The sequence below is a fragment of the Dromaius novaehollandiae genome, chromosome 5 (assembly GCF_036370855.1).
Source record: "Dromaius novaehollandiae isolate bDroNov1 chromosome 5, bDroNov1.hap1, whole genome shotgun sequence".
Taxonomy (NCBI): Eukaryota; Metazoa; Chordata; class Aves; order Casuariiformes; family Dromaiidae; genus Dromaius; species Dromaius novaehollandiae.
The window spans coordinates 798,267-939,875 of record NC_088102.1 but is presented as its reverse complement, the minus strand read 5'-3'; the positions used below and the strand labels follow the sequence as shown (position 1 = coordinate 939,875).

Sequence of the window (141,609 nt, the reverse complement as noted above, 5' to 3'; positions counted from 1 at the left end):
GAGGTGACATGCCCCGTCTGGACACATTGGTCCATGCGGCCTCACGAGGAGGAAGGAAGGACTGTTTCTGTTCATATGCACCTGTACACCGGCTTCCTCGCACCGGCGCGATTTCGTCAAATTACGTGCATCTTGCAGTGCCTTACAGCTGCCAGAGCCTTCCTGCAGCAGTGCTGCCGAGCCAGTCCTTCACCAGCTTTACTTGTTCGGTTGATGGTTTCCACCAAAATAAGGAACCGCCCATTTGTCCCCGCTGAGCTGGACACTGACCTTTTCGTACCATTCGTCTGATTCACCTGGTCGAGGACAGGCCAGAAAATTTCCCCTGGCGCCTCTCGCTCCACGTCCAGCCCGTCTGCGGGAGGCAGAGCAAGCTGCTGCTGCTGCCTGGGATGCCGTGCAGCCTCATGTCAAACAGCTCCAGCGACAACGAATTTACTCATGTCTCGGGGCAGCTAGCAGATCTGGAGTGCTTGCGGTTATCCAGCTCTCTTCCAGCTTTTCGTTATTTGTGAGCTGAATTAAACACGCTGCAACTAGTGGAGGTCGGCTGCCAGCGCTGCCGCGCGCGCACAGGCAACTGCACAGCCTTTGCTTGACTACGCCACAAGAAACAGTGATTTAGTCTCTTCCTGAAATGCAGATTTTTCAGACCTCTCATTTTGTAGCTCTAAGCCCCTTAATTCTTAATTAGTCCATGTGAGATATAAGTAATTACTTCTTAGCAATTTCCTCAGTAATTCAGTAGAACCAATTAAGAGCAGAACTCCTGCCCTCAACCAACAAACACTGTCGTTGACTTCACATCAGCGTAACTGCATGATGCGTGTGCTGAGCATCTACCGTCTTAAAAGAGGTGTTTCTCAAGGCAGTCTGGCCTGCAATGGGTGTGCTCATTCTTAAAAGGTAACACAAAATTCAAAAAAAAAAAGAAAAGACTTTTCTTTGATGGCCCCAAGCAGGCTGGTACCTACTACATTTCTCCAAGGATTCAAGGCTCAGCAGGCAGGACACAGGATAATGCCACAGTGCTGTTCTTCTAGGAAAAGGAAAGATGAATGGGAGGCGGCACTTAATCTCCAAGGATTCAAGCTTTTTGATTATCAAAACAAAGATGGGGAAAAAGGAAACAGTTTGAAACAGGCAAATACCAAATAACCCAAATACCAATAACCCAAATTACAAATCCACTACAGAGAGGTCCTTCAAAAACAATTTTTCTACATATCTGGCATTTAATTTCAAGAAAGATAGGGCATTATTGTGTTCAGTGTAGGATGTAGGGTTTTTTTTTTTACTGTAAGGGTTATGCAGTGATAGAATTTTATTCCAATTCAGTGCATGAAGATTAAGATTTTAGGTGGGTGAAATTGAGAAATTAGTCCAATTTACACAGAAATTAGCGGTAACAGGTTCGCAGGTGTTGCTTCCTGTATTCACTACGCCCCATTTCCTCTGAGCATTTCCAGTTGTGCAGCATTAATCAAACCTTGTTCATAGTCCTGGGCAGCTTCAGTACATCCCTGCTGCAGCTCGCTGTCTTCATTTCCCAAATTCTACCCGTGGGGGAGGCTTTCCACTGGTTTTGCATAATGGGATACCTCCCTGGTTGGTTTCTTACCAATTCAGCTTATTTTAGCTGTCCATAAAAATCACTTTAACCATCCCACTTTTGACAGACGTCATATCTGACGTTCGACTGGACCTTTGTAACTGAGGCAGCAGGAGAATTCTTTCAGGGCTTTAATTTTTGAAATTGCTCCAAGACCCTGGTGTTTGGACTCTTGTCCTGCCGGTTTGCGCATGGAGGATACGTAGTCAGCACAGAACAAACTGACGGAGAGGCTGGGTTGTGACCTGCCCAAGGCATGACCTCTAACAGGAGAACGGTGCCGGTGGCCTGCAGAGACCCATGAACACCCTCTGGGAGCCAGGGATGCCGGGGATCGTTCCAGCGATCCTTCTGAAAGCTCCCAGACTCCAGCCTCTTCTCCAGGCCTTCGTTATCAGTGGCGGTGGCCAAAAATGTCCTGCAGCCATGGCAGTGAAATTTTCTTGCAGATTTTAGTGCTGCATTTTCAAAGCACAGTTCTGGTTTCACGTGCTTTCTGCCAGAGCTAGGTTGGTGCAGTACCGCTGTTCTCTTCATGCTGATATTTGACCCAAACCTCTGATCAGAATGACCAAAACTGTTGATGGTGGGCTATGATACTCTAATCTCTGCACAGCCAAAGCATAATCATTGCCAAACACCTGGTTGTGGACCAGCAACCCTGTAATGTTTGATTTAGCTCTAAATATGCTGGCTGAAAAATCCACCCTTGATATAGCAATAAAACTTAGAATCTTTGATTACTATCTCTTAATGCATCATAGGCTGCTGCATGGAAGATAAACAAAGAGTAATGCAAAAAAAAGTGTGTCTCCATGCTATTTTCAATTGTGAAACTGTTCTGGTGCTACCAGGCTATCGTGAGATAATGAGCAACATTCACAAATGTGTCTCGGTAACCAAATCTGTACTGGAAAGTCTGAAGACTTACTCAGCTGAAGTTTGCTGTTTTGGTTAGTTTTTACTCTCGTCACGTCCCTTGAATGAGCCTGGCTATAAAAACCATATGGACACAGTAAGATTCTTCCAGAAGCTGAAAGAAGAGGCTGCAAACATCATATAATCCACATTTGTTATCTCTGTTTTTAAAACAGGACAACGGCTGTAGTGTTGAGTTCCTGAGAAACTTTCTCCTTATACCAAGGACGATAAATAATTGGAAAGAATACCATTGATATCTGTTGCTTCTTCCTATGGACACTTGCTCTATAACATGAGAAGGCTCTGCTGGAGATGTTGCCCTCTAGTCCAGTATCTAAATCCTGGCCATAGCCTGCATAAATTCTCCTGGAAGGGGGAGAGATGCCTTTGATGGCGTGGAGATTCATGTAGACTGGTTGTGACTGTCAGCACACACTGCAGCTATGCAGAGACATGCATACGGGTGTAAAACCACGCGGACAGCCCCTTACAAGTATTCAAAGTGCCATAATGCCAAGCAGATGCCTATCTGCTTACACAAAGTGTTTAACCTGTGCAACAATAGATTACTGACGGTAAAATCCACTCCAAAATTTTGTTACCATCTTCTAACCTTGCCTGCCCAACAAGTTATACGCCCAGTCCTTTTTCCAGGCAGGTTTCGTCAGCTAACTTTCACCGAGATGTCTATCCAGAGTCCTAACTGCTAGGGCCACAACCCAGAAGTGCCGTGCGGCATTCTGGTCCAAATCCATGCCAGGAAGAAGCTGGAAATCCCGTGGTGCAAAGTACAACCTGCCCTTACATCCATTACTCGTCTTGCACTGCAAGGTGATCCAGTCAGTCCTCCACGGCTGGGCAAAGGGAAGCGTTTTTAAGGATACTTTTCTCCTCCTTCCTCCCAGTGGGGAGAACAGGGCTGCCCCTAGGCCTGCTGTGGAGGAGTGTCCAGACTCGTTTGCTTTCACAAACAGCTTGCAACGATCACTCCCGCAGCACTTTCCTGTGGATAGAAACCTCAGCAGCAAAGTCCGCCCCTTTGCTGTTGCTTTTTCATTGCTGGAGCACTTGAGCTGTCAAAGGAGGACAGAGAAGCACAGCGCTGTTGAAAGCCTGCGCGCTGGCTGACGGCACCAAGGGATGCTTGCACCATGCCGGATCCATTCGCCTGTCTGCAGCGGTCAATACTTGCTGGTACAATTGATTCCATCAGAGCAATGATGACAGATATAGATCGTTTCCCACGTGCTGCAGATACATGTGATCTAACAGTGTGAATATCAGAGTTTTCCTTTCCCAGATTTAACTGTAGGTTGTTTTCAAAACAGCAATGCAGTTAAGAGCTGAAGAGCCTGTTACAAGCAAGTGCATGTGCTCTAGGGTTAGTGCTCAGCCTCCGGAGCTGCCAACAAGCTAAAGGCAGGTAGCAAAATGTCCACGAGGTTACAGGCTGGTAGGTAGCTGTTTTGGAGTTCACTCTTTATTAAATAAAGACGTTATACTAATTTACATATTCAGAAGAACATTTTTCCAATATGCTTTTCTATGTTTTCTGTAACAGAAATTCTGTACAAAGATGACTTTAATTAAAGACAGGAACCAGAGTCCCTTGTCCAAGTCCCACCCTCCCCAGTACAAACAGGCCATTCCAGCTCTCTGCAGCGGAAGCAAACAGTGGACCCCGTCTGTGTAAAGCAGAGGATTTGGGGGCAGTCAGTCCCCCCATCCATTTTAGTCCCCTTCTTTTGCCGGACCTGTGGTCACGTTGGCTCTGTCGCTTCTCCACGGCTGGGCGCCGCGAGCTGCGCTCCGTGCCCCATTACTGAGGATTGCCCTATGATTTATTCAACCTGCTTTTGCTTTCAAATCTTCTGTTTTGTTTTAACAGACATTAACACGATCACCTGAAGATGGAAAGGAAATATCAATAATCTGAAAACTCATTTAAATGACCTTCAACGAAATATGAATTGCCTCGTCAAATATGCCTCAGGTTTTTCACATAAGCTGGCGAGCAGACAGATGAAGCACAGAACTGTCATGCACCGGTATCTCCATGTTAAATTATTCATCTTAATTGGCATCTAAAGCTTTGCAGTATGTGTTAATTTTATAAGAATATATTCATATTTTTTCTTTCATGGAAGTAAACAGCATTAGCAAATGAAATAAGGAAAAGGATACATTTTGCTCCTTTTGTAGGGATATTCACCAGAGACACACAAAGTTTTAATGTTAATGTCTGTGCATCACTACTCCCTGCATGCTAAAATAGGTTTGGAAATGCTTGAAAGGTTAAAGCTTTTGCAAATTATGAAACCAGACCATTTTGGAGCTATAAATCCTGCTCATCTGGGATAGTTGTTCTTGTGTAAAACCTCATGCTTTCTTGAGAGACTGAGCTGAATATTTATGTTTAGCACATCAAACACAAGAAAGGCACAGAGGTTCACTTGTCTGCAGTGGATATTTAAGAGTTTACTGTTGATAATTAAATCTAGATATTAGATACAATTACTTATTTATCCAGATTGGAAGGCCCAATTTTTTCTTCATTTGCCTCCTCAGCATAAGGCTGGTGTAAGTTAACTGGTTGCCCTGGAGTAATGTCTTTGTAAATCCCGCTTTTGGCAGCACCAAACTGTCTCAGAGAAATACCCTTTCTGATACAGGAGCTGATACATGAAAATAAGGGATTTTGGAAACCTCATGCCAACAGCCAGGGCTTTGGTTAAACCACCTGAACCTGTGAGATGAGAAGAGGGACGAGGATGGCGCACCAGCAGAAGCGGTTCATGGTAACACAGACCTGCTGCTTGGAGCTGGGGCTTGGTTTATTCCCAGGTGGTTGATCAGAGGCCGAGGTGGGACTCGATGGCTATTTTCCCAGGGAAATGTCCATTGCCTGGAGGAAAGCCAGACTGGCCAAGGGGAGCCCAGAGGACAGTGTGGGTGAGGTCGGAGAGCTGCCAGAGAAGGTTGTGAGCTGTCAAACAGGCAGGAGAGGGGAAAACATCTTGCACAGCAGCTGAGGAGGTGCTTGAGGACAACCTTGGCACCTGGCATGGGGACGATATGGCTCGGTGTCTTCAAGGGGACACGGACCAGACCACAGCCCAGGCTACCTGACATCTCTGACAGGATGACATCGTTTGTCACAAAAACATACGATGAGGCAGCCATTCTCGGGATCCAGGCGTATGGAGTCAGAAGCACTGGTGCAGTCATGGGTCTGGTGCCTCGTGCTGCTGCGGCGCTACCCAAGAGCTGCAAATCCAGCGACACTTGGGAGCTGCAAATCCAGCCATGGCCAAGAGCTGCAAATCCAGCGACACTTGAGAGCTGCAAATCCAGCCATGGCCAAGAGCTGCAAATCCAGCGACACTTGAGAGCTGCAAATCCAGCCATGGCCAAGAGCTGCAAATCCAGCGACACTTGAGAGCTGCAAATCCAGCCATGGCCAAGAGCTGCAAATCCAGCGACACTTGAGAGCTGCAAATCCAACCATGGCCAAGAGCTGCAAATCCAGCAACACTTCAGAGCTGCAAATCCAGCCATGGCCAAGAGCTGCAAATCCAGCGACACTTGAGAGCTGCAAGTCCAGCCATGGCCAAGAGCTGCAAATCCAGCGACACTTGAGAGCTGCAAATCCAGCCATGGCCAAGAGCTGCAAATCCAGCGACACCTGAGAGCTGCAAATCCAGCCATGGCCAAGAGCTGCAAATCCAGCCATGGCCAAGAGCTGCAGACTCCTCCGACCGGGCAGCTAGATGCAGTCTGGTGTGACGCAGAGCCGCTGTGGCCGTGCCAGCTGCCTGCCAGCCCTAGCAGGGCAGCTCAAGGTAAAGCCAGGTCAGAAGTCAGAACAGCCAACAAAAGGGAAACCCAAATGTCTTAGGAGGATCAGGTCTGGTTCTCATTTCAGGCTGAAATAAGTGGAGGCGGAAGAAAAGCGCTGTCTGAAGATCTGAACTCCTTCTTCTGGCATGGAGAAGAGCTGCTGACAGCTCCAGGGAGACGCCGAGAGGGGCCCCATCCCCTCCCTTCCCAGCTCTCCTCCGCGGGACACCGCCCCAATGCGCTTGGCCCCTCGCTTCACGGTGGGGCGACAGTGCGGGCGTGCTCCCGTGGCTATGTGCCATTTCTCTAGGTTCATCGCCCAGCGATCGGTCTCACGGTGCTCCCGGGCACGGTCCTCCGTGTCTCCAGGGGCCTCGCAGAGGACGGCTCTACGTGCACAGACCCGTGCGACTCGGCCCTTCGACACCGCGGCAGCAACGAACAGTCCGCTCCGGCCCCACGCTGCCTGAAGCAAGGGCAATATTGCAAATAAACTGCTATATAGCACTCTCCATTTCTATCTTCAATGCAATGCCACTCAACGTGTGCGTCACTATTCCTGTTTCTATCTTCCAGGTTATGTCAACACCGTAACTCCCACAAAAGCAATTCTGTAGAAACACTCTATGCTTTCTCCAAATACAGTTCTGTGGGTTTTTCATTTCTTTGTAAATAAACACGTTCCCCATATAGTGAAATCAAACCCCGAGAGGGGAGGGAAAAGAAGAACACCTCCGACAGCCACAACCCCAAGAAATGCGCATGTGTTTCAGGCATCATAAACATTTTGCTCGGTGACTCTGACAAGTCAGGGCACAATGTATGGATTTTTCCATTGGGCTGTTGCAGGAGGATTTGTAAACATTTTCTTGGCTCAGGGCAGGCTTTCTGCATCTCTCCTGGTCTTACTGTCGCTTTCCAGAAGCAGAAACAAAACAATTCAAACCTCTGTTTGGAAAGTTAAACCTGTCATGTTCCATCCTGGCTTTTCTGTCATTGCAGGGCTCTCTGACACATGCTGTGTCTGAGGACGTGACAACCCCTTTCTCCCTGTTTTGTCTCTCGGTTCCCGTCTCTCACATGCCTGGGTGGAACATGAGCAGAATGAGTGCTCAGAAAAGCAAGTGAATGTGGAGGAAAAGTCACACCTACATCTCACCCTAAAAACAAACGCCTTCCTTCAAAATCACCTTCACCCACCTGCAGAATAAATTCTGCTATTGTCTTCTCCCGAGCCCTCCTTTCTCCTCCACCTGGGAAGCAGAGCTGAACGACTGCCGACAGCGTATCCTCCCGACATCCTGCTAGATAACACTGAACAGCAAGGGGCATCCAGAGCCTGACACCAGAAAACACAGAAGAATATTTAGCTCAAAGAATATTTAATATCCCTGCCGGCATCGCAGGAGGAGTGCGAGCGCAGAGCGCCTGAAAGAGGGACATTTGTTACTGCTGCCGGGGACCGACACGGCCGTGGTGTGCTGCCAGGGCCGCTGTTTCCCAATAGCGAGGATCATACTGGGTCTCCTAAACACGCCGCGGTGCAGAGTCGCTGCACAGAGCTCAAAGCTGCAGCTGCAGAAGCCTCATACGCAGCCAGCTCTCTGCTCCAGGGCGAGGACACAAGTGACCAGGATACAGCAAAGTCCCCAGGCCGTGCATCTCGCAGCCTCTTTACACGAGAAGTGCCCCAGCACCAGGGGCTTTGATCCCAGCTCCTGGAAACGCCTGCTGCCACGGGCACCTCCTCTTCGTCTGCAGCAGAGACTAGGAATAATCCTGAACCACTTCTCGCTCCCCTTCTGCAAAGCTGGACTGGCTGCTTTCAAGTCAATGGAGATCCAGCCATGTAAAGCCAAGGTGGAGAATAAAATCTCACGCAGCGACCCTGCAACAGCTCAGTTCCTCCTTCCCATACAAAACGACTAGAGAAACATTTCCTTTGAATGTCTGGCTGAGTAGGAGAAACCCAAACACAGAATTGTAGATCTGCTGGCAGAGAGAAAATAAACAGAGAGGAACGTATTTCCCCTCACCTGGGGCACACTTGCAGAGCCAGTCTTTTTCTACCATCTTATTTTAGTTTATACTGTTTATAGCAGGTGTCTTGTGCTGTTACTTAGTCAAAGCATAATTTCTGTTTTCCTTCTCATCACCGCAGAAGAGACATGAAAGGCTGCATTTTCGCTTGTGTGCATTTGTATAACTTGGCAACCCAAAGCCGCACCGTTTGTTTTAACGTACTACGATTTTAGACCAACCTTTTCTGCATCAAGATGCTGTTTTGTGTAAGCAATTTCTGCATTATAAAAGGGGTAACATGTAGGTCTGTCCCCAGTGAGCTATTCTCTTCTTCTGGTTCCAGTTAGTTTACGTCAGAAGCGATTACGGTGCTAAACGCATAGCTCTGCTAGTGCCAGTCATTGCACAGGATGGTAATGGACTGGGGAAGGAGCATGGCGTTGGTGAGGACAGCTAGAGCTGACTCTGAATTCTGCCTGCCCGGTGGGAGAACTCCAGTTCCACAAAGAGTTGTTAAAAAAACAACCAAAAAAAAAAACTTCAGAGAAAATCAAAAATAAAGCAGACACTATATGGGAGCACAGGAGAGGCAAGTACAGCTGTGAGCTAAGGGCAGGGATGCTTCATTGCACCTACTCACGCAGAGAGATATCCATTGCCTCTTTGCAGCTCCTGGCTATCTGTGTCCAAACACCAAAAGATCTCGTGATTTAATTGGCTCCACCCAGCATTTGCATGTGCATCACTGCTCAGCCCTGTCTTCTGAACACTCTCCAAAAATCCTGACCAGCCTGAAGGCCAGTTCAGTCTTTTTTATCTGAACTTAGACAATAATTATCAGTGCTGTATCTATATCCATCCACTTCACTGTCTGTCATGCTGCAAAGGATGCCGGATGGATAAAGGGGGACATATTCAGTGACATCTGGCTGCTGCTGACCTCACCGGCAGTGCTGGAGCGTGTGGGCATATGCAGGCCTTCGTCCCAAATCCTGGGCCTTTCTTCTTCCCTCATGCAGGCAATGTACCGTTTCACCAGCTGTTAATCATGGGACAGACCCAAGCTCTCACTGAGCCAACATCTTCTCTCAGGGCTGAGCAGAGAGAGGGATTCGAAAGAGGTTCCCCTCTCCACCTGGCAGAACTCCACACGGCGGGCCTGGCAGGGCGCGGGGGGCAACGGCCAAGGCAACAGCGGCCAGACAGCCAGCTTAAAAGCAGTCCGAGGGAGCAGCATTGCACGGCTGAGTGACTGATGGTGGGCTTGCAGGGAGCCCACCTGCACGTGGTGACACGCGGCTCCAAAAATGTCGGGAGGGCATGTGTGCTGAACGAGACTTGCCCTGTCCTTGGGACTCGCATCCTCTGGGAGACAGGATTCCAGCCGAACTGCATGTGCATTTCATGTGAGCACTTCATGCAGGAGGGAACATGTCCCCGTTGCGATCCTAATCCCCCTGTGCTCAGATCTCCACCGGTGCTGAGGAATCAGCTCTGGCACAAATGCCAGGTCAGGTCTGAGTGAGAAGCGTTCTCACACTGGACTCACCATCGTCTTCAGGGCGCACTGGTGCAATCATAGTCCTGGCATGACCAGAAATAACAGGCATGCTGATGGGAAAATGTCCTGCAAACATTTACACGTGGGAGATGGATAGGCCAGGCCTAGGACAGCGTGGTCATATATTTCACTGTCGCCACACATGCAACACGTGTAAGAGAACAGATGCAGCTGCCTGGTGGGTTAGGCACGACGGTTACAGGGGAGGTATTTTGATGGGGAGGCAGCCAGCAGCGGGAGCTGGTATGAATCACTGCCAATTACCGGGACGTCTAAAACGATATTAAACATCTACGCCTAGTCTGAAACAAGCCAAGCACCTGGCAGCTTCCTCACCGAGGCTAGCAAGCAACCCAGATAAGCTGATTTGATGTTATCTGTTCCAAGCAAGAAATATTATGATTGCTCTGCTTGCCACTGTCGTAGCAGAAGGATCGCCGGGCTCAAGCCACAGGCCCGGGGCTCAAATTAGGGAGATCCTTCACACCGCTCCTCTTCTTTCACATGCTCTGTTTCTCTGGGCCATTCTCGTGACTCTCCCTGGTATGACATTAAGGTGTTGTGTGTTCATTGCAAGTGCTTTTAGACCACGTATTTCTGGGGCTTAATACAGACAGTTTTCATTCCAGTGTCTAGTGAACTTCTGAACCTCACCTTCTTATCCAGCAACACAGCTGCTTTTCCAAAGTCGCACGACAAGCACGGCACTGCAATCCCCGACGCGCGATAACCCGCAGGGCAGCTTGGACAAATGATGACTAATGGACCGCAGAGGTGTGTGCAGCAGATGGCATGGCTGAGAGAGACCTGCGGGAAAGATGCTTTGGAGAAGTTTTCATAACATTTTGAAACGACATCCAGAGCACCAGCTTCCAGTGGGACACAAACAAGATATAAAAGCTTTGAAATTTATTGAGAACGAGCTTATTTACTTTGGAATAAGTAAATGAATAGAAAAATGACAACTATGAACCTCACTGCTTTGCAGTTAAACATATGTGTTCTTGTTAGAGCCTGCTAGATTTTACCACTACATCCTTATAGGGATAATTTCCACCGTTATAGGGATAGTGTAGAGTTTCCATCCTTGGAGATATTGAGAACCCACCTGGACACGGTCCTGACCAAGCTGCTCTAGGCGACCCTGCTGGAGCAGGGGGTGGGACTAGGCGATCTCCAGAGGTCCCTGCCACCCTCAGCTGCCCCGTGGTCCTGTGATATCTGGGATAGTTTCCAGATGAAAACTTAAGAAATCAATATATTTGATGAAGAAAGAGAGGAGTATTCACGAATTTAAAAACAAATTATTGGATTCTGTTGGCATCCATAAATGTTTCCACTCCTTTACTGGAAACATTTGATTAGTGAATTTACAAAAAATATTTGCAAAAAAACATGCAGAAGAATGCAAAACAGCAAATGGAGTCTGAATAAATGGAGTCTAAAGACTGACAGCATCCTCAGCCATCCTGGGGGGGGGAAGACCTATTCTAATCCTTGCACTATAGATTCCAAAATGTAAGAGTCACTGAAAAGAATATCTGACCAAAAAAAAAAAGTTTAATAAGATTACACCTCCCTGTCAAGCAACAGAAACATGATAATATAACTTGCAAAATCAATTATGCCATGGAAATAGCAAAGCGCATGAATGCAAAGTTGTCAAAAAAGTGTTTTCACATACTATGTGAAGTAGCTGTAAAAGCAGATTGTGAGTTTTTAGAAACATGGCTGTTAGCAGATAAAATCTCAGCCAGGACTACACAACAGCCAAGAAGTTGGAGCATTATCACTAACATCCCTAATTTAGGAAAACATTCCTGAAGAAATTACTCAAGCATGTGTGTAACATTTGGCTTCAATTTAAATCTCACCTAAGTCAATATGGTATAGGCAAGGCAGGAGGGAATCTAAGATTTTTTTTTTTGGTGTCTTACGCTATAGTCCTTGAGTTTGTTTCAGTTTGGGGGCCACACTTCATGGCGTTTTAATGGACTGTATGAAGTGAAGGATCCTAACTTTTTGGGCTCAGCTTGCTGTTCAGAAACTTCGGGACAGGGCGAAGGTTTCTGGCCCTGGTGCCTCCTCGCAGCCTTATGGAGCATCTTGCGCTCAGGAAGCTCCGAAGCTGCTCGAGCCTGCCAGCCCTCTCCCGCGCGTGGTGCGCTGTCGGAAGCTGCTGCCTTGGATCAAGATCTCAGATGGCACTTTCCAGCTTTAACTCCAGCTCTGGCTTTAAGAACATTCACAGCTTTCATATCTTCAGGACAGATTTAGGGTTTTTATGCTTTACTATGCAGACTGCCACATTGCAGAGCAATTTAAGATTAAACATTAGCAACGTGGCAGAGATGAAAATATAGTTTCTGTCTTGGAGACAGACAGTGTTTTCCCATCACCACAAGAAGTTTTGCAATATTTGGCTCCCACCTGGGAACACTGGTCTCTGCTCAGTGCCACGGGCAGCAGGTCTGCGGGCTCCTCTCCTTCCAGAGGACACTGGCAGCACATCCAGGCTGTGGGATGCTCCCCGTATCCGTCCGACGGGAACTGTGAACCGGCAGCAAGAGCACCTGCAACAAAACACGTGGTTGTTCCCACCAGTGGATGCTAACGGCAAGCAGGGCTCCGCAGCACCGCGCTGCCAGGGCGCGGTTCAAACACGGTGAAACACGCTGACATTAACATGCCTGTCCGGGGCAAAAGGCATGGATTGCACGTTTCCCACCTGAGCTATCCCAGCCCTTATCCCAGGCTGGATATCACCTCTCTTCACACCCCACCGCTGTCGGACTTCCCGGGCTCCACTCTCAGGACGGCTGGGTGCGGTGAGGATGAAGAGACACACGCAGTAATACATGTTCACGTAATCCAGGCAAATATTAAAAAAGCACAGTAAGATTGCTATAAGGTGCAAAGCTATTAGTGAAAATTCATATTGACAATTGTGCATGAGAATCACACACAAATATGGAAATCAGAGAACTTAAAAACAGGGAAAGCTTCACCTCCAAGGAAAATGTGAATTTATTATGTCTTTCATATTTAGTTCTGCCTACCACTTTTGAGAAAATAGTGGATTTAAGAATACAAAGTATCCTTGCACCTCAAATTAACTTAAAAATAGGGACAGGAAAGATATTCTAAAGTGTTAATACATAGGAAGCTCTGTATGACATAAAATTATTAATTTCTGTAATGACTGCATAATTAATACTTGGTCTCATCTCATTCTCTTTTAAATTTATTCCCCCCATTGCATAGAAGTTGTTGGCTAATGAATTATACAGTTTGATGTTCATGAATCACAATTTTCTCTATCAATATTAAAATATTGCCAGAGGTATGTTTTTCAGTTTGGGTCGTGAAAGTTTAAATTGTAATACTGTCAAAAATGTAGACACCATGTTTCGCTAAGCCTCAGTGCAAAATTAGAAGTTTTGGGTTAGAGGTTGGTTGGTTGCTTTTTTGGTGGCTTTTTGTTGCTGTTGTTTTATTGCACTCAAGCACTGACATGAACACAAGGTGCCTTGAGAAATTTTAGATTCATCAATAATAGCATCTGAGATGGAGAACTCCACTTACTTATGAAATCTGTGAAGTCAAAAGTAGTTTGTTCCTTGGACTGTGATTAACGTGGTAAGTGGTGCCAGATGGCAAATTCTTCGAGAAGCCTCTGCACTCCTAAGAAGAAATGTTAGTTACTTCCAAAGCTGCGGTAAAGGCAGAAGGCAGAACGGGTGGGTCCCAGCCGGGGCTAAGCGACGTCGGAAGGAAGGGCTCGCCGGCGCGCGGTGCCGGCCCGGCCCCAAGGGAGGAGGCAGCCGGGGCAAGCAGGCACCCGCCCCGCGTGCCCTGCGGCCGGGACCCACACGCCAAGCCCACGCCGAGCAGCGCTGCGGGGCTCCCACGCCCGGGCTGCCCTGCCGCAGGGCCTTCTGCAGCGGCTGGTGGCATCTGCGCCACCGGCTCATCCCCGTACAGCTCCATCCCCCGGGGCTGCGCGCTCCAGTGTGCCGTTCCCAGCAGCGCAAAAGCCGTCTTCTAGCACCGGAGGAGGCAACTACCGCGAATAGTCAACAACCTCTCACTGCCGCAGACAGAAAGCACCGGCCTAGCGAGAGGCAGGGCACATCCCAGACAAGACCTTGGCATCGGATATGCCTCTCAGGCACTCTGGGTGCCGGTGATCATGCCGTGAACCAGGCTCTGATTCTGCCTGTAGGTAACGTTTCCACCCACTAAATGCATGCTTCATTCCTGCACAAGCCTGGTGCTGCGACATTCTCCAAAGATATCGTGGGTTTTGTGCCTTGAGCAATTTTCATCAAAGCGACTGCAAGAGGAGGATGCAGACCACATTACTGCTTTAAAAATATTTAATAGGCAAAATAGTTTGACATGAGCTGAGTAGAATAAGTTATATATAGTTTGGGGGACCACCAGAGAACCTTCTCCTTTTCTGAGGCTGAAGCCATCCGAACCCTACCAGAGCAGCCGTTTGCCCATGTGGCCATGCCTTGCGTATTTATGCAAACCTAAACCACAACCAGCAATTAAACAGACCCAACCGTGCAAGTGTTTTCCCTGCGCTCCAAGCGTTCAGGAAGGCAGCAACCCCCCGGGCCAGTTCTCTGAGGCATAGCTGCGTGGCCTGGGCTGATCTTTGCTGCAAAAAATATTGCTGAGCTGTAAATGAGAGAATATGTTAGCTTGTGCTGTAAAGATAAAGGTAAAAACAAAGACAGAAGTGAAATTCTTGAGTCAGTAACAGTTGGTAACTCAAATGAGAAATACCAACATGAAAAAGCCATAAGATTTTAAGGGGAAAAAAAAGGCAGAGAAGGAGGATGCGTCTACTGGGCAAGGCTGAGCTCAGCGGCGCGGGCTGGCAGCTCCCCCGGCTGATGCTGACCTGGCCAGCAGCCCGGCAGCGGCCAACGCCGCATCGGTGCAAACACGCCCGGCCTCCTCAGCCCCAGCCATTTGTCATCTCTATTAGCCCATAAATACAGTCGCTCCATGCCTGTGAGTCATATACAGGCCTGCGAACAGTAAAAGCGCCCGAATAGCAGCAAGTGGGGAGAGGAGGCAGCCGGCAGCGGGATGTGGCCGCGGTGCAAAGCCGGGGACGGCAACGGGGCTGCAGCGCCGGGCTCCGACCGGGAGCAGCGCGGAGCAGGAGAGGGTGGGAAGCGCCCGGCGGCTTGGGAAGGCGGCCACCGCGGGGAGCTCAGCCAAGGGCAGGCTGGGCCGGGGGGGACGGGACCCCACAACCCGCTAACGATACCCGCGATGGGGCAAAGGTCTCGGTTTTGCTGCGTCTCACCACGGCTGCAGCAGCCGCTGGCCGCACAGCGCTTGCTGGGGCTGCCGAAACTCTGCAGGATCAGCTGTCCCCAAGCCGGGCGGTGCTTGTTGACTGATGACCACTTCTATGGATTAAAGTAAAAACCAAAAATTAAAAACAATGAATAAGCCAAGATTAAGGACATTAAAAGAGCACCTTCACCGGCCTTTCCGAAGAAAGCTGACTTGGTGCATTAGATGGAGGCTTCTCAGAGGTGCAGAATAAACAGTCCAAAAAATGGTCATAAGGTAAAGCAGGTTTGACTCCAAAAAGCAATGAGAAACTGCTGTTTCATCACAGACTTCCTCCACAACAAAAAAAAAAAAAAGGAAGAAAAAAAAGGAAGAAAAAAACCAAAAGGCAACTGTATCATGATGTGCCATAAATAAAACACCAGCAATCAATGTAAACTCCCTCTTCTGAGGCCCAGGAGTCCTCAGAGTGTAAGCTCTGGTCGTGAACAGGATCTTAACACATAACGCCAGCGGTTGCTTTGTCAAGGGCAAACCAAGGAGATCTTCAGGACAGCACAGAAACAGGACAGGATCTTATATTGATGAGAATTTCAGATTTATCGGGCTGACAGTGCACCATTCACCGGGAATGTGGGGGGATCCTTGCAACTGTTTAACTGAAAAGACAACAAAGTATTATCTGGATTATTTTACAAGCAGAAAGTAAGTCTTAAAACTGAGGCTGATGAAAGGTTTACTGCTTCTGTAAATCCATTCCTCAGAAGGAGGAATTGCAGAGAAATCAGTGCTTCTAAAACCACATACATAGGTAATCCTTGTTCCCCCAGGCAGTGTGAGTGTGAAAGTAAAGTAGTAAAATATACACTTACGCTCTGTTTACTGAGGAGGAAGTGTCTGAGAAAGATTCAGCTGTACCAGCAGAGCATTCTCAAAAAATACAAATTCACCTCCATCAAATGTTAAAAATTTTGAACAGTCCCCAGAAATACCTTTGGAGATCCCCCGTACCAGCCCAAAAGGTCTGACAGCAAAAATTGCACATGAATGGTCGGTTCTTAAATTTTATGAACCTTGTCCTGTTTCTTCTGCAATACAGTAGAAGGAGGAAAAAGCTCCTTGTTGCTTGCACAACTCTCAGACAACATCCAACACCAAAAAGGACAGGACCTGCCATGATTTCCAGCCATCCCCCAGTCCGGCATGCGGCTCAGCTGCCCTAACTCCCACCTGGAACGGAGAAAGCAGCTGCCTTCTCAGAGCATGACAAGAATTCCTGCATACTGATCTCCCCCACTGCCATGAATGAAGGAAAGCTGGAGACCCCGGGAGGAGCCAAAGGCATTTCAGCGTTGTGTGCTAGCACGTGCATTAGCCCTGCTCCCAGCGCTGGGCGAGGTGCCCTGGAGCTGGTGTGCTCCAGGCTGCACGCAGCAGTCCTGGCACCACGGACAAAGACTGCCCAGAGAGCTTCCCTGGGAGACTGGGGGGCAAAAAATCAGGAGAAAACATCAAATAATGCCATAGGCAGTGACAGTTTGCCCAAATGTCCAACAAGGTTGCTGTTCTGAAGCAGTATCAACCACAAAGTCATGATCTAGCTTCTTCCAAAGAGGACCCACTTCAACACAACGCAGTGGGAAGGTTATATTTCCTGGACAAATGGTTACATGCTATATAGAAATAATGATTCCCTGCTCTAGCAATCTCTTGCAGCACAGGGAACCTTCATCAATAAAGTGAGCAGATGGTGCTTGCTTCAATAGGGAAGGAGCTTTGTTAAAGCCCTTTGCTTTGAGATTTCTTGCCCCAGAAGAGCTCAAAGCCAAGAGCCTGAGTAGTGAGGGCAGCCCACATTTTGGAATGGATTTTCCTCAGTGGCTCTATGATAATTTTGTTTGTTTGTTTCAGTACACATTACTAGCTAGATGTTCAAGCTTTGAGATTAAATCTGAAGACTGGCAGCAATCAGTATTCCACCAGCACACATATACAGACTTTTTGTTGCTCCAACACTGCAATGAGCAGAAAGAGGCAAGAAGAGGAGCTGGATATCTCACCATCTCACCACTGAGAAGCACAATTAGGACAGACTTTGGGGCAAACTCTGCCCGAGGCCTGGGAGATGCTCTCAGGCAACTTGGCCCTTTGCTGACCAGGTAGCAGAGAGGTGAGCCAGGAATCTCACCTCGTTGGGTAGGAGAAGGGGATCTCCTTGGCAGAGGGGAAGGTGGTGCTTCACGGCACTTCTAGGAGGTGCCTGGCCAAAGACTGAGCCTAACTGATGCTGAGGAACCGCAGAGGGGTAGTTTGCAGACTTGCCCGTGACAGCACCAGGAATATGGTGCAGGTCTCAGCTATTTCCCCGCTCTGCCACCAGAGAGGAGCCAGGCGCTTCCCATGGTCTCGGCTGTGCAGAAGCACAAGTCCAGGTGTCAGGTGCCCCTTCTACCTTCAGACACCTCCCAAACGACCAAGGGTGCAGAAAACCAGGAGGAGCCCAGGCTGCACAGCAGGTAGCTCCGAGGACACAACGGAGCAAGCGGCCTTGGCCTTTCTTCACGCTGAAGCAACCTACCACCCACACCTTCCCCCTGCAAGCTGCCCGTTCAGGAAGGCACAGCTGGCCGCATCGCTCCTGGCACTGCCGGGCCATGGCAAATCCCAGCAGCTCCCAGACTCCAGGGAGAACTGGTGCTGGGCACCTCGTGGGAACCACCAGCACCAAGGTCATCAGTGCCAAACCATCCCGTGGAGTGAGACAGCCACCGACCAGCGGCAGCTGGCTGCAGCGCTGCCTTTTCGACTGTCGGGAGAGCTTGCCACTAATGAACAACAGCTCTGATAACGTCACTGGGGTTTGTTTCGGTTGGTTACTGTATATTTAGTGCCCGATTTCCCCTGCAAATCCAGCTCTGCAGCAGACTTTCAACAATAGGATTTAGTACATCTTCAAGAGTTTAACCAGGCTAATACCAGAAAACAGTTTCCAGAAGGATTAAGGATCTTTGAATTTTATGGAGAATTTCAAGTGCCTTGAAATTTTACCCCTAATTATATACTAATTCATACAAAACTGCATATAAATCTCACAGATTGATTTAGGAGTGACTGTTCAATTGTTATTTACTTCAGAGATTACCTTTCATTAAAAGCATTACCAACATATGTGGTAATGCCTAGATTCTTCAGTTAAATTCAGGAAACCATTCTACTAAATACTGACAGTACTTAGGAAAAGACCATTTCTACCCCAAATTGCTCACCACCTTCTGTCCATATCGGACAGAAAATAACATGGCATACCAGCTTATATTCAATGCATTGACTTGAAAGATTATATATTTATTAATCTCTTGATAAAATATGACTTTGTTCAATAATACTTTATGAAATAATTTTAATAAATGGAAACAATACAGATGGCCACGCGTGTCCATAAGCAGAAGTAGTTTCGTAATGTGCAAAGTCAGCAAACATCTCAGAAGGCAATCACAAAGACCAGGGAAATAGCTACACGGAGCTGAAGAATTAAAGATATGGCTGAAGAGGTTCACAAAGAGGAAGACAGGAACTTCATTAGGGCAAGAGTGTTGGTACATGTTCAGGCAAGACCAATTACTGGGGTATGATATCTCCCAAGGAAGAAGGACTAACTGCCTAGTGTCACCAGTCTGCACCCGAGTGACCCTCCTGTGAAGTCCTGGAGACTCAGCCCCAGGATCTCTCGCGTGCTATCGGATATGCTGTATCTGCAATAATTCTGCATTCTACATTAGATTCTAATATCTACAATTAATAGTCCACAGCCTAATTCATCATACAAGGAAGTTCATCAAGCATGAACAAGCAATTTTCCCTACTGTCCATTCCAGCCATCTTCCAAAGGGATTAATAGGAATGTTATTGATTGCTGAACCCAAAGCAGCAGAACAGTAAAGGGTCAATATAGGGGGTTCCTCTACTGGCATCTGAGTACCAACAGCACAGAACCACTCTGCAGCACGCCCATGTAGACGTTGCACCAGAGCCACCACTGCTCACGAGGGTCCCGGAGGAAATAACCCCTGAGGAGGGAAAGGAGCAGAGTCACTCTTACCCTCCAAGCTGCATCTCCCTGGAACCCACCGACCAGCCCTCCAGCTCTCAGCACAACAGCGTGGGGTCCGGGGCACCCTGCGTGTCTCGTGCCACTCGGAGGTCAGGCCATGCTCAAACAAGGGCAGCTGAACGCAAGCAGGGGGCTCTCAGAACAGTGCATAGACCTGAAAAATGCAATAATCACGGGTCCCATGTTTATGTCATCTCAGGAATTCCAGAACCATTTAAATCCATATTTTAATACTGGAAGTTCAGTTAACCTGCCTTTTAGAATAACACAGGTCAGAGAACGCATTTCCCCACAGATCTACACATCTAGCTCATAGCTTGTAGGTGAACTACCATGTATGTTGAGAAAAACATCCAATTCTGATGCAGAGACTTCAAGTGATATAGTTTGTCAGGTTTTAGCTTTCACTGGTTGACTCTTGTTAGACTTTATTTCTGCTAGATTAAAAGAGCTGTTAAAAGATGTTTATATTTCTAGCTGCCAGCTCTGCAAACCTCTCCAAGGCTCTGACAATTGAGCCAAGTTTCTTCCTGTGGGTGGGGGAAAGCATCAGCTCCAAATAATAGACTTCGCATGCTAAAGTTAATCTTCAGCGACACCTGTGCAAACCAAATGCCTTCAAAGGAATTGCTCAAATATAATTGACTGGCCATGCAATTGGAAACAACTGCACTGACGGTGCAGAAGGAGCCGACTCCAGCTCCTGCTGCACTGGGTCTACAGCAACAGCTGAATTTTAAAAAGGACAAACAGCTTCTATATCACTCAGGCATCAGGAAACTGCTCACACAAACAGAACATCCCTTCTGAAAAGTGTCCTTTCAGCACCTTAGTGTTTCTATTTTCCAAATCAAAGCTGATCCGCAGACGACAAGGACACGGGCTGAGCTCTGCTCCATGGCACCCCGTGTGCACCCGGACACGCTGGGCTCTGCGGGGCCGTGCTGCAGCCGTCCCCCTCCGCGGGGGGACCAGGCGCCAGGGCGGCTGTTCCCAGACTCCTTCCTCCTGTACAGCCGGAGGACAAACTGTATGGATATTCCCAATTTGTCTCCAGTGTGCTGCAATAACAGGATCAGGCGAGGTTCCTACCCCCAAGACTGCTCTTACCCGTGCCAAATCAAGCAGGCCTTTCTTCCCCCTGACACTGCCATTGCCAGGTACTCAGGAAGAAAAGTGCAGTGCAGCCAATTATTTTGTTTTTGCGTCTCTGCAAAACACTCTGCTCAGCTGACAATTTGACCAGACAAACAAGCGAGGCACTTCCCATCCTCTCGGAGCCTTTGAGCACAAGCTCACTCCACCAGCAGCTTTCCTGCGCCAGGGAGGGGATATCCTTTGAACAGGGAGTGAAGTATTACCCATACCTAGAAGAAATCTTAATTGGATATAAGAAAAGATTGTGTGTATTCAGTTTAAAAGAGACTAAGCCACTTAGAAAGGATCAAACAAAACCTCTGAAGTGGGCCAGTATCATTTGATCAGCACTTGGTGTCTTCAAAATGAGAAGAGATATATATATTTTTTTTAGTTTGAGAAAAAGATGCTCTAGTTAAACCACAGATGATTGCAGACTATTGTGTCCTCTTATGTAAGCAGAAAGCATATTATCCCCGCTGCGGGATTTACTGGCCTTGTATCATACGTGGGAGCGATCCAAATGAACAAATGATTCATGCATCTTAGGCTATACAGCCCTGGAATGTGTCCCAGCTCCCAAGTAAGGGGAACAGATTGATTTCAGCAGGTCCAGGATCAACCCCGTTGCTCCCCGCCGGCAAAGCGGGGCCGCATGCTGTCCTCACGCCTTCTGCCGCGCGGACGCACAGGTCTGCTCCCGAAGACCCCCAGGCCAGCGGCTGGAACGAGTCGGGAGTTCAGCCGGGCTGCTGCCCCGTCGCGGCTCCAGCTGCCGCGGGATCTGCTTCCCAGCCCCGGGGCCAGGCAGGGCTGGTGCATCACGCTGAGCGGAGGAAGAGCGTTGCCCGCCTGGCACGACAGCAAGGCCAGATGGAGTTGACTCTCCTGTGCGAGCATCCCCAGCTGGGCCTGCAACCCGCTGCGGCAGGAGCATCCCTCGGAGCGCGTCTTCCCGCGCCCAGCGCCATGCTCCCGTGCCATAGTGGCCCCTCTGCACCCAAGACCTGCAAAGGCAGCGCAAAGCTGTAAAATTGCTCCTTTCTAAGAGAGGGAGCTTTGCCCAAGGCCTCCTCTTCCCAGCTCACCGGCTAAGCTTCACTTCAGAGAGGACATTGCCTTGGAGGAGCCTGAAGCTCTGACCACCAGCCTCAAACAGAGCTCATGGCCAGTTGCCAGGCTCAGAAAGCCTGGGAGAGGTGGAAACTACCACGAGAGCCAGAAAACTCCCAGGTGAGCTTTGCTGCTGCAAAGACAGTTCCCCAGCATCCTTGAGCTTGCCAACATGGGTCCGGTCTGGTCTCTGCCCAGCAAACAGGCTCGGTGGTGCTCACCTGGCTCGCCGGCTGCCACGGAGCGGGGGAACGGCCAGGGCTGGTCAACCTCTGCCCAAAGGAAGCCTTGAGGAGTCCCAGGAAGCACGGAGCCTGGTCCAAGTGCAGGAGGTCACCACGGAGACTGCAGAGCTGCAGGTCCAGCTGCCACCAGGAGAAAGAGTGGATAACCAAGGGGACAGTTCAGCCCAGGAGCCAGACCTGCCCTCCACAGAGCAAGGAGGACCTGGCTCTCCCAACACTGAGAATTCAGCCCCCAAAGCAGTAGGAATAGCAGAATAGAGCTGAGATTGTTCAGACTTCTAGGGATGGGATTCAGCACTTTCCAGGAAGAAAAATATGGAAAAAGCCCCTGACAGCTATCCTTATCTACCCCGTGCTCCCACCAGCTAGCACAAATGGACTGCACTTACAGAACTGAAAAGAAACATTCCTCCATGTATGCAGAAGAAAATGCACTAACTGACCTAAAGGTATTTTTTAATTGACGCTATCTGTTCTGGACGTGGACAGCAGAAATCACAGGAAAATTCATTAAATTACCTCCTTCATTTACATACACAAGAGAACTGAATTGCACCAGGGAACTGAATAATGGAGCAATTTCAGTTTTGTAGCTGAAGAAACAGCACTATAAGGTGCTTTACGAGCTAGCAAAGTTCAGGAGAGAAAGAGAGTGTAAAAAAAGAGCCAAGAAGAAAACAAACAGAAAACAGTTGTCATTTCATGGCACAGAGGCGAGGCCAGGACAGACAGCAGCCTCAGCCACCACACACGCCTTGGGAGCACCCAGAGACCCAGCTCCAGCTGTGCACGGGGAAGCAGCCCTGCTGTGCAGCACTCACTTTTTTTCTTCTTCCTCTCTTTTTCTGCACAGCCTGCGCCTGCAGCCTGGCAATCCACCAAAGCACTCATTTCACGAGTGCCTGATCCCTCCCCGGAGCCAGCCCTCTCCCAGGCAGAGTCAGCTTTCTCGCTGGCCTGGGAACAAGTGACTGCTTGCAAATTCCTATGCAACCATAGAGCATTATTTCAGAACAAGAAACCCTGGCTGCTAGCTTTTGCCTTACACAGAAACTCAAACAAGGTGCTAGCATTGGACAGAAAGAAAAAGAAAAAAAAAACAGCACAGCTGGACCCAGTTTTATAGGAGGCCTCTGTGGGTAGTAACTGGTGGGCTGGTGGTGAGTGATCAGCTGGTTTTGCTCACCTGTGAGCTGTCTGACCGCCGTGTGCCTCTCATTAGGAGCTGGGTGCATTTGTAGGGGAAGCAGTGTGTTTGTCTAAAAGCGTTTTTGGCTGAAGTTGAGCCTTTTGGAGGCCCTATTCCCCCCCATGCTGCTTCTCTTGTGCAGCACCAACCTCGCGCTGCCCCAGCAGCAACGCACACGCGGTGCTAGGGAGCTTCCCGGTCCCTCTGCTCCCGGGGCTGTGTGTGCAGGGGGGTTGCAGGGATAGCTGTGCCCCTCTTCTGCTCGGTGCCGATGCGGTGCCGGACCTGAGCCAGCCACCCCGCGACCTGCCCCGGGGAGCGTGGGACGCGCGTGGGTGCCGCCGGAGCCTGCGTGCAGGTGGGGCCTCTCGCGGCGCGGCCTTCCTCCGAGCACGTCCTTGCGCTGCTGTCAGGCAACGAAATGCCGTCTGCATTCACACCTGAAGGTCCCCGATTCACACGGCGTTGCCGTATTTCTGCGTTGCCTTGCTTTTCTGGGGATGTGTGCAATGCAGTGCTCTGTAATTCATTGCCGAGTGTGAATGCGTGCTTGCATAGCAATCCCTTCATTTTCAGGACTTGCAAATTATAAAATTGTAATATTTAATGACAAAATCAGTATTTATATATATGTGCACATATATATAATTGTTTGATGGACTCGAGAGCTAAATAATTAAGAAGATAAAATAATGCAAGTGTTTTAATCAAAATATCCTAAGCCTCTTTGCTTAGCAAATCATTTGCTCCCAGCACAATATTTAACTAGGTAACATCCTGGCAAAATAAAGCTATTCGTTAGGCTCATGAAAGCACCAAGTCAACTTGTTTTGCCTCCCGCACATGTTATTAAACAGCTACAAAGTGCTGCTTGTCTCATATTAAGTGTCTGATTTTATTTCCAGCATATAACAAGGTCAGAAAGGAGGGTATCTTTCCTCCTGCTCTGTTCCAGCTGGGCACCAGGAGCAGGACACATCTTACACAAGATATATGAGGAAATAAGCTGGTCGGATACACCCAAGGCTTCCAGCTGAAACCAGCCTATTTGCTTTACAGGTGTTAGGCCCAGTGGTATGTATGACTTCCTTGGGATTTAATAACTACTAAAGATAGTTTAGTTTATGTCAATCTCATGTTCATTTTATAATTCAAACCATGATACCAAAGTACTGTGCAGAAATATGTGCAAGAGCCAGCAACGTCCAGGTGTCTCTAGCAGAAGCTGAGCAGGTACAGAGGGAGTCGGCAACGTAAACCTTGTCCAAGTTTTTGGAGCAAAACACCAGAACTGCCTGGAATAGAAGTAGGGACTTTGTATTCCAGTAATATTCACCAAGACTTCTGGCGTGAGCTAGGTACCGCTGTCCTAGATGCAGCACACAGAAATACCTGTGAAAAATCACAGTCTGCTTGGAAAATGCTGTGATTAAAAAGAAAAAAAAAAGGTGGAAGCAAAGGCCCATCACTGTTTCTACTTATAGGTGGGAATAGGAAACCCAGGGAAATCGAGTTTGTTCAAGGAGCTGAGACCTTTTCCACTACCTCAAATAACAAAACGCAGTTTCTCTTGTATCTGGTGCTCACAGCCATGAAATCTCACAGCTTTTATTTCACTGGTCAGGTACTGGGCAGCCCTGGGAAGGCTGTAGCCGGTGCCCCGGCCCCGCAGAGAAAAGGCAGAATAGCAAAACACAGATCTCTGGGCATGGCTCCTGGACACCCTGCGTTTCCCTGTGAATTATCTGCAACATCCTGTGTTAAACATGTATTTTCTTACCATGAAGATTCATGAGACGAAAACAGAAACAAAGCGGAGAAAAACGTTTCTCCCTCTTCTCCCTGCCCCGGGCACAGCCCTGCACCCCTGCTCCTGGAGCACTGCTCTCGTCTGCACTCGCCAGTAAGGGAAGAGGTTAAGGCAAAATCACCCTGAACGGCCTCGTGCGCAGCTCTGCAGCAGGTACAGCGGGATGCGTTGCCAGGGAAAGGCGCTAAGCCTGAGACACCAGCGATCTGATACACGGCACTACTGGGAGCAAGGTATTTTGTCTTCTAAACAAGCATCCCTGTAGGAATGATCTGCCAGAGTCATTTTCTGTGTCAGTGACGCTCTGCCTGTGTTTGATGTTTTTAAGGATTCACAGTCCCCTTGGATCTGCTCCATTTTAGTTGACTGCTGGATTGGCTCGGTGCCGCTGCTGTGCCGAGCAGCACTGGCCCTTTCCCCTGGCAGAAGAGAAGGAATAGCATTTGCTCCACTTCCACCGACAAGCGCGTACCCGGGCCTGGCTCTTAAACTCTGCCCCGAACAGTCCCGCAGCCCTGACGGGGCTTCATTGCAGTCGTAACCACGTGTAACCGGCAGCTGCACGCCCACCGCAAGGGCTGGGGAAGAGCCAGCCAAGGGGGGTGATTTCAGGGAGAGCAGCTGCTGCTGCTGCTGTCTGCATGGAAGAGGCGGGGACATCCTGCAAAATGCCCAGGCAGCATCGTCCTGCCGTCTGCAGGGGCGGCACGGGTGGCTTCCGCAAGGGGTTTGGGGTCTCCAGGACGAGCTTGCAGCCCATCGAGCCCCGGGGTGCTCTGCCACAGGGTGTGTTTTCATTAAAGACGTGCTTTGTGAGGTTTATATCTGCTAAAGGCACCCTTTGTGGGGCTTTGACCCCTGCTTGGTGGAGGTGGACATCAGGACCACGTACCTGGGGCCAGCACGGAGGTCCTCGTTGCCCATGACGGAGAGGAGGAGGCAGGGTGCCTTGCAGCTGGCAGTGATGTCTGCCGGATGGAGACCAGCCCTGGGGGCATTTCAGCATCATCAGGGCTGGGCCGGTGGCTCGGCCGTGCCTGCAGTGCGAAGAGCTTGTTGTGGGGCCAGTGCTCGTGAGGGGGGTCCCCAGGCAGTGACGAAGTCAGAGGGAGAGAGATGGGGACATCGCTGCGGGGTTATTGCCACTCTTGTGGGGGCACCAAGGGCCTTTCGGAGCAGGAGGACGGGGGTCAGAGAGCCTGAGCCAAGGGGAGGCCTGTCCTCGGCGGCCTGGGCAGACTCGCCTCTTCCGTGGGTCTGGTGGGGTGGAGCAACCAGAGGCAGAAAAGCACCGTGCTGGTCCTCACTGCAAAGCCACTGCCCAGACCTCCTCAGCTTCCCCGAATTTGCTGTGGGATTGAGATTTTCTTGGGAAAGATTATTTGGAGGCTGACATTATCTCATTGATATACGATGTGTTCTTATCCACAGCTTTGGGGGAACCATACCTGAAATAGGGATGTTTAACAGAATTTCTCTGGCAACTGATAGCTACAGGACTTAAGCTGTGGATGAGTTATAAGCATGAAAATCAAGTCTGCCTTTAATTTATCATTGTAGTGCGGGTGGATATCGGGCTGTGCCTGCATGCACACCCAACGTACTCAAGTCATTAATTCCCTGGATTCTCCAGGGATGTCCCAGCCAGGCATCAGATGATGAACTGGTTTGAGACGAGGGACTGGTCTGAGCTGAGGTGACCAGCTCAGCTGCTAGCCACCTTCACTGCCAAGTACCTGAATGGTTGTTACAGGAGCTTTCCCAGTGGAAATTTCAGACATTTCTTGAGATTTTCCCGTGCTACTCCTCCTGTTTCTGGACCGATTTGTATGCCTATGTTGATTGACGTCCTGGGTGGAGTGTCCCAGATATTTCCAGGCAGGACCCTTGCACCAGAGACTCCCATCGCCATCCAGACAGATCCAGCTGTCCTGTTCTGGAGGTCTCACACCCACATGAGAAATACCCTGTGCCAAGGTCCCAATAAATTGGTTTTTATTTTTAAGAAACACTCATTATGTTAATAGTTTCATCTGGACACTTTCCCAAGACAGAAAGAAAAACAGACTTTTCTGTGCATACACTTTAAATGCAAGCTGCACCTTCAGACCAGGACCCCGGGATACCCTCTCCTGAATGCTTACGTAAAAAGCAACTAAAGCTAGACTTTCTCTGAAAAAGCATTCACGGAGGAGAATGCCTCATTCAGGTGTCACAGTCAGAGACCAGCATCCTAAATACAGATAAACTGCGCTTGAAGGCTGCTACTTTATAACCACTGTGTTACACAGGTAATTTTCTTTTTCTTTTCTTTTTTCTTTTTGCTTTGTTTAATGGACAGTTTGGCATGCTATGTCTTCCTACCAATGTGGAAAACACAGAAATTGAGCCTTTCCTGCACCAACAGGAATCTTAAACTCCAATTTTCCCAGTATTATTCTAATATATACCTACCAAATGGCCTTAGCATTGAGCCATATTGACAATCTTGTCGAAAGTGGGCAGATACCCTTTAAATCACTGTGGTTCATTATTCTTTATTTCAGCTTTTCTTTAGCTAAAACATTTCTGCAAGGTAGCAAAGTTTTCTTTAAATTATAATAGAAGCTAAATTATTTTGCTTGGTCTAGTTTCCATAATCCCAAAGCCACCCACAGGGCAACGTCTGCTTCATGGATTTACATTTTATTGGGAATGTCTATAAAACCCCCCCTTTACAGAAAAAAAACAAAAAAAAAAGCATGCACCTGGTTTTCTCTCCCCATCAGGCCCTGGGGCCGGTCCCGGCCGTGGGAGCAGCCTGTGTCCGCCCCGGCGCCCACCACGGCTCCGCTTCCCCGCCGCGTCCCTGCCGCCCGCCGAGACCACCAGCCCCTCCGACTCCACTGCGGAAGGTACCCGCCTCCGCTTCTCCCTGTTTTGCATGAGTTATGCTCAAATGTGCGATGCCAACCCAAAATAAAAATGCAATCCCCGTGCCCTCCCGTTAGAGGGACGTTAGGGATTTTCCCCAGGCCCTAGAAGATGCTGTAACCTGCAGCCTCCAGCTGCTGTTGCATCCCACGGCCCGCGTGAAACGTGCATCGAGCCGTGCACGGGCTGGCGTATGTAGAAGGACAACTGCCGGGGTCATCTTTTATTATTATTATTATTATTATTATTATTATTATTATTATTATTATTATTATTATTACTGTATCAGCTTGTACAGCATCATTTCTAGATAACCAGAACAAGTCTCGGCCACTGCCTCTCGGTTTTCAGTGCGACTAACGAGTCTCTCCTGCGGCTTCGGGGAGCTGACATGAAAACGTCAGCTGCCGGCCGGGGCGCAGCCCCTCCGCGGGGTCTGCCCGCGCCCCGGGGCCGAGGCAGGCCTTGGCCCCCCCAGCCGGTGGTTACCGCATCCCCCCAAGCGCCTGGCACCAGGGAGCCTCCCGGGCTGAGAGATGGCTCACTTATTTCATGACAAAAAGGAAAAAAAAAGGATGGAAGGGGTGGAAAGAGATGAAAGCTGTAAAATAACAGATTTCAACTGAAGTGCAAACATTTCTTTCAAGAAATTAAATAAGTGTAAAATCTCTGAATATGAGATTTCCTGTGATGGAGTATCCTCTGGGTAAGGCTCTGTTTTCTTAGGTAATTAGTTAATTACTCTGTTGCTGAGCTATTTCCGTTTCTAATGTTGACCTATGGTTATTGTGCCGGCTCGTCACAGCCCGGTGCCACTGCAGGACGCGCGTGGGGGGACGGGGCGGGACGCGGCGGTGCCACCGCAGGACGCGCGTGGGGGGACGGGGGGGGACGCGGTGGTGCCACCGCAGGACGCGCGTGGGGGGACGGGGCGGGACGCGGTGGTGCCACCGCAGGTCACGAGTGGGGGGACGGGGGGGGACGCGGTGGTGCCACCGCAGGTCACGAGTGGGGGGACGGGGAGGGACGCGGTGGTGCCGCCGCAGGACGCGTGGGGGGACGGGGAGGGACGCGGTGGTGCCGCCGCAGGACGCGCGTGGGGGGACGGGGAGGGACGCGGTGGTGCCACCGCAGGTCACGAGTGGGGGGACGGGGAGGGACGCGGTGGTGCCGCCGCAGGTCACGAGTGGGGGGACGGGGAGGGACGCGGTGGTGCCGCCGCAGGTCACGAGTGGGGGGACGGGGAGGGACGCGGTGGTGCCGCCGCAGGTCACGAGTGGGGGGACGGGGAGGGACGTGGTGGTGCCACCACAGGTCACGAGTGGGGGGACGGGGAGGGACGCGGTGGTGCCGCCGCAGGACGCGCGTGGGGGGACGGGGAGGGACGCGGTGGTGCCACCGCAGGACGCACGTGGGGGGACGGGGAGGGACGCGGTGGTGCCACCGCAGGACCAGTGGGGGGACGGGGAGGGACGCGGTGGTGCCACCGCAGGACGCGCGTGGGGGGACGGGGAGGGACGCGGTGGTGCCACCGCAGGACGCGCGTGGGGGGACGGGGAGGGACGCGGTGGTGCCACCGCAGGACGCGCGTGGGGGGACAGGGAGGGACGCGGTGGTGCCGCCGCAGGTCACGAGTGGGGGGACGGGGAGGGACGCGGTGGTGCCACCGCAGGACGCGCGTGGGGGGACGGGGAGGGACGCGGTGGTGCCGCCGCAGGACGCGCGTGGAGGGACGCGGTGGTGCCGCCGCAGGACGCGCGTGGGGGGACGGGGAGGGACGCGGTGGTGCCGCCGCAGGTCACGAGTGGGGGGACGGGGAGGGACGCGGTGGTGCCGTCGCAGGTCACGCGTGGGGGGACGGGGCGGGACGCGGTGGTGCCACCGCAGGACGCGCGTGGGGGGACGGGGAGGGACGCGGTGGTGCCGCCGCAGGTCACGAGTGGGGGGACGGGGCGGGAAGGTGGCCCAAGGGCGGGCAGAGCTGCCCCGCGGGTTGTGCGGATGCTGCTTGCTCAAACCGGGCCCTAAAGGCCTGTTGCCCCCGGGGGGGGGGGGGTGGTCTCTGCACATGTTTCACCCCCCCACTCACAGCGCGGCGCCCAGAGCAAAGCACACAAGACCCTCGTCACCACGTGCCCCCCCGGCAACACTGCTGCAGCCCCTCGCGCTGACGGCCAGGAGACCTCCCCCCAAATCGTGCACGTCCGGGCAGCAGCAGGGCAGGTGCCCACGAGGCGGAGGGGGTGCGGCCGGGGCCCCGGCGCGGTGCCAGCCCCACGCGGGCCGCAGCGGTCGGACAGGGCCGGGGTGTCCGCGGCATCCCTGGGCGCGCGGGGCGATGCATCCACAGCCAGGAGGAAGGTACTTCTATCGTTTCCAAGGCCCATGGCCTCATTTGGAGATATTAGATTTTTCTTTCTTTTTTTTTGTTTTCTAAAGAAAGGAAAACGTTAAATCAGCAGTTGATTCGGAAGCAATTGTTTAGCGGCAGATACCATCCCATCTCCCCCAAGACTTTGTGCCTGAAGCAAGGCCACTTCCATGGCTTCCATGTGGGAAGCATAACGCGCACGCTAGCTTTGGCTGCGTTTGCACTTATTAACTCTCACTTTTCTTAGAACCAGACTTGTGCCGCTTCGCAGATCCCCCCTTACGTGACTCATTGTGCCATCTCCTGCGCTCTTGACAGATCCCGACGGCACGGATCCATATGTCAGACGGTTTGGTGCAGTCTGGTCGCAAGCTTTACAGCAATACGAGTGGAACGTTTTCAAGGATTTGCAAAACATCGGTGCTGTGACAGTGTCTGTTCCTTACGTGTGCTCTGCTTTGCATCTATTTTCCTATCAAAAAACCTCCAACAGAAGCAGAGTAAAAGCAAACCTCAAATGACAAGACGATTTTCCTAAATTCTTAGTCTTTACTGAAGTTAACATAAATCAGACAGCGAGAACGATTATTCATATCCTTAAAATACTCTGTATTTTAAGTGCTTTCCTCAGTGAAATGCTAACAAGAAAAAAAGTCATTTCAGTGAATCCTCTGCCTCCAGTGGAAAATGTGGCTGTCATACCGAACTCCGTAAACACCATTTTTGTTATGCTTATGTATTCCATGTGTGTGTATAATCATGTAAACCTGATTGCTTTCATATGTTTGCAAAATAATCACAGTGAATGGATTGCAAATTATGAGCCAAAGCTGCTATGGATTCAACCTAATTGCCCACAGAAAGGATGCTATTTTTCCCCGGCAGAGCGCGGCGGCGGGGCTGGCTCCGCAGCTGGCTCATTGTGCCCGAGCGCCGAGTGACTGCTGTTGCTGCCACTGTTTAACTCCGCACTCTCAAAACATTAATCCAGCAATTAGGAAATAAGGAGCTGCTTTTCCACCAGGAGAAGTTCAGAAGATAAGCCCCATTCTAGGCAGACGACACAGGAATGGTAATTACCGCCTTACACGAGCAGAGACAAAGCAGGAATGCCACGGTGTTAAACACGGGGCTTCCCGGGAAGAGCTCTGGGAGCTCATCTCCATGGAACGGCGCTTTCCCTATCTAAAAAACAGCCCATTTCAAACAACAGCAGATAGTTTTCCATGCAACAAATTCAAGGACAATTAGTTGGAATCATCCAGCGAGACATTAGATATCTCAGAACATATCTTATGGCTTGCCATAAAACATATACACTTCATTTGTCACCCGCAAGACCCTGTTACGGGCAAAGGAGCACGTCCGATGTGCAGAGCTGAGAATCTGTCCTTGCTCCGATTAACATTTTACCAGACTAATCCAAATACGAGAGCCAGCTACCTTTAGTCCCTTTGCAACAACACTAAGACTTACATTGCAAATTGTCTGATTGCTGTAGAAGGGCCCCGCTACCAGCACGGCCAACGTGGCAGTGCACGGAGCTCCCCGGGCCCCGGCTCCCGCGGTCGTATCCCTCGTGTGCCGCTCCGGGCTCCCCCGTAATCACGCGAAAGGAGCAAAAACCCCAGGAAAACCACGCGGTGGGTCTGCGGCGTGGGAGGGGCGGAGGCGCCGTGAAACCCTCGCGCAGCCGCTTGGCAGGATGCTGCTCTGCCTGCTGCTCTGCCTTCCAGGGTTTATTCATAATTAATGGTGCAGCATGGTTAAAACGAGCGGCCAGGTGCTGCTGGATGAACGACCAGGGCTGCAGAGAGCTTCTCACGTTGGCATTGTCTACTGCAACGTTATTTCTTACATCTACAGCTAATTGCTGCAGTAATTAAGCATTTTCTTTTATTTAAAAAGCTTTTAAAGGCAGTGCACTCGCAGTCTTGGCCCAGCTTCCTGGCAGGGGCACTTCAGCGAGCAGACGCTGTGCACGCTGGCTCGTTTCCTCCGAAGCGAAGCCCTCGGAGCAGCTGCTCGGCGGCACCCGGCTCAAACCGCGCTGCGCTCCGCGAGCGGGGCCCGGGGCCAGCAGCAGGCTCGGACGGGGGGATAAATTCGAGTTTTCATCTTGCAAGGAATTCATGCAGGCCAGCACTGTCGATATCAAAGCAACCGGGTGCATGCTTGATATTCAGTGTGCTTTCCTGTTGACGATAACGCCAAGGGACGACTGAATCACTGCTTGTTGTTGCTCAGATCTGTGGCTTTGTCATGCTTTTCACAGATGCATTTGTCTCTGTTTTGTTTTGGTCTTTTTTCTCCCCCAGAGGTCAGGAAACACTTCTAATCAAAGCTGACTGATGAGCAGTTAGGAACAGACTTTTTTAGCATTTGCACAACAAAGTATCTGCGATAAGCAGCATTATTGTCAAATGTTTCTTAATATGAGTGAAAGTAAAATACTGAAATAATCCCTCACCATCTGCTTGGGCATGCGGAGGCGGCGCTGGCTGCCTCTCCCACCCGGCACCGCTTTTGCCAAATTTGAGTCTTCTGCCGCCACGCGAGGTGCTGGGGCCGCATCTCGCTTTAGCCGGGTCAAGCCACCGAGGGCAAAAGCCCACAGCTGGCAAAGCCTTTCAGTGGCGATTTATTTCCTTAACACGTTTTGATGGAAAAAAGTGTGTTTGCAGTGACGTCGGTATCAAGGAGAACCACAGTGAGAAGCGCAGGAGACCTGGACCCAAGCTTCCAGCCAGGGAAGACGCTGGAGAAAGCAGGCTGTGTTACAGCAAGGCACCGCGCAGCCGGTTATCCCTCCTCTGAAATAACGCACGTGGCTGCCGGGGAAGGCGCCGAGGACCCCTGCTAACCGCGGAAATGCTCCTCGTGTGCGTCTCCCTCTTCCCCCTGCCTCGCTGAGCCGGGACGGGGTGTAGGATGAATGATGCCAAGAGGTGCTTAAAGCAGAGGAAGATATCCCAAACAGGGGAAAAATTAAACAACCGGGGGGGCAGGAGGAAAAAAAGCTGCTAAAGACACGCAGGTGAAGCTGCATTTCTTCACAGCGCGCAAGAAAGACAACGATGCAGATGCAATGTGAAACCTGGTTACTAAAGTGTGACGGGATTTTTTTTTTCCTTTTTTCTTTTTTAAAGCATCAATATATGCTTGGACTCTGAAATGCATTTGCCTTAGTCACTGAGATGGGCTGTGCTTTGCTGTTTCACTGTGCAAGGGTGGAACCACCCTGGAAGCCCCCAGAAGGAAAAAGAAGAGTCTTTCTCCATCCCCGATTCCACCACATAAAAGATCCCAGTGCACATACATGCCCGTACAAGCCCAGGCAGGGCTGTGCAGCTTCGCGCGGTTTCGCTCTGCTGCGAGGCGCTGAGGGCTGCCCGGCACCGCCGCACCTCCCTGCTGCTGCCTGTGCAGCAGAGCTGGGTGCTGTTCACGGCGTGCAACATCCCCCCGTCCTTAACCGCCCAGCTTCACCGCGGCCAGTGCCGCCGTGCATGGTAATAAGTGTTTTACCCGAAGTGACACAGTCACCGACTTTGTTTCGTGCCACAAACGCACTCTGTATAACGCGGAGGGAAGGTGCTTAAAGACTTGTAAAAGGCTTTGGAGAAGACCCCCACAAGAGCCTGTTAAGGACACTTAATTTTTGCTGCTCAGCTATCATTGACGCAAGAGCCAAGTAGGAAGAATGATTAAAATGATGGCAAATATTTCCCTGGTGGCATAAGGACACATCTTGAATTACTCGCTGGCTAAGAAACAGGCAGCAAAGCAGGGAAACGCAACCCTGTGCTTTAAGCTGTCACCTGAAGAAAAGGTGTCCGCGTCGAATGTGCTCGCAGCAGCTCTGCCGCAGCGACGGAGAGCGTCTCGGTCTGCCCAGGGAAGCCCCGGAGACCCAGGACCCTTCGGCCGGAGGCGTCGGGGCAGTTCGAAAGCAGCCACGTTATTCTCACAAGAGGAGTCCAGCAGTGGGGCACCACAGGCACTCGCCTCGCCACCAGTATGGCTGCTTTTTGGTTAAAACAGACCTCAAAAGTCATGCACGAATTTTCAAAACCGTTTCCTCAAAGGTTTCCTTGTGCTTGTAGCCGTTGTCGGCATCTTGCACAGAGCTACCCCAGAGCGGCACGTTGCAGCTGCAGCAGGGAAGCGTGACAGGGGGAAAGCCGTTTCACCCCAGATGCAGCGTGTGCCCTCAAACCTTCCAGGAACGTGGAACGAATTGGCAGCAGCGGGCTGGTAGCCGAGGCTCTCGCTCTGCTGTTGCCTGAGGGTCTATTTGTGTACTCTTGCCTCCAAAAGAGAAAGCCACTAATCCTTCCCGTGGCTGGGCTCCTCCTTTCCACGTAGTACCTCGAAGGGGATTACTAGTGAGCGATAAGATTTTCCCCCAGATCCGCTTCAGGGACACTTTGTAGGTGGCACAGTGGGATAAGAGACTTCATTGCACTGACTTACTCTGCGCTTCGCATGCTGGGCAAAATAGCTGCTTAGAAGCAGTAAATGCAAGAGAAATGGGTTCATGAAAAGAAAGCACCAGAGAGTCCTTCCGTTTGGTTATATTCCAAAAGTAGAAGATATTTGTTTAGAGGGAAGTATTTTTCCTCATCATGGCATGGCAGAATTGGAGGAAACGGCCTCAGAGGCGGCTGTGGAGCAGGACCTGCGCCATTCCCGGTGGACACGTGTCTACCGTGTTCCTCAGGACTTCACGGTCCTCCAGCACCAGCTGCCGCGGGGCTCCCCAAGTGCCGCTGCCGGACGGTTCAAGCCCCAGCACCTGGCGCGGGCACACGCAGCCCTCCACGCCTTTCCCCGGGCACCAAGCACACAGCTAAGTTCCTCCCGGGGGGGATATGACCAGGACGCGACGTTCAGCTGAATGCGATGCGCACAAAAGTAACCTGGAGTGCCCCCGTGCAGAGCGGCACAGTCAAAAGAAATGCAGCAAAAAACGTAAGTATCTCAGAAAAACCTAGCTGTGAACGACTTACAGCAATGATTTGCTGCTGGAGCGCGCCGGGGCAAGAGCTGCTGCAGGACCCGGACGGCGCCAGCACGGGGGCTGCGACGACATGGTAGATTTTACACCGAGCCTGTCCAAAGCACGTTAGGAAAAAATACTGACAAGTGCCACTGTGCTGAGGCCAAGAGGCACCGGCAAGGAGCTCGGTGGGGTCTGGTGGCCCTCACCAGCCCCAGCCCCGGCCGCGGAGGGCTGGCGAGGGCCCTGGCGTGCGCTGGAAGTGCGTTTGGTTGCCAACAGCTCTTCGTCTTCCAGCTGGTCACCTCCACGTGGCATAAATGCCGTCGGAGCAGAGAGACGTGCTGCAGCCACTTCGCACGGTGGCACTAAGCCATGGGCCTGGGAGCGCGGCTGGGACACGCGGGAAAGCCGGGCTGTCTCCTGGCCAGGCACGCGGCAAAGGGCTTTTCTGCGCACTCCTGCTCACAACCAAGTTTGGTACTGGGGAGGAGGGAGGTAAACCCCACTCTTCTGGGGAAGCAGGCACAAGTGCCCTGGTGTCCCACCAGCCAGTCCTGCATGCATTTCCCACCACTGCTGCAAGCCTGGACGTTGATTCCTCACCCCCGCGCAAAGCATGAGCAGCCGCTGAGCGCTCAGCCGGTGCACGGCTGTATGACCCAGTCCTGCCGGGAGCGGGAGGACCAACCCCGCACAAAGCCTCGGCTCCGCGGGCCAACGACTCCGCCTTTGCCGGGCTCCTCGGCCAGCCGGAGCAGCGCCTGTGCTCCAGGAATCCTGCAGCAGCGCAGCCCACGCGTCCCTCCGGCACAGAAATACGCTGAGTGGGCTGCACCGGCGAATGCTCCCTTCCCGACCGGCATCTGTGCCACCCTGGAAGCGAGCGAGACGTGAGGGTAGCGCTGCACGGCTTGGCGCTGCCTCGCTCCGACGGAGTGCCAGGGTCACGGCACGAGGAGGAAGGCACGAGGAGGAAGGCACGAGGAGGAAGGCACCGTCTCGCACCTGGTCCAGCTGATGCCACCAGCAGTGGTGGCCCATCACTGCCAGGGCAATAAAGCTCTGCTTGACGCGGTCCCCGCTCCACCCAAATCACGGTGTGCTGTCGCTGACACCGACACGGAGCAGGCGAGGACCCAGCACATGGAGCCCGTTGCCCTCCGTGGCGCTGGGTAGCGAAAGGCCGCGCTGGGCAGGACGCAGCAGCGCGAGGCTGCCGGCTCCGAGCTCGCCCTTCCCGCTGGAGACCAGGCACCGCCGGCACGGCCCGCGCTGCAAGTGCACAACGCGGACGGCATTTCATAAACCCCGTCTGCCACCACGGTACATCAGCCGCTGCTACGGTTTACCTGGGGGGGGAGGCAAAAAATATTTGGCGCCTGGATAGGTTTCATGCAACGAAAACGCAGGAGGAGTAAAGCGGGGTAAGGAGGGCGGCTTGCGCAGCACGAGTGATGCGCAGAGACTGTGCCAGGGCCATGACGGCCGGAGGAGACCTCCTGCTGAAGGCCCCCTACTACATGGAAGGACAAGATTTTGCTAATGTATAGGTAGAGGAAACGTCAGAATCGGCGTACCTACGTAAAACCCTAAATCAGCTGTCACCACCGGAGCGGAGGCGATGTCCCAGCGGGTGCTTGCGGCTGTCGTCATTCCCGCACCTCGCTCCGGGTATCCTGGCCGGGCAGCGCGTCTCGAAGGTGCCGAGCACGTAGTGCGTCGAGGCAGCAGTGCGGGTGGGTCGCTCACGCCCCTGCACCGTCTCCTGCGCAGCCTGCTCGGGCCAGAGGAGCGAAGCGGGTCCCGCACGCTCCCAGCAGCCACATCAGCGGCCGATGCAGAGCCTGGCCAGGGGTCCGGCATGGCACCGCACCACCCGCCTTCGACACCAGGTCGGACCCCTGCAAGGCCGGGAAGCTCCCCGGAGCCGGGCCACACCGCTGCAGCACGCCGACGACGAGGGGAGACACTCGTACCTGGTGCTGACGCTTCCTGCAGTCCTCGGTGCAAACAGAAACAGCTTCTCTGCCTGGCCCAGCGAAAAGTTGTGTTAGGTTTTCTAATATGCATAGGAATATCTAGATTTTAGACCTAAGCACGGAATAAATCTCTAGTGTTTTATTTAAATTTTAAAAGCCACGTCCTTTTGTTAATACAATAAGAACAATCAACCTGCTGCTGCATTTAAGTGGCAATTTTAAGCGCAGACAGGTAATGGAAGCAGTTTATGCCGTGCAGCCACGGATCCACTGCTTCCCCCCGGGCAGCACCAGCGGGGACGGCGGCTGCTGCGCCCTGCGCTTTGCCGGGAAGCGCTGCCTCCGACCGCGGCACTTAGCCCCTCGTCAGCTGGATTCCCTTTTTCTGCATCGGAAGTGTGTTGTTTCTGAAGCGCTGTTGGACAGCAGTTTTACCTAATTGCTGGCAAACGGGAGCACACTGAAGACCAGGGCAAGCGGGGAGCTGGGACAACACAGCGAACGCCGCCCGACAGCAGGGCTGTGCCCAGACATCTCGGCAAAGCCAGGACACAGCAGGCCCTCGGGAGCAGCCAGCGCATCACTGACACTGCTGCCTCTATTTCCCAACAAGAGACGCTAAATCACAGTTTCAGCTCCTCTGTATCACAGGGATTTTTAAGCTCAGCTTATTGCACCCTGTCAAAAACGTTGTTTGCAATTTGCACCCTGCTGCATCACTGTGAAGCACACGCTGCATCTCAAATAACCAGTCTAGCTTGTATGCTGTTTATTCATTCAACGTTATGCAGCGATAAGGAAAGAGACGATACTTGTGCACTACATTTATCTACTACAGCAGCAAAACACACAAATATGTTTCAGCCCTCTTTTAAAATGCAGTATAATTGAACACCGCTCGCCGCAGAAGATCATCCGGGGCAGGAGCAGGAACTACAGCACGGCATACTCCCAAGTGCGGGTCTGCAGAGCTGCGCTGTACAGCCTGTTATTCAGCAGCGACAACTCTGTAGCTGTCACATGTTGGATATATTCACTGCTTAATGACTTCCAAGGTTTCCCGGCATGCGGCTGGCGAGGCACTCGAGAGCGCGCGAGCACCGAGCTGCGAGCACCCGGGATGCCCCCGGCTGCAGAGCCGGCGATTTCCCTCCGCTGCCGTCTCTCCCGGGCTCTTTTAGTTGCATTTCACGAGTTGCTGTGGGAGGACGCTGTCAGGCCAACCTGAGCCCCTGATCAGGTTTTATAAAGTTAAGAAGTTTTCAAAGAAACCTACGACCAATAATATTATGGATTTTTTTTTTAACATGTTTTAAAGAAATGTTCATTTTTTCATGAGGAGAAGTGTTTACACTCCTTCTATCCAGTATAATTGGTTTCAGCTCAATAAAAATGCTAAACACTCCCATTTGATGTTTAAGAAATAAGAGGTAAAGTAATAAATCTCCTGCCCTCCCTCCTCTTTTTTTAAACACGGAAAAAACCCTGCTTGAGTTGAATTTACTTGTCTAGGGAAAACAGAAGACGTCAGGACTCATACACTTCTAAAACTGAATATAAACCAAAACCAGAACCTAAACAACCTTAGACAATCCCATCAGACCTGAGGGAAAGGAGCCCACCTAATCTGAGGGAAAAGTCCGGACAAGACTGGGTTCTGCTCACACAGCACGGAGGTTTTGGTGCTGTCAAGCACTGGAAGACCCCGCTGAACGGTGCCAGAAGCCTGCGGACTCGCTGCCGGTGCATCGGCGATGCCCCACCAAGGCAAGGCACCTCAGCAGGAGCATCGCTGTTCCCTGGGAACTAAAAGCAGAAGGAAAACCGACCAAAGCAGCACCACTGTTACCTTTGGTCACGACCATCCCCTTGGTGCTGTTCTGACTCACAAAGTCGTCCAGGTGGGACAGGACCTCGGGGGGTCTCTGCTCAAAGGGGAGGCTCTGCGCTCAGGCCAGGTTGCTCAGGGCTTTATCCTGTCGCCCCTCAAAAACCTCCAAGGAAGGATCCTTCACCTCCCTGGGCCCCACTGCTGGGCCACCCTCGAGGGGAAAAACCTCCCCCAGCTCCAGCCCGACCTGTGCTCGGCTCAGCTCATGCCCACTATAAGCATCTGATGCCCAACAAAGTGGCACCGTCTCGCACAAATCCCACCACTCCCATGTTTTTCCCCCAGAGGCCTGGGACAAAATCTTAACACACAAAAACATTGCTTATCTCACTAACTTTCGGGAAAGGTGCTGTTCCAGCAGTGAAATACCCACCGTGACCACACTTGTTCTCTGAGGCAGTGATAGGAGGAGATCAATCCAGGCACAGATTAAATTCAGTGTATTTTAAAATTCAATTGGGTTTTAGGGCTTTAAAGGTCAGACAGTTTTAGGGATGAATACTCCTAAATAATGAAGTCAAATATTAGACCACTTAGAAGAGGATGAATATTTAAAAGCTCTATAATTACTGTCATTTAGAAACATGAGGATAGATATAGCTGTGTATATTGTAACCTGAAATAATTCCAAAGGACTACATTATTTCTAATAGAGCTGGTAAAGAGGTCATCAGGTCATTAATCCACAGCAAAATGTCTGCATCAAGGCAGGCGGCAGGAGAATGTTGACTCCTCTATTTTACACATTTTTGACTGTCTTACCGAGACACAGGAGGAACCTGCACAGATAATAAGACCGTAGCCAGCAAAGCACTCATTTAGGAGCCTGTTCAACATCCATCATCTATCGATTTGTGTCAAAGCTGAACCAATCCACCTGAAATTTGATGCATAGAAGATAATTTATGGAAGAAATTTTCTGGAGAGCATGTGGCCATTTATGAGGGTGGACTACGGTTCAGAGGTTAACCCTTTTCCCGCTGGTCTCCAGACTCTGGGGTATCTCAGCAGATGGGAACTGGCCGGTTTGTGCACCTCCATCCGCGTCGCTCAGGCACGCCAAGCCGAGAGCACCCGCTCTGCGTTGCACTGCCCCGACAGCAGAGCTGGAGCTGCCACGCCATGGCGGGGCTCCTCCGTGGAAAGCACCTCCTCGGGTGTATACAAGTTCCACGTGCTGTTTGGAAAGGCTGATGCCACCAAAAAGTGCTGGCACTGGCTGAGAAGGATGAGCCCAACAGGGAAGCTGTTGGATCTGCTGAATCCACAGCTCATTGCCTCTGAAAGGAGTTGGTCCTTTGCAGGAGTTTCTAGCATAGTTTTTCCTATATAGCATGCACTTCTCAAAGGGCTAAAGAGGTGCAGGGTTGGGTTCTCCAGGACGACCTGCTCTGGCAGGTTAAAAGGGAGGGAAAACCTCTCACATGCTCCTTCATCTCTTTGGCTAAGGGAGTGTGTGCCAGCACCGATCAGTGATATCACCACCATCACCAGGCCTGGGGAGGGGTAGGAGGCAAATTGTCCTTCTGAGGAACGACTGTGGCAGTGCTAAGCTGTGCGGGGGCCACCGCAAAGAGCCAGGGCCCTCTTACCGGAGGAGACAAAGCATGCCGAGCAATGCAGACACAAAGAGAAAAAGATTAATGTTTTCTCTAGAGATAGACCTCTAACTCCTCAGCTAACTTATCTGGTTGCATTTGTCTTATGTGAGAACCGACAAGAATTGACCCAAAAAACCACTCTTCAGAGAGAAAGTGTGGCTGATATTTGTGATCAGAGGGAAAAAGGAAGGACGCGTGTCTGAGACAGTGCTTTGGTCAATGCCAGCAATGTATTTGAGTGATATACAGGCATGGAAAAGCTTGGCCGGGCCTTCTTTTCCTTTTCAAATGAACATTATCTCTCGACCGATCATCAATACTTCATAATTAACACTTGCCTCTGGCGCCGAACCAGTGCATGGGGAGACATCATTAATTCATGGGCAGTGGCTGCAATTTAAAAGCTGTTTTTTGCCTTCAGCGTCGTGCCCTGCTGCAGCTGGTCCCCGGGGAGGCACAGGAGGAAAGCCGGTATCACGTGTCCCCTCCCGGCTGGGCACTTTGCCGGACGGACGGTGGGAGCAGGCCAGCCTCAGCGAACGGGGTTTGTGCTGAGGAGCGTAGATAACTTTCTTTGGTGCGTGCTTAGGAGAGCAGCACTGTATGGCATCGTCTTTCCAGCACGAGTCTAGCTGCTCATCCCTCCTCTGAGCTCTTTTTAAAACCCTATGTCCTCTTTCCTTCTGGCCTCGTTCAGCCAGGCTGGTGCAGGGAAGCACAGCTGTGTCTCAGCAGCACAGTTGGCTGGTGCTGGAGAGGAAGGGAAGGACGTCCCACACCGGGAGGCACGAATCGATCCACACCAGACTTCCTCGCATCGGGTTATGTGTCAGGCAGTCCTGGGCTGCTGCCTCGTGTCGCCAGCCTCCCTCCTTCCCTGGTCACGCTCTCTGCCCTACACCACACAGGGAAAAGGTTCACCAGGAAGGCGTTCCACGTCTGGACAGCCTGGTGCAGCTCTTCTAAGCCTTTGGGTGAAGATGAAATTCTGGTCTGTCACTGTGTCCATCTTATGGAGTTGAAAAAGGTGTCACCAAATGCAAAGACACTGTATCCTGCTATCGACTGCAGCGGCTTGGCGCATGCAGACCCCGTCCAGCGAGTGGAAAACGCAGCAGCACCCCAGCACTCCCGGGAGCCAGCTGGTGTCCTGCCCGTGGGCCACGGACAACGTGTTTTCTCCTCAGGTCTTTCCATGGGGATCTCCGTGGGTGAGAAGCACTTTCTATTTTCTCCCGTTGGCTTTTGTTCGTGAGTCTTCAAAGCTGACGTTGGAGAGCAGCCATGTGAGCAGGAACATGCCACTCATCTTTCCCCAAGAAACGCTTACAGGAGGCTCCTGAACCAGTGATGGACTCTGCGATAGGGTGGGAAGGAAATGGGAGAGAGGGAGCTGAGGAAAGGAGCCAGGAGAATCTGTTTGTTTTCCCATTTAAGCAAAATTCCTCCCCCAGCCCATGAGCAGAAGCTCCACTTCGTGCCAAGGACAAACGCACCTGGAGATGCCTGACGTGAGCTTGCCGGGTGCTGAGGGCCTCATGGCTCAGGCGGCAGCAGGGCTCCCCTTCCAGCAGGGCACACCAGTGCTCCTGATCTCCATGCTCTCAGCTTCCTTCAAAGCACCTCACAAAAGAAAGCGTCTTTCAGAATCCCAGTAGAGCCGGGAAAGCTCCAGCAGCACCAGAGGGGCACATCCCCACCGACGTGACCACAGGCTGCAAGGCAAGCTCAGAAAGCCCCCAGCAGCACTTTTCAACTAGTTTTGCAAGGTACTCAGCTGCCTATGAAATTTAGTTTTAGGCCAAATTAGAAGAAATGACCACCAGCTGCAAAGGGAAACAACCAGAAATGAACAGAAGAAAACACTTCTCATTGTGAGAGTGGTGCAGCACTGGAACAGGCTGCAGAGAGGCTGTGGCGTCTCCATCCTTGGAGATATTCAGACTCGAGGTGGACACAGTCTTGGGCAGCCTGCTCCAGACGAACCCGCTGGAGCAGGGCGTTGGACCGGGCGCTCTCCAAGGGTCTCTGCCAACCCCAGCCGCTCCGTGATTCTGCGAGTCTGTGACCTCCTATTTCGCAAGTGGGTCAGTGGCAATGTCCCAGAAAACTTAGTGGTGGTAAAACCTCGCCACGCGCAAGGAGCTGTGGGCAGGAGTGCCTCACGAGCCAGCCCAGCACACGGACCTCCCAGGGGAAGGGGAAGCTTTTGTTTTCCACATATGTGTTAAACAGACAACATGCGCTGGCACTGGAAGGGAGGAAAAAAGGGCTGGTGTTTCAGGTTTCCATGAAGGTGTTCACGCAAATCCTGCAGCTGGGGTAGAAATCAGGAGGCTGCTTTGCAGGCCACTGTGTGCATCCGCCTGCCTCAGAGCAACACCCCGGAGGCACCGACTGCTCGCTCCCCAGGCCATTACGTGAAGGGTGGACAGCTGCCTGGAAGCACTTCCACAGTCTAGTCAAGCCTTCGGAGCAGAAAAGTGGGGGGGAAAGAAAAAAGAACAAGCTAGGACCAAGTATGCTGTTGGCAGTGTCTCTTAAACTCTGCGGTTTAATCCTTAGGATGTATCCTCGAAACCCGCAGCTGTGCTCTGGTTCCGGACTTTCTCAAGCGTTAGCCTTACGCGTCTGGTACGCAGACTTGTGAAAATGACGTGTTATCTTTAATGCAAAAGATGCACCTTCTTCACTCACAGGAACAGCGACTTAGAGAGGACTGGATTCAAGGGCTGGGGCAGCACCATTCTGCTGGGACGGTTTGAGGCAGAGCTCGCTAACGCTCGATAGACATGGAGCCAAGCCTTGTGCTGTTCTGCGGGTGGGTTTGGGGAGGTCAGGGCAGTGCCGGGGCTGGTCTGCAGCCGGGACACGCGTCTCTCTTTACAGGGCAGTGCCGGGGCGCTCCAGAGAGTCTCGCTCCGGGGCGTCTGGGCAGGGATTCCCCCGCCACAGCCAGCAGCCCCCGTCGCTGCTGGGCTGGAGCACGCTCATCGGGGACTCGTTAATAATTCACCGCAGCTGAGCAAGACCAAGCGTCCTTGCAAGCCTGAGGCTGTTGGAAGCACACGAGGAGGCGAGTCTCTTCTGCCAGGAATAGAAAGAGGAAGAGGAAAAATTCTTGTGCTTTTCTGGACAGTTTGGGGCCAACAGTCAGTGCTGCTTGCATTAGACGTGGAGAATGAAGATTCAAATCCCTGCTGTAAATCTGGTCAAATCTGGGTTTCCCACCTCCCAGGGAACCAATCATCTACTGGCTGTTATACGTTTATTTTTCTCTGATCAGACATTATTTCTTGGATCCATTTTTTCCCCACTGAAAAAACCCAAACAACCAAAACAGAACAAAACCATGATAAATCCACGTATTTCCATGAAAACAGTGCTTAATCAGAAAATTCCTGACTAGATCTCTTGCCTTCCATGAGCGCAAGAGCCGGAGCGCAGGTTTTGGTAACAAATGCTGGCAGAATGCAATGTCTGGTCTTTTCTTACTGACGATGTCCCAGACGTAATTCCTGTGGGTCTCACGTGGGTCCGTCCGCCGGCACGCCAGCCTGCTTCAGACCGGAGTTCTCGTGGACGTCACTGGGGAAAGAGCTGCTGCTGCTTCTGTGTTTCCTGGAGCTCCCGTTCCCCACTGGCTCCTATGCAACTGCGGGCATCTTTTCCTGATCTCTCTTAACCTATTAAGGAAAGCACTTTCCGATATTAATTTATTCACTTTGTGAGCATCGGTGGTAACGTAGACATGTTAACCATTAACCAGTACCATACTCATGAAGCCCCTAGCACAGAAAGCCATTAAAGCATGAATATAGCTGTCTGCCTAGATAGAAATCCACACACACAGTGGGAAAACGGGTATCGGATGCGAGACGGGGAACCGATACGCGGCCATCCGAGTGCTGCTGGCCGTCAGGCTGCCGCAGGCTGGCTCTGCTGAGGACTCATTTCTGCTGGTGGCTGGTGCAGCTCCCATGGCAGAGGTATAAAGTGTTGTTAGTACCTTAGTTTTATAAACTGAGGTGATTTTCAGGATACGTCAGCAAGTATCCACATTCCTGTTTTTCTAACAGGTTATTTTTCCTGATTGATACGATGATATTCCTCTAAATCCTAATCCCTCGATATTGGCTGCAGTGCTACTAACGCTATTCCAGGCAAAGCAGCCCTCCATCGCTAGCCCACGATTATTAATTACAGCGCACAGCTGGCGTGCTCTGCCGTGCAGGCCTTTCCCTTTTCTTTCTGCAAAATCTGATTCACAACTTCAGCAAATCTTGCCACAATGAAAGCTGTATTTCCAACCAACATTGAGCTGACAGGTGGAACTTACCTTGACAATTAATTAAAGGGATATAGAAAAGGATCAGCGAGGGAAAAGCAGCTCTGCTATGTGCATGAAGGCTTGAAATTGGAGCCATTGAATGAGGGTAATAACATGATATTAATGTGAAATGAAATCCTGAGAGCTGATACGGTCTGTGCAGCAAGACTTTGGAGCGTGTTGGTTTAATAAGGCTTTCAGCAGCTGCACAGCCCGACGCAGGATTTCCAGGGGAAGCAGCAGTCTCTTGTTTCTCCTCCCACCTCACGCTCTGCCCGGTGTTTTGCAGACCTGGATGTCACCTGCTTCCTTCGGGAAGGTCAGTTGTCCTGTCGCTTCAGCAGGGAGTCACCTGGGTCTGCAATGAGAGATGGGGCGATTTGGCGGAGTCAATATTTCCACTACATACCGCACTGAAAATCCTCTGATTTAGGCTCCTTCTTTCCGAATTCCAAACCCAGTTACGCTATGCCGTAAGGAGAGGGACGAGCGATACGTGCTGCTACTATAATCCATGCAAAATCCAGGTTATGTACAGATCCAGGTCCAACTTTGTGAGAGTAAGAGCGATGAGTCCAATTCCCGATCAAAATTGCCACTTTTTATCCTTGAAATCTCCACTCGGCATGGAGTTCTTGTGCACTGGACCAAACACCGGTTGTTTTGCCCCAGAGCCAGCGGTGTTTTCTAAACGTTTACCAGCCCCTCGAGCAAGGGCACCGGCCCTGCAGCCCGGAGGCACCAGTCCAGCGACCCTGCGGCATCGGCCGCCCGGGAGCGGGGTCGGCACCCAGGCGCTCGTCCTTCGATAAAGCAGGGAGACGGTGCGGGAGGAAACCCCAGCCTCTCCCCTGGGGCCGGGGCCGCGGCGGCACCCCGGGCGGCTCCATCTCCTGCCCTTCGCAGAGCCCCATCAATAATAAATATTTATGCTATTGGTGAGCTGTTCTTAAGGAGTTCTATCCACGCTGCTTGATTCACTGTGATTCTTGTAGCAGCTGTAATTATAGCTGTAAGCCATACGGGATTCTTGACAGGAAAGGAGGAAAGAAGAAAAAACGTACTTAATCTTGTCATTTCGGAAGCAGGCGGTGACCAGAGGGCGGTGGTGACACGCTGGCCGGGCAGCGGGCCGCAGGGGACGGCGCGGCCGTGGCCTGGGAAGCACCCGGACTGGGTCCCGGCTTCCCGGTGCTCCGGCTTTCCCTGGCCAGAGGTGACATTACACAAATGCCAGCACTGTCCCCGGCGCGCCGCGGAGGCTGCGATGTCCTGCTGTCCCAGGCGGGCCCGCGGCGGGACACGTGGTGCCATCACCGGCCTCTATCCCGGCCACCGCTGCTGGGAGCAGATGGAAACCGGCAACCTGGCTGCAGAGGGAAGGGCCGATTGGGAGGCCGGGAGCCCTGCTCGGCCCAAGGGAAGGCCCCGAGGCCCATTTGGCCCAAGGGAAGGGCCCGGAGGCCTGCTCGGCCCAAGGGAAGGGCCCGGAGGCCCAACAGAAGGACCAGGAGCCCTGTTCAGCCCAAGCGAAGGGCCCGGAGCCCTGCCTGGCCCAAGGGAAGGGCCCGGAGCCCTGCTTGGCCCAAGGGAAGGGCCCGGAGCCCTGCTTGGCCCAAGGAAAAGGCTATGAGCCCCACTTGGTCCAAGAGAAGGGCCAGGAGCCTTGCTCGGCCCGTGGGAAGGGCCCGGAGCTCCACACAGGCCAAGGGAAGGGCCCGGAGCTCCACACAGGCCAAGGGAAGGGCTGGGAGCCTTGCGCTTGGCCCACACGGTTTGGTGTCCGGCTGCTCCGGGTCCCTGCAGGGCTGCGGGGCAGCTCAGCACCCAAGAATGGAGACAGGGATGGAGACAGGGATGGGACGGGACGGGTGCGAGCAAAGCCCTGGGGTCACCGGGGGCAGAATAGGCCCCGTGGGGATTCGCCTGCCCTTCCTTAAACAAGTCTTCCTCAAACGAACCTTCCTCAAACGAACCCCAGCTCCCGCTGCCCTCGGTACGCTGTGGCTCTGCACAGACCCGTCACCGCTGGGGACTCGGTCCCAGCCGGCTCGGGGACCTTCGGTGCAGAAAAGCAGCATTGACGCACACAAGTACCGCAGTGCTCCTCAGCCAGACCCTTTAAATCAGCCAACGTCAGCTCCATCATAGTAAAACATTTATTTGTTATGGTGATATAAGCTACCGTGTTTACAGTTTGTGAACTCACCACCGGCAACATTCAACGTGACTTACACTGAAGCCGTTGCCACCGAATTTTTCATTATTATTGTTTTTAGTTTTATAAAAACCTCTAACACCAGAAAAAAAAGGTACGTAGAATCAATGTGGCAGATGGGAGACGACGAATCCGTGAACTGGGAGAGTGTCCGGTGCGGCCGACCTTGACGGCGTCTTGGCTCGGGCGGTGGCTCCCAGCAAACGCTCCGGCAGGGCCGAGCCGGGTCCAGCGAGTCACTCCTTGGCGAGCTGGAACCGGAGCGATTTCTGCCGCGTCAGCCCGGCGGCATTGGCGTTCCCGGGAAGCAGCAGCGGGCAGGCGGTCCTCGCGTCAGCCCCGGCGTCTGCGCAAAGAGACAAGACAGAGGCGTGAGGGGCTGCGGAGCCTTTCGGCGGGGCCGGGCCGAGCGCGGGGCACCTAACCAGCCCCACGGGTTGAGATCAGCCCTCGCCGGAGCATCTCTGCGTGCTCAGCCGTGGACGAGACGGCAACCGAACGGCTCGGCTCCGGCCAGCCTCGGCTCCTCGTCGGCGCGAAGGCTGGACGTCGGCCAACGCGGTGCCGACGCGTGCCAGGACATGCGTCCCACACGGGGACAGAACGGCCGACGAACACAGAATCCCCCAGCCTGCAATGCCGAGTGACCTGGTGCTGTCACCCAGCAGCCCAGCTACAGCGGGACGCGACGGCACAGCGCTGCTCGCTGCAAAACTGGAGACAAAAACCGGAACTCACTGGTCCAAGACCAGAGAATTCTGCAAATTCTGCATTTGCTTCTGACCTCTTGGTGGTCAAGCACAGGCAGCCCTTTTTTATGGTAGGGATTTCAAGTTTTCACATAGCTTTAGAAGTTTGCACGGAACTGAAAACACCAAAAAAGCAGCAGCGAAAGTGCCCTTGTCCAGCACGTGCCTCCATGAGGCTTACAAATAAGCGGAAAAGTCACTGCAGGGAGAACGTGCGGGTTCAAAGTTGTCCTTAACCAATCTCCCATACTGTTTGCATCGAAGGGATCAAGGACCCAGCACACAGCACAGGTGACACTGTTATTTTCCATCAAGGCAGACCGCTGTCTCATTGCGGTCATGCTGGCGTGAGGACTCTGGCCTCACCCCGAGGACAATTACTTACCTTTGGAAAGGCAAGGCTGCAGCTGCGGTGTTTAATGCAACCTAGACACCCTGTTTTAATGCCGTTCTTGGTCTGCTGAAGGCGGCAGGTCTCCCAGCTGCCTACAGATCTGCTGCCTGGAGCAGTTTGAGGTGCTCCCGAAGCTGTGGGACAGCACTGGCCTTGGGCTCTGCTCCCCCGTCTAACGGCCCCACGGGGCAGCGAACGGGGCCTGTGTGGGGACTGCCCAGAAGGTCACCCCCCCCCCCCCCCCGGCTTTCTTCTCTTTTCCCTCTCCAAACAAGAATCTCCCCTGCAGAAGAGAGTGCATGGCTTGCACACAACATCCCTGTAGGCACAGGGCTTGCTGGGAGGTTACAGCCCCTGCTAAGGTGGCCCCTCTCAGGTGGCCCTTGTCCCCTCACCTGACACCTCCCGACGCAGCTCCAGCAGTGAAGCAGCCGTCCTCAAAGAGGTTCAACACGATAAAGGAAACAGGACCCTGATGCGGGAGGGGAATCGCCGGTGAGGACCAACCCGCCGGCCAAGCCTCCGCGCAGCTGCGGTACCGCGCTCCCTGAGAGAGGGTCTCCTGAGTGAAGCCAGCGGGATTTGCTTTAATGCCGCTGCGGTTCAGAGCAGGTCAGCACAGGCAATGATGGCATTTCCACGCAAAGACTTGCCCCTGCCTGCAGCCCCCAGAAGTCCTGGCAGGTCCGGAGGCAGGGTGCACGGCACAGGCACCGAGGGGCCCCTGCACCGCTCGTGGGCTGCGCTGAACGTAAGCGACGAGGGGCACGCTTCTCCCCTTGCACCACGCTAGCCATGAACGCGGGGGAAAATCTAAATAAATCGGAGCCTCTCCCCCTGCTCGCCTGTTTCCAGCACGTGAGAGCACATTACCCGCTAACCAGCCACCGCTGCTCCTGTACGGCACAGGGCTCACGCCAGGGCCGCGCTCGCTGCACCTGGAGGGAAGGGGTAGAAGCCTCCAGAGAAACCAGCTGCCGCCCGAACACACAACTGTCAGGCCAGGAGGAAGATCAGCTCAGCACCAGGCTAGGCACACTGCCTCGGTCTACAGCGCCAGACCTGCCGAGAAGCAATGCTCCCTAAAATGCAGAGAGCGCGCTTCAAAACGACCCGCGGTGACATGGTTTGCTCCAACACAACGCAGACAGCGGAGCTTTTTCTGTTTGTTTTCATACGAGCAAAGCTGCAAATTTGGGGTCTCTGCAGCTATTTGCCATGTTTGGGATTCCCCCCCCCCCCCCCTTCTCCATGTCCTTCCTTGCAAACTAAGCTTCCTTCCTTCAATAGCAGCCGCCTTCACACCTGGCTCTTGCAAGCAAATCAATTGTACTTGAAGTACAGCATCACCGAGATTGCAGGATCGGCCTTTTGTCGGTCTTGTATTATTTATGCGGCAGAGTATGTGCTTCAACCTGCCGCTATCGATCCCCAGGACCTTGCGCACTCATTTCCTGGATGCCCGACACGAAAGCGAGATCACGGCCACGCTGAAACAGCGGAGGTCGGAATACGGCAGCTTTGCTCTTACTTACTGATCTGACCTGACGTTCCCAACGCGGGCGGCTATCGCAGCCCCGCGCACAGACATGGGTGCTGCCGGTCAGCATCAGCCGCGCGACACGAAAGCTCTCCTGCACCAGCAAGACCCTCTCCTTAAAGCGATGGTATTCAGCAAAGTGCATCACACCGAGGACAAGAAAACACCGTGCGTCCCAGCCGGGGACGGCAGAAACTGCCACGGCCCGGAGCCGACACGAGAGGCGGCGCGTGGGGACCGTCCACTGAAGGAGCCCTCGGGGACCGTCCGCGCGTGACCGGCCAGGCACCCAGGCGTGACCGGCCAGGCACCCAGGCGTGTGTTTGCAGAGGGAAAACCCTGGGGAAATGCTCGCAGCAAACAGGACCCGGCTGACTTTGCATTTGCACGTTGTGCTTTGGTTTTTTAAATCAGAAACTTGACCTACCTTAAGACTACTGAGTTACCACGCGAAAGGGACCGTGTGATTTTGCTGTTGTTGCTTTGGCAGGGTAACAGCACATCCCTGCCACGAGCGGCACGCTAGAAGCACGGCAAGCTTCCTCGAGACCGCGCAGGGCTGCAAGCTGCGGCACTTCTCCTCCTAGGTCCCACAAGTTCTCTTAAGTAATAGAAAGAGAAGCGATAGTAAGTGACTGTGACTTATTTATGCCTGTTGCATTAGTTACTGAGGAAAACCCCCACTCTGCTCCCGGCACAGCCCTCCATTGCCCCCGCCGCCTGCGCTGCCTGGGCGCAGGGACGGCACGGCCGCCGTTGCATGCCACCGCGCAAACCCGCAGCAGAAGCCGCCGGCGGATGTGGCCGGGCGTCCCCGCACGTCCCCTCCTCTGCCCCGGCCATCCCGCCGCTGCTGCAGCCTCGCGCAGGCGCCCGCCAAGGGCTTCCAGCAAACGCAAACCCACCGGCAGCCATAAAGGCGCATCTGCACCCAGGGCTGGGCAGCGCCACGTACCCACCGAGGAGGACGTGCCCGAACACGAGCAGAAAGGCAGCACAGAAAAGCACCAACGCAACACGCTCTGCTCTGCAAAAGCCCGCGTCTGCACCCAGGGCATCGCCCGCACCGGCTCGCCGCACCGGACGGACGTGGTCCGAGCACGGGGCCGGGGCGCTCGCGCAGGAGCAGCAGGCAGCACGTGCTGCACACCGCAGTGAGCGCGAGCAAATCTCTGCAGCAGCTTCCCCTCCTCTGGCGCTTACGGACAAGAGGCCACTCGGAGCTGAGCTCCCGGAGAAGCTACCAGCACGGAGCACCCGCACCGCCACGCGCCCGGCCAAGGTGCTGCCAGCTTGGGAGCGATGCACTGCACCGCACCACCGCGGAGCACCCACAGCCATGCACTCTGCTTGCACTTATTACATTCACCTTCTAATTTCTGGAGGATTAGAGAAGTTTCCAGTATTTCACTCTGAACAAACACGTATAAATGCTATTCTTGTGGTCAAGGAATACCCCAGCACTTTTTCTGCCCTGAATTGTTGGCAACCTCTGGTTCTGCAGGACCGAATGGACGGAGACGCCCTCCCACCCCTGGCTCGATCGCACCCAGCCCGTGTCAAAGGAAATCCAAGGAAATCCCAGGAAATCCCAGGAAACCTCTTGCTGCAGGTGACTGCAGCGGCAGCGGCACCGACCGAGCGCCTGGCGCGGCACCACGCGGAGTTCGCTCCCGGCGAGGAGGGGAAGCGGCACGAGGAGAACCTCTGCTGCCCGGGCCCCACCGTTTCCACATCATCATCACAGAGTAACCCAAACGCAGCAACACAGGGTCCCGCTGAGCTGCCTACAGAAACGCACTGCGGACGGAGCGTTTGTAAAACGGATTCTCTGGAATAAAAAATTAAATATATAAAAATAAAACTCCTTAAACCCCAAGAAACTATTAATATTTTAGCACCTTCACAAAACATTAGACATGACTGACTTCCAGTTCGAGACAACATATAAAGCATTGTCATCTGCTGTTTTTAAAGTGCATATGATTAAAATGAGCTCAGCAGAAATCCTTTAAAGCCGCACCCTTACCTAAGCACAAAGCGGAGGTGCTGTCACCGGAGATTTAGCTCCTCACTGGACCGTTTCAGTCCTCACTTTACCGCATTCGACAACACCTTCCTTTTTAGACCATCAGAACTTGCATAGATATATTACTGTCTCCAAAGCTGCCTTGTTTAATAGCTAACTTCTATGCACATATCCCCTTTATAAGAACGTAAACTTGGCAGAGAAATCCAAGGAGGGATTTTTTTTTCTTTTTATAACTTTTCCATCAGGAAATGAGTATTCTAATTTTGGGGCTTAGTCTGCTTTTTGAGGCCTGCATTTCCCAGGGAAAAAAAGGAAAAAAATGAGCTTTTAAAAAAAGAAACAGCCCCCCCGCTTTTTTTTTTTTTTAAAGTCCTTTACAACCCCCATCCAGATTTTACTTTTCCAAGACAGACAGTGGAAACGCAGGGAGTGCGATACGTGCTGGCTGAGGTATCAGGGGTCCCCGGCACCGCGTGCCCCCCGTGCCCACCGCAGGACCTGCCTGCCGAGCCGCCGGGCCGGCTCCGGGCTCGGGCGTCTCCCAGCTTCTGCCTGCGTTGCATTTCTTCCACGCACAAGCACCCCGGTACAAAATGCAGCTATTCCATTGCTCCAGCAGTTGCAGAGACCACACTAAAACTGGTATTTGGCATCTGAGAAGACATTCAAATTGCTCGGCTGTGCTCTCTCCAATTTTATTAACCGTAAACGGTATTTTCGGCTGAGCACAGCAGCAGAAGCACTTTGGTCCTCCTCACAACACGGGTTTTCAGCTGTTATCACCTATTGCCATACATTCACGTCTTTACATAGCGGCCTGAAGTCATCCTACCCAAAGGCACCGCAGGCCAAGGCCACGTTGATTTAAGGCTCAGCCTGGCCCCCAGCCTCCGCACTGTGCCCAGGGATGAACGAGAGCTAAGGGAACTACAGAAGCCACAGGAAATACGCCAAAAAGATGCGGTCGAGGAAAAAATCTGAGCATCATCATCATCATCACCCCTACGCTCAGGATTCCCGGCTGACGCCCGTGCGTGCCTGCCGGACGCCCGCCCTGCGGAGCCGGGGAGCCCGGGACACCCCGGGCCGGGGCCAGCGCTGCCGCCGCGCGCACCGGGAACCCGGAGCCCCCGGAGCCCCCGCAGCACTGGGCAGTTACAGCAACACTGGCTGGGTACGGAGTGAATATTTTATTTTACACAACATAACAACACGGCGTTGTTGTTTCTGTACAGCATTTGCCTCAAAACAAAGGCAACACCATTGTCACTGAGAAGAAACGCACAGTCTGATCGCTTTAAAAAATATCGTTTTACCGACCGATCCAGAAGTGGTTATTTGTTAGCTTGGAGGAAATCTCGTTTCCTTTATAAAAGGCTTTTTCTGTGAAAACGCTCTTTCGTTTTCTGCTACTGCAGACCCAGGAAGCCAGTCCTAGAGCAGGGAAGGCACTGGTGCTCTTTCATGCTTTTTTCACCCCTTATTTTTTTCCCATTTTTATTTTTTTTAATCTCTGAACGTTGCCTTCGGTTTTGCTGTTAAATAAACCAAAATTAAAGGAACTAAAAGCCCGCGTGCACCGGGTGGCTCGGCGAGACCCATCAGCCAGCGAGACAAGCGCGGGACTCCGAGTCCGGCCTCCCGGCAGCGGGAGCGGGAGCCGCGCGGCGCTGGGTGCGTGCTTTCCCGTCAAGGCGGGGCCCGGAAAGGCCGGTCACACGGTGCTTTCCAATATCCACTCCGCGCCGGGGAGGGCGGCGCTTCCGCTCTCGGCGCCGTCGAGCATCCCGCTCATGGAGAGGCTGCGCGTGGCGCGCCGGGGACGGGGCGGCTCCGTCGGCCCCCCGCTCAGCGAGCAGCGCCGCGCGGCCCGGCGGGGGTCCGCCGGCAGCGTGAGCCACTTACTTGGCTGGGGCTGCGCTCGCTCGCGCGCGGGGCGGCTCGCCAGCTGCAGAGCCGTGGAGTTGTTCCTGTTCGTGTTCTGGGAGTCGAGAGTGGCCACCGCCTCGCTCGGCGGCTCGCTGCCGGGCTTCGGCCCCGGCTTGCGCTTCTGCGGCGGCGGCGGCGGGGCGGGCGCGCTGGAGGTCCGGGCGGCGGGCGAGGCGGCGGCGCCGGGGTCCGGGCTGCAGCAAGCGTCCGACGGCGGCAGTGGCCCCTCGGCGGGCGCGCGGCAGCACGGGACGCTCTCCTCGTGCCCCACCGCCTGCTTGGAGGCCGACCGGGGCGGCAGCGGCCCACCGCAGCCCTGGATCTGCGCCCCGTTGGTCTGCGAGTAGACGTTGCTCACCTTGGTGGCCTTCTGCTGCCCGTTGTGGTTACACACCTTGTAGCGGATCATGAGGATGATGATGAACACGAGCACCGAGGCCACGATAATCCCCCCGATGATGATGATCATGGTCCCGCCCAGGAACTGCGACTGCATGAAGTGGCAGCGCACGTAGTCCTGCTCGGTGGTGAACTGCGTGCAGCCCACCACGCGGGTGGCGGTGAGCGAGGTGATCCCGTCGTCGTAGATGGCCAGCACGCACAGGTCGTACGCCGTCCCCGCGGCCAGGTTGTTGACCAGGAAGGTCTTGCTCGTGGGAGGTATCATTCTGGGGGACAAGGAAACCAGCGTGAACAAACCGGCCGCCCGCCCGCCCCTGCGCCGGAGCCCCGTCGCGGGCAGCGCCTCCGGGCACGGCTCCTGGACGTCCTTCTCCTGCCTCTCCAAACAACTGCAAGTGTTAAGATCCATTTAACTCACCTAACTCTACAATCCTTCCGCTAATCAGATTACTTCAGAGGACTGGAGGCCCGTTTGGATTATCTAAAAATAGCACCATTCAGAGTAATTTCCCTATTTAAAAAATTAAAGTTAAAAATTGCATTAGTCTTCCACGAGCCTTGCAGCAGCTGCTCCTCAGGGCAGGGCTCTGATCAGCGTAAGTGCTGCTGTAACTGCTCCCAAATAACGTACTATAATGAAAGAGTGCATTAATAAATCAATACAAAGCAGCCTGATGGAGCACTAAGAGCAGGTTTGGTTGGGTCTGTCTTACCTGTAAACAAGCGAGTCATCGTAAGTACCGTTGTACTGGATCTGGAACATACGTATTCCAGGTATATTCCTCTGAAAATTAAATTTCAGCAGAGCAGTAGACGATGTTGCTTCTGCCACTACTACCTTCTTATCTTGGCTGACTTTAGTATCCCCATTACTACTGCTCGCATTAGAGCCTGACTTGGTGGAAGTCGAGATATCCGAGGAGCCAGGGTCGGGCTCGTGGATGTGATTAGTACTGTTCAGCAAATGAGGAAGCTTGATTATGTGAAGGTCCACTGTCTGCGTGGCCTCCCCGGCCGGATTGGAAGCAATGCAGGTGAAAGAACCTGTATCCTTTACGGTCGTTATAAGGATGTCCAGCGTTCCGTTGTCGAACACCAAGGACCTCGTTGCATTTGAAATAAGCTTGCCCTCCGGCGAAATCCAGTGAATTGCTGGCTCTGGATCCCCCCGGGCCTTACACCGCAGCGTCGCCCTTTGGCCCTCCAGCACCCTCAGCTCGTGGGTGTGCCTGGTGATGAGCGGAGGCTCACACAGGAACTCTTCCTCGGGGATCGACCAAAAGTACCGGCCAGACAAGAGCGGAGGAGAAGCGCAGGTCTCCAGGTCATCCTCTCTGGAAAGCCGCCTCAGCCACAAAAGCTCGCAGTTGCAATGCAAAGGGTTTCCACCAAAGCTCAATGCAAAAGTAGAGGGGCTGATAATTCCTGAGGTTGCTAACACCTGAGCTCGCTGAAAGAGAGGATCAGGTGGTAGCTTCTGCAGTTTGTTAGACGTGACGTCTAACCTGGTCATCTTGTGCAGGTGGGAGAAGGTCCCTTTAGGAATATGGTCAATCATATTGTGGTCTAGACTGAGAGTGTGCAAACTAACCATCTTCTCCACGGCATCCCAAGGGATGGTTTCTAGATTGTTATAAGACAAATCCAATTCCTCGAGAGCTAAAACATCATCGAAAGCTGTGGAAGAAATTAAAGTCAGCTGGTTGTTGTTAAGTATCAAGTGATGAAGGTTGGAGAGTCCGCTAAACATGTCATTGGTGATCTTAGTCAATCGGTTGCTGTTCAAATGCAAAGCCCGCAAATTGCGCAAGTCAGCAAATGCGTGAGGTGTAATAAAACTTATTGTATTCCTGGATAACGTCAGGTCCACAAGGCTGGTCATGTTGGCAAAGTCTTTCCTTTTAATATTTGTAACAAAGTTGTCTGCCAGCCGTAACTCCACAGTCCTCCTGTCAATGTTTGGTGGAACAAATAAGAGCCCTTTCTTGGCACAAAGGGTCGCAAGATTCGGAGACAAAATCTGACAGACACAGCGCTTTGGGCAGATCTGGGCTCTCACTGCTATGCCAATGAACAGCAGAAACAAAAGCAGTTTTTCCATTGTAGATCAGGTTCAAGAGCCTGAAAGAGAACAGATTTCTGTTAATACCTACAAGAAAAGCAAATTTAGCATAAAGAATAAAGAGCCAATAAACCATCTACGGTTAAGTCATGAAACTGAGGTTCACATAACCGTGTTTCGTTCTCATCTAATTACCTGATGTCTTTATAATTCTTCCATGTCCTGCCATAAAAACTTCCATAGTATCTTCCGTAAGAACTACGGATATTCATATCTATACATACACATATATACGCATATGCCTATTTATATGCAAATCACAAAGCAACTTGGTGAGGATTGGTGGCACTGTGCATTGTATCAGCAGGACCTTTTGAAGCCTCTTGGACTGGAATTGAGGCTCATCTCAGACTCGCAATACACCCCCGTTCCATTCACGGAGCTTTCAAACGGATGCTCTTGACCTCGCAATCTGCAGTTACTTTATGATAATGCCATTCATGCGCTGGAGATAGAAGGGATGTTTCACGTACACTTTACTTGCTAAGTGAAACCTCTCAGTGGCCTTCAAAGCACGACAATTCAATTGGTTTATAAGCATTTCCACTGAACATTTAAGCTCTTAATGTTATTTTCAGAATAAACTCAAAAAGAGCTATTTTATGCCATTCAAAAACAAAAATACAAATAAAAAAACAAGAAAAACCCCAACAACAACAGAAAGATAAATAAAAATGGAACATAGGCTAATTTTAGACTATTGCTGTTTTCCCTAATGCCACAGCCAGCAATGCTGCATTCTCATCCTCGAGATTCTGACAGTTCAATTACCCTTATCTTTTATATTGCTAGATCCAAGATCCTCACAGAGTATGGAAACAAAGCAGATAATAACAGTGCCCACACCAGTTAAATGAAATCATCCATCAGTGACTATTCTAAAAATTCTGGGAGTGCTACACTGCCAATTTCCAAACATGGAAGACCAGAAACCTTCATCACAGCACACAGTTGATTTGTTGATGAAAAAAAAGTGATAAACTCCTACATATTTCCCTCTTCCAAAAAAACAAAGAACATGGGAAGAAGCACAATTCTCCTGAGAAATACGTATGTATTTAAGGAGGAATCATGAGAAGTCGTAAAGCAACTGATTGCAATGGGACTCCACATTTGAACTGAAATGCTTGGCTCACTTTGGAATCGAGAATATTATATACGTACAGATGGGATTATTCAGACAAGTCATCATCCTAGAAATGTACTATGACAAATCGTCCAAAATAAAATTAAGTTTCACAGCTAACTATAAACAGGAGTCTTGAATCCTCAAGGGCCTTTAACGCCAGAACAGTAATTAGTGCTCCTACTGCCCAGCCCATCCGTAATCCACCCACGCCGCCGTGCAAAACTAACAGCCAACAGCTGCAAAGAGGATGGGGGAAAACATCAGCCTCTCAAGCCTGCTCTTCAGACCGATCAGATATCTTATTTTTTCCTGATGCTTACGGAAACTGTAGCTTTTCATGACTACTGACTCCAGCCTTTAAGTCCCTATAAGAAGAAGAGATCTTCATCTGTGGGTTTCAAGTTCAGAAAGGACTGCACCACTGAAAGCACGGCCTATCGTTACCTTAGTGCTGGGAACCATCCCAGCTCCCCGGTGAAATCTCAAATGCTTGGGTAACTGGTAGTCAATATATTCATGCTTAATATGCCTACCAGCTTCATAAATTAACCATGGCCTTATCAAGATACGTACAACCATGTAGGTGCAGAGGGTTTTCCTCCCGCGGGAGCAGGGAGCCAGCACAAACAAACGGAGAAGAGCACGGTTCCTGGGGACCAGAAAACGGTCATTCATCATAACATCAATCTTTTGGCCTATCTCACTCCAGCAACGCTTGCTGAAGAGAATCAGCATTTATCTGACAACTGGAAAAGGATATAAAAACAAATTTACTTTCTATAGCCAGCTGAGAGTGTAATTTGTTCGCTATAGAATCCAATGTTGCACCAATTTATATCGGACTCCTTCAGCGAAAACTGGCCATCCTGTAAATGTACCAATTAAATTTGTTTCCCTTTGCTTTAGAGTCACGGGGAGCAGATTGTTCTTTTCAGAAACTGTAAAATTTTGGAATGAAGCCTTTTGTACCTCTGTTGAGAATAACTGTTTGCATTAATTTTGCCAGCAAACAAACTTCAGGGCAGTGTTTAAATACATTTTGTGGATGAAATTTCATACCGTCTGCGTCAGCATTAGATACTGGGATGATTCCACAGCGGAAAATAGAATTAAAGGCGAGTTCTGATACTGATCGGTGGCTAAAGAAGCACTGCAAAATAACCTGTTTAATGCATCTCAGAAGCACAGCCGGTGACTCCCAGCGCACGTTCTCCTCACCTGCTCCCGGCACGGCAGCTGGGAGTCAACGGAACGACGGGTTTATCCTACGGCTGTGGGCTGCCCCCCTCTTCCCACGTGCGGTTCTTCTCTTTTTACTTAGATCTTCCAAATCCCACACTCAAACCGGACTCTTCCAGCTTAGCAGCATACACACCACAACTGTTAACACCCGCAAACTGTCTTGGTTTGGGGACAACATGCTAATTTAGATTTACTAACTTAATACTGCTAATTTAGATTTGTAGCTGCAGTAAAAGTAATACACTCAATGTTTCTTGGAGTCAGCCGAGTTCATTTAAAGAGCTATACAAGATTCAAATAAAACCAGAAAGGTTAATTTAAGTAAAGCAAATTGCATGGTTTCTGATTGCTTGGAAATGCTGTTGCAAAATCAAAGGATGACATAAGAAATTGCAGACTTGAAACGGACCCGAAACGAGCCCCTTCTCTCCACTGAACCCCCCAGTGCTCCCAGCATCAGCCGAGGGCAGCTTTACTGAGACCCTCCTCGGACTCAGCAAGTCACCACCTTACTCCCGCTCAGACCAGAGCAGAACTAACTTTGGGTCCTCTCATTCCAGTTTTATGTAAAGGTCATCAGAGGGCAGGTGATCCGAGTGCAAGTTAAGCCCCAAGCAGCCTCTGGGATCCCAGCCTTCCTCTGACTAATTGAATTAGTGGAACATACTGTGTCAGCAGCTCTTCTTAGCTCTAGGTGCACAGGAAAATGCAAAGTGTTGCCTCAGCTTGTCTGGAGTCAAAATAAGTACAGATGTTTTCTACATGCTGTTTTTTCACCCAAGACTCATCCTCCTGCCCAGGAGGCTGGCTGAGCTGCCACTCCCGGGCGTCCCCGAGCAGCCCTGCTTCCGACGGCCCGGACCGCGCGCGGCTGCCCCGTTACCAGCGTGGGCGATGGCCCACGTCCCCGGTCCCACAGCTGCTGGGGTCTGTGAGCACCGTGCACAACCCACGAGCAGGGCAGAGGGGTGTATGTGACCCTGGGGCTCCCCTCTGCACGCTCTCCCAGCTGCCGGCCCCGTGGTCTTCCGCCGTCCCAGGGAGCCTGTTCGACAGATCAGCTGAAACCGAGCTCTCCCGCTTCCCGCCGCCTGCTCTGCCGCATCCCGCCTTTCCCGGGCACCGACGCGCGGAGCCTCTCCGGGCCGGAGCTCAGCTAAGCCACGTGAACGCTGCGCGCTGCCCGGGCTGTTAATGAAAGCCAAGACAATTAGCCTTGCCTTTAATTAACTAACGAGCTCTGGAGCAGGGCCACAGGAATAGCCCCTGTCGTCACCAGCTGGACGGCTCGGGGCTGGCTCGGGCATCTCCGCCGGATCTCCACCCAAGGGTCCTCCCGGGGCGGAGGATGGACGCGAAGGGCTGACGTGGCCGTGTGCTGGGAGCGCTGCCTGCACCTCCCCGGGCGAGAGGCACCCGCCACGGCAGAGCCGAGGGGACGGTGCAGCCCACGGCAAGGGCAGGCTGGGGCACGCCGCAGCGCGGGGATGGAGGGAGGGAGGAGCCGCATCTCGTCTGCAGAGGATGGTGTAGGTGGATCCAGGAGCCCCAGGACATTCAAACACTCCATAAAGTGGAGAGAGCCTGTTACTGCGATGGGGCAGCTCTCCTGATCTGCCCCGCTGGGAAATCTCACTCTGATTTTTTCTTTCTCCCTCCCCTCCCAGCTGCTCCTGTGCCTCAGCAGCTCAGCCGTCCGTTTCGGAACACGCTCCCGCTATGATATTAAATGCCTTTGAGGCAGAAGCAGCGTCTGCTTCCCGCCACCCGAGCACCCAGCAGGCACCCGCACGCAAAGCCCGCTTCCCCGAGGAACCCGGGGGCTTGGGCTGCAGGGAATCCGGAGGGAGCCTCTTCCCGCGCCGACAACCGGCCCGGGGGCTGTTACGGGCAGCTCCCTCCTCCCTACCCCGCCTCGGCCTCCCGGGCGCTCTGCCCTCCGGGAAAGCCGGGACGTGCCCCCGTCGGGAGCTGCTCTGCCCAGCCCGGCTCCGTCACGCGCCGGGCAGCTGCACAGCTCCGCGGCCCACCCAGGAGGGGCAGCCTCCCCGCAGAGAGGGGCAACAGGCCTGAGGGTCTCAGCCCGGCTCTACGGCAGCCGCACTCCGGCCCTCGCTGCCCGGAGCATCCTTACGAAACCCAGGGTCGAGGATGCTGGGAAGCCAGCGCCGGTGCAGGGAGGCTTGGACGCGTCTGCACCCGCAGCAGCGGGAGCGGGACGGGGGGTGCTAAGCTCTGACCCCAAAGCAAGAGACCCCCGAGGGTGCTGCAGGCACCAGTGGGCTGTGCAGCCCTCCAGGCCTCCGACCGCCCCTCCCACAGTCCCCGCGCAGCTTCATCCCCTGCGGGAAGATCTCCAGGCCTCTGCTCCGACTTCTTCCCAGACCCTCACAACCCTCCTGACGGAGGAGCCGCGTGCCGGGGACACGGGACCGGCCAGCACCAACACGTCTCTTCTCACACCCCGTCGAGCCCCTCAGCTCCCGCACGGCCGCAGCCCAGGAGACGGCGGTCAGCCAGCGCTAGGCGGGATCGGAGGGGCGCAGAAGAGTGGGGCAGCATCCTCTGCCCTCTTTTTTCACTGTTTTCTCCCGTTTTCTACACATGCAGCTGATTGGGTACGTGACAAGATCCAGCTGCCTCTCAAAAAGAGGAAAAACGACTTCTGCCATCGCTTCGGTCCCGGAGCAGCCTGGCTGCTTCCTGCAGGAAAGCTGGGGGCAACGCAACCCAGCTCAGTCGTTTCCAAGCTCCTGCCCCGGGGAACGCCGCGAGCGCAGGCCGTGCGAACACTCACCCGCGCACCGCAAAGGCACCCGTCTTTGCAAGAGCCGAGGACATCCCAGCGAGAGCCAGAGGGCCTGCGGGCTCCTCACCTCCGCGCAGCGTGCCACCCTGCCGGTAAGTGTCCCCCCTGAGTCACGGGGGCTTTCCTAGAACTATCACGGGATTTTCCATATAGGTGTAAGCAAAGCTTAAAGCTATGTATTTGTGCAAATACTCACGTGTTTCCTAAAACCTCTATGGCATGAAAACACGTACTGACATCTGCAGCTGAAGAACATGCAGGGTATCTCAGTTATCAGAAACACCAAAACTACCCACATTTGGCCCGAACGTACTAAGCCCGTGCTCCGGGTTACGCGCGCCCGCAGCTCGGAAGCCAAGGACAGCTCGTTTCCCTCCGGCTGGACATCGCTCCTTTGCCTAGGGCAGAAAACACGTTTCACCCCTTGCTGACACCGAGCAGAGCATCTCCTGCCCCGGGCAGTGCCCTGCCTTGGGGCAACGGCCAGGAGGGCAGGCACTTCAGATGGCTGAAACCACAGAAACAGTGACTTAAAAAACCAGCCAGCACGAGAAGACGCTTCTCTCTTGAAAATTACCCAGACCGAACACCGCTTCTCCCAGCCAGGCCAAGGGCAGCCTGGCAGGCGTGATCCCGCCTGTCCCCTGTGCCCTCCCCACTCCCTATGCGCCTTGCTCCTCATGCAAACACACCTCGGGGACAGCAGCACCGACGCAGCGCACAACTCACGGCAGAAACCAGATTATGCACTGAGCAAAGCACAGTGTTACTTGCTTAAAAAAATCTTTTTTAAATGGCACAAAAAACACATCACTACATTAAAACAAATAGACAAATGCTGGTTTCTCAGGAAGGTATATGCTGCTCTTATTTACCAGTTGGCATCTGCAAAAAGGGGTATTCAAACTGCTCATGAGTCATTTGTGCTTCAAGTAAAAAAGGTTCTCAAAACCAGTTTTAAATCAATTTTGTGATCACATTCAATACTTCAAATTATTCATATTTGATACTTCAAATTATTCAATCTGTGTGTATAATCTAAGCGGCAGTCCAGAGGCAATATTTAATAAATCAACCCTCTAAATGAGAGAGGCGAGATTTATTAAAAGGTGGGATTTATATTCCTGGTCAACCTGATCCACGTGAGGGAAGAAGCCAATCCCATCTTCAGTCCGAAACAGAAACAGGAAAAATCCAAAACTGGACACAGGCCAGAAAACCTGCTCCAAGTTTCACTTGAAGATCCCGCTCCGGATATTTGCTGAGACGCGCCCGGACGCGTCCGTCCCGCGGCGGAGGTCCCTGCAGCGTGTCCTCGCAGCCTGCGCATCGGAGCCGCGGGGTCCCCGGGCCCTGACGGATCCCTGCGGAGCAACCCCCCCTGCGAGGCTTTGCACGGAAAACCCGAGGCTTTGCACGGAAAAACGTGGACTTCAGGGCAAAACTCAGCGGGCCACAGCCCAGCGCTGCACAGCCACCGGTGCTGCCCCGCGGGAGCCCGCTGGCTGCACCCCCTCTGCCCGTCCTCGGCACGGACTGACATTTCCAAGCTCTTTGCAAACGCAATTTCATGGTGGGAAAAAAGTCAAGACACCGGCGGTGCAGTGGTGGCAGGGAGGGTGGGAAGGGCAGCCCCGGGCAGGGATGCGCCGTGCAGCCCGGGCAAAGCGGGTGCACACGGATGGGGGTGCCTGGAGACACAGCATCCATCTACGAGCACACGTGAAGCCGGGAGCTGGAACTGGAAACAAAACATGCTGCTGACAACAAAAATACCGGGATCAGGAAACCTCTCGCAACAGATCCCGCACGGGGCTGGAGGGCTCGCGGAGGCAACCCGCCTCCCGCCGCGGGTCTGTGCCAGCGAGGCTAACGTGAGCAGTAACAACTATTTTAATTAAAAAGATTTCCAGAGGAAGCAGAACCAGCGTCAGCACAGCCCAGAAGGCACCATGCATCGTGCGATGCCCAAAGCGAGCTTTCGCCGCTGCAGCGGCCGCTGCCGGCGTGCCACGGCCCAGCGCTGGGTGCGGGAGCCTGGGGCGGCCCTGCACCGGGGTCTGTCACCCCCACGGTGCTCCCTGCCACCACCGGACCCCCGTCTCCGCAGCTCACCACGGCTCCGCTCCGTGAAGGGACCAGCTAAACAGCTACGATAACGGGGCGGTAATTATTTTACAGCAAGACAAAATGCCCACCTTGTCAGCAAATTAACTTGTTAATCGTTTTATTAATTACTTCACCATCTACTGGATTGGCATAGCTAAATTTCCGAGCAACAGTGCAAATATTAACCTGCGAGAGAAGGTAACGGCTGCTGCACACTGGGGATGCCGGCTGCCAGCACAGCACGTCTGCGACCCGGGCGCGGGCACTCACGCGATCACGCACCGACCACACAAATGGCAGCAGCCGGCGCAGCCAGAGGTGTTGGGCGGTCGCCGGGTCTCGTTGCTGCACCAGCAGCGCCCGAGCGGCAGCGGTGCCTCTGCTGCTCCTGAGCCCCGTGTCCCCCAACGCCTGCCACTGCTCGCGGGGAGCCGAGTCTGCACCCGCTGCATCCAGCTCCAGCACCCCGCGGCAGCACCCGCTGCATCCAGCTCCAGCACCCTGCGACAGCACCCGCCGTATCCAGGTCCAGCGCCCTGCGGCTGCACCCGCTGCATCTGGCTTCAGTGCCCTGCGGCAGCACCCAGCTCCAGCATCCTGCAGCTGCACCCGCTGCATCCAGCTCCGGCACCCTGCAGCTGCACCCACTGCATCCGGCTCCAGCACCCGGCGGCAGCGCCCAACTCCAGCGCCCTGCAGCTGCACCCACTGCATCCGGCTCCAGTGCCCTGCGGCAGCACCCAGCTCCAGCATCCTGCAGCTGCACCCGCTGCATCCAGCTCCGGCACCCTGCAGCAGTGTCTGCTGCATCCAGCTCTAGCATCCTGCGGCAGCACCCGCTGCGCCCAGCTCCAGCGCCCTGCAGCAGCACTCACTGCACCCAGCGCCCAGCGGCAGCGGTTAGGACCGCAGGGCCCGCGTGCAGCTGCCAGGTGCTGCAGTTCCCGCTGCAGAGCCCCAGCTCCAGCGCGGCCCACGGTCCCCGCGATGGCACCCCTACCCCAGCGCTGCCCCCCCCCCGCGCTTCCCACGCTGCAGACGGGCTCGGCGCCTGGTCCACACTGTCCCGCCTGCACGTCCCCGCAGCCCTGCCATGCGTCCCCTCCTTCTGCGCTTCCCTACCTGTAAGATACTCGGGCAAAATTATTTGCACTATGAAGTGCTTGGCACGGCAGCAGTGAAAATTAATCCGTAGTTTTCAAAGGCCGTTATCAAGGGCAGGGATTATCTGGAGGAGCATGAAAGCACTACACGCACCAAAGCCAGGAAACACTGGCTACGTCCAAAGCATCAGCGCTTTGAGCCACACGTACAGCGGGCGCGCAAGGCAGGGGCAGCAGCCCCGGTGCGGCACTCCTCTGTGCGCCACGGCCAGGGGCCACAGCCCACCGCTGCCTTGATTAACCAGGACCACAGCCCCAGGGATGCCGCTGCGATGGCACCCGGCTCCCGGCTCCAGCGGAGCAGCTGCCACCACCGGGGAACTGCCCACGCGGCTCCTTGCTGCCCATCAAATGTCCTGCTGCCGCAGCTGCTGCCCCGCTTTTACTGCACGGATTCGCTCTGAACATACCCAGCACATGCTTATTTCCTTCTCTAATACTGTCTTTGGTTACTGGGGCAGAAGAAGGTTATACCCTGGATCGTACTGAAAAGACACCGTATTTATCATGAACACCACTTCTCCCCACTCCGCAGCTGTCACGCTGCCGCGGCAAGCAATAACCACGTGCCAGGAGAGGAGCCTGTTGCAGCCCTTTGACGTTTTATTCCCCACAGCTCCTGTGTTTCACCAGTAACTCCATCTTCTTAAACTGCTTGTAACCTTCAACATAATTTGCAAGTTGTTACTTGCACTTATTTTGTCTGCTAATTTTATCCTGACCCATGAGATTGGAGTGTTTTGATATGTTTTGTTTGAAAATCTCCTTGGCGTCAGACAGATGGACCAGGGGTGCCCACTGCAAACTCCTGCTACCCTGGAGCAGGCGCCCCGGCCCGTAACTCATCACATCCACAGGCCCCGGTGGCATCTCACGCTCCAAGTCCTTCTGCCGCCTCCCCGACTCGCAGACAACCCTTTGGGGCAGGGAGCAGGATAAGCTGCCTTCTGCTCCACCTTCGGTTCAGGACACAGGGTCCTGACTCCCCTCTCGAGGTGTCCAGGTCCTCCCAGGCTCGGCCGGGGCACAGCTGGCACAGACGCGGCGGGACCTGGCAGGGGCAGGTTGTGCAGGACCTGGCAGGGGCAGGTTGTGCAGGACCTGGCAGAGGCAGGTTGTGCAGGACCTCGCAGAGGCAGGTTGTGCAGGACCTGGCAGAGGCAGGTTGTGCAGGACCTCGCAGGGGCAGGTTGTGCAGGACCTCGCAGAGGCAGGTTGTGCAGGACCTGGCAGAGGCAGGTTGTGCAGGACCTGGCAGAGGCAGGTTGTGCAGGACCTCGCAGAGGCAGGTTGTGCAGGACCTGGCAGAGGCAGGTTGTGCAGGACCTGGCAGAGGCAGGTTGTGCAGGACCTCGCAGAGGCAGGTTGTGCAGGACCTGGCAGAGGCAGGTTGTGCAGGACCTCGCAGAGGCAGGTTGTGCAGGACCTGGCAGAGGCAGGTTGTGCAGGACCTGGCAGAGGCAGGTTGTGCAGGACCTGGCAGAGGCAGGTTGTGCAGGACCTGGCAGGGGCAGGTTGTGCAGGACCTCGCAGGGGCAGGTTGTGCAGGACCTCGCAGAGGCAGGTTGTGCAGGACCTGGCAGAGGCAGGTTGTGCAGGACCTCGCAGAGGCAGGTTGTGCAGTACCTCGCAGAGGCAGGTTGTGCAGGACCTCGCAGGGGCAGGTTGTGCAGGACCTCGCAGGGGCAGGTTGTGCGGGACCTGGCAGAGGCAGGTTGTGCAGGACCTGGCAGAGGCAGGTTGTGCGGGACCTGGCAGGGGCAGGTTGTGCAGGACCTCGTAGAGGCAGGTTGTGCAGGACCTGGCAGGGGCAGGTTGTGCAGGACCTCGCAGAGGCAGGTTGTGCAGGACCTCGCAGAGGCAGGTTGTGCAGGACCTGGCAGAGGCAGGTTGTGCAGGACCTCGCAGAGGCAGGTTGTGCAGGACCTCGCAGAGGCAGGTTGTGCAGTACCTCGCAGAGGCAGGTTGTGCAGGACCTCGCAGGGGCAGGTTGTGCAGGACCTCGCAGGGGCAGGTTGTGCGGGACCTGGCAGAGGCAGGTTGTGCAGGACCTGGCAGAGGCAGGTTGTGCGGGACCTGGCAGGGGCAGGTTGTGCAGGACCTCGTAGAGGCAGGTTGTGCAGGACCTGGCAGGGGCAGGTTGTGCAGGACCTCGCAGAGGCAGGTTGTGCAGGACCTCGCAGGGGCAGGTTGTGCAGGACCTCGCAGAGGCAGGTTGTGCAGGACCTGGCAGAGGCAGGTTGTGCAGGACCTGGCAGAGGCAGGTTGTGCGGGACCTGGCAGAGGCAGGTTGTGCAGGACCTCGCAGAGGCAGGTTGTGCGGGACCTGGCAGAGGCAGGTTGTGCAGGACCTCGCAGGGGCAGGTTGTGCAGGACCTCGCAGGGGCAGGTTGTGCGGGACCTGGCAGAGGCAGGTTGTGCAGGACCTGGCAGAGGCAGGTTGTGCAGGACCTGGCAGGGGCAGGTTGTGCAGGACCTCGTAGAGGCAGGTTGTGCAGGACCTCGCAGGGGCAGGTTGTGCAGGACCTCGCAGGGGCAGGTTGTGCAGGACCTCCCAGAGGCAGGTTGTGCAGGACCTGGCAGGGGCAGGTTGTGCAGGACCTCGTAGAGGCAGGTTGTGCAGGACCTGGCAGGGGCAGGTTGTGCAGGACCTCGCAGAGGCAGGTTGTGCAGGACCTCGCAGGGGCAGGTTGTGCAGGACCTGGCAGAGGCAGGTTGTGCAGGACCTGGCAGAGGCAGGTTGTGCGGGACCTGGCAGAGGCAGGTTGTGCAGGACCTCGCAGAGGCAGGTTGTGCGGGACCTGGCAGAGGCAGGTTGTGCAGGACCTCGCAGAGGCAGGTTGTGCAGGACCTGGCAGAGGCAGGTTGTGCAGGACCTCGCAGAGGCAGGTTGTGCGGGACCTGGCAGAGGCAGGTTGTGCGGGACCTGGCAGAGGCAGGTTGTGCGGGACCTGGCAGAGGCAGGTTGTGCAGGACCTCGCAGAGGCAGGTTGTGCAGGACCTCGCAGAGGCAGGTTGTGCGGGACCTGGCAGAGGCAGGTTGTGCAGGACCTCGCAGAGGCAGGTTGTGCAGGACCTGGCAGAGGCAGGTTGTGCAGGACCTCGCAGAGGCAGGTTGTGCGGGACCTGGCAGAGGCAGGTTGTGCGGGACCTGGCAGAGGCAGGTTGTGCAGGACCTCGCAGGGGCAGGTTGTGCAGGACCTCGCAGAGGCAGGTTGTGCAGGACCTCGCAGGGGCAGGTTGTGCAGGACCTCGCAGAGGCAGGTTGTGCAGGACCTGGCAGAGGCAGGTTGTGCAGGACCTCGCAGGGGCAGGTTGTGCAGGACCTCGTAGAGGCAGGTTGTGCAGCACCTCGCAGAGGCAGGTTGTGCAGGACCTCGCAGAGGCAGGTTGTGCAGGACCTCGCAGAGGCAGGTTGTGCAGCACCTCGCAGAGGCAGGTTGTGCAGGACCTGGCAGAGGCAGGTTGTGCAGGACCTCGCAGAGGCAGGTTGTGCAGGACCTCGCAGAGGCAGGTTGTGCAGGACCTGGCAGAGGCAGGTTGTGCAGGACCTGGCAGAGGCAGGTTGTGCAGGACCTCGCAGAGGCAGGTTGTGCAGGACCTGGCAGAGGCAGGTTGTGCAGGACCTCGCAGGGGCAGGTTGTGCAGGACCTCGCAGAGGCAGGTTGTGCGGGACCTGGCAGAGGCAGGTTGTGCAGGACCTGGCAGAGGCAGGTTGTGCAGGACCTCGCAGAGGCAGGTTGTGCAGGACCTGGCAGAGGCAGGTTGTGCAGCACCTCGCAGAGGCAGGTTGTGCAGCACCTCGCAGAGGCAGGTTGTGCAGGACCTGGCAGAGGCAGGTTGTGCAGGACCTGGCAGAGGCAGGTTGTGCAGGACCTGGCAGGGGCAGGTTGTGCAGGACCTCGCAGAGGCAGGTTGTGCAGGACCTGGCAGAGGCAGGTTGTGCAGGACCTGGCAGGGGCAGGTTGTGCAGGACCTGGCAGAGGCAGGTTGTGCGGGACCTGGCAGAGGCAGGTTGTGCGGGACCTGGCAGGGGCAGGTTGTGCAGGACCTCGCAGAGGCAGGTTGTGCGGGACCTGGCAGAGGCAGGTTGTGCAGGACCTGGCAGGGGCAGGTTGTGTGGGACCTGGCAGAGGCAGGTTGTGCGGGACCTGGCAGAGGCAGGTTGTGCGGGACCTCGCAGAGGCAGGTTGTGCAGGACCTGGCAGAGGCAGGTTGTGCAGGACCTGGCAGAGGCAGGTTGTGCAGGACCTGGCCGGGGCAGGTTGTGTGGGACCTCGCAGAGGCAGGTTGTGCAGGACCTGGCAGAGGCAGGTTGTGCAGGACCTCGCAGGGGCAGGTTGTGCAGGACCTGGCAGAGGCAGGTTGTGCGGGACCTCGCAGAGGCAGGTTGTGCAGGACCTCGCAGAGGCAGGTTGTGCGGGACCTGGCAGAGGCAGGTTGTGCAGGACCTCGCAGGGGCAGGTTGTGCAGGACCTCGCAGAGGCAGGTTGTGCAGGACCTCGCAGGGGCAGGTTGTGCAGCACCTCGCAGGGGCAGGTTGTGCAGGACCTCGCAGGGGCAGGTTGTGCAGGACCTCGCAGAGGCAGGTTGTGCAGGACCTCGCAGAGGCAGGTTGTGCAGCACCTCGCAGGGGCAGGTTGTGCAGGACCTCGCAGGGGCAGGTTGTGCAGGACCTCGCAGAGGCAGGTTGTGCAGGACCTCGCAGGGGCAGGTTCTGCCTCGCCCGGGGTGGCACCGCCGGCAGCACCGCGGGGACCCGCTCTTCCCTCGGGGCAGGTCCCCAGCCCGCTTCCCTCGCCCCGCTTCAGCGGAGCTCCCGCAGGACCCCACCGTCCTCCTGGGCCCGCCGAGCCCGGCCGGACGGCTCGCGCCGGACCGCCACACGGGTCCACACTGTCTTCTCAACCGGAGCAGCCGGGGAGGACGCAGCCCGCCGCCTCGCCTCGCCCACGGAGCAGCTTTCTTGGAGGCACTTCTCGCAGCGCGTGCCAGGCTGGCAGAAAGGGATGGGCTCGCCAGCTGCTCGATGCGCTCCGCATCCACATCACCGCTTCTCGCGTCACCTGCATCCCCCGCACCCACAAGCCACCCCGCAGACCGCCCGGCGCCTCTCCGGTGCTGGAACCCCCCCGGAGGATGGTTTTCTCCTGCTCCCTCCCCTCCGCGGGGTCCTCCCGAGCCCCCGGCTCCCTCACGGCTTCGGTGCACACACCCGCGCCTGCCGGGGGGTCTCCTCCCGCCCCGCGCCGCCCACCGCTGCCATCACGCTAACAGCGATGCAGCGCGGTCCTGCAAAAATAACGAGTCCAGTCACTGCAGATGTGTAAATGAAGCTTTGGGGAGCTGCAAAACGTGACTTAGCAGCAGCGAGGCAACAGAGCAGTGAGCAGGGTGCATCGGGGAGCGACGGAGCCCTGCGCAGAGCAGCAGAGCTGCTGTCTGGGGAAGGTGCGCAGAGGAGGAAGCCCAGCACAGCACTCGAAGCCACACTGCACACACCGAACACACGATGCTGCCAGTGACTGCTCATCGCACGCGTGAGACAACAACCCATTACGATACGCGAGCTCCAGGCCTGGTGGAAGAAAATAACAAACCCAAGAGCAAACTTCCTAGTAGTCCCTAACCAGTGCAACCGACACGCGGTTCTGCGGCGCAGCCCAGGTGCCGCGGCGGTGGCCCAGGAGGCCCCAGCCCCACGGGCACCCGAGCGGGTCCATGCACAGACAGACATCGTCCCCCACCACCACCACCCTGCTCCTGCCGCCCCATCCCGCAGCACCGCGTGGGGTCCCTGGTGCTGCTCCCCCGACCGCTCGGCCTCTGCGCTTGCGCTGCTTCTCTCCCCTCTAAACAGCCACGTGTCTCAGCCCTGGCAGTTGCCGTGTGCAGTTCACAAACATTCCCATAAAGCTCGGAAACGAAAGAGGGACACAGCATAACTCTCCATTTTTTTTTGCTTTCAAACCACTGTATTTTAAAATTATTTCGCATAGTCTGGGACAGACAATACTCAAAAGCGCCAAACCCTCAAAAAAGTAAAAACAGTCCTGGATTGCCTCCACCAGTGCAAATAAAAGCATGATTCCCTATTTCTAGGATAAAAAAGATTTGGTAACAACAGAGGGAAATGGACAACTTTCCGGCGCTGAGAGTTGCACATGGACGCACGTGCACGGACGGGGACCCAGGGAGCTGATCTGCCCCGGGGACCCCGGTACCCCCACGCACGGACGGGGACCCAGGGAGCTGATCTGCCCCAGGGACCCCGGTACCCCCACGCACAGACGGGGACCCAGGGAGCTGCTCTGCCCCGGGGACCCCAGTACCCCCACGCACGGACAGGGACCCAGGGAGCTGCTCTGCCCCGGGGACCCCGGTACCCCCACGTACGGACGGGGACCCGGGGAGCTGCTCTGCCCCGGGGACCCCGGTACCCCCACGCACGGACGGGGACCCGGGGAGCTGCTCTGCCCCGGGGACCCCGGTACCCCCACGCACGGACGGGGACCCGGGGAGGTGCTCTGCCCCAGGGACCCCGGTACCCCCACGCACGGACGGGGACCCGGGGAGGTGCTCTGCCCCCGGGACCCCGGTACCGCACCGCACGGCGTGGTCGGGGTGGGCAGGCACCTCTGGAGATCACCTAGTCCCACCCCTGGGCCACCGGCAGCGCGTTGCCAGGACCATGTCCAGCGGCTCCTGGACACCTCCGAGGAAGGAGACTCCACAGCCCCTCGGGCATCCCGGTGCAGCGCTCCGTCACCCGCCCGGTCGGGAAGCTCGGCCGGAGCCTCCGGATGCGAGGCGCAGCGGGGGTCCCGGGCCCCACGCGGGCACCGTGCCACCCCCGGAGACAGCGGTGCGAGGCAGACACGGGAGGAGCGACGAGCACCCTGCAGCTACGGCGACGATAACAAGCTAAAATTGATACGCTGAAATTCAACGAGCTGAATGCTGAGCAACTCGCACGGGACGGCACGGAGGAGTCCGACTGAAGCTGCTCGGCCTTGTAATTTAGTAATAGCTCTGCCAGGAGGGACACCCGCGGGGCCCGTCCTCCCGGCAGTGCACAGTGCCGGGACGCTGCTCGCGGGGGAGACGCACAGCTGGGCAGATGCGGACAAACCAGCACCGCTCCCGAAAGCATCACAGCGACCAGCCCCATCTCCCGGAGCGCGACCGCAGGCAGGGAGCGAGGGTGCAGACACACGTCCTCAGCAAGGTCCCGGGAAAGTTCAGCAAAGCGCAACTCTCATATTTTGCCCCACTTTATTTTTCGTATATGGATTCCTTTTTTCTTTCTGTTTTTGCTGCCGTGGTTCGCTGGCCTCAGCTGGCTGCACGGCTGCCTTTACGCAGTCAGAGATGTTTGCTGTGCAACACGCACCAAGCCCACCGGCTGCTAGCTTTTAATGCTGTTTCATACCCAGATAGCTTTCCATAAAAAGTCACGGTACTAACGTTGCATCCCCTGATGCTTCTTCACAGCAACACAGCGCCTGATTCCCAGCCCCAGTTCTGTAAGTGTCGATAAATATTGGGTTATTCTGCTATATGCTACCTGTGAAAACACTTATCCAAACGCGCCTCTGCCATTCCTCCTTCCCCACTGCTCCCGAGCGTGCACGCTCTGCTGTTAGGCGTTTTACTGGTGAAGGAAATGATCCCTTTGTTTCATTTATATCTATAAAGAGTAAGCGGAAAATCTGCACTCCCCCCTTGTCCAACGTGAAACCCAAGGAGCTCCGTCTGCAGCAGTATCATCACTCTGGGTTCGAGTGAGCACAGCCGAGCGCATATTTGGGCCTCCTTTTTTCCTATATTTCCTCCTTATCCTCATAACAGCAGCTCCTGGTGACATGTTCTCCTGGCAGAGCAGCAGCGTTCCCAGTGAAACCACCGGCTTCCTAAAGCAACACCAAGCAATTCTGCATTAATCATCACCAGCCAGCAATGGACTCATCACCCGCATTATCCATTCCCACCGCACGCGTTTTCCCTTCCGCGTTTGCAGAAAGAGGCGTGCAGGGATAAACGGCGAGCGGTCCGAGCCAGCGGTGCAGGTCTGCGGCCGCGGCCGGGCACGGAGGCAGCGCTGCCTGTCCCCCCCGTCCCGAAAACACCTATTGCAAACCGCTCTCTCTTCTCTCCTCGGAGCCACCCAGAGTTGTCCACGCGGCACTAGGCAAGGAGGAAACGCAGCACAATTTCCTGGCCGAGAATGAATCCCGGGCTGGCAGCACCCGCGGGACCGGCGGCCGGCGGCCCCCTCCGCGCCGCGCACCAGGAGCCATCACCGAGCCGGCGCAGCTCCGCCCCATCCTCATCAGGTCTTGGAAAACTGCTCGAAATGCATCCACCACAACTCGATTACAAACCGATGTTGGTTTTCAAATTCAGAAGCATCGAGCTACTAAATTTTTCAACTCCTGAGGTATTGCCGTGCTAAATAATACATAAACATACTAAATACAGGTGTAATACCAGCATTAATTGTGCAGCCTAAAAATCTGAGCAAGACTAAGTGAAGAAAGCGTTTAGTTGTTTCAGCAAAACAGCTTTTATCTCACCCAAACATTTTTACTGAAACAAAATGCCATGGCATTTCCCAAACTCAGTGTTTCTGCAACAGCAAAACACAGCAGAGACGTGAGGGGATTTGCTTTGACACATCTCCGTCACAGAGTTTGCCAAGACCGGTGCGTTCCCGCACGTGCAGCAGCGAGGTCGGCAGCCGGCAGCCTTCGTCCCGAGGAGGAGCACCAGGGCCGGGTGCCGGCGCGCGTTGGCACGAGCATCCTCTGCACCCGCCTTCTGGAAGCACGGCCAGCCCGTGGGCTAGGCTGCGGCGCAGGGATGCGGAGAGCCAAGAAACTCGCTGAAACGCAGCATTTCCGAGTGGCAGGATGCCAGAGGGAAGGGGAACTGCCACGGCCGGGGGTTTGGGGCCAAGCGGCTGCCACTTGCCTAACAAAACGCGCGTCTTACGGAGACGGGCAGAGCTGAGCCCGTCCAGCAGCAGCCGTCACTGCATCCCGGCTGGAGGGATACGCAGGCTCCTGACAGCCCCTTACGGCAGCAACGCACAAATCTCACAGACCGACCCAAAACATCCGCTCTGAGTTTCACTTTTTTTCTTTAGTTGTATTTTAATGGAGTTTCTAGTCTTGGAAAATGTAGGTGTGAACACTCAGCACGAGGTGGCCATTTCAGCATCATGCACGGGACAGGACGGGATGGGACAGGACGGGATGCTCCTCCGGGGACGCGTGCCCGCAGCCTTCGCCGAGGGAGCCCCTGGGCCGGGACCCAGCACGGACGGTGCTGGCTCAGCAACCAGCCACCGAGTATTTCCTTCCATCCCGACCGTGCACTCGCGGCCTCAGGCGCTATTCACCGTTCAAACACCCTTGCGCTGCAGAGGGTTAGTAGCTTCTCCGCTGGCTCTTCTGCACGATTTCCAGCAACGCTCGCTTGTTTTCTCAGCTCCCCCGAGGGGGACGGCAACGTCATCCCCATCTCACACGCGGGATCCTGGAGCAAGACGAGCGTGAGACCCGGCCGTGCACTTGGCTGCCAGACCAGTACGGGTCTGGGAAATTTCAAGGCATTTTTGAGACGCTGGCTGGGATCAGAGGTGCATGGACACGGCGCGCAGGCGGAGCTCCCACCGGTGTCGAGCACAGCCGCCACGTCCCGGTGCTCTGCTCGCCTCAAGCCGGCACTTTGTCTTCTCCGATGCAAAAAAAAAAGCTCTCGAAATCAAACCACCACAAATATTCCTCTGGAGAGAAGACAGACCTTGGTCAGAGTCGCACCTTTTGCTAGAGTTTTAATCTCAGCCAGCAATATTTCATAGACAATTTAACAAAATAACCCTAAAATTTTTGTCTCTTTCCATTCAAGCAGCCCGTTTATGAAGTCCCAGGCTGTCTCCGCGTGCGAGCCCCGGGATGCTAGCTGCAGACCCGCACAGGACCTCCCGGCCGGGCGCTCGGCGCCGACCCGCGCGGGACAGCCCCGCGTCCGTGCAGCCGCAACGCGGGTTTCCCGGGTGTCACAGCTGGCTGGAAACTTTCCATCTCAACAGCTTTTGACAGCAAGCACGGTTTCCCAAATCCAGTTCTCCTGTAAGGAAAACCTCATTATTTCTATCAAAAAAACTGACTTTCCATTCAGAAAAACAAAACGGGACATTTTGCTTCAGGCTGTTTCGACACTAACCAGAGCGTTTCCCCCAGCTGACCTGACCCCCATCATACCCCCTCTCCGCAGGGCTGGGTAAGCATCCTCCTCCTCCTCCTCCTCCTCCTCCTCCTCCTCCTCGCCCCTCGGGGGGGTCCGGGTTGCGCTGCTCCCAGACCAGGTCCAGCTCCCCGGGGCCGCACAGGACGAAGCGCCCCGTGTCCCCTCCCTGCTCCCAGCCGTCCCGCTCTGCCCGCGGCCTGGCCAGCAGCGACCGGCCGCTCACGCCAAGCGCCAGCGCAGCCCGGCTCGGTGCCGCCCCGCTCCCGTCTGCGACTCCTTCCTCCATCTTTCAGTGTCACTTTTAACGGCTGCAACGAAACACCCCGTTTCACGGCAACAATCCACCTGCTGCTGATTTACATCTTGGAGAAATCTGTGATTCCAGGGGTGTGAATTATTTGTGTAGAACACCCTCCTCCACCAAGCGTGTCAGCTAAGACAGCTGGCCGTGCCCGACACGGCAAACCCGCCGTGGGAGCAGTCAGTCCCGGGGGAGAGAAGACCAGCAGCCTGGAGGAGGAGGACGGGAAGGGCAACGGCTCATTGGAGTGGCCCAACCATGCAGAGCAGTCTCCCAGCTCCCACAGTCTCATTTGTGCTACTGAAAAGCACTAAATTCATAACTTTTTTTGGGGGGGGGGGATAACACAGTGTGTCCCCTTACGGTCTGTCCCAAGGGGCCAAGAGCAGCAGCAGACGGCTCTGGAGGAGGCAGCTGGAGCCCCAGACGCACAGGGTGGTCTCTGGACACCAACCCAGACACCAGCGACCTAAGGCCCCCCGTCACGCGAGGACACCTGCTTCTGAGGACGCCTGCTCAGCGGGTGTTCACCATGAGAGCAGGAGACAAGCATGGAAAGCGACCAAAGCTGGCGAGTCGGGCTGGCAGAGCTGGCTCCGAGGCCCTGAGCAATATCTGCCTCCCCGAAACGCTGGAGAATCACGCCGCTTCGGACAGAACGGGGTTCAACCATCCGCGGCAGCCAGAAGCTCAGCAAGAAACAAGCCACCCAGCAAACCGTCCCTGAAGACCTCCTCATCCACCCCCCAAACGGCCACAGAAGCTCCACGTGAGCCTTCCTCACCTCGCGGATCATCGCTTTACGCCCGTGTTTGTTCGCAGCCTTCCCGTCGGAGAGCGGCTCGCCCCGCGCTCGCGGGCTCTTCCCGGCAGACCGCGGTGCTCAGCACTGTCCCGCCTGCAGCAAGACGGCGCGTGGCACCGCTGGCACCAACTCAAGGCACGAGGGAAGGACGCTGCCACCAGCCACCTGCCACCAGGGAGAGGGTGGCCTGTCTCCGGTGGCACTGGGCAGTGCTGCTGTCCCCCAGGTCATCTCCACACCAAGGACCACAACGAGCAACGTGGAAATCACCGCCATGGCCCGCACCGCGGCACTGCTTTGCACGAGCATTGCACCAACAATTAAACGTTTGCCCTGGGAAGTTCAAGCCCTTTAACGACGAGAGCAGCAGCTTTCCCACGTGGGGAGACAAAATACAGAATTTTCCAAAATATCATTTTCGCTACAAAAGTTTTCACACTTGGATTTTCTTTTTTCAGTAAAATTTCCTAGGATGCAACTTGGCTTGGCCGCAGCTGCCGTCGTGGGACGCCAGTCCTGGCCGCTGGCGCCACGAGCTCGGCCACGCACCCGAGGCCGCGGGCGATGGCACTGCAAGCACGCGGGGACACCCGGGGCACGCATCCCCCTGCAAAGCCCTCGGACCTGGGGGAGGCAGGGCCAGTCCGTGCCGGGGGCCGGCGACGGTGCCCGGAGAGGCTGGGCCGTCTCTGTCCTCGGAGGCTCTCAAGGTAACAGAAGGGGAATTCCCATTCTACGAGAAATTCCAACATTTTACACCTTGTTTTAATCTCAGACCGGAAACAAAAACAGAAACAAACGCTAGTCTATAGAATGAAGATTTACACACACAAAGATCTGAAAAGTCCAGAATGATGTATCTCATAGATTAACTCTGATAGCTTTGGAATTACACATTATACTAACTAGACCATGGGGAGGCTAATGAAATGCCTGGAAACTTCCCCCGCACGTGTTCAGCCGAAGCACCGTGCGCTTGTGAGACCCTCTGTGCCGCAGCCTCCTCTGCGGGCGGGCAGCCGCGGTGCCACCGTCCCCAGCGGCCGCAGGGACCTCCCGCCCCTCGGAGAACGGAGTCCGGGCCGGAGCAGCAGCTCCCGCGCGTGCCCAGGGTGAACCTCCCAGTGACACGGCCGGCAACGTGTGGGAACCCCAGACGGCACAAGGACAGATATACACAAGGATCCGACCGTTCATCTTCCAAACAGGTACGGAAGCGCTCTTTACTCAGGCACCCGCAGGGACCGCGGTTAGCAAAAGGGGGCATGCGGCTACACATCCCACAGATGAGGACACCAGAAGGTCCTTTCTTCTCTCCACACACAGAAGAGCAGGCTTAGCATGAAAACCATCCGGAGCGATTACTGCGTACCCGACCGGCCCTTCAGAAGATCCTGACAAGCGGGCGGCATCACCGCACAGAGGAATCTGAAATACATCACGTCAAATCTTGACACGTGTCACTGAGAGCACGTGCACGGAAGAGACAGTGGGAACTGCAGCGCCTGAACAACAGCTACCTGAGGCCCTTAACAGCGTGGCAGGACGTAATGCAGAAACGCACGGATGCCGGCGGTGCCACCAGCTGCAGCCACAGCACTGCAAGCCAGGGCAATTCCTGCTCAGCACAAAGCCAAAGCGAGCAAGGGAGCGTGCACGTCGGAGGGGCTGAGTCAAACTCCGCATGTCTGACCACGTGCTGAAGGTCTGGGACTGCAGGCCATCCGACGGAGACCCGCTCTGGAAAAAAGCAAGGAAAACATCTCTGCAAAGTCCCGGGTCCACCTTTGGCACTCTTGGAAATTTCAAACAATACGTGGGATGGAAAAACCACTACGCGGGATGGAAAAACCACTACCTGCCTGACTCCTATTCAGGGTTACATCAGATGGGGGCTTCTGGAGCACAGGAAACTTTAAATTTATCCACAACCAAATATATTCCCGTGCAAAGGGCCTGGGAATTCCCAGCAGCCCATCCCCGAGGATGCGTCAGCTGAAGCTCCGCAGACCTCTGCGCTCACAGACGAACGCCGGGGCCACGTGAAAGCGGACGATCCAACCGGGCCAAGCGCAGAAGCAGCTGACTGACCTCAGCCATGGAGCCAAAGAGGGGCACAAACGCGTTTTCCAAGGAGCGTGCTCCCCGTGCAGGATATACGCTGGAAGCACGGACGTACCGACCGTCGCGGCCGGCTTCGCCACGGCCCCCTGCACGGGATGGACTCCAGCTGGCGAGTGCTGGGAGAACGGCCCCGGCGAGGACACCCCAGGCAGACCCCGGCACCCTTGCACGGGTATCCAAGGGGCTATTCTTTCCCTGTAGCCACCTGGGTGGTTTTCAATTGACGAAGAAGATTTGTAAGAACAGAAAAGCAAGCAGAGAGGCTCTGGTAGGAACTCGGGAAAGCAGGCGTACGAACGCGACCTTGGGCAGGGAGCGGGGAACAGTCACGGAGGGACATCCGCGATGGACGGGTGTCGCTCCGGCGGCAGCGGCACGGAGCCAACATCACAGCACGACCCGGGACCTGCCGCCCGGGAGCAGGACGCCCACAGGCACCTCCGGGCGAGCTCTGCCCTAGATACTGGGGGCTTTGGCAGGCCTTACTGCTGGAGGGCATCGCTATACCTGGCGAGGCCGACGTGCCCATCGCACAGGGCAGGGATGCTGCCCACTGAATCGAAACCCGAATCCGAACGAGGACTTCTGCCTGCTCTGGTGTGCAGCTCGGCATCGGGGATAAGCGTGCTTGGAAGGACGTTGGCTGATGAAGAATTCATCGTGCCACCAGGACAGCTCCTCTGCAGCTCCAGCTCTGCACGGCGAGCGCGCTCCCGGGACGTGCCCACCTCGACGTCCCCTTCCATCCATGCAGGGCTGTGCAATATGCAGCGGCTCCCCGTCGGCACCGGCGCGAGGCCCGGCCCTGCCGCGGCCCTGGGCAGCAGCCTTGTGCTGGAAACGAACTGGCTTGATCCAGGCGACAAGCTGCTAAAATCACAAACAGCTCCTGAACTGGCTGCTCCAAACCCCTCTGCACACTCTGCTCTGGGTCACGGCAGTCCCCTCTCCATGTCACCGTAGGGTCCTCTCTCCATGTCATGGTGGTCCCCACTCTGGGTCACAGGGCCACGGCGGGGTCCCCGCTCCACATCACGGCAGGGTCCCTGCTCCACGTCACGGCAGGGTCCCCGCTCCACGTCACGGCAGGGTCCCATCTCCATGCCACGGCGGAGTCCCCGCTCCTTCCCGAGAGCCACCGGCCCAGGACGGGCAGCTGCTGCCAACAGACCCCAACGCGAGCGAGGTGCGAGGCCCGTCCAGCTGTGCCACCCTGGACATCTGGGCTCAGAAGGGAGAGGGATCGTCAGAGACGTACAAAGTGAGGACTCCAGCAGCTTTCCACGGCCAGCGTGCACAGTGAAGCACATGCAGGGCCGTTATCTGCGTTCCCGGTTCAGATTTCCTCAGAAAACACCCGACTCCACGGTGATGGGCACCATCCGCCAACGGGACGGACGCGAAGCCTCCGAGGACCGCGGTGGCGGAGCTGGTCTGCTGCGCGGCACTGCCGGAGGGATGGGACGCTGAACCAGCCACAGACGGCACCGTGCTCAGCCATTACAGCCACACGCGACCCGAGGGTTTTGGCTTACTCATTTCAGAGCACTTTTTTGAAGAATTTGGCCAGCATGGACAGTCATTTGTGATTACTCAAAATGCATTCTTCGGGAACTGAAGTATTTGCTCAGTGAAAGGAAAACACTAACTCCAAATCTATTCATCTTACAGTGGGAGAGTGGAAAAATACTGCTGGTGAAGCGCTCAGCTGCTGCGTTAGCAAGTCTCGCAGCGGGACCCGCGAGAAAGGGAGCGCTCCCGCCTCGGGCAGCGAGCCCGAGCAGCCTGCAGGAAAGGCTGGAGCCACGCACTGAGCAGCGGAAGGAAAGCAAAACCCTTCATGCATCCTGATTAGGTGAGCATCTGGTGCCCTGCCCCCGAAATGAGGATCGGTGTGGAATGGAAAGCGATACTTCGATATACAGTGAAAAAGTGCATCGCACTGCAGACACAAGCCGGGTGGCAGCAGGATGCACGGGGAGCCTTATCCCGCTGCCGCCCGGGCGCCTGCCTGCAACCGCAGAGTGCTCCTGCGGCGAGGGCAGGGGGGCGGAGGGGTGTGCACGAACACAGCGAGCAGCCACGGCCTGGCACAAACTCCGCGCAAGCCTTCAGATCAGACTTGTAAACGTAACTGGCCACTTCGAGAGAGAGGCGGACACCTGATGAGATCTTCAGCTATTTGCATCTATTTGAACCCATCTGTATGGTTAAACATCCTCACCAGCTGGGTCGCAGTCTCCCTGGTCCTTACCTTCCCCAGGAAAATAGGGAAATAATTCCGCCCTGCTGGAGCGGGGAGCTGCGAGGATAAATACCAGAAAGCGAGGTGCAGAGTTACTCCGTTAACGGGGTCTGAATGAATTCCCAGGACAGACAGGCAGACTTATAACGTACCCAACAGAAGCCACTGCAAAACCAGCGATGGAAGCACGGCACCGGGGCATGTGCAGCGACGGACGCACGAAGGTGGCTGTGCCGCTGCCGGGGTGCAGGGACGCTCCACGCGCCGGGTGCCGCCGGGCTAGTGCAACGGGCCACGGGCACGAGACATTGATAACACCAAGGAACCAGCACTGCTCCAGCACGGAAAGCTTCACGGGGGAAAAAAATGTGAATAAAAGCACACAGTCCTATCAGCAACAGCTTGCTATACAGGATACATGCTGCCTGCAAACCATCTTGCTTTTATCCAAACTTAAATACAACTTAAACAGGATAAATTGAAATCAGAAGAAACCGCACTACCAAAGAGGGAGACCATTAGTATGACAGAAAAAACTAAAACTGGGGGAGGGCTTAATCATAATTAGATTTCCAAGTCTAAATAGTGGGTTTTTGTCTAAATGTTGTAAAAAAACCTCGATTTCTCTGCTCCCTCATTTATGCACATACGTATGCAAAATTAAATGAAAAATAAACTACAATGATTTACGCCAGATGGACATTTATTATCTTAGTAAAACATCTTGCAATCATTGCAGGGTTAACTGAGGTCTATTCTTCTCTGAGTGCTCTGCTCATTCATAGACGTACAGTAAATTAAATGATCCAAAAACAGATGAGCATGTATTAGGGTTGCCTCTATACCCATCTACACATCGCTTGTGGATGTGAGTCATGAAACACATGCTGGATTTTAAGTTCTGAAGTTCAATTTAACATCAATTAATACCAGCGAAAAACTGTAGATCTCGCTTGTGAAAGAATGTATACTTAGTATTTAAATCAAAATGCATATGGTCAAATTAGTCATTGAAATATTAAAATATTTTAGGATACGATGTAAGATGTGCTTACAGTAGTCTCAAAACTTCAAAGACAGACCCGAGGAATCTCAAAGAGATAACGTATTTTTATCACAGTAGAGTGATGTGCTTAGGCAGAATACGTGTAATAAAGGAAGGACAACAAGGGCTGAAATGGAAATTTGTTTTGCAGAAGCCAAGAATAGTAAATGATTTATATGCACTTTTTCTAATTTATTTTCAGGCTGAGTGCAATTTATCTAAAGTCATCAAAAATTAATAGGCCATAGAGAAAGGAGTTTTAATAAATTCAAACTTGGGGACACACAGCAAGCGCATCTCCTCTCATTGCTATTAGCACTGAACTCTCTAATTAATCCCCCACGCTATCCTGCCTGAGCAAGGCCCCTGTGCAGGACCTGCGAACGGCAGCGGTGCCGCCGCCCGGGCCCCGGGCTGGAGCGCTCCTTGCACGTCGCGGGAGCGATGGTGGGCATCGAGGAGCGCCCGGACCTGCTTAAACGCCCGGAACTTCCAGACGGCTCAAGCGGCTCGTCCCCGTGCCCGGCGGCAGCCCCAGCCCCCCCGCCTCCCGCCTGGCCGGCGGAGCGTGGGCGAGCACCTCCGCCCCCCCGGGCTCCGGCCCAGGCTCCAGGCGCCGGCGTCCCCCGCGGTGCCCCTCCGCGGGGACCCGCACGCCGGACGGCACCCAGAGCCGAGCTCAAGGGAACCGGTCCAAAGCAACGCAGACCACGGAAGAGGCCTGCGGGGAACCAGAGAAGAGGAGCAACGGAGATGGAGGAGCTGAAAGCGCCCCGAAGCGCAGACTCACTGCCAGTGACGCACAGCACTGGAAAACCTCCAAGAAAGGGTTTGACATCTCTGCACGAACAGCTGGATTCAGGAAGAAAGGAGAGTCACAAAAGGTAACTGCTTTCTGGAAAACTGCCGGCCCTGACGGCACTGACTTCTTCAATAGTTAATTACCCTCCACGCAGCTAAGCTGGATGAGAGGGAGCCGCGAGGCTGCGGTTTACATGCTGCATGCCCGGGAAACGCGAAACTTCCTAGAGACGCAGCTCCAGACGAGGCTGGACAGGAGGCCACATCCCTGGGAGAAAGCTGGGCCGGCTGCAGCCTGAATTACAGGAACTTCCAAGCGACAGGAAATTCACGAGATGTGGGAGCACACCATGACTCAAAATACACCCAGCCTTTGCAAAACCCCATGGCGACTGCAAAATGCATCATCACCTCGCACGGCTCGTAGTTCGTAGCAGCAGCGGGCAGAAGAACACGCACCCAGCACGCGGAGCGAGCGTGGGGCTGGCCGCCCCGGCCCTGTGCCTGCAGGAGCTGATCCACAGGGAAGTCTCCCGCGGCCGCCAGCAAGGGAACTGCAGGTGCAGACAGGACAGGGGAGGTCGGGCGGGTCCCACCTCAACCCCTGCGTCTCTACTGGAGACCTGCGGACACGGTGGGGAGGTTCAGAGCAGTGACTGCACCTTCTCAGCTGAAAGTTAGAGAAGGAATGGAACCGATTTCGTCTCGAACAACAAGCCAACACTGAGTTTACGATCATGCCTTCTCCAGCTTTGCTGCAGAGAGCGCATGTACAAAAGATGCTCAGGAACACAAATGCGGGCGACCGATGCCCAGCTCATTTTTAATGGCAGACATAAACCAGCCAGGGAGCACAGCGCTCTGCTCTCGGTGGCGCAGGTCTCGGAGTTCCTCTAGCTGCAAAACAGAAGCTCAAAGGGAAGCCTGACCATGGAGTAAGCCTGGAAACACTGCTATTTAAAAAAAAAAAAATGATAAGAGCTTATTGAGTGCAGGTACTGGTTGTAGCAGCAGTGGTGGAAATGGATGGATCTCTCTGTTTCTGTTTCGATCCAAAGGAAATCAATGGGCAAACTAAAAGGAGTGTTTTCCTTTACCTGCCAAGGGTGACAGTTTCAGGGAAATAGCGGGACCTACATTTTTTAAAACTTCAGATACATCTGTCAGATTTGGGCAATTTTGCCTAAAAGAGAAACTTTCAGTGTGCCATAAGGGAGGAACTATTTTTGCCGCCTCCCCTTCGGCTCAAAATCTGCTGCTGGGATTTTTTCAGGAGGTAGAGCTCCACATGCCTGAAAAAGCTGACGGCTCTAAAATACATATTTATGGTTTCCTGATATAGGAAAGAAACAACAGAAGAAGCTAGCGATAAGCTGCAGAAAATACTAGCAGAGCACAAGAAGCAGCACTTGGCAAAACAGACAGACAGGCAGATTGAGGATCAGAGGCACAGGTGGGAGCAGGACAAACCTCACCCCGATCCGGTGGAAAAGCCGGAGCGCAGAACAAATCAGCGGAGGACGTGGCACAGGGTAACACGTCGCAGGAAGCCATTACGCCCATCTCTGCAGCGCGATCAGGGGACGACACACCAAGCCGCACTGTCAACTCATACCAGCTCCTCCCGCAATTGAAGGTGGACTGTTTAGAGGCAACAGCATAACACTGCCAACGGGATTAAAAACCTGATATGCTTCAGAGAATACATGAGGTCACTGGGTACAGGAAAATTTATAAGGAAAGTTGTGTTGGACTGGAAGAACGCGCAGATAGAAAAAAACGTAGAAGTCTCTGAAACTTAAAAATCTCATCCCAAACAAAGGCCTCTAAACAGAGATCAGGACACGAGAACCATCTAAAGCAGTCTTGGACGTATTTATACTTAAGGACAAAGACTCCATTTCCGTGTGGGATCACTACCCTGTGATTGCAGCATCACGCAAACTCACATCAAAATATGTCAGTGCACGCATTACGTCTGCATCTGCTGGACACGGGATGTCACAAACCGTTAGGTGTGACGACGGTCTGCAGCTCTAATGGACTGCGTGGGATCGGTGTTCAGAGGGTATGGATATGAACGTTCAACACGGAGCCAGATGCCATCAGCTGAACACGTGTCAATCAGTCCAGCGTGCGCTGCGAAAAGCAGCCGTGGCAGCTAAAACCAGCCCCGACGGGCGACGGAGCTGGGGAGGGCTCAGCCCTCTCCGCTGAGCGGAAGCGAATTCGGGTGCAGCCTGTTGTCACCGGGGGTGAAAACCAGCCTCCCTAAATCTGTAAAAATACCATTTAATCTAACCGCATTTAAAAAGACAAAACAACTGGAGATGCATGCGTACAAGCTAAAGCTCCGAACGTAGAGCAGCAGTTCTGCACGCCGGCTCGGGAACCGAGGGGTCATCACCGCTGCCGTGAAACACAGACCCTAAACGACAGATCTTGGAGACAAATGGGAGACAATTAAAAGCGCATCTCCGATCTGCAAAGGGGGGCATGAAACTGTAGTGTTAGGGACTACCCCCGAGAGGAGGCAGGGACCTGGACCCGACGGAGCCACTGAGGAGACGAGCAGGAGCAGCCGAGCTCCTTGGTGGCCGGCGAGGAAACCCAGGGACACCAAGGGACTCCCCCAGCCCCTCCAAAGCCGGGAATGCTGCTGAAATGCTGCTACAAACTACCGAGCAGCTTGAAAGCATTTTCTAGGTGTACAAGGGATCCGTGCGAGGAAAACGGACTCACCCTGTAAGAGACACAGCTCGAGCAAAATAAGCCAGGCTGAAGCGGTGGGGCAGGGAGAGAGGGTCTGGGGAGGAGAGGCCGGCTGGAGTGCTTGGACCCCCTTTCTGACTCCTGGGCAATGCAAACACACACTTTCCACTATTGCTCCTCCTTTAAGGAACCCAATGCCCCAGCCAGAGGCAGCCGAAACTGCAGCAGTGGACCAGGACCAGGTGTAGCCTGCAGGGAGAGAGGCTGCCTGGGGCTGGGGCTGGGGCTGGGGCTGGGGCTGGGGCTGGGGCTGGGGCTGGGGCTGGGGCTCGCTTGGTTTTATTCCTCTGCCTGAGCAGGAGGAAGCCAGGGACGGTGGCTGGAGCAGCGTTACACCTCTAACGGCAGGTCACTTCTGCTGCGCCCTACCCAGACACCCAGAACGGCTAACGGCACTGCAGGGAAATTACCCGTTAGGAGGTGGAAATAAATCCCAGGAAACTCCGTACATTCTCATTGCAGCGAGGGGGGAAGCCTTGGGGAAGCGAAACACCATAAACCACGGCAATCCCACGTCCACCACCCGGCCATCGGCACCGGTGCCAAATGCAAGCGCTTAATGCAGGAGCGAGCGTGGGCGCGGGGGGGAACCGGGCCGAGCACGGCGCCGGCGCCGGTCAAGGGGGGACATCCCGATGGGCCAGGTTTCCTAGGCCAAGGAAGCACGGGAGATCCCGGCTGCTCGGCACCAGTGAAGCGAGCTGGAAAGCGTTCAGCGGACATCGCTGGGCGCATCAGCATGGGCCGAGACACAAGGACAGCGGCGCCGGCTCCGCGGTCAGCGCTGCAAGGGGAGGGATGGGGCTGGAGAGGCGACGGCACACGGCTCCCCTCGGGCCCAATCACACTTAGCATTTCCATCAATTTTCATTAGCTTTTCCTGTTCCTCGGGAAGGTCCACAGCGCTCCACGAGCTGTTAAAAATAAGCCACCGCTGTCTCTGGGAGCGCCCGGCCAATTATTTTAATACTCCTGGGTACCAGTTATCCAGTTCTGCTACTTTTTAAATGCCTTACTTAAACTGTCACTTCTTAACCTTTTTCTGGGTACCTGTGGAAGCAGAAAATACCTTATTGCCTCTGTGAATGTGCATTTTCCTGTTTCCTTGCAAATGGAGAACAGAAATAATTACTGAAGAATTATATCCTTTCTGCATCACAACTGACAATATTTCTGCCTTTGCCTAGAGTTTGATGCAGTCCTACGACAGGCTTTTACGGGTCTCTAAAACGGAGCTCTCCTCCCGCACCTGGGATTGACCCAAGAAGGTTAGTTAAAGAACCTGCCACCGGCCCCAGAAGACCCGTGTTCAGGCACGCCGTGCTCACCCGCCCCGCCGTGCTGCACCGCGCGCAGCCCCGTCCCGAGCCCCCAGCAAGCGCTGGACCAAGCCAGCGCATCGTTACTGCACGTGCTAATTGGCCGTTTCTGCATCCTGTAGAGCTTTGCAACAATAAGCCGTGTCGCCCGGGCTGCTCGGGACGGAGGCTGAATCACTAAGCCCTGAACCTTGGGAACAAACCCGGCCTACGGCTCGGAGTGGGACTACTGCTGCGAACAACCGCAGCCCAGACCCCAGCGAGGACAAGCCGAGGGACCACGGAATGACGGCCCAGCCGAGACACGGAGAGGCTGCGCAAGGACGGTTTGTATGTCCCTACCTCACGTCTGAGTTACAGGCTTGACCAGTTCCTGAGCCTAGATTAGCGAAAATGAGCTGTGATGATTAGGAGGAGCTCGCAGAACAGCACTGTGTCCTTCCGTCCGCTCCCAGGAGACGGATCAACCGCCTTGCGCAAGGGAAGAGGCAAAAGCAAACAAATAAAGCAGGTTTCCTTTCACGGGACAAGATCAAAACTGTTTTACGCAGATTTTTGGGAAAAGGAAAAACTCTCCGGTACAGTCCCGCAGCTCCGAGCCCAGAGCAATCATGCCGAAAAGCCTTTTTCCCTCCTTTTCTCAGTCTTAGTGCATGAAGACGATACCACCAACCCTGCAACGTGAGACCCAGAAGGTGTGCAGGTTTGCCGCTGTCCCCGGGTGCCAGACAACCAAATGGGTCTCTTGGTCCTGATGTCCTTAACTCAGCAGCGCGTCTGAGCGATTCAGACAAGGGACGCGCTTAAAGCTCTGGCAACCAAGTCCAGACCTTAATTGCCGCTTCCAAAATTGATCAGCCGTGCTGCTGCTGCAGGAGGTCTGCGGGACTCGTGAAGCTCGCACGCTGCCGAGGGACCCCCGCCACCCCCGGCCCGAAGCCCTCTGCACGCCAAGCCGGCACCAGCCCAGGCCTGAGCCCCCAGCGGGGCCATGCACCCACACCCGCACGCGCCCGGCACGCCGCAGGCCCTCGCGCTCGGACCGCGACCCGGCGTGCCGGCAGCATCACTGTTACCCACAGAAACCTTCCCCGCTCGCCAAAACCCAAAGAAAAATCAGAATAACGCCCACGCGGAGCCCGGGCAGCTGTGCAACCTGCCTGCCCTCCCGTGTTATCACGTCAGCTAACCGCAGAACCTGCAGCTATTCGGGATGCTTCTGTTGAACCAGGGACCGGCCAGCGATTTTAAGCTGGAGTTTGGGGTATGTTTTAAAGTTGCTTATTTTCCATTGAATACATTTAGCTGCAATTCCCTCATCTTAATCAACATTGGGAAAATTGCACAGTTCCCTTTCCACGAAAGGGGAGGCAGCAGCACTATGCAGGAAAACAGCCGTAAAGACAAGAAACCCTAAGCTCTTACCTAAGGCAAATTCACGTGACTTTACTGAAGCTGAGTTACCCTTAAACCGCGTGCAGAAACCAAAGGAGCTGTTTCGCTCTCCCAGAATGTCGTCTTTAAAAGTGCATTGCTTTTCTTCACCTTTAGGCCCGGGCAGAGGACGCAGTGCACCAGCGGCGCGGTGGCATCGCGTCCCCTCGCCGGCCCAAGCGGGTCCGCGGGGAAGCGGCTCAGCGCGGCGCAGGAGCCCCAGGGCGCCCAGGCCCGGGCGGGGAGCTGCGTCCGCCCGGGAGCTCCCGTGCCCCTTCCGCGCTCCCAGGCCCTCCCTGGAGAGAGGGAGAGGAGAGGAGCGATGCCGGGGGCGGGCGGCCGCCCCCCGCTCAGTGCCTCCCCCAGCACTGCCCTCCTCCGGGAGCCCTGGGGACGGAGGGGACGGCTGGCGCTTGGAGACCAAGAGGAATTTTAGCAAGTTTTCATCTGTTTGCGTCTGCTACGTCAGAGAAAGCAAGCAGTGAGCGCCGTAAACAGGGGAGCACAGCTTGCAGAGATGACCATGACAGCGGCCAACAACACGGGCTCCCCCGAGGAATTTCTGAACAAGCCTGGGCCGGTTACCCAGAAACCTGTCCCAAATGTCATGGAAAGTCACCAAACTGGAAGCGTTTTGAGCAGAGCACTTTGAACGCAAATATCTGGCGTTCCTCAGCAGAAAAGGTGAATGGGAAAACTTCCCGGGTGCTTCCTGGCCGGGCGGCCGGAGACCCCCGGCAGCAGAGCCCACCTAGCCCAGGCTCCGCTCTCCCGGCCCCGGCCCTGCACCTCGAACCCCTCTCGTATCCCAGAAGGACCGGAGCTGCGGGAGGCGGCGGACGCTGCAGCGGTACCGGGGGCTCTGCACGGAGGCGAGCGAGACGGCGGCGCGGCCCCCCCGCAGCCCCCCGCGGCCCCCCCGCGGCCCCCCGCAGCCCCCCGCGGCCCGCAGACCCGGCGGAGCCCCGAGCGCACCTCCCGCTCGCCAGGCACGTGGGGCCGGGCACCGTCCTCCCCCCCGGGGCAGCGCACGGAACGGGTCGCCGCCTCGGCAGAGGACGACCAACGCGGGGAACCCCGGGCTGCCCCAGCAGAGGTGGATGCTCGCCCGGCCCCGGGCGCAGCCGCACGCGCAGCTGGAGCCCCTCGTCCCCTGGGACCCTCGCGTGTGCCGCAGGACCCCTCGTGCCCCCCGGGACCCCTCATGCCCCACGGAAGCCCCTGCACCTGCAGGAGCCTCATGCACCTTGCGGGACCCCCTTGTGCCCCACAGGACCCCTGCACCCGCAGGAGCATCATCCATGCCACAGGACCTCTCGTGCCCCACGGGACCCCCCACACCTGCAGGAGCATCGTGCATGTCAAGACCCCCTCGTGCCCCACGGGAGCCCTTGTGCCCCACGGGACCCCCCACACCTGCAGGAGCATCGTGCATGCCGCAGGACCCCCTCGTGCCCCCCGGGACCCCTCATGCCCCATGGGACCCTGCACCGCGGGCCTGTGCCCCTGGCCAGGAGGAGGCTGTGGGGCCGGGAAGGACGAGCCACAGCAGAGCCCCCAGAAAGGCCAGAGACATCGAACCTTCAAACAATCTTGAATAAATCGTCCAGAGCCAGAGAAGTCCCCGTGTTCCCTTTGCAACACAGATAAAAGCGAGCAACGCTTCCATGCAAAGGTCTGCGACAGGGTGCAAAACCGTTCAATCCGAAATACCGAGAGCGCAGCACGTGCAGCGGCTGCTGTAAACATACTGCAGTCTTCTGCCAATATTACAACTGCTGTCGCTGAGTGTCATTTTTCCTTAAATTTTAATAAAGAAAGCTAAGAAAAAAAGCAAAAGTAAGGTTGCTGGTCCACCCTTATCACTCCCACTGCACTGAAGGCCCCGAGACATACAAATACTTTCTCACACACTGACTTTCATGCTGCAAAAAACTGAAGTTAATTGATTTTCCTTTTCAGGAAAATGCACTTTCCTGAAAAAAAATAGTTTAAAAAATCTAAAACTTTTTTTTCTAGCTTTGCTATCGAAGTCCTCCCTTTTCTATCTCTTCTCTTCTCCATGGTTCTCCTGTTTAATTTCAAAATTAGAGGAGGAGGGGAGAGGAAGATGGAGAAAAATAAATGTTTCCGTTTTGCAGTATCGAGGCAGGCGAGAGCTGAGCAGTGCTGTGGGCAGATGCTCGGCTTTACCTATCTGGTATAAGTCCTTCGGAGGAACGCTTCTACCTACAGCAACACTCCAGCTTCAGCAAGTTTTCATTTGCTCTTCTCAGTACAGACACAGCAACCCGCAAAGCCAAAGACCCCCAACACGGCCTTACCGAGGGCTCCGTGCCGCAGGCTGGAAGCATCAGCACCCGGCGAGCCGTCCGCCGGGACACCCGCTCCCAGGGCCGCTGTCCCCGCGCCTGTCCCCGTCCCTCGCTGCACCGGTCGTGGACGATGGGTTCTCCTTGCAGGGAACCACCACACGTCTCCTCCCTTCATGGGATAAAACGTGCGTGCTGCTTTTAACCCTCACCTCTCAAGGAACCGACAAGCGCTGGCAGGAGAAAGGAGAGCCATGCCAGGCACTTCTTCTCCCTTTCTTAAACAACCACGTCCCAACTTCTTTGTGTTATGGTGACCGCACGCAAGCCGGGAGCCCATCACGGTGCAGCCTCCGCAGCCTTCATCTCGGCACAGCCTTCATCTCGCTCATGCTTTCAGAGCGAACATGGAAACCATATTCCAGGTGCTTTTCCCAGAGGCCCTTGGTTGGCCATGTCCATCCTCCCGCGTGAGGATCACGGCTCGGCCGGCGCTGCCCAGGAGCGAGGTGGCCGCAGAGCCGGGCGGGCGCTGCCAGCGGGACACCAGCAGCCGCTCTGCCCCGGGAGCGGGACCCCAGCAGCCGCTCTGCCCCGGGAGTGGGACCCCAGCAGCCGCTCTGCCCCGGGAGTGGGACCCCAGCAGCCACTCTGCCCCGGGAGCGGGACCCCAGCAGCCGCTCTGCCCCGGGAGCGGGACCCCAGCAGCCGCTCTGCCCCGGGAGTGGGACCCCAGCAGCCACTCCTGACCCGGGAGTGGGACCCCAGCAGCCGCTCCTGACCCGGGAGTGGGACCCCAGCAGCCGCTCCGGCCCCGGGAGTGGGGAACCCAGCAGCCGCTCCAGCCCCAGGAGTGGGACCCCAGCAGCCGCTCCTGCCCCGGGAGCGGGACCCCAGCAGCCGCTCTGCCCCGGGAGCAGGACCCCAGCAGCCGCTCTGCCCCGGGAGCGGGACCCCAGCAGCCACTCTGCCCCGGGAGTGGGACCCCAGCAGCCGCTCCGGCCCCGGGAGTGGGACCCCAGCAGCCGCTCCTGCCCCGGGAGCGGGACCCCAGCAGCCACTCTGCCCCGGGAGTGGGACCCCAGCAGCCACTCTGCCCCGGGAGTGGGACCCCAGCAGCCGCTCCGGCCCCGGGAGTGGGACCCCAGCAGCCGCTCTGCCCCGGGAGTGGGGACCCCAGCAGCCGCTCCTGCCCCGGGAGTGGGACCCCAGCAGCCGCTCTGCCCCGGGAGTGGGGAACCCAGCAGCCGCTCCAGCCCCAGGAGTGGGACCCCAGCAGCCGCTCCTGCCCCGGGAGCGGGACCCCAGCAGCCGCTCTGCCCCGGTAGCAGGACCCCAGCAGCCGCTCTGCCCCGGGACCGGGACCCCAGCAGCCGCTCTGCCCCGGGAGTGGGACCCCAGCAGCCACTCCTGACCCGGGAGTGGGACCCCAGCAGCCGCTCTGCCCCGGGAGTGGGACCCCAGCAGCCACTCCTGACCCGGGAGTGGGACCCCAGCAGCCACTCTGCCCCGGGAGCGGGACCCCAGCAGCCGCTCTGCCCCGGGAGTGGGACCCCAGCAGCCGCTCTGCCCCGGGAGTGGGACCCCAGCAGCCACTCCTGACCCGGGAGTGGGACCCCAGCAGCCACTCTGCCCCGGGAGCGGGACCCCAGCAGCCGCTCTGCCCCGGGAGCGGGACCCCAGCAGCCGCTCTGCCCCGGGAGTGGGACCCCAGCAGCCACTCTGCCCCGGGAGCGGGACCCCAGCAGCCGCTCTGCCCCGGGAGTGGGACCCCAGCAGCCGCTCCTGCCCCGGGAGTGGGACCCCAGCAGCCGCTCTGCCCCGGGAGCGGGACCCCAGCAGCCGCTCTGCCCCGGGAGCGGGACCCCAGCAGCCGCTCTGCCCCGGGAGTGGGACCCCAGCAGCCACTCTGCCCCGGGAGTGGGACCCCAGCAGCCGCTCCGGCCCCGGGAGTGGGGAACCCAGCAGCCGCTCCAGCCCCAGGAGTGGGACCCCAGCAGCCGCTCCTGCCCCGGGAGCGGGACCCCAGCAGCCGCTCTGCCCCGGGAGCAGGACCCCAGCAGCCGCTCTGCCCCGGGAGCGGGACCCCAGCAGCCACTCTGCCCCGGGAGTGGGACCCCAGCAGCCGCTCCGGCCCCGGGAGTGGGACCCCAGCAGCCGCTCCTGCCCCAGGAGCGGGACCCCAGCAGCCACTCTGCCCCGGGAGTGGGACCCCAGCAGCCACTCTGCCCCGGGAGTGGGACCCCAGCAGCCGCTCCGGCCCCGGGAGTGGGACCCCAGCAGCCGCTCTGCCCCGGGAGTGGGGACCCCAGCAGCCGCTCCTGCCCCGGGAGTGGGACCCCAGCAGCCGCTCTGCCCCGGGAGTGGGGAACCCAGCAGCCGCTCCAGCCCCAGGAGTGGGACCCCAGCAGCCGCTCCTGCCCCGGGAGCGGGACCCCAGCAGCCGCTCTGCCCCGGTAGCAGGACCCCAGCAGCCGCTCTGCCCCGGGACCGGGACCCCAGCAGCCGCTCTGCCCCGGGAGTGGGACCCCAGCAGCCACTCTGCCCCGGGAGCGGGACCCCAGCAGCCGCTCCAGCCCCGGGAGTGGGACCCCAGCAGCCGCTCCTGCCCCGGGAGTGGGACCCCAGCAGCCGCTCCTGCCCCGGGAGTGGGACCCCAGCAGCCACTCTGCCCCGGGAGTGGGGAACCCAGCAGCCGCTCCAGCCCCAGGAGTGGGACCCCAGCAGCCGCTCCTGCCCCGGGAGTGGGGAACCCAGCAGCCACTCTGGCCCGGGAGCGGGACCCAGCAGCCGCTCTGGCCCGGGAGTGGGACCCCAGCAGCCGCTCTGCCCCGGGAGCGGGACCCAGCAGCCGCTCTGCCCCAGGAGCGGGACCCAGCAGCCGCTCCTGCCCCGGGAGTGGGGACCCCAGCAGCCGCTCTGCCCCGGGAGTGGGACCTCAGCAGCCGCTCCGGCCCCGCAGCCGCCATGCACGTGCCAAGCACAGCGCAGAGGAGCTGCACCACCACCACGTGCCCTCTGGTTGATTTTGCCAGAGAAATAAGGGCCTGGCATCCCCCACTCCCTGCACCGGTACCCTCTGGAAACTAATGAGCCAGGGACCTGCAAGAGGCCCCAGGCACGTCATTCCCAGCCCCTGCTCCGGCTGCTACAGACGCACACTACTCGCTGATCACGCACAACCTCCATCTGCCCGGGGCCGTGGTGCAGCCCCCACGCTGACGCCCGCCGGAGCCGGCAAGCTGTGCGGAGCAGCGAAGCCCTCCGAAGCAGTCCTCCACGCAAAACCGCTGCGGGGAGCGCGCGGGGTCCCCCCTGCAAAACCGCTGCAGGAAGCGCGCGGGGTCCTCCATGCAAAACTGCTCCAGGTTGCAGGGAGCGTGCAGAGTCCTCCATGCAGAACTGTTCTGGGCCATGCGGAGCGCATAGCATCTCCCACGCAAAACCTCTCTGGGCCATGGGGAGGACATGTTGTCCCCCCATGCAAAACTGCTGCAGGCCACGGAAAGCGCGCAGGGTCCCCCCGGCTCTGCCACGGGAGCGCAGAGCCCACCGGAGTGCCTGGTCCCCAGCGGGACATGGCCGCTCCGCCTCCCACCTCTGACCCCTTCGCAGCAAGGCTGGTGGGAGCCCCCGCACGCTCCCTCTGCCCCCGCGACAGCGCGCGGCGAAGCTGGAGGAGAACAGCACAAGCTGCCTCCCGCTCCAGCATCTCCGCTGCCCTTGGCCGAGGCCCGTGACTAGTCCCGGGAACCCGCTCTTTTCAGGTGCAACGTGCCCAAACCACCCACCACTGAAAAATATCCCCCGGCGCGGACCAAAGCGGCATCCGAGCTGCAGCGAGGGCATTTGTGGGGAGCGGGGCCACGTCTGGCAGTGGTTTGGCCCACGGAGGGGAGAGCCGTTAGCAGAGCAGTGGGGCTGGTGCCAGGGGACCAGGAGAAAAGAGGCACCAGAGAGACCAGGGCTGGCAGCGGAGCAGGAAGACCAGGAAAAGGCCGCGGGGCCGGAGGAGGCTGTCCCACGAACGCCGACCCAGCCAGCGCCAAACCGTCCCTCAACGCAGTGTTCGGCCGCGTTGCAACACCTCCCGCTCTCCAACCGCAGGGACGTGAAACGACTCTCCTCCTCCGGAGCCCAGCCGCCAGCCCCGTCTCCTCCCCTTCCAACTCCCTCCACGTGCAAGATGCCTTCTGCTGAAACACCAGCTCTCCTCCTCCAGCGCCTGCGCTCCACAACGGCAGAGGAGCCACTCAACATCCTTCCCCCAACCTCGGGCAGCGCGTGCTAATTGCGAGCTTTTCAGAATAAACTCCCCATAAACGGTGGAGAGGAAAACAGAATAATAATAATAAAAAACACGGTGCTGTTACTCTGAGAGATGCAGGAAGAAATCTCCACCCTCTTGTTCCCTGCTTTTCACCACCAGAGACAAGCAGCGTGGAGAGACGAAGAAGAAAAGAGAACAGGAAGATGCAGAAAAGGAAGGAAGAGGAAAAGGAAGCAATAAAGAAGAAACCGAGAAAACGGAATAAACAACGTTATGATTAATGCAACGGGAAGGAGAGACGGTAGCTGAACGGGAAGGAGGGAGCAGGACAGAAAGGAGGACCGGGAGCAGGTCGGGCAACGCCGGCACCCTCCTGCTCCGCGGTCAGGACGCAGCAGGGGACCCTTTCCGCCGCGCCAGCATCCAGCTCAGCAGCACGGCGCGAGCGGAGATCACGGGCTGGGAGGTGAAGTACTGCTGAGACAACGCCGGAACAGAAACCGGGGTCTTTAAAGGCAGGAGGAGTTCAAGGCTGGCGGGAGCATCATCTCAACAGGGAGAGACACCTTCTCACTGCTCACTGACCCGCCACTGCCCCACGGCTCTGCCGCCGTTTGGGCGGCTCTTCCAGCCGGAGGGAGAACGGAGCCGTGCTTCCCGGCGGCAGCGAGGCTCCCTGCCCCCCAAGCACCACCGGGACCCGGGGCTGCCCCGGGCAGCAGCGGCCTCGGGAACAGCACTTAAAGGTGACATACGGGACACGGACCCCTTGCGGAGCCGGGCAGCGGAGCCGTGCCGCGAGACAGGGCACAGCACCGGGAAGGGGCACTGCGGTGCTTCGCTTCACCCACTTAAATGAGGAGAACGCGCTACTTCGCTATTGCAATCAGCTAAACTCTCATTCACACACGTACTCAGGAAACCAGCCGACAGCTCCGCGCGCCGCGGCAGCCCTGCCCACCGTCTCCGGACGGCCTGACCGTCCTCTCCGCACCTCCCGCTGCAAAGAGCCGCCTTTCGTACGCGGTTTCCTTTGAAACTCCCAGCACGTGCCCCAACCGCGGCACAGCTGGAAATATATTGGAAAAGAGTTTTTGCAACCCCAAGTGATTCCGTTTTGAGGCCTGCTGTCCCTCAGTAAGCACATCTAATGAAATAACAGGGGGGCCCCTGCATTCAGCCGCCGGCCACGTCCCCGGGGGAGCACACAGTAATGCACCGATACAACGTGAGAAACTGGCACCGCCTGGGACGCAAACATCATCACTTGAGCAAAAACGACGGGACGCCACGAACCGCCAAGCACGACGTATCCTGGGAGAGGGCCCCATCCCGACCCGCCGCGGGGGCGGCCAGGGCAGGAGCGGGGGAACGCGGCGATGTGCCCCGCGGGCGCTGGCGGAGCGGTCTGCAGAGCGGGTCTGCCTCCTCCCGCGGACACAGGCCCTGGGAAGGAAGCCGGCAGCGCCGCGCGCAAGGAAGGTCCTGCAGCGGCTGGACCCGCTGCTGCGGAGAAGGGGAGGAAGCGAGCGCCCGCACGGACGGCCAAGCCAGCCTGCAACGGAGGCAGCCCGGGGGCAGGGTGCTGCTTCCACTGCTGTCCCCGTCTGCTGAGGAACCGACTTTCCTCCCACCGCTCCGCTGCCAGGACACACGCCGCCCACCAAGCATCCTGGCAGAGCCGCTGGCTGCGGCCGACCGCCGCGCCCACGCTCCCGCGTCCGCTCTCCACGCAAAGCGGCTCCGGCCTCGTAACGCTGGCACGGGTTTATTTCGGGAAGCTGCTTCAGCCCTGGGAGAGGACCAGCACGCGGGCGGCTGAACACGCTTCCAGTCTGGCAGCCAAAGGCGCAGGTCCCAGAGCAGCCGGGCTGCGGGGGCTCTGCACGCCGGGAGGGACGGCAGCTCCCTCCCTCCCTCCCTCCCGCTCCTTTTTTTTTTTTCCCCTCTTTTTCCTTTTTTTTGGCAAGGCAGGATAGTTTAACATTCTGCCCTTATTTATTTTACCCTGTGCCTCCAGCACGCAGCAAAGCCAGCTGCCTGCACCGCTGGCAGTGTTGGATGCTCCTCCGGCGAGGAGGGGCTGGCAGGCGCCAACCCCCCGCGAAGCCCAAGTGAGAAACTAAGCGCTGCGAAACCCGAGCGATTCACTCCAGGGTTTACGAGTCCTCCCGCGCTCCCGGGACACCCGCAAACCAGCACCTTGCAGGAAAGGCGGCCAGGAAACGCTGCCGGAGGCGCAGCCCCACGGAGCACCGCCGCTCCGGGCAGGGGCAGGGCCGAGGCCCCCGACCCGGCTGGCACCCGCGCCCGAGGCGGCAGCTCGGCCTGTCGCTAATTGAATTACACCTGCATTGCTAATAAACCGGGAGCACGCTGCACACTGCAGCTGTAATCCCTTAATTGGTTTACGCGCAGGCGGTCCCACGGGGGTGGCACGAGCCCGTCAGGACGGCCGAGCCGGGAGGACGAGCAGCGCGGCTGCGCGCAGGCGTCAGTGAGCGGGGAGCTCTGCCGCCGGGCCCCGGCCTCCATCGGCGACCGGTCCGTCACACCTCGCTAGAGCCGCTCCAGAGCACCCAGCACACGCGTGCACGGACTCCGGTGCAACGCAGACAGGTCATCTTCCACCACGACGCCTTGCACGCCCAAGCGGCAGCTCAGAAGCAAGCCCCTGGCACTGAAAGCCCGCTGCCGTATCTCCGTAGGCAGCTAGCATCTCCAGTCGCTGCACGACTGCTCCGAACAGGAGCGGAAGAGGCACCGGCGGCGGAGGGCAGGGCTCCGCAGCGGCGGGGGAGCCGCGCGCCCGCTGCGACGTGCAGGGACTGCCGAGGGACGGACGGCAAAACCAGCCAGAGACGGTTTTGTTCAGGTTTGCTGATGTCCAGCGCTGAAGGAGAAACACGCTGCACCCGCAGAGCGTGAGCGATCGCTCTGATTTATGTTGCAATCGTGATGCTCCTGCCCTTCGCTCTCTTCCTTCGACCCTCACCCCTCTCCGCATCTCGGCATAAATCGGGGCAGCACTACGGACCACCAGGGAGCCGTCGGGGGGTCTGATTTCATGGGCACGCAGCCGGCGATGAGCCCAGCTTCTTCCACTGAATCCCGAGTCCTGCGTCCTACCGGCCAGGATCCGCTCCCGATCATTACTATATCTTGTGCCAGTTATTGTAACTTTCCCGATGCAATTTAAATACAGCCAGAAGGCCTGCACACAGACTTCTTCATTCCTCCCTAGAAGAAGTTAGGCTTATCCAGTTCTGCTCTTCTGCATCCTGCAAGGGAAACGTGGCGGACAGCAAAACACCAAATACCTTTGAACAGCAAGGGGCTGTTCAAGCGCTGATCACAGGAGGGACCAGAGCAAGCAGAGGGCATTTACCCAACCAGATCATCTCTTATTCATGTTTATCCGTTCCACACGGCCGTGCTAGTAAAGCTCATTTTCGAACTCTTTGCCTGACTTGCTCCCTTGGAAATTAATACCATTTTCACTTGAAACGAGCAGATCAGCTGCAACTGCACGTCTTGACCTGCTCTCCCCTTTCCGTGGTATTTATCACGTTTCCCTTCGACAAGCAGGGAAGGACGTGGGGATTACTGCAGCACACACGAGGCGCTTGTTTGCAGACTGCTTCTTAAACAAAACAAGTTAGCAGCAGAGCGCCTGACCCAGGGCAGCAATGGGCAGTAATGGACGCACCAGACGCGCCAGCCCGGGGGAGCAGCCGCCCTCCCGGCAGCCGCGTCGGGGCGTCGGCAGGTCCGGCCGCCGAGCACGAGCACCGAGCCGGGGCGCGCGGTGAGCCCACCGCAGACACGCAGCACGTGCCCCCGGCAGCGCGCGGGGAGGGAGGGCGGGAGCCGAGCGGCAGGGGTGCCCCGGGGTGCCCAGCGGGGCGACGCTGCTGGCGGGGCTGCACCATGGATGGGGACGGGGACGGGGACGGGGACGCGTCCCGCGAGGGCTCAGCTCCGGATAACCGCGCCCCGGGCCGGGCGTGCAACGGGAGCTTCGGCAGAGATGCATCTTGCAGCACATTTCCCACCCTGCAGGGAGAACTCCCAGGCACTGCGGTTTTCCACGACTTTTTTTCTTCTGACTTTTTTTTTCCAGCCGAGCCTCCGCAGCCCCGCTCGGCGCCGGCGCGGGAGAAGGGCCACGCCGCCAGGGCAGCCGCCCCTCATGCAGGACGTGCCGGGACACGTTCGGCCCTTACCGCACTGCGACTTCACAGCGGTCCCAGTGGACTTACCCCACTCCCATGCAGCTGGAACTCAGAGAGTCACACCCGGGGTGCTCAACTTTCCTGAAGAGACTAAAAAACAACCCCAAGAACCTTGCTTTATACCGCATTGCCCTGAGACTGACTGCAAAAAGCAGCTGTGAGGGCCACGGCGGGAGGGAGCAGCCACTCGCAATAAGCCACTTTACGGTCACCCACCGCAGACGGGGCGGCAGCAGGAGCACGGGGCTGACCCCCCGCTGCAGCTGCACCCATACGCCCTTGCCCACATGCTCCCTGCCACACCGTGAGCTGAAATGCCTTGCTTCTGCCCGGGGCAGGAACACGTCTCCCTGTCTCTGATAACCCCAGCCATGCCACGGGGCACTAACCGTGTCCCCACGGATGTTTCCAATGCACGCTAGACCATGGCAGGAGGGTCCCTCACTGCTTGGGGACACGGGGACACAGGCATGGGAGGTGCAAGGGGGGATCCGCGAAGCTCACACTAAGAGCACGGGGGCTGCATGCAAGGGAACGAGGAGCTCCTGAAAAGCAGCCTGCACCCCAAAACCAGTCGCTAAGCGCAGCCCCTGCCACGCGCTTGGCGACGGGGACGCAAGCGGCCCAGTCTACCGCTGCTGAGGCCGGGGCACCGAGCGATGGGCAGCCCGGGGGGCCTCTGCGGAGCTGGGCTTGCAGGGGCCTGGCGCAGTCTCTGCTGGGAAGCCCCAGCTGGGGGGCCGGTCCTCTGCGTCGCCCCACGCCCCGGTGCCCCAGCACGACCGCAGCTCGGCCGGCTTGCGGGTCCGTCCGCTCCCGCGATCCCTCCCGGGAGGAGGACACGCGCCCGGAGCCGAGACACAGCGACGAGTCACAGAGCCGCAGCACGGAGTGGGGAGGTGAAAGAAAACCCCTGCGGGACCCCACGCCGCAACCTCCGGGGCCTGAGCGCTGCAAGAGCCACGCGCTGCACTACGAGGAACAGCCATCGCCCGCACCTGCGCACACGAGTCCCCAGCCCGCCACAGGCCAGGCCAGCAGGTCCCCCCGAAGGCCCTGCCAGGTCCTCCCGCGGCTCCGTACTGCTATTCCCCGCTCGGGAAGCGCAGCTCGCGGAAGGATCGCGCTCCTCCCGGCGCGGCACGCACCCGCCACGCGCCACGGGCACCCGCGCCGCCGGGACGTCGGCAGGAGCCCCGGGCACCGGGGAGCTGCCGCGGGAGAGCAGCAGCAGCTCCGCGCAGCGCGGCACGGCTCAGTCGCGCTGTGTGCAGGAGGCTGCCCGCAAAGCGCCACGTCTGCAGCGGGCCGCTGAGTGCCGGCGGCACGGCGACGGATCCCGCTCGCCCTGCGCGGACGCGCTCGCACCGAGCCACGCGGCAGGGTCCCGCGGAAAGGGCCCGAGGTGCGCTGGTGACGACAGGACGATGCGGCCTCTCCAGCACGAGCAGCGCTGCACGCGCTCCGCTTCGCTCGGGCAGAGGCTTCCCACAGCGGATGAACTCCTAACTCCGCCTAAAGCCCCGGGAAGTGTAACCGCACGGCACCCGGGTGCAGCAGGCAATCCCCGCGTTACTTTCCCACGTCGGTACAGAGGTCCTGCGCCCAAGCCCGCGGAGCTGCAGCAGCGTCACCAGCATACTGAAAACACTTCTTGCCTTTTCCTCCCCGTGCGACCTTTCCCACCCCGCTTTTTCGTCCATGTGTCTTTTCCCTACTGCTCTATTGCAGCGACTGGTCGGTTTTGCTTCTACGTCAAGTGCAAGACTGCCACATCTCACCGCTACGGGTTCTCCTCTCCAGCTGAGGCCTCCTGTCTCTCCGTCCCCCTTGGCCAAGCACAGAGACTACGTGGTATACAGAACTGCAAAGAGAATATCGGATATCTGGCCACAAAACAATGCTGAGGAAGTGAAAACTGAAGACAGTTTTATCTGTCTTTAATCCAAAAAGAAGACACCACCATCGCAACAGAGACGCCTGAAGAAAAACTCCAAGGGGAAAAAAAAAGCTATTCATCTTTAAAGCAAAGGTAACTCATCATGTGCTTTCAGGGAAATGTTTGCTGTGAGACAGCACCCGATGAGAAACTTCATCCAGAGGAGGAACCCCAAAAGCAAGGCGCGAGACACCGGTTTCCAGCACCAGGAAGCTGCCGGCCACGCGCTGCACAACCAACGCGGCCTTCCCGGGGGGTCCCCACATCCGCCGAAGCGGCCACCGGACAAATCACTTTTTGCATTATTCAGCCTGCTCGGGACAAACATTATTCACAGAGTGATTTATTCTGCGGGAACATCAGACGTGCCGCGCCAGGTTGGACCAGAGGCAAAGCCAGCGCAGCCTCCCGCCCAGCGCCAGCAGCCCCGAAGATGATGGGGGAGGAAGATGATCACGGGCAGAGGATGGGGACGGGCAGAGGATGGGGACGGGCAGAGGACGGGGACGGGCAGAGGGCGTCCCGCCGGTGGCCAACGCCGCAGGGGCTTTCTGAGCTGGGCCCGGCATCACACCGTGTGTCAGGCCACGGACCCGCCGTGCCCTGCTCCCGTCCGGAACCACAGACACTTCCAGACACTACAGTGATACAGACACTACAATACAGGTCCTGGCTCTGGGGCCGTCTCACCCCAGTTCCTGCCCTCCGGCTACGGGACTTGTGGCCTCAGTCTCACTGGGCCAGAACAGGCCCTGGGAGGGCAGAACGCCCGTCTTTGCTCTAAAGTAGGGATATTCGAAAAACAGGCTTAAGGCTGTCAGGAGAAGGACCTTTTCTGAGAACCCTGCCTTTAACTTCTCCAGGTCTCATCTCCTCGTCCAGGGAATATTAATCCCTGCCGCTTCCTCTGTGGGCTTTCCCAGCTCCCCAGGAACTGCCAGGGAGAGCTGCTGTAGCAAACAAAATAATCATCATTGCCAGCTCCTGACGGGCTGCAGGCCGGTCGGACACCATTCCCATAGCCAGCACAACCCAGTAAGAGATCCCGCTTGCTATTCGGGAATATACCAAAGGTCTCCATCCCTCCTGCGGAGCCCAGAAGACCTTTAGCAGCTCCAGACAAATTCAAACACTGACACAGAGTCGTCACTGCAATAGCCTTTCCAGCAGGGATACGTGGGAATATTTATGACACACCGGGATTAGGGCACCGTCCTTCACCCCAGGGTCTGCAAAACCATTTCCAAAACAGGACCTGGACAGCAATTACTGCTGCTCTCCACCGCAGCATGCAACGCGACGGCTGTCCAGAGCAGCTCGTCGTGAGTAACCCCGAAGCAGCCGCTCCGCCAGCGCCGTGCACGCACCGCGGGCTGTGTCTGCTGCCCGCAGCGGGCTCCCACCCCTGCACCGGGGCGAGCGTTTCCCCCACAGCTCCCCGACCCAGAGCTGCGGGCTCAGCCAGCCGGGCAGCAGAACCGCCTCTCCTCTCCTTGCTCCCTGTCCCCAAACGCGGAGGCCTGCTCTGCGCCCGGGGCCATTGCAGCGTACCGGCCATCGCAGCGAGGGCCCCGGCGATCCCGCGGGCTCCACGGGCAACGGCAGCGCCCGGGACCGCTACACGTGCCGCACAAACGGGAGACGCTTCGAGATTCGTCACGCTGCTTTCAAACCGATGTCTCAAACTCAAGGGTACCAGAAGGTATATCTGACTAATGAGAAGCACATGTTTCTATTTAAGTGCAAAGAACACCATTATTTGATACACATTTCTAGGAGCAATGCTTCACTTTTTGTCTTTAAAGAGACTAAAGCAACAAAAACAAAACCCCGCACTGGTTCGGATTTGGATTTTCAGGCCTGAGCACATCTCCAGCTATTGCTTCTGCTCAACCACGTTTCCTTCTGCTCTCCCTCTGCACTGATGACACGCTTTCATTTCAAAAGCATTTTAGGTAACTACCTCAAGATGAATTTTTATTTAAAACACACACACACACCTTAGCACAAAACTTATCAAATGGTGTCATCAAGCAAATTATAATAGCACAGTACTGAAAAGTAATTTTACTACTAGCTCGAAAAGTCTGAAGGCTGCAGAGGATATATTTAGCCGCGTATAAATAGACAACACTCCGCGGTGTCTGGTCAGAGGAGTACAAATCTTCCCTAATGCATGGAGCGCGCCTGGCCCAAAACGCTGCAGCAGCACTTAGAGCAGCCTCTTCTGCTTGGCTCAAACGCTGCCCGGCCTGTTAATAGCCGAGCTATTAGGCTGATTTTCTGGATCGGCTGCTTGCTCAGAGAATATTCAAAAGATTGCTCTATAAAACTGAACCTGTTACCACATCTGAAAGCACAGGAAATATCGATCAGCAGTGGAAAGCCATTAGCTCTCCAGCATCTCAAATGCCTCCATATGCCCCCGCGGACGGAGAGGCTCTCCAGGCACCCCGGGTCGCCTCGCTTTCCAAAGCCCTGGCAGCCCGCAGGCAGCCTCCCCGCCCAGGCCGCACCTCGCGCACGCCAGCCTCGCCGCGTCCTGCGGACCCAGTGGGAGAAGCACACGCCAAGCCACCCGCGGGGCCCGTAACTGCCAGGAGACCTGCTTGGGAACGAGCTGCTTCCCTCTTGCCAAGCTACCCTGCCACAGCTCTTCCCGTGCTCCCACCCGTTTGTCCTACGCACCCAGTGTGCCCAGCCCTCGGGCTGCCCAGACAACCCCTCCTCCTCCCGGGTGAAGCTCTTCCTTACGATGAAGCTGTGCAGGGTTCATACCCATGCAGCCCTATGGGAGCCGCTCTGAATGTCAATAATTGTATGAAAAATCCAAAGCAAGACCCTAAAAAGAAATCCCAAACAGAGCTGTGCCACAGAGCCCAGGCCTGATCTTCACCATGAACCGCACGTAAGATTGCCCAGTCCTCCAGCCACCACTGGAACAGGACGGTTTGGACTCCACTTCTAGAGCCGCACGCATTTCCATAGACCAGAAAGCTCGTAAACTAGTTCAGCTTGGACCTCTTAATAAAGGCCTGAAATATTCAGGATTTACCTCCACTGACTGTATTGCCATGATAAAACTAGTAATTGCTATTTCTGAAAGAAGAAGAAAGGAGAGTTAACACGCCTGGGGAAGCTCCTTAGCAAGGTTTGTTACTCTAGGCCTAACTGGAAAGCTCCAGCATGCATTTTTATATAGTCTTTATGCATTTAAATGCATTTATTATGCATTTAAACAAATGCATAATCCCTTGAGTACAGTATATATTTAGAAATGTAGAAGAGAAAGGTGTTGGGCATTAAGCGTACCCAGGCTCCGGTGTGCTGCTTCCTGCAGAACCGAACCTGACCCCCAGACCAGCGGAGGAACCACCGGGCCCTTGCTCAGGAGCCGGCCGGCACGCTGTCCACCCGCCGGGACGGACCGCGAGCGGCACCCCGAAGCCAGGGAGGGCACCACGGGGAGGGCAGCACGTCGCCAGCACACTCGGGGCCGCGTCTCCAAGCTGGCGGGGCCCGGCCAGAGCTCACGGAGCGCAGCAAGGCGCAGACCCCAAAGCCCCCGTGTGCCACCCCACCGAAGGGCCCCGGCCCGCGCGGCCCCTCCGCACCACGCTCCCGCACACCAGGCACGGCACGGCCAGCCGACACCCCCGCACACGGGGACCGGCCCCGGGCTCCGCGCTAGCAGAGCAGCCCCGCTGCTGGGGCCGGAGCCCCTCCGTCCCACCGGCTTGTCCAGCCAGGGTGGCTTGACCAGGTCTGGACACCCAGAGAGTCACCTAGAGATGCTCAACACGGACGAACTGAGCTGCTCGGGGAGCACATGAAACATAAGCATGGGCACAGGGACGCGGGGCCTGGCCGGCTCCTGGGCAGTCGCGAGGCTGTGAAGGGCTGGCTGGGCTGGAGGCACCACGCTCCCCGTGCAGCCTGGGGACAGGACGGGTCGTGCTGCTGCCCGCAGCGCCCAGGTTCCCGCTGCTCCGGTCACTCCACGGCAGCACAGCAAGGAACAGCCCTGCCCCAGGGACGCGGTGGCTCCGGCAGCGGGAGAAGCGAAGAGCGCGGCAGAGGGAAGCTGCTGCTGTCCCGGGTCGCAGCTGGCCGCGAGAGAAGGCACAGCCACGCGCACCGGGACAGCGGACCCCTGCTCTGCCAGCCCCAGCTGCCTGCAGCCCCTGCCCCCGGGTCGGCAAGCAGCGATACCGAATAGCGACTACTTCCAAAAGCACCTTCCAGCCCCGTTGCGCCAGGGCCGCCCCAGCCCGCGGTGCCAGGCGCGGGGGTGCAGCTCGGCTCGTGCCCCTCCCGCGGGGCCTGGCCCCGCTCGGCCTGCTCCGGGCAACCCGGACGCTTGTTCGCCGCCGACACGAACATGGCTGCGAGGTTTCCGCTGGCTCCGCTGCAACCGCTCCGCCGTCTCCCCCAGCGGGAACCTTCCGGCAGGAGCAAAGGTCTCTCCTGTCCCACATTCGCTTCCCCGCAGCCTCGAAGCGCCCGCCGCCCCCCCGGCAGGGGCAGGGCACGGGGTGCGCGGCCGGGCAGCCCCCAGGACGGCGGGCGCGACGGGGCGGCCGCGGGCAGGGCGCCGGGGGGCCGCGGGCAGCGCTCGGGGGCAGCGCCGGGGCAGCAGCGGCGCCGCATCCCCCGCCAGCGGCGGGGCCCGGGCCGGGCGGTGCCGCCCCCCGCGCCCCCCCGGGGGCAGCGCCCGCCCCGCCTCGCCCCGCCGCAGCGCGGACGCGGAGCCGCCTGGGCGGCCGCAGCGGCGGAGCTGCGCGCCCGGTCCCGCGGGAGCCGCCGGCTCCGCGCCACCGCCGCCCTCCCGCGGGACCGGGCACCGGGCAGAGCCGCCGCCGCCCCCGGCCCGGCCCGGCCCGGCCCGGCCCGGCGGTGCCGGCGCTCCCCAGGCGGCGGCAGCACCGCGCCGAGCCGCGGAGGGGGCGGCGGCCGCCGCGGCGGCATAAATGGCCCTGCAGCACCCCCAGCCGCGGGCTCGGGCGGCCGCCGGCGCCGTCCCGGGGGCAGCGGTGGCAGCGCGGCCCCGCGGGGCTTCCCCCGGCCCGGCCCGGCCCGGCCCAGCGCATCCCATCCCGTCCCATCCCGGCCCGGCCCGGCCGCGGCGTCCCGAGCGCCTCGCCTCGCTGCCGGCGGCCCCTCCGCGGCGGGACGAGCCGTGCCGGGCCGGCAGCCCCGCGCCCCTTCCTCCATGAATAAGTAAAGTCGCCCGCAATGCAGATGGGAGCCGGCGGCCGCGCTCCGCGGTACCTGGCGCCTCCCGCGGAGCGACGGCGTCCGGCGCTGCCCGAGCCGCGGCGAGGCTCCGGCGGGCGTCACGCTCCCGCCGCCGCCCCGCTGCCCCCCGCCGCCGCCGCCGCATCCCGCGGCTCGGGCGGGCAGGGCGCTCCGCGCCGCTCGCCCCGTGGCCGGCGCCGGGCCCCGCGCGCACCCGCACCCGCACCCGCGCTCGGCACCGCCGGGGGGGCCGCGCGGGGCTCCCGGCGCAGCTCCCGCGGCCGCGCAGCCCGCGCGCATCGCCCCGCCGCGCCGGTGACCTTGCCGCGTACCTGCGCCAGGTTAATCCTCGCCGAGCCGCGCTCCTCGCCGCGCTCCCGCTCCGCGCCCCGCCGTAATCCTGCGCGCCGGGCGCGCTGCCTCCGCCGCCGCCGCCGCCGCCGCCGCGGGGACGGGCGGCCGCGGCAGTGCCGGCGGCTCGCGGGCAGCTAGCGCGGAGCGGCGGGCGGCAGGGCCATGCGGCGCCGCGCCCCGCTCCGCTCCGCGCGCTCAGGCGGAGCCGCCGCGGCGGCGGGCGCTGCGGCGGGGCAGGGCTGGCTGCTGGGCGGCCGCGGCTCGGCCCTGCGCGGCCGCCGCTGCGCCCATCCTCCGCGCCGCCGGCTGCCGCCCGGCCCCGGCCCCGGCCCCGGGCAGCCGCGCCGCTCGCTGCAGCATGGAGGCAGCCGCCGCCTCCCCCGCGCCGCGCCGCGCCGCGCCGGGGCGGGCTGCAGGAGCCGGGCGCCTCCCCGCCCCGCCGCCGCACGCACGGCCCCGCCGCAGCCGCCGCCGCCGCCGCGCAGACGTGCCGCGGGCCGCGCCGCTGCCGCCGGCCGGGGCAGGCGGTCCGGCTCCCCCCCCGCCCCCTCCCGGGGCTGCGCGGGGCCGGCGGTGCTGACGGGGCCGCGGCCGTGCCCCGACGGGCGTCCCCCCCCCCCAGCCCCGGCTCGGCAGCGCGGAGGGGAGCGGAGCGGCCGGGGTGCAGGGCGGCCCCGCGGCGGGGAGCGGTGCTGCGGGAGCCGGCGAGCGCGGCCGGGCGTGGACCTGGTTGTCTCTGTGCCGGCGAGCGCGGCGGCGGGAGGAGACGGCGGCGGCGGCGGGGGAGCAACTGCGGGGCGAAGGCGGCGGCGGCGGCGGGAGCTGCACCCTGCCCCGCACGGTGCCCGGCTCTGCCCTGCACGGTGCTCGGCGCTGCCCTGCACGGTGCTCGGCGCTGCACGCTGCCCCGCACGGTGCCCGGCTCTGCCCCGCACGGTGCCCGGCTCTGCCCTGCACGGTGCTCGGCGCTGCCCTGCATGGTGCTCGGCGCTGCACGCTGCCCTGCACGGTGCCCGGCTCTGCCCTGCACGGTGCTCGGCTCTGCCCCGCACGGTGCCCGGCTCTGCCCTGCACGGTGCTCGGCGCTGCCCTGCATGGTGCCCGGCTCTGCCCCGCACGGTGCCCGGCTCTGCCCCGCACGGTGCTCAGCGCTGCACGCTGCCCCGCACGGTGCCCGGCTCCGCGCACCCCCCGGCAGCCCGTGCCCGGCCAGCGCCTTCGCCCTGGCAGGCCAGGCCACGGAGGGCCTGGGTTGGGGGCACCGGCTCGTGGCGCCTGGCTTGCTGGAAGGGGTGGTCCCGGCTCGTTAGCTCGGGGGTCAGTAAGTGTGGGAGCTCTGAGGCGTTCGGTGGTTGTTCTGTGTCTCCCGGGACCCCTAACAGGGAGGAGAGCACATTTCGTGCCATGAAGTACCGATACCGTTGTCTCGTTCTCTTCTGTGAGGAATCCCAGTGATGTTGCAGGACTGTAAGCAGCGGCCGGACGAGCGAGCGCTGCCCGTGGGCTCCTGGGCAGGAGCTAACCCGCCCCGCGGGTGCCCCTCGTCCCGAGGAGGGTGCAGACCCGCTCCCTGGGGAAGGGCCCGGCTGTCTGTGCGGAAAGCCCGGCAGCGTGCTCGGATGGCCCCCGTGCTGGGGCTGCCGCACGGCCTGGCTCAGCTCCTCTCGCCCGAGGATGGTGTCCGCAGCCGGGTCGGGATGGAGGGCCGTCGCTGCTGCAGGCCGCAGAGGACTCGTCCTCTGCCCTGTGCCCTGAGAGACAGCAGCAGCAACGCCGTTGGGCTACCTTGGCATTGTGCTGGGGGTGCATTTGGGTGAAACTGCCTCCCAGAGAAGGAGAGGCGCAGTGCCCGTCCTCGCACCTCTGCTGACGCTGCGCACGGGATGCTTTTGCCTTGGGACGCGATGTCTGGTGTCAGTGCGGATGGAAAAAGGAAACTGCAGCACGCTGAGGCTCGGGTCTCTCGACTCAGCCTGAGCAAAGTGCTCTGCTTGGAAGCTCTGCGGTGGAAAGAAGGTTTGTCCTGGTGGTCTCCTCCGCAGCTCCTGACCCAGGTCGAGAGAGGAGTGCGTCTCCTGGAGCAGCAGCCGTCCTCTGCCGTCTGACGGCAGCCCCCGAAGCTGCCCGGGGCTTGGCAGCAGGACCGGGTACTCATGGCAGGTCTCGTTAGTCAGTGTTTATCTCCCGGTCCCAGCTGCTGTTTCGTGGAGCCAGTTCAAGTTCTCGTAGGGACGAGGCCAAAATGCTGGAGGGAAGCGATGGCTGTAACACTTCTGCTCCCGTAAGGGAAAGGTTGTGGCAGTGGGCTGCCTGTGCTAGGCCTGGCTCTGTGTGGCCTTCCTCTCCCTAATGCCCAGTTTTAGCACTATGGCCCCGTGGAGCTGCAGACAGTAGGTGCAGCTTTCCTCGGTCTTGTGCCCAGCCCTGATTGAGCTTTAACAGCGTGGCTTCCTCTGGAGACAGCAGAGAGAAAAGAAGATGCTCCATGGTAAAAGGTTGGTTATCCCAACTTGCCTCTAGCGGATCAGACTCTTCTCGGGCTTCGTGTCCACAGCAGTTGCTGCTCCGTCAGTTCTCGGCCGCCCAAGGAGCGGGATGGATGACGCGTTGCTGGTGCCAGCTGTGTGGCTGCTGCTGGAGGCAGGAGCATTAGGAGACACCTTCCGTGGTGGAAGGGAAGTGGAAAATCCCGGTGGTGACCAAGTGGAAGCTTGCCCTCATGGTCTTGCCCATGCCAGAGGATCCCTTGGCTTCTTACTGTCCAGCACAGCCCATGAGCACGGATTCAGGACCACGCTCTGAAGCAGCGTTTTTACAGCACAGTCCAAAACTTCTGCATTCTTGCAGACAGCTGCAAAAGTTGTCCTGCACTGTCTGACTTGCTGAGCATGACACAGAGGTCTGAGCGGGGGCTGCTGCAGCGTCTTTGCTGGCCTGAAATCCACGTGGGACGTGGGATTGAAGTGGCAGCACTGCCTTTCTAAGCTACCTGGTGGAAAGAGCTGCTCCGCCCTGGCGTGTCCAGGAGCGTGGGGCGCTGGGGAGAATCGCGCCCGGTTGGCGAGGTGGCCAGTCAGCCTGTCTGCGTGTGCTGTGTGTGTCTCCACTGACGGCTCCGGCCTCGCGTGCCCCCAGCCCCTCCCGCTGCCCTCGGCGGTGCCGTCCCACGGCGCTGGGCTGGGAAGCGGGGCTGGGCTGTGGCGGGTCCGCGTCGAGGCGCTTGGCTGTGACCTGCTCGCAGAAGGAAGAGCGCTGCAACGGCGGGAGCTGGGACGTGTCCTTTCCCGGGAGCAGGGCCGGGGACCAGCACGGAGCGCCGCTTCTGCGGGGTCGGCGGTTGAGCGGTGACTTGCCTTCGACTCGGCTGGCGAGTCCGCAGGGCGCATCGGGGTCCCGCCGGCTCCCAGCTGTGCGCGGCTGCCGCCCCCGAGGCCCTGGCTGCAGGCGTGGTGCTCGCCCGGCGCCAGGCATCGCTCCACGGCCGGCTGGGAGTCGGGTGAGCCCCGCGCAGCTGGCCAGCAGAAGCAGCCGACGGCACGTGGTGCTCTTCCCTGCGAAAGGATGGCGAAGCGGATCTTGCGCCCAGCACCAGGTGACCACGTGCCGCTGCTTCGCTCTTGCCGGTCGTAGCCTGAAACCGCTTCCCTGCCCGTGGTTCACCTGCCCTGTCCTCTCCCGCAGCGCTCCCGGCACCGGGGAGGAGCAGGGTGCTTGCGCCTGCGCTCGCCTGGGACACCCCCGGGCAGGCTGCGGGGGGCTGTTCTGGGAAAGACTTCGGGCCGTAGGAAGGGGCAGTTTGTGTCCCGGGGGAGTCACCAAGTGCCAGGACGCACGCCCCAAGAGAAGGCCTTGCTCTGCGTTGCCCGCGGGGTGGGCTACGCTCAGTGGTACCCACCCGAGCTGCTGCGGCGCGCGAGCCAGGACCCACCACCGCGCTGGGGAAGCCTCTCTTCTACCTGGGCTAAGTCCACCCATACCTTATGCACTTGCTAGCAAACATGTATTGTGAGTTCTGCCTTACTGCAGCCTCCGAGCATGCTGCAATGCTTTTTTTTGTGAATTCGCTCTAACCCCTAATCACTCCACGAAGCAGGAAGGTGCAGACTGGGCACACTGGTACTAACTGGTACAACCCGGCGCTGCAGCGGGCTGGCTGCGAGGTGCTGCCCTGCTGCCTTCCCGCCGCGCCGGCTCCGGGCTCCTTCCAGACCGCGGGGGCCCTTTACCGCGGCGGCAGCAGTGGGTCGCCACGCGCTGCTCGTCCCGGGTCGCTTCGGACCTCCTCGCTGGCCCTACGCCATGGGTGCGCGTCCCGTCCTTTGAGCTGCGTCTGAAGCGGGGAGCACCCTTGGGAGAGCCGCAGACCTGATGAGCAGAGCGGGGTGCTCTTCTCGGGGCCGGAGGGGAGAAGTGCTGCTTTTCCTGAGGTGCTGGTGGTTACGTAGCAGCCCAGGCAAGATGAGAAGTGACAAATCAGGCGTACATAACTCTGCATCGAGACAGTGCTTTAAATTGGCACAAACTTGTGCTTTCTCATAAGAAGTGCTTTCTCATGAAGCACCTCCGCGCGTTAATGCAGGGTGGTGTGTGCGTACTGCAAAGAAGCAGCGCAGCAGTAAGAGCAGCAGACGGGCAGCTGCAATTTTAGCATTCAGGCTAAAACTTAAGACAAGAGGGAGTAAATGTTACTTTCTTCATGATAATGATGTTGTTCCTCATCGAAACGTATTTGGAAACTGCAGCATTTACTCATGGTTAGAAGCAGGAAATCCAGTGCGCTAATCACAGGAATGTCAAGAGCGGCGTGTCTGGAGTGGATCCTTCCCTCCTCCGAAGCACTCGGGAAGTGGGAAACTGCTGGCGCCGAGCGCGGTGCGAGGCTCGCCCTCCAGCAGCAGCGGCTCGGGATGCTCCGTTACCCTCACACTCCTTCCCCCGGAATCCTTTTCCACCTTGAGTTCTCCGGTCGGTAAGATGGGGGAGCTGTTGCATTGTACAAGAAGAATCGCAGCCAGCTCCCGCTCGTCCCTAGGTCTGGCGTTTGCTGTTAGCCAGGCCGTAGCATGGATGGGGTGGGAAACCCCCCAGGCTGCCACGTGCTCTTCCGCGAGCAGCGGCTTGTCCCGTTAATGCATCATCAGCCGGCGCGGCCTTGGGAGGGCTGTGTGAGCCTGACCCAGACAAGCAGTTCTTGCATAGGCCTCCTCCTTTTAATTAGTTGTAATCTCACTTCAGGTGGACGGGTGTTAGGTTTGTACCCAGGCTGCATTCGTTAGTGGCGATGCCCCGTCACCCGCTGGTTTATGGCCGTGCGTGTGCCGCCCCCGCAGCCCCGCGCAGCGATGCGGGGAACCCACCGCTGTGCCTGGAGCGCTCGGGGCGAGGTGGGAGGCTGTAGGTCTGTCCTCGGGCAGGCTTGCGCCAAACAGCAGCCGAGACTAGACCGAGTAAAAGAGACACTTTGTAGCTGAGGTGCATCCTTTTTTACCGTTTTTTTTAACTATTAAAAAAAGCTGTTTGAGTTAGATTGAAATTCATGATTACAGTAATTGCACTGTTCACTTTCGTCCTCTTGATTAACCCCGCTGGAGCCAAGGGCAGAGATCACCCCTCTGCTGAGCGAGGGCCTTCCCCCGGTACCTCCAAGGTGCCAGTTAGGCCTCGCACTCGGCAGCCGAGCTCCCGTCGCCGTCTGCGAGTGGCGGGGCAGCTTGGCCAGGCCGTGCCTCGCCTAAGGGAGCCCGCCTTTCCTCTCCGGCCGAGGCAGGCACGAAACGGGTAGGGGTCACGGGTGACGAAGACGCGGCAGGACATCCCTTGGGACGCCTTCGGTCAGAGCCTGCGTGCCCCCAGGTGCGTGTGCTTTGCTGCGCGTGGGAGGACGGTGTTAGGCGGCGCGCGGACGAGATGGGCTTTGCTTGGCCGTCTGCAGGCACCTTCGCCTGGCACCGCCAGCGCTGAACATCCACCTCTCTGCTCATTTCATGGAACTGAGTAGCTGAGCTAAGGATGTCTCCTCCTCCCCTTTCTTTGGCAGAGTTTACGTGTGCTGTTGACATTTTAATAAGGTGCTCCTTTACCACTTGCACGCTCCTCTTGTTCTCTTTTATTCTTTCTTATTCATATTTCTTTCCGATGCAATGTACTCTTTCTTTGTTGAGGTGACTTCTCAGCAGAAAACAGCAAAATCACCATCGCCAGCCCGCTCGGATTCCCTTAGCGTGCTGCTGCTTCCGAGAGCTGTGTGCAGAGCATGTTTCCATTACACCCGGAAAAACTGTTTGCTCTTCTACCAGTTGCTGATTTAAGTGTTCTCCTTAAGCTAAGTCTTGCATGGCAGAGGATATCCAATAATTCAAGCTGTTTGCACTGTCCTCCTTCTGCTGCATGCCCCATCTCTTCTCTTACATCCAGGTAACAAGCTGAGGGCTCGTGTTCAGCTGGCTGGGACGGGGGAATGAAGAACCTCCCGGGCTCTCGTGTGTGCACACAACAACAACAACAAAATCTTTAAGATTTTACAGTCACAGTTAAAGCCCACAGAAGCTCACCGCAGGTGTAAGCACATTTAAATGAAAAGGCTGCACTATAAGTGGTGCAAGTTTCACTGGAAAGTTTTACTCCTGAATGCAGGCAAGATCCAGTTTGGTCTGGTGTTTTGCTCACTGAACAAGGAATACAGTATTCCATCGGAACAGGCAAAGAAAAGAGACTTAATGCTCATTACACATAAACATCCCAAACAAGCAAAACTAAAAAATAATAAAGTAACTAATATTTTGGGAAGTTGCTAATTGGAAAAAAATACAGAGACACACAGGCAAAAGCAGGCTAGTAATTCTTCAAAAGAGCATGAGCTGAAATCTGGCATGGATCCGCACAGCTTCTGCGCTTGTTCAATTAAAATCAACACTGAATGGGTTTCCTCTCCCTCCCATTGCTCAAGCTGCACTCTTCAAAGCGATGGCAAATGAGTGATATGCATATGAAAGAACCGTGCGGTATGAAATTACAAAATGATACAGGGTTTGGGTATTTGCACTCAGAGATATTACATCTTCTGAAGGAAAATATTTGCGCAAACTCTGAATAAAGAACCCTACAGAGGAGGAAGGAAGAGCTGTGAGATAAATCTAATAAGGAGCAGGCTGAGCAGTTTCCAAGCACTGCTGAATTCCTTGGTCTAGCCATGACACAGTATTTCCAGTTATTCGTCCGGGATTTACTCCTCTGTCTGGTCGGGGCAACGAGCACATTTTAAAGGCCGTTCAGAGCTGTGTTTCTGCACACGTGCACAGTGCGGGCAGCCTGCAGTGAGCAGCCGTGTCCTTTTTATGCGATTTCTCCCAACACTTCAGCGCTCCCGGGGTGCTGGAGCCCTCAACAGGTCTGCTGCAGGCACGGAGACCTGGTCTGGGCACCGAGAGGCCCTCGAGCTTTGCCTGCTGCCACTGCACTGAGCCCTCGGGATTATTCCTTATTCCCCACATCTCTGCTCCCTGCCGCCTTCTGTCCTGCTCGTTTTCCTTAGGTCGTCATGGTGCATTTCCAGCTTACCAGCCACGTCGGTCATGTCTCAGCCCAGGCAGCGATGCTGCGAGGACGTGCAGAGAGCCCAAGCTGCGCTCCTCGAGCCCGGGCCGCTGCCGCGCCTGGCGCTTGGGGCATTGATTTGTTACGGCCTTGTCTGCAGATGGGTTTGAGATAATGTCCATTCACTGCCTGGGTCTGTTTTCAATTGCTAGCGCAAACTGGGTGCAGGTCCTGGGTTAGGCTTGAATTTCACTCTTTCCGTAGATTTAGAGGTATTAAAAATTAATTCATTATTTCCTGGATCCCTGCTCTCCTTTCCTTTCTGCAGACGTCACATTGTTCCAGTCCATTTCCAAGCACATGTTGAATTAATACCTCATCGCTTGTCCTGCACCGCTCAGGAGCACGAGACAGAAGTCGAACAGCAGCGGTTGTCCCGACCTGGTTCAGCCACCCCTGTCCAATGGAGAGCGGCTCTTCTTGGGACTTTCCATCTTTTGCCTGATTCAAGCTGATGCTGTCAAGGAGACCTAAAAGACGTCCTAAGTACTCCCATCTCTTCTGCGTGTGTGTGTGCTCGGGGCGGGGGGGGACGTTTAGCGATACCTGCTGTAGTTGTGTGCGTTCTGGGTCCCACTCTGCCAGCCTGCTTCGTTTTGAATATTATGTACAGATTAAACGCATTAAAGGCCACCTGATCGGCATGGCATCATCTTGTGTTTTCAGGACTATGCTGCACGCAGAACGCTTAGAAAGTTGCATTAGGAAAATCCTAGCCCTGATGGTCTCTAATCGCATGAGACGTCCACGCTGTGCTTCAGGATCTCCGAGTGCCGCGGCGTGATGGTAATTAGTGGTAATTGTTTCACACACGAGCACTGCATTTGACTAATAACTCCCTTTACAAGAGTCAGGGAGATCAGGGACGCCTGGGTCAGGAACTGTCACTGCTAATTACCCTCTCGCTGCTGCTGCTGCTGGTGCGAGCTCCTCGCAGCTTCTGGAGGCACCGACCTTTCAGGGGGTGACACCGTCCCGCCAGGTCCTGAGCCACCTCAGCACCGGTCCAAGCGCACTGCGCCCAGAGCAGGTTCGAGGGCTCCCGCTGCAAGTGCCGTATCCCGGGGCCCCCCCAGAGGAGACAAGCACAATTTTCACTTTTTAAAGGAAAGAGGCAGGCATATAACCCCCCTCTGACCTGCCGCGGAGCACAGACCAAGAGCCGCGAGGCTCCACGTCGCGCTTTCTGCTGCTGTTTGAAGATTTTTTGGAGAGGAATCCAGGCTGTGCTGGAAAAAGCTTCAAGAGACAAAACTAGCAGCTCCCTGGGTGAGCGGCTCCAGTGGCTTGCTATCCCTGTTGCTAAATGTGGGCATCTTATTCCTGCTTTCAAGTTTTCTACTGTCACTTCCAGACATTGACATTTTATTTATTTATTCATTTATTATGTCTAGCCCCTGTAGCGCTGTGTTTCTCAAGCACTGGGTAACACTTTCCGATGTGCCGTGAAAGGCCGTGGGGTATTAAGACAGGGTCGAGAGAGATGAAGAACCGTGTTGCCATCTCTGTCCAAAACCAGCCCTCTCTTCCTGCTCGCTGGCTACCTGCCGTGCCAGGTCAAGCATGCGCCAGCTCGCCAAAGTCACACAAGCAGGTCACAGTTATCGCTGGTATTTTTACTTTCGTAGACGCTGGAGCAAATACGGCTGCAGAGGAGCGATTGCTGATGTCGGCAGGCTGAGGAACTCCGCTAAGTCAAAGGAGCTTTGGCCATCGGATGTTTTTCCCAGGGTGAGTGCTGTGCTAACGTCACCCCTGAATCTTCCCTGGGCTGAGCGGACGCGGTTTCATCGACGGCTATGTCTGCGAAGGCAGGACGCCGGGGGCGGGCGCCCAGCGTGGGGGGGACGGTGGCGGGTGGCGGGGTGTCGCGCCCGGGGAGATGCTGCCCAGGCCGGGAGAGCCGGGGGTGCCGGCCCTGCCTGCCGGTGGTGAACGGACCCGGGAGCATGCGGCTGCCGACAGAGCCAGCGAGCACCCGGCCGGGCGGTGAGCCGCGTCCCCTTTCTGCCCCGCTGGTCTGGGCACAGCTGCCCCGGGCCCGCTGCTCCTCAGGAAGAGCGGGGCTCCCGCACACCCCAGCACGCTGGCAAGGCCCTGGAGCTGGACCCCAACGGGCCCCCGATGCATTTGCATGGCTGCGGAGCCAGACCCCAACGTGCCCCACGGGCACCCTGAAGCTCCAGCTCACAGCTGCAGAGCTGGACCCCAACGAGCCCCACGGGCACCCTGAAGCTCCAGCTCACAGCTGCAGAGCTGGACCCCAACGTGCCCCACGGCCACCCTGAAGCTCCAGCTCATGGCTGCAGAGCTGGACCCCAACGTGCCCCACGGCCACCCTGAAGCTCCAGCTCATGGCTGTGGAGCTGGACCCCAATGAGCCCCACGGCCACCCTGAAGCTCCAGCTCATGGCTGTGGAGCTGGACCCCAACGAGCCCCACGGCCACCCTGAAGCTCCAGCTCACAGCTGCAGAGCTGGACCCCAACGTGCCCCACGGCCACCCTGAAGCTCCAGCTCATGGCTGCAGAGCTGGACCCCAACGTGCCCCACGGCCACCCTGAAGCTCCAGCTCATGGCTGTGGAGCTGGACCCCAATGAGCCCCATGGGCACCCTGAAGCTCCAGCTCATGGCTGTGGAGCTGGACCCCAACGAGCCCCACGGCCACCCTGAAGCTCCAGCTCATGGCTGCAGAGCTGGACCCCAACGAGCCCCACGGCCACCCTGAAGCTCCAGCTCATGGCTGCAGAGCTGGACCCCAACGTGCCCCACGGCCACCCTGAAGCTCCAGCTCATGGCTGCAGAGCTGGACCCCAACGTGCCCCACGGCCACCCTGAAGCTCCAGCTCATGGCTGCAGAGCTGGACCCCAACGAGCCCCACGGGCACCCTGAAGCTCCAGCTCATGGCTGCAGAGCTGGACCCCAACGTGCCCCACGGGCACCCTGAAGCTCCAGCTCACAGCTGCAGAGCTGGACCCCAACGAGCCCCACGGGCACCCTGAAGCTCCAGCTCATGGCTGCAGAGCTGGACCCCAACGTGCCCCACGGCCACCCTGAAGCTCCAGCTCATGGCTGCAGAGCTGGACCCCAACGAGCCCCACGGCCACCCTGAAGCTCCAGCTCATGGCTGCAGAGCTGGACCCCAACGAGCCCCACGGGCACCCTGAAGCTCCAGCTCATGGCTGCAGAGCTGGACCCCAACGTGCCCCACGGCCACCCTGAAGCTCCAGCTCATGGCTGCAGAGCTGGACCCCAACGAGCCCCACGGGCACCCTGAAGCTCCAGCTCATGGCTGCAGAGCTGGACCCCAACGAGCCCCATGGGCACCCTGAAGCTTCAGCTCATGGCTGTGGAGCTGGACCCCAACGAGCCCCACGGGCACCCTGAAGCTCCAGCTCATGGCTGCAGAGCTGGACCCCAACGTGCCCCACGGCCACCCTGAAGCTTCAGCTCATGGCTGTGGAGCTGGACCCCAACGAGCCCCACGGCCACCCTGAAGCTCCAGCTCATGGCTGCAGAGCTGGACCCCAACGAGCCCCACGGGCACCCTGAAGCTCCAGCTCATGGCTGCAGAGCTGGACCCCAACGTGCCCCACGGGCACCCTGAAGCTCCAGCTCACAGCTGCAGAGCTGGACCCCAGCGAGCCCCACGGCCACCCTGAAGCTCCAGCTCATGGCTGCAGAGCTGGACCCCAACGTGCCCCACGGCCACCCTGAAGCTTCAGCTCATGGCTGTGGAGCTGGACCCCAACGAGCCCCACGGCCACCCTGAAGCTCCAGCTCATGGCTGCAGAGCTGGACCCCAACGAGCCCCACGGCCACCCTGAAGCTTCAGCTCATGGCTGCAGAGCTGGACCCCAACGAGCCCCACGGCCACCCTGAAGCTTCAGCTCACGGCTGCAGAGCTGGACCCCAACGAGCCCCACGGGCACCGCAATGCACTGGCACACAGATGCAGAGCCAGCCCCCAGTGTGCCCCACGGGCACCCCGATGCACCGGCACACGGCTGCGGAGCAGCCCCAACGTGCCCCGTGGATGCCAGGAGCAGGGGCTCAGCACCTTCCCTCCGCCCAGGGGCTGGGGCCCGCGGCCGGGCGCCCAGCGCGAGGCTGAGCCCTGCGAGCGGCACGGCAGAGCGGCACGCGCTCCCCCCTCCCGGGACACCGCGCTCCCCCCTCCCGGGCACCGCGCTCCCGTGCTCACACACCCGCTTTCCTGCCTGCCCAGCAGAGCTGCCTGAGCAGCAGCTCTCACCCCGCTCTGCTTGTGAGGCAGAAGTACAAAACAACATTTTCATGGCACTATCGCCCAGTTAATCAATTAGGTGTTATTCCTTAAAAAAAAGAAAGGAAAATGCACCGTCTTTTCACAGAATGCGAAGACAGGAGATTACAAAGATGCGGTGCCCCTATGCAGTCAGTGTGCGATGTGAATATGCATTCGGTGCATATAAGAATGTGAAATTATACAGAAAATGGGAACTCTATCTCCAGAAAATGTCCTTTACCCAGCAGTGACCAAGCCCTTCAGCCAGCTGTGTGCAATAGCAGTTGTTGGTCTGCAGTGAGCGAAAGGCAGCGCTGGGAGCAGCCCCTCCGCGCTGGAGATGACGCCGTTCAGAAACGCCTCTCCCATCGGAGAGCCTGCGCTGCCGCACTGCCGAGGCTCCCGTGCCGGCCTCCGCTCGCGGATGTGCGTGTGCATGTCCCGCACTGCCGAGGCTCCCGTGCCGGCCTCCGCTCGCGGATGTGCGTGTGCATGTCCCGCAGTGCCGAGGCTCCCGTGCCGGCCTCCGCTCACAGATGTGCGTGTGCATGTCCCGCAGTGCCGAGGCTCCCGTGCCGGCCTCTGCTCGCGGATGTGCGTGTGCATGTCCCACAGTGCCGAGGCTCCCGTGCCGGCCTCCGCTCGCGGATGTGCGTGTGCATGTCCTGCAGTGCCGAGGCTCCCGTGCCGGCCTCCGCTCGCGGATGTGCGTGTGCATGTCCCGCACTGCCGAGGCTCCCATGCCGGCCTCCGCTCGCGGATGTGCGTGTGCATGTCCCGCACTGCCGAGGCTCCCGTGCCGGCCTCCGCTCGCGGATGTGCGTGTGCATGTCCACGGCTCCGCAGAGGTCTGGCCCTGCCAGCGGCAGGCACTTTAATGAAAAGCGTCTTCCCAGCAGCAGCAGCTCCGCCGCGGCCGCAGCGGGATCCCCGACCAGCCCGTGCGGGAGCCATCGCCTGGCGCTGACCTGGGCATCTGCTCACCCGATTTCTGGGGAAGGGGCTGCTGGTGACGGACACGCGCACGCCCAGCACGAAGCCTCCGTCCAGCCCCGTGCCCAGCCACCCCCGCGGCAGCCGCGGGAGCGCACGCCGTCCACGTGCTGAGAACGCATTAACCGTTTCTTCCACGTTTTTCACCACCCAGTGTTTGCCGGGTAGGAATGGTGAGACGGAGGCAACGGCAGCAGCAGGAGCTTCCCTGGGGGATGCATTGCAGTCTATCTCTTTTTCTACTGCTGCTTTAAGAAGATGCATCTTTTGATTTCCCCTAGATTTCTCTTTTAAGTAAAGCCCCAAAGGTGCTCAGCGTGCTCAGGTTTGCGCACATCTCAGAGAGACGGCGCGGGAGCATCTAAGGCAGGCTTTCTTTCGCCTGTCGTAGCACTTTTCTATATACACACCCACAAAGAAACTCCTCTGGTGCCTCCCTCTTTGATCATTCAGAAATAAAATCTAAGGGTGCTTTTTCTGTGTCAATATTACTCATTTTTATCTGTACTGCAGCAGAACTCGAAGACCCCCCTGAAAGCTGGGGTCCCCCTGGCTCCGTGCTGGACGGACGCATCAAAGAAGCAAGTCTCTGTGTTTAAATTCCAGCCCAAGTAGACGAGGCTGGTAGGGAACGGAGAAATACCAAGATTAGAAGCTGCATTTACCTTAAGGATCACATATCCTCATGCTAATGTTCCTTAGGTATAAAGAACACAATTTTCCATGCTGGGGCCTTCATTTATATCGACAATTACCCCCTGCCTGGTGTCCTCACCAAACGTCCCTAGCACGTTGCAGTTCTTCACGACAGCGTAAGTGGCAGAAGTAGTGTTTGCTCCAAAGGCCCCTCTTTGGGCAGCTCCTCCGCTCACCCTGCTCCAGGCCAGCAGTCCCCCTGCCAGCGCGGCCCTCATCACCACGCCCCGCTGCCAGCTCCTTGCCCAGCTGGTGATCATCGGGTCTAGCTCCATCTTACCAAGTTTAAACAAACATTTCCCCCCAGCATCAGCACACTCTGCTGAAGTCTATGCAGGTTAGGTCTGTGTATGACCAGACCCATGCCCAGTCTGTGTCTGAACCCCAAACTGCAAGCATCTACCTATCTTCAAGCTGATCTTCCTCCTCAGTTTCTTCTGCAAGTTTGCACACTGCTGAGGACTAACTCAAGGCTTTCTGTTTCCCTGTCTCACTTCAGCCCCCACTTTCTTAAAATACAGGAACTAGTGCAGCTTTTTTCCAGCCTGATCGTAGCATTCTCAATTTGATAGAGTTATTAAAATCCTTGGTTCTGAGTCTGTCAAGAGAATATTCTGGGATGAAGATCTGGTTTCTGCAGGTAGCAAGCCGTAGGGTCTCGTAGGTCCTCGCCCTCCTCTGCACTCCCTTCTTCTTCCAGAAGATCATTTCCTTTCACCATCACGTTCCTGCCTCTGCGTTCAACATCACAGGCTTTACCAAAAACATAAGGTGAATTATTCGACCAGTTTGTGTGTTTTGCCTCAATCACCTTTAATCTTTGCCCCAAAAGAAAGGCAGAGTAGCTGTCTTCCTTTCTTTTTATCTTTCTTTGTGTTGCCGAAGAACCTTTTGCATGGTATTCTACACGCTTTGCAAAATCTCTTTTTACTTTTCTTCTGGAAATCTTCACTTTCTCCAAGATTTTCACCATCCTCAAAATATAGTTCCCTTTGGTGGATGATCTTTTTTTTCACTCTTTGCAAGTTTTCTCACTCCTTATGTTCTCTTTAAAATTATTCATCCATTTGGGGCCACTCCACTCAGATTTTCCCTTTTGTAGGGGAGCCTAAATAAAGCAGTGCACAGCTAGATTTCAGAAAGACATTTTTTGCTATTCTGGTCGGGCTTCCTCTATCATTATTCACCCCATTTGAAAGATCTTATGTACAAAAAAGAACTAAGTGCTATTGTCTGCATTTAGCTTTTTCCTCTAGCAACCCCACCTTCTCGGATTTCAAACCACATAGAAAAAGGATGTGAGTAACTGCTGTCAGAAGAGCCTCTCACATCCTGGAAGACTGCAGCTACTCACGCCTAAGATGTTCTCAGGCAGTGGGTCCCAAATCTGTTCTGTGTATGACCACCAAAAAAACTCCTCCTTCTTGTGACGAGCCTAATGAAACCCTGCCCTGGCCTAGGATGGGGTTGTGCTGCTGGTCACAGCTCAGGGAGCAGAGTCTGGCTTCAAGGAAAGTTCCCACTCTGGAACAAGAACCGTGGTTCCGTTTACTTTCTCAAAAAAGGGAGAAAAAAAAGAAGAAATCACCTTCAACCTTGCTCATCTGCCTGAAAAAGCATTTCTAGAGATTTTATTACTGATATATGATTTTATATTAGTTTTTTAAAGCCAATTTATCACTGGAATTCAGTAGCCTAAGTATGTTTCCAGCAGAAAGGCAGAAGTGGGTTTTGTCAATCCTGTTTTTATCTCCAAACAGGAGAAACACCAAAATGTGCAAGAGAGCTCACATGTGAAATATGAAAGTTTCATTTCTGCAGTATTTCCATATTTAACATAGGTTTAATGAAAAATGTGTAAAGCTACCCTGCTGGCCAGATACGGCTCTGCGCATTCCTCCGTGTGCGGTGAGGTAAGCGGCGTCGGGAACCATATGGTGATGGCAAAGAAGCGACAGCTCCGAGTGCCAGACCGTGGCTGGTCTGCGGGCTCGTGGTGCTGCCCAGGCCAAGCCCTGTTGACCTAAAAAGCAAATGCAGGAAGGGTTTTATCTCCTGAGCCTTCCCTGCCGGGGCTGCTGCCCCCATGGCGTGGAGAGGCCTGGGCCAGGTGCCAGCTCGGGGGCCAGAGGGACGGGACGGGACGGGATGGGATGGGACGGGATGGGATGGGATGGGACAGGACGGGATGGGACGGGACGGGACGGGACGGGATGGGATGGGACGGGATGGGACGGGACGGGATGGGACGGGATGGGATGGGATGGGATGGGATGGGATGGGATGGGATGGGACAGGACGGGATGGGATGGGATGGGATGGGATTGGATGGGATGGGATGGGACAGGACGGGATGGGACAGGACGGGATGGGATGGGATAGGATGGGATGGGATGGGACGGGACGGGACGGGACGGGATGGGATGGGATGGGATGGGACAGGACGGGATGGGATGGGATGGGATAGGATGGGACGGGATGGGATGGGATGGGATAGGATGGGACGGGACGGGACAGGATGGGATAGGATGGGACGGGACGGGACAGGATGGGATGGGACGGGACGGGATGGGGGTCCGGCTGCATGGTGCCCACTGGCAGGGTCTCCACCATGCAGCAGCCCCGGTTGTGCACGCGCTGCGGGGAGCGATGCAGGGCTGTCGGGGGACAGGCAGCAGGATCAGCGCTCTGCAAACAGCCCCGTGTGGCCGTCATCGGCTCGGTGCCCGTGCAGCGGGCAGAGCAGAGCCAGCCGCGCTCGCGGGAACCACGCGGTCTCGCTCGCAGACCCCAGGTAAGGGGGCACGAAGCCCCTTCCTCTGCAGCCGCGTAAACCCCCCGGCCACGAGGGACGGCGAGTCTCTGCCCCAGGGGAGAGCAGAGGGCGGGCGAGGACCAGGGAGGCCTGGCTTCGGGCACTGACACGTGGCTGGTCCACTTGCAGCACGAACAGCTAATCTGTGATCTTCCACGCTGCTTCCACCCTGTTTGTGAAAAACATATAGGTCATTTTTGGATTCATTTTTAAGCTAACCAGCTCCCACCAGGGCCAGAGATGGGGCAAAGAGCAAACACCTCCTGTTCGCTCCTTCGGCCACTCGCTGCAGAAGAACCACGAGCAGGAACAGAAGTGGGAGCAGAATGGGAGAGACGAGTGAGCGAGACTCCCACTCGCAGCGGCTTGGCCCTGGGTTGTCACCTCGGCTGTGAATGCTCCACGAGGATGCTGAGCCAGGCACTACACCAGCCCTGGGCTTGTTTCAAGCCTGCTTGCTGTCAAAAGCCAGTGATTAGATGCGTTCTTTAAACCACTAAATTGTTTGTATAGTGAGTGATTGTCAATGCTACATTACACGTCTACAGCTAACGATTCTACACCATTAATAATGAATTTGAGAGTTCGATAGCAATTCCAAGGTGCTTTCACTGCTCCCGGAAGGGTCACGCTTACATGATATAAATGGGTCTGCACACGGGCCAGCCAGCTGCCGGCCTTGTCTGGGCCTGAAAAGGGCTGGCATTTCAGCAGTAAAATCAGGCTCCATGGCTTCATCAGTAGGGAAAAAGCAGTTCAGATCTGTAATTATGAAGATGAAAAGTTACAGGGAACACCCCGTGGTGCATTGGTACCCAGAGTCACATCCAGCGAGACAGGGAAGCCTTCACTCCGGGCAAGGGGCTCCTGTTTGAGAAGATTATCTAAGGAAACAGAAATCTGGGCTTTCTTCCCTTCCCCCTCCCAGCTAGCCCCAAGTGAGTTGGATGTGCCCCTCTTCGCAGCCTCCTAACATGCGCTCACAGTGTCCCTTGTTACCTGTGAAGGGCAGCGCCCAGCTGCGGTTTCCACGTCCCGTTAAAAGGGCTGTGTGGGACACGAGGATGCTGAGGACACCCAGAGCATGAGCTGAGCTGAGCCATGAGGGCTTTCCCTTCCCTTAATCCCACAGATTGAGAAGGGAGGGTTTTGCAGGGGAGAAAAATCACAAAGTGGACTCACTGAAGAATTTAGTCTGGAAGGCACCTCCGGAGGTTTCCAGCCCATCCCCCTGCTCAAAGCAAGAGCAAAAAAGTCAGATGAAGTTGCTTCACATCTTTTCCAGTCAAGTTCTGAAAAAACTTCAAGGATGGAGAACTGTCTCAGAAAATCCTTGGAAACAAGGCAGTATTCCTGAGGCGAATGGCATTCAAAATACTGTTGCAGCTTGGCCTCATATTTTTCGGAAGGAACAGCTTGGAACAAACTAAACACCTCTTGTAGCAACGCTGAACAAGATTCCTAGACTCCCTGTTATTCCTAGATATCTCCTTAGCTCTGCAGAGTATACTTTGTGCAGATTGTGTCTTTTGTGGTTTACTTAAGTAACCTGCCAGCATTATTACTGTTCTCTGGTGGTGGTAAGGTTGACATTGAATAAACTTAAATTAAGCTTTTTAAATTAAGTTTCCACTCTTCCAAGAACCAAAGCTAACAAGTAAAAAATCCAGCACACCAGTCATGTTTCTCCTTCCTTCTCTCCTCCTTGCTCTCCGCACTTCACTGTACCACACCCAAAATGTTAATTTCTTCCTTAAAAAAACGCTTGTTGCCCTCACTCAGTACCAAATTCGGGGAGAGCAGGAGATCTCACTACCTTCATGGGGTTTTCCAGGCTAGTTTAGTTCCGCAGCCATCAAGTGGAGTGCTGGAGACAGGCCCATCGGCAGCGTAACCGTGCAGCCCCGTAGCTCGGCATTGCCGTTGCCGGTGACGGTCCGTGGGCTTTGCTCCGAGGCTGCAGGCTCCCCGGACGGAGGCTTGCCCGGCTGCTCGCTCCGGACTCGTCTTCACCCGCCGGCAGCTTTGTTTCACGTGAGCTGCAACGGCGACTGCTCTAAGCGACCAGGCGTCTGTGGCTCCTTTGCTTTTCACTGTCGCTGCTACGGCACAAGCACGGCTTGTACAGCCGGGAGGAACGAGCCGCTCCCGGCGCAGGCGAGACGTGCGGGACGCTACGCCAGCACGGGGCGCAGAGGAGGGCGAGGAAGAGGAGACCGTCGCCGTGCCCATCGCACGTGCACCTGGGACAAGCGCGACTGCCATGTTCTCCTTCTGCAACGGCTGGATCTGGACCAGCGATGATGAGACTGTGAGGAGCCCAGTCACGCTAGCAATAGTCTTGGCTTTACTGATACCAGCTGTGCTTCCCCTTCACCCATGAGCGAGATTTAGGCACAACAACAGCTGTCCTTCGCTTTCTCATACGGTCCCGAGAGCCCAGGAGAATTCGTCTTGCACCGACGGGGATTTAAGCAGTAAGCTACACGCTATATTTAGAAGCTTGAAAATGTCATACTTGAATTTTGGGGAGAAAATCACTTAATCCTTGTGGTTTGTTAATACTTATCAGTTTAACTAACAACTCCGTCTGCAATGCAGCCAGCTAGCTGTAATAATCCCATTCCCGTGCCCAGGGACAGTCTGGCTTTCTGTTTCAATGACTGATAATGTCTCAAAATTCCAGTTGTGCTTCGATTTTGACAGGACATAAACCTGTCACATTTCTTGTAATGCTAATGCAGGATAAGTTACCGGTAATTTACGGCTGATGATCTGTCCAACAGTCAAAAACTCCTGTGTGACAGTTTGGGGCCATCCACGTGGTACTTTCCAGCAGTCCATGTTCAGCAAAAGAAATCTCACTTTTCCGTTTTGTTCAGGGCAGTTAAACCGTGGCAGTGACACCAGTGCTGTCTTTAGGACAGTCCCTAATTTCCACCCTACAAAGGGTAAAGTGTTGAAAATGGAAGAGTAATGGCGTTCTTCTCTATGCCCCTTCTTCCAGTAGAGAAAGCTGGGAAAGACCTGGGCGCAGCAGGGAGGGAGACCCGGACCTGCGGTGGCTGGAGAAGGACCGGAGCTAAAACAGTTTCTGAAGAACAGAAATCAAAAATCTTTCCAAATGCTTGATTCCTGCTTAATAAAAAAATTACAAAAATGATTAAATACATAGTTATGCTATATCTGTGTGCTTGCTTTGCAGACAAACTGGCCCGTGCCCCGGTCGGCACACGCATGGGCCCCTCGCCGCTTGCACGGCGTTCTCGCGGGCACAGCCCGTGTCCCGTTCGAGCAAACCAAAATGTTCCTTCGGGAACTGTCAGGAAACCTCCAAACACTTCATATTTATGGCATTTTAACTTTTTATCCTCGTTTGCAATTAAAAAGAGCTCAAAGCATATAGTTAGCCAGAGTAATCCTTAGTATCTTTAAGGCTTACATGCATTCTCAACAGCTCGGTGCAGCAGCAGATGTGAAAAGGGGCTTCCTGAATGTACTGTTACGTAAATCTAAAGGAAGGGAAGACAAACATTCCTATCTTACAGGGGATTTTCATCAAATGGACATTTACATCAGGAGGGGCCTTGTGAGCCGGTTTTGAGGACCACCGGCTGGGATGCCAGGCGCGCGGTGCCTTCCCTGGAGGGGCAGCAGTGAGGCTGCCTGTCGCCCGCGGCGCGGCGGTGGGGCTGCTGCAGCCACGGTGCCCCAAAGGGATGAGCAGGAAGATCTGTTGCAGAGCAAGGATTTCTTATTCGACCACCTGACACAGCTGGAAGAAAACAGGCAATGTTTCAGGAACATAAGCTCTTCAGAGCTGAAATTTCACCTACCAGTCTGTCGTTCTATTAAAAGCTATTACGGCTTTCTTCAAATTTTGCCTTACTTACATATTTAGACTATCAGGGCTAAAAGTGTATTATTTCTGCAACATAGAAGGAGAATCACATTTGCCACTTTGAGAGATGCAGCAGACCACACAATCAGCCACGGGGCACAACCAAAAGTCCATATAATCCTTGCATCCAGCACCAGCTGAGTGGGAAAACGGTGTATCTCCAAAACCCAGATCCTAAAAATCTGTGCAACTCAGTATGCTATACCATGAAAGGAGTTAAAATTTTATGCTGGGAATAACAGGACATGGGTGTGGAAAACACATGCTGGCTTTGCAGATGAAGGTCTGAAGGCAGAACTGCTGGCAGTCTGATCTGTACCAAAACCAAATGCAAAATACGGAGAACACAAAAATGAGAAAGACCTGAAAGCCAGGACAGCAGACACTGGCTAACCGCAGGTAACTGGAGAAGAAGCTGCGTGAAGCAATCACATACTGAGATAGAGCAGGTTATGGAAAAGCCACCAGAGGCGTTTGGGGAGGTTTGTATTTACTCTTTTGCGAGTGGATTGGGGAAGGGATAGCCCTTTACTGAGTTTTTCCAAAAAATACCAACAAACTTGTTAATAGGGATGATCTGGTTACTACAGTGTATTTGGATTTCAGAAAATTTTGAGGTTTCTCACTACAGGCTCTTTAAGAAATAAGAATGCTGTGGGATATGTGGGGAGTTAGATTAATTAACTAAGTAACAGACAGAAAAAATAGGGCAAAAAAAGCAGCAAACTGTGCTTTTCAATATAGTCATAGAAAACTTGCAAAACGCTTTAAATAGTGGGGAGCCAAAGTGTGCAAATGATACAAAATTATTCAGGACACTTTCCAGTGTTATTGAATTTCATTCATCACTTTATTGTTTGGTTACTTGGTTTTGTGAGATCCTTCCTCAGGTCTTTGTAGCCAGCCTTAGGTTTAAGCAGCTGGGGAATAATCAGTGAAATTCAATCCTGATGGAAGGAAAGGCAGGCAGAGGGTAAGAGGAACTGCAACTGTACGTACACAGAAATCTCGTATTTCTGCTCAGGAAAAGGAAGACGGAGTCACTGTGAACAGCTCTCACCAATTCTCGGGACAGCTGAAAGGAAAAGAGGGTGTTAAGCGTTTATTTGAAACAGGGCAGACCCCAAACCGGGCAGCACTGCCCGCCGCACTGCACGTAGCCGGGAAGTGGCTCCCGAGGTCTGGTCGCTGCCCCGCGGCAGGGATGTCCGAGAGCCAGAAAAGCTAGAGGAGGACAGCAGAAGTGCTCAGAGGCTTCCATGTAAGGCTTAACTAAATACACTGAAACTTCTCATCATGAGGAAGAGGTGTCTTCGTGGAAGATATGATAATATTCAATAAAGTCGTAAAGAAAATGAACAAGGAGTTATTACTCAGTGTTCATCACGATGTAGGAACTAGGTAGCACACCAGAAATTATCATACAGCAAATTTAAATAACAGACAAAAGTGTCATTCCTTTAAACCCTCTTTTTTGCTTGTGCAAAAACACCTTGCTGGAGGGACAGCAAGCACACAGACTCCTGCTTTTTTTTAAAAAAGAATAATATTCCCTGATTTGATCTTCAGCACTTTTCTTCTCCTTTCTGTCCCGTGCTCCACTCCGCCGGGTCGACGGCTAGATGGCTTACGGGAGAGCCAGGCAGTGCCACCACGATTTCTGGCTGAGGTCACCTCGGTTCACCAATGGTCCGGTCACACTTGCAGCAGCCGCCCGACGGGCTTCGGCGCGAGGAGCAGCAAGGCCGTGGGGTGACCCTTGGACCGCTTGCTTTGGACGCACGTCTGACGAGGCTGCTGCATGGGAGACCTGGCTTTCACGTCATGGTAGGAGCTGGAGGCAGCTGAGCGTCGGGCACCCGCAAAAGCACCGCGCCGGGAGTGTGAAGCCCTTCCCTTTCGTTAAATAAAAGCGTTGCTGCTGCAGCCCCAACCATCCTGACCTGGAAATCTGCACGTTAGGCCACGGGTTCACCAACGGCAGCTTCTCAGGGCAGTAAAAGGCTGAAAAGTCCCTGAAAAGTTGGAAACACGTTCTCAAAGCAGATCTTCAATCTTGCAGCACCAGCCCCACAGAGCGCGGCTGCACGCACAGGCTGCTGCGCTGGCAGAAAATAATGCTGTTGTGAACCTCCCCCGGCCCCCAGTTAAACACACCCAGGCTGGAGATTATTGGATGTACGACTGTGTCCTTGCTCTCCCAAAGTGGCTTTTTAGTAAAGTTTATCGAAGAAGAACACTATTTTATTCCGAACCAACAGTCCCACTTTGCCACCATTTGCACACTCGCACAGCGTGTGCTGGGTGTTGGAGCACAGCAGCATTCAGAAGCTTCTGACAGATCTTTGAAGCCTTCTGCTTAACTGATGCTTTTACTTTTATATACAAATCACATAGATATAGAGATATAATCTCCTGACTGTACTTCTTTATAGCATTATTTCAGCTGGAGTTAGCAGTTATGTCTTAAAGATATACTTTTAAAATAATAAATTTAATTTACCATAGCTTGCTATCACTCCAGGAGCAAAAGGAAAATTGAGAACTTAAAATTGGATTTGGTGTTATAAAATTAAGTGAAAAGTTTACAGCATTTTTTTTTGGAAAAGCCTGATATTTTGCAAAATACTTGAGGTTCTCTTTGGTGAACTGACTAAGCCGCTCTATGTAACCTATCGGGGCAAGGAGGTAATTTGCTACCAGTTATACATTTTCAGCACGGCTCGGAGAGACCTTGTGTCTGCCCAGTGGCCAAATTTTTCAACATACATTTATGATCTCAGTGAATGGATATGTGGTTTTTTCCCCAGATTTCTTAATGTTTCAGGTTCCTTGGCAGAACTCTGCCAAGCCTGAGGAGCGAATTTTGATCCATTCTTAGTGCAAAACTGTGAAAGCCCCATTTCCACTGATGTCCAGGACAGATGTCTTGCTGCCTTCAGAACCTCTTTCAGTGCAGTTCACGAATAAGGCCACTTCGTGGAAAGTGTCCTTGAAGGTCATGGAACATCTGCGATGATTTCCCCTGATAAATGCTCCCAGAGGAGAACAGCAGGTCCTGAAGTGGAGCTGGGGCTGCCCAGCAAGGTGCCCTCCTGCAAGCGTTCGTGCTAGCAGCTCACAGTGGGTCTTGCTTGGGTGTCTGATGTGGATAATGTTACCTGAACTAAACCTCCTCTCCAGCCGTGGCGGAGGCCCGAGTAGCCAAACGGCAGCTGGTTAGGGCCGTGCCCTGCCGCGGTACCCAGCTGCGGCTGGCAGAAACAGCCTGAAGAGCCCTTCCGAGCCAGTGCTCCCCTTCTTCCTCCCGTTTTAGGAAGGGCTGATAAACAAACTTGACATGGATCCCTTTGCTCTCATCAGGACTGTTTCTTCTGCTCCATCATTTATGACTTGTCGGAAAGAATAGCAATTGCAGGACTGTTCGGTGAATTATGTGTCGTGAGTAATGCACATTTACTGTTTCCTCAGTAGTTCCATCTTGCTTCGCTGGAAAGAGCGATTTGCTGATTGCATTTAAAAGGGAAAGAACGTGAAGCAGCAGCACATTTAAGTCTTTTTGCTCAAGTGCTTCCCGCTGTTATTGCAAGATACTGGCCTGCAATCTCATAAAGCCCTTTTAGGTACTAGTAACCCTTGGGTGGACATACGAAAGGATAGCAGACTTCAGTGGGTTTTCCCTGGAGACGGCAGGTCCCCCAGAGACACAGAAAGGCCAGTCGTGGGGCATCTGCAGGCCCTGCCTTGCAGGTTTAACCCAGACACGCGCTGACTGCAGGGCAAGGAGCCCCTGTCCCGACGGCCTTTGCCCCGGAGCCAGCGTTGTTTTCCAGACCCAGCTGTGCACCGCAGAGCTCGCCTTGCCCAAAGGCAGCTCCAGTGTAAGGTCTGATCCCTGGCAGACGGCAGTTGCCACAAGGGCCCCAAACTGCTGTGAAGTAGGTAAAGCGGGAGTGCTCCCCGGGGGTCACGGACGGGGAGAGAAGCTTCACTTCTGCAAAGAGCTGGCTGGTGGGTATCGGCTGCACGCGTCTGTTCTGCACCAGGAGATGCTGGTTCTCTCAGGTCGCATGAGAAAGGCACAGACTCTCTCTCTAGAAAGTTAACTGTTTTATTAACATCCTAGAAAGAAGTGAGAACAAATTATAAAATCTCACATCCCTTCTGATGCTGGGAGCCCTCCGTTGCTCTGGCACTGGGTAGACCTCCAGCCGGTCCATGGCACGCTGCACAGATCCCATCTGCAGTGAGGTCCGCAGCTGTTGTGGTCTTTAGAGGTTTTTATAGGATTTTCTTAAAAGTACTGTGGTGTAGAAGGAAAACGTTTTGCTTCACTTCAGGATAAAGACAAGGACATGCCGGCAGTCTCATCGCTGATGCCGAGGGGGTGCAGCTCCAGGCTCTTTGGTCGCAGCGAGCTGGCTACGTCCATCCCACGCTGAGGAGTAGGAGAGCACAGCACGGGCCTCGCCTGCTCGCGTCAACCTGCTGCGTGGTCACTGACCCCTCCGCGTTCGGTGGTCTCCTGGTTAGCACCACTACAGCGTTGAAGAGATGCTGACGGTGCCCATCTAGTCTGCACCGATTTCACGCGCACATTTTTAAGCCCGCGGAAGGCGAGCACAGCTTGGTGGGAAGCAGCGAGCGGCAGCGGGAGCCGGTCCCGGCACATCTCCCTGCACCGAAGAGCCGTGCTCGCTGCTGCCGGGGGCCGCCCGGCCCCTCGCTTCCCTTTCGGGCGATACGGGCACCGTGCCGCCCTACGGCACCTCTCTGCGGGCCTGCTGCATTGCTCCCTCGAAGAGCCGAAACGCTTTCTTAAAATGCTATTTTAAAACCGACCAAAGGGTATTCCTACAAGGCACAGCCGCCCCGGGGAGGAGCTCCGCCGGGGACCCCGCTGCGCGAGGCTCTGCCGCACCGCGTAACGCAGGCACAGGTCACTGCAGGAATACTGGGAAAATCCCGGGAATGAGCCGGCGTTTTTGGCTTCTGGGCATGAAACAGCCTCCAAGAGCAGACCAGGCCAGGGCTTTCCCTGCTGCAGAGGCTCCACGGCTTCTCCCAGCTGCAACTCCATCTGTGTGCTGATGATTTACTGCAACGTCAGATTTTAGCGTGAATATTGGATTAGACTGAAGTCTGTCACTCTGCTGGCTCCGCTTAAAAGTATTGAGACTCTTCACAAAATTGAGATCTCTAGTTTGAAGAACACTCCTCTACAGACAGCTCTTCGGAGAACAGCTGAGAGCTGGGAAATTTAGTAATCCCCCCTCCTTTCTCAAAAAAATAAATTTCAGTTTTTATGGAAGGTTTTGATGGAAATTACCTTCTTTTTTTTTTTTCTATGAAAGATTTCCATGGGAGAAAGCACAGACATTTTATAATTAGCTCTGGTTATTATTCCGTTTTGCAGTGGGATATAAAACTTAAGAAACTGCCAGGCTGGGTCTGACCTGACGGGTGTCCCCAGCAGTCTCCTCCGCCTGCGGTGTCGCAGGAAGGTCCCAGTTCAGCGGACACGGCTGGTCCGTCGTGCCGCACGCAGGAGGACCCCCCGGGGGCCTGCAGCGGTGGGCTCCACACCGCGCGAGGAGACATCTCCTGCTAGTTATTGCTATAGTCACTCACACCTCGCATCGAACTTAACTGATCACCTTCAAATTCGCGTGTTACGAGACACAGAAAACCGAACCAGCTGCCCTGTCACTCGGTGTTTTACACGTCCTTACCGCACAGGCTCTCGCTGCTCCCTGCTGTGACCTTGCTGCTCCCCATGTTCCCCCCCCATTTCAGCATCCCCACGTAGCATCCGCACGTGTCCGTGTGGACGGAGAGGCAGCGGCGCTGAGCAGGGCTCCGCAGGCAAGGCAGGACTATTGATCACACAATATTGATATTAATTATCACCCTGCAATGTGCACAGCCCCCAAATCTCATTTGTTTCCCGGAATGCAGCTGCGCAGTGATCTTTAATGAGAGGATAAAAACGACGTCTCACTGCTGCTCTTGGTTTGACACTCGGAGACCGGCATGGGGTACCAGGAACTATTTTTTCCCTCTTGCTGGGTAAGCTGTGTCTTTTATCAACACAGATTTTTGGTTGCCATGGTGCTGCCCATTGCCGTGGCTTGTTCTGGTCCCTCCATGGTGCTGCCCATTGCCGTGGCTTGTTCTGGTCCCTCCGTGGTGCTGCCCATTGCCGTGGCGTGTTCTGGTCCCTCCGTGGTGCTGCCCATTGCCGTGGCGTGTTCTGGTCCCTCCGTGGTGCTGCCCATTGCCGTGGCTTGTTCTGGTCCCTCCGTGGTGCTGCCCGTTGCCGTGGCTTGTTCTGGTCCCTCCATGGTGCTGCCCATTGCCGTGGCTTGTTCTGGTCCCTCCGTGGTGCTGCCCATTGCCGTGGCTTGTTCTGGTCCCTCCAGGTTTCTTCATGGTCCTCCTAGGCCCCAGCTCCGTTCACCGATGTTGCATCATCTGATCATTTTGTCCCAGGACAACCTTCCTGTTTTACAGAGTCCTCACCAAGCCGAGATGCGGGAATGGGGATCGAGCCCTGAGGTCCTCGCTCTTTCCTTTCTGCCCTGCGGAGGTCTGACCACCTCGACATCGTCTCGATGCCTCCGCAGACCCTGGCTGTCACCGCTGTGACTCTCCGCTGCTTGCATGACCTGCTCGAGAGGCCCGGGGGAAGCTTCGGGGGTATAAACGAATTACCCAAACTGGTTCTGCTTTATTACCAAGCGATGCTCAATTTTCTCTTTCTTTTGTGCAGTCTGGGCTGGTTTGTACCTCTCACATGTTTGTTTTTAGTGTTTTTGTCATCATTTCCACCCTCTACTGCGACATCTCTCCTAGAGCCTCTCTGGGATACAGGTTCAGCGTTGGCTTCCTCCCACTCCGCAGGAGAACCAGCTGTTTTTAGTGAAGGAGATGCACATTTTTCCTAACAAATTAATGCTGGAGTTCCTTCGGAAATGAGAGGGACCATCTGGGCCTGTTCATTCACTGTGCTGAAAATTATTAGTTTGCTTCACAGAAACATCTTCCAGCACAGGATTAGTGTCACTATGGGAAGTTTTGCTCCCTCCCTTTCCACAGCACTTCAGAGCGGTTGTGTTGCAGCCTCATTAATGACTCGGGCAAGTGAAGGGCTCCCCGTCCAGCACGCGCGGTGCGGAGGACCTCTTTCCAGGAGCCGCGTTCTGGAAATGCAGCCTCCTCTGACCGTTTAACCAATTCCTGGGCACTGACATCTGCCACTATTGCCTTATTTATTTGTTTATTTATTTATTTTGGTCTCCCGTATCTTTCTCAGTGTCCTGCTATAAACATCTGACCTTGCCCTGGAACTCAGTATTTCCCCCCATAACTGCATCCTGACAAGTCGGATTTTACATCCCCAGTCTCAGCTTTTTGGGTCCTATCCCCATCCGAATGTGTCTCCCGTGAGGCCCCAGGTACCTTTTTATGTTTCTTACCAGTCCCCCACCCTCCAACTTAGTTTTTCTTCCCCAGAGAGTTTGCAACGATTAAAGTATCCCTTTGAGTATTTTTCCATTTCAGAGATTTTATGAAGATGATTGGAGACATTTGTAACAAATAAGGTAAAGAAGAAGAAAGGAATGGAGCTTGCAGAAGAAAATACGAAAATACAAATTGAAAAGGCTTGAGATTTTGGAAACATTGGGAGAAAATAATTTTGAGATTATGTGAATAAAGTCTTAGGCCAGCAACATTTTATTTTGCAACCAAATTTAGTTTTCCTGAAAAAGAGAGGCAAAATTAGCTGTCTTTTCTGTATGCAACACCAATAATACTCCAATGTACCAAAATTTTAAACAGAAATATCATCTAATAATAATAGCTTTTTAAATGGTGTAACAGTGCAATAAGCTTCCTGTAACATAAGAAATGGATCATTTGCCTTTATGTTTCATCATTTTCAGCAGCATTGTGCTTCGTTCGACATGAGAAAATATGTAGCAAGAGACCAGCTGATTCCAAATGGGTACGAGGCAGGAAAACTGCTCTGCCTGCTGCATCCTAAGCAGCACGAACAGGGGTGAGCCCTGCCCCGGCACAAGCACAGCCCGGAGCCGAGCGCCGCTCCCCGTGGCAGAGCTCGCGGCTCCTCCAGCCCGCAGCCTCCCTCCGCACCAGCCATCGCTGCCGTGGGACCATCGCTGCCACGAGACCAGCTCCAGGAGCGGGGAGACGGGCGTCCCACGGCAGCCAGGCGAAGGGAGTCATTGCAGGGATGCTCAGTGCGTCTGCACTGCCCGGGACTGCGCAGTGCTGCCCTGCACATCTGCACTGCCCAGGACTGCGCGGGGCTGCCCTGCACATCTGCACTGCCTGGGACAGCACAGGGCTGCCCTGCACATCTGCACCGCCCGGGACTGCGCGATGCTGCCCTGCACATCTGCACTGCCCGGGACAGCACAGGGCTGCCCTGCACATCTGCACCGCCCGGGACTGCGCGATGCTGCCCTGCACATCTGCACCGCCCGGGACTGCGCGGGGCTGCCCTGCACATCTGCACCGCCCGGGACTTCTCCGGGTGCATTCCCAGGGCTTCCCACAGTACGGCCAAGTATTGCCACTTTTAGGGACTGTGGCAATATTGAACCTTCAGTTTCTTTTACCTTTTAAAGGAGTTCAGTGTACAGTGAATTTCTGTTTCCAGTCTTTTTGGTTTGAATGGTCTCCCAAAAAGTTAGGTGAGGCAAGTTTGTGTGTATCAACTCACATTCCCAGTTAACACATCCTTAGTCCTGCTGCACCGCGGCGGCCGGGCTGCACACCTGCACCGTTTGTGAGAGGCTCCTTGATGTTCCACAGAAGCCATGATGCATCGCTGTGTTATCTTGTCTGTACTTCGAAGGTTATTAGCTCGTTTGAAGTCACAAGGTCACCTGCACAGAATGCAATTGCTTTTCATAAATACTGTTCATTATGCAAATTCATTATTTACAGATGCCATTAGGGCTAAAGTGGATGTGGGGAACAGAGTAATAAGAACTGTGCTTTTGACGTGAGGAAAAAAATTTTGACAAAAGATGAAGGAGGGCTTAGCCAAATGGCTAAAAAGCAATTTGGAGAAGGGCAGTGCAGAACCTTCCTGGCTCAGAAGCAGGACAGAGAGCCCTTGGTGAAAGCCAGACCTGGAAATGGGACGAACACGAAACCCTGGAGCCGGTGGCCGTGCCGTAACCCCGCCGCAGCTCCCACGTCCTGCAGAGAGGCCCCTCTTCAGGAAAGTGCCCCTGCGCCGGGTAACCCCGGGCTTGCGGCGATGGCAGCTGTGCAAGCGCTCGGGCACCGCGACGCTGCGGGTTATGGACCAGCGCCAGAGCCGGGCGAGCTGCGGGCTGCGGCTTTGCCCAGAGGGGACTGAGCTCTTCCTCCCCGAGCCGCCTGTGATGCAGATGTGGCATCTGCATCTGTCGCCTTTCCACAGCTGCACGCGCACAAACCCGGATCAGCAGATACCGGTCCGCAGCAGTATTTGCAAACTGCTCGTTTCGACTCTCCGTGACCCCCAGACCACGAGTGTTTGCGCAGGTCACACAGACGCGTGTTTTAGGGCCTGGGGAGGGGACGCCAGGGGCTCGGGCGCGGCGGTGCCCACCCCGGGTTCCCACGGAGCAGAGCCCTGCCCGGGCCCTGGGCCGGGGCAGCGGGAGCAGCGCGGGAGGCAGCGGCTGCCTGACGCAGAGCCTGGGAGGCAGAGCGAGGAGCTCAGCCGAGAGGCAGATCTGCAGAGGAGCCTCACGCGCGCAGCAAAGGCGCTTTTTTAAGGGTAATCGGAGTATCTGCCAGATCTGCCGGCATTCATCTGGGGACACACATCTCAGTACCCGCATCTCTATGGAGGAAATGTATAAACCATTAAATTAATTTAATTTGAGGAAGCCTGTAGCTTCATGGTCTAGAAACTCAACCCTGGTTTCCATTCCTTAAAGCAAACATGTTTACCGTTCTGGCTGTGCTACTTATTTGTTTTCTTGGCTTCTGATCTGTTTTCTGTGGGGGAACCAGAGTAAAACTTATTAATGCACTCAGCGCAGAAGTGTCAGCCGGAGGCTTGCAAACAGGCTGGCAAACGCTCGGGCTGCTTTTCCTTCGGTTGTGTTTGCCGTGGGGCAGAACTGTGGGTCCCGCCCCAGGCAGCCACAGGGAACCCCTGGTCTGACACGTGACCCCCCACAAGCCGGGCCACCGCACGGACTGACTTGGGCTGGGTTAATTTTTGCCACCAGAGACTGATGCAGGCTTGCACGCTTTTTTAAAACACTGCACCATTTCAGCGGCTGTCTGGCCTGTTAGGTCTTCGATGGGCCATAAATGGGAATTAAATCACTGGTTTCTCACTCTGTGGCACTGGGATAAGAGCCAGCTCTTCAGCTGACCATGGTGTGAATGCAGAGAGCTCCACTGCTCCACAAAATGCTCTAGTAGCTGCTCCGTCTTGTCCTCACTACCTTTCTGGGAAGGGAGGCAAGGCTCCATCTCGCAGCCCTTCCGTCTCCTCCTCCCTCCAGGTGCTGGTTCCCCTGCAGCCATTGTCACCGCTGCTGGCTGTCGCAGCTGCACGGCCAAGGCTTCCTCTTTGCCCAGTAATTCAGGGCACGAGACACAGCAATTTGCTGTGGACCCCGCTGGGACGGGTGTCAGGTGATGGATGCTCTGGGCACAAAAACAGATATATCAGCAAGGTGCAGCGCTGCCGGTGCCGCCTTGGGTCTGCTGCTGGGGGGGATCGGTCTGCCTGCAGCACCACGACAAATGAGTAGAGTTGCCCTTCATGAACCAGAGTGAAGATGATGGAACTGTTGATAATTGCTTGTTATTAAATCCATAATTAACTCCAGAAAATTTTTGTCTTGCTGGGTGTTAATGGAACGGCTAGAAGCTATCCCTTTACCTGTGCTAGCGGTGCCCAGGCGGTAACTCGCAGCAGGAGACTGCAGGCTTTTAATCTCCAAGGGATAATAAAAAGTTCCTGTGTGGATAAATGTCAATGTTATTTTTTAAAAAGTTAAAAAGCAAACAAAAAAAAGAAACCTCTTCCCCGGAAAATGCTCAGCTTCCCTTGGAAGTGTTGAAATCAACATGTTTATCAGCAGTGCATGCTGAAAACGTTATTATAATCTCTTCTTTAGGACTCAGTGGAGAAAAACACAAGTTCTCTGTGTGTGTGTGCGTGTGCATATGTGTGTGCATATGTGTGTGTGCATGCGTGTGCACGCATGCGTGTGCCCGTGTGTGTGTGCACCTAGCTGAAGCCCTAGGGTCACTTTTCGCTTGTCTGCAAGTTTCTTCCTGCACCCACAGAGCTGGGCAGCATCACTACCAGGCAGCACCTAAGAGAGGGACCTTCCTTAGCTGCCTCCGAAGAAGTACACTCATTTCTAGCTCGGCAAGCTGTCCGTGCCTGTTTTTCAGACCGCCGCTGCCTTCGCGGAAGGGAGCGTTGTGCAGGAGAGCGGGCCGGGTGCGAGCGAGCCGGTGCGTCTGCGGCCAGCGGTGCTCCGGAGGTCCGGAGCCAGGATGCAGCTCCATGCACTGGGCTTGGCCCGGCCGGAGGCAGCCGCTTGCTCGGAGACTGTCCGTACCCAAGGGCTTCAGACGAACAGCCAGAAAATCATCTTTCCAGGGTAACAGATGGTTAAAGCAGCGAAGCAAGGAAGTGGCACAGCTTGTCGTGGTTTACGAGGCTCTGTTCTAGCACAAAAAGGATGGGCATTTCCCAAAGAAGCTGTGAGAGTCAGAGGGAGGACAGGATAAATCTGTTGATGCTTTTGTTTCCAGAGAAATGTGCTCTTCTATGAAAGAACAGCAGTGCAGAAAGCAGGGGCAGGTTTCACAGGGAACGCTCGTCTGGCCTTGGGGCGCAGGGTTGACCAGGTGGCCTCCAGAGCCTTCCTGCAAGGAGCGGATAAAAGTCCAGAGGATATTTGCAAAGCCGCAAGCAGCCTTTGCGGAGGATGAATGAGAGCGGGGATCACAAGCACCCGCTGGTCCGTGAGGTCTAGGGGAAGCATCCCCCCCGCATTTCCCAGGTCACCACAGTGACCGGGACGGGACGGGACAAGGCCTTCTCCTGGGCGGGATGCAGCGGGCAGGAAGGACCTCCGGAACGCCTGCACAGAAGTCACGGCTTGTGTCTTTCCCGTGCTTACCCTCTGCAGACGGTTCTGACCTGATCTTAGGAAGTTCAGTCCAAGAACGGGAGGACATTTCACTTCCGTTGGTTGTGTGATCCAAAGCTAAGCTCCAGCTCCTCTAAAACTTCTGACTTGTTGCCAATTCAATTAATTTTGCCTTAGCTTCCAGTCATGCTCTTTTTATACTTTTTCAACTAGTATTAAAAACTTTCTTAGTACCAGACAGTACCTCCCTAAAAGCACGTACTCAGGTCAGCTCTCCATTACACATCAGGGAAGACATGCAGGTGGAGTTCTCTAATTCTTGCAGGATAAGGGTATTTTTCCTTCCCCCAGATTGTCTTAGTGATTCATTTTGAACATTTTTCCTTGAAACACACCCAACAGAACAGTACATAGCAGCTCAGTATTAGTCTTACAAGAGAAAAATCGCCTGCCTGCTCCTGCTCACTGCTCCCATCACTCTCTCAAGGAGCTCCTCGGCTCCTGTCACCCCGGCACGGCTCTGGCCGGTGGCTCCTGCCGCGATCCCGACTCGCTGCCCGCTCAGACCCAGCGCCCCTTGTCCCGGGAGGAGAAGCTGGCGCTTCACTTTATCAAATCACTTTTTATTTAGGTGGGTTCAGCTGCCATCAGATCCAGGTGCCTCTTTGTGACCGCTGAGCGTGAAGCACCGTTTGCCAGTCTGTAATTGCTCATATCTTTCTGCATAGGTGCAGGTTTTACACCAACAGTCAGGTAATTTATGAAAATACTGAACAGTTAGATCTTTTTTCATTCTCTGTGTGGTGCAATGAATATTTGATTGCTTGCACAGAGCGGAGCAGCTCAAACCAGAGAAACAGAAATGGCCAGTCCCAAACATTAAATAATGCGGGTGCTTGGAATGATACTCTGAGATGTACAAAACTGAAGTGCAAGTTAATCACGGTCAAAAGGATGGGGAACAAATTGTAGGAGTAAATTAGGCAGTGATCTGAGAGAGAGGATGAACAGAGAGGTGAAATTTTTTTTTCAGGTAATACAGAATTTCCCGGGATTCTCAAATCCATAACTTAATTTTTAATATTGGAGCTATAAGAAGAGCCAGGCTTGAAGGAGAGGCAAAAACACACAAAGAAAGAAAGAAAAAAACTAAAGCTGACTGTGAAGAGCTGCAAAACTGTTTCAATAGTAAAATGGCAGATTAAATTAGATGCCATTTAGCATAACACGTGAAAACAACCTTCCGTGGACACTACCACTGTCTACAACAGCTGTCAAGCGCAAGGTCAAGGAGTCGCTGTGGGTAGGGGATATCCGTGGAGAACAGCCACGAAGGCAAATAGCAAATCGGAAAAGGGTAAAGAACAAACAGAAAGCATCATCCTGCCCTTGATAAATCCATAATACATTTTTAACATGAAAATGTCATGAAGTTTTGGTCAATCCACAATAGAGATTAAAGATATGAAGAACTTGAAAACTTTCTGGAAAGGGTGATGGGGGCAATCAGAGATACAGAATGGCTCCCGCTGTAAGAGACATCAGACATATTCACATAAGTCAGTTTGCTAGCGAGATAATGGTGTTACCTTGCACTAGGGATATCCCTGGCATTTCAGAGGTCCTGGATGGCATGGAGAAGGTGTTTTGGGAGCGAGGACTCCCTATGGCTCACAATGCAAGAGCCAAGAGGCATCCAGTGATGTGATTAGATAACGTTTAACAAAGCACAGCTAATGAAGAAAAAGGAGCTGCTTCTCACAGCTCCCTGAGGAGCACTACGGGAGTACCCCAACACCAGTGCCGACGTGGTGATTCCTGCTCAGCACACCTCGACTGAAACCCCGCAACGCTGGCAAGTCCAACCCCACGAGCTCCTGCCGGAGCAGGGCACGGGGAGCTGTGACGGCTCTAGGGCACCGTCCTCATCTCCATGGCAGCTCCTTGTTCCTGTGCTGTCATAGCAAGAAGGATGACATTTCTCCCAGAGCTCTTCAGAGACTTTTCCCTCCATGTTCCCAGGACCATGCTGTTTTCACCGCAGTGGATCTCTTCCAGGCTTCTGCAGCTGTGTTCACCAGGCTTTTCTTCCAAACTGCAGAGGCGACCCCAAGAGCATCCATCCCTCCGGCCAGTGGCAGTGGCAGCGGATTGACATCAGGGTGCAGACATGCGGGACATTGGGTGCAAGGGGTGACCCTGCCACTGGTGTGGGGCCTGGGGCTCCTGCTCTGCCCCACAGACAACGGGCACAAACTGAAACGCAGGAAGCTCCATCTGAACATGAGAGAAAACCTCATTACTGCGAGGGTGACAGAGCCCTGGACCAGGCTGCCCAGAGAGGTTGTGGACTCTCCTTCTCTGCAGATATCCAAAACCCGCCTGGACACGATCCTGTGCAACGTGCTGCAGGTGACCCTGCCTGGGCAGGGGTTGGACTAGGTGATCTCCAGAGGTCCCTGCCAGCCCCGACCACTCTGTGGTTCTGTGATTCTGTGACAACAGCTACCAATAAATCTTACTAACGGTTGAAGCTGTGCTGTGTGATGGCCTCAAAACCGCTGTGGCCTCAAAGGACTGTCACTGAGATTTAAAGTAACGTGGAAATCTACTTTCCATATTTGCACAGTTTTCACCTGTAATTATAACTTCAGGCTTGACAGATAAATTGCTTTTTATCCCTGGGGCAGAAAGCATGCCCTGTTCGTTTTGATGTATTATAAGTGCAGGCAGGGTATGTGTAAGTCACAAAATGAAATTTTTTCTATGAAGTTTGAAACTATAGTGGCACCACTGGGTTTTGTTTGGCAACACTGGAGTCAGAGCAAGTGTACGGATTATGAGTATACTTCCCTTTGAACTACTCTTAATTTTCTTTTAGGGACCCAAAAATACCTAGCCAGAAATGTAATTTGATATAATGGTGATC

General features: G+C 55.9%; 1 protein-coding gene and 1 long non-coding RNA gene across 3 annotated transcripts; one reads left to right on the top strand and one right to left on the bottom strand.

The window, feature by feature from the left end:
* Nucleotides 1-47,114: 47,114 nt before the first annotated feature.
* LRFN5 (leucine rich repeat and fibronectin type III domain containing 5) lies at nucleotides 47,115-106,784 on the bottom strand. Of its 2 annotated transcripts, XM_064511789.1 has the most exons (4): nucleotides 106,238-106,782; nucleotides 54,951-56,358; nucleotides 53,812-54,503; nucleotides 47,115-47,537 (listed from the first exon to the last, which is right to left on the bottom strand). In XM_064511789.1, exons 2-4 carry the CDS (start codon nucleotides 56,336-56,338, stop codon nucleotides 47,428-47,430), a joined length of 2,190 nt encoding a protein of 729 aa, XP_064367859.1. In that variant the 5' UTR covers nucleotides 56,339-56,358; nucleotides 106,238-106,782; the 3' UTR covers nucleotides 47,115-47,427. The 2 variants fall into 2 exon arrangements, with proteins under 2 accessions (XP_064367859.1, XP_064367858.1); XM_064511788.1 differs by lacking the exon at nucleotides 47,115-47,537 and having other exon boundaries at nucleotides 53,082-54,503; nucleotides 106,238-106,784.
* A 4,486-nt stretch (nucleotides 106,785-111,270) lies between these two features.
* Nucleotides 111,271-115,618, top strand: LOC135328628 (uncharacterized). The gene is made up of 4 exons (XR_010389587.1): nucleotides 111,271-112,112; nucleotides 114,121-114,338; nucleotides 114,519-114,638; nucleotides 115,481-115,618. It is a non-coding gene; the product is annotated as an uncharacterized LOC135328628 (long non-coding RNA).
* The last annotated feature ends 25,991 nt before the right edge of the window (nucleotides 115,619-141,609 follow it).

Bases quoted from the DNA above. Each gene is read 5' to 3' on its own strand.
- LRFN5 (XM_064511788.1), bottom strand. From the start codon at position 56,338: ATGGAAAAACTGCTTTTGTTTCTGCTGTTCATTGGCATAGCAGTGAGA. The intron at 54,504-54,950 runs GTAAGACAGACC...CTTGTCCCCCAG, and splicing joins GATGACTCGCTTGTTTACAG to AATGATACCTCCCACGAGCA.